Below are 144,179 nucleotides of genomic sequence, written 5' to 3' on the forward strand. Positions count from 1 at the left end.
CTTTGTCTCCAGACTTGATTATAATCACCTCTGCTGCTTTGCCTGTATATGTTTCTATCCTGATCCCACATCAGCTATAATCTTTGGGTGAAACCCTGGCTTTGCTGAAATCAATGGCAAAATGCCTGTTGACTTGAATGGGGCCAGGGTTTCACCCGCTTGTCCATGCCTTAGTTCCCTCTAATATTCGTTACTTCAGCTCCTTTCGCTATTGTCTCCTCAGAACCAGTGGCGAGTACCTCCCTCACTGTTCCATACGTGCAGAACAGGGTGGCCATTCACCCTTCATCTTCAGACACCTCATCTGGTTCCCGAGTCATTTCAGGTTGCAATTCAAAACCATCTTCTTTGTTGTTTTTTTAAAAAATACTTAATGGATTTACTCTAGTGTACACCACAAGCGTTGTTTATCTTTATACCCTTTCACTTCTCCCTCCACTCCTCTCACACCTACCTCCTCTCACATCCTAATGCTGCCATGAGCTCAAGTCCAGGCCTAGTCAGGGAAGCGCTTGAACATATGCTTTGCTTTTAAGTGTGGACCTAAAAATGTTGCTGAATGCAGACCTCAATGTGGGATTGAGGAGCATGTAAGAGTCCAATCTTGAGTATGAATATGGAGGGAATCAGCAGCAGGGGATGGGGAGTCAGTGGAGAATTAAGGGTTGAGCTCGGCAGAGGACAGCAGCAGCAATTGGGAAAGGGGGGGATCTATACTGGGATTCTGTTGGGGTGGTGAAAGAGCAGCAGCTGGGAGTAGGAGGCAGTGGGAATAATGTCTTGGATCCAGTCAGTGTCTTGTTATACTGATTAACTGTCTGATATAAATAATGGCATATGCCTTCCTTTAAATGCATTTGACAAGCAGTAGTAATTATCCTACGAGTGACAGAGGCACAGCATTGATCTTCAAGTCTTCTTTGCCAATTTCTCAAATCCTTGGTATTGCCAAGTGGAATGCTATGGAGCTCTCATCAAGGTGAAAATCAACCCATGTCTGTGCACCATTAAAGCCCTATTTTGAAGGTTTAGGTGATGCATAGGTCTTGAGCTGGGCCAGCTCACAGGGACGAATTTCACTTGCAGAGAATTACTGTTGTTTTTTCAGTAGTTTCCCTTAAAATAGTAATATAACATTGGAAAAATCTGTTCTTATTTAACTCTCAGTCCACTGATTATCTTTCTTGTGTCCATTTAACAAAATCTTTGCTGAGGAAAAGGGATCAGTAGCTTCTCATTCATCAGCGTTGGTCTGCATCTCAGTCTTTCTTCCAACAACCGACATCTTTTATGAATACCTCCATTTGAGTTGCTAATCCTGGGATTATATTCTTTCTTCCTTTTGGAGGTTAAGATAAATGATGTTTACAAAGATCTTACAGTGCCCACTATTACTTATTATATTGCACAAGGACACCCTACATGCCTGCTATCTGTGAGCTGTTTAAAGGCATGTAATCCATCCTATTTATAATTGAGATATTCATATATTTGTTATGGGTCCGGTTCTGCTCTCACTTACTCTGGTGTAAATCCCAGAATAGTTACTCTGGGTTCGCAGTTGAGCAATTGGAATTGAATGTAACTGAGATCAGAAGCCAATCCCATATTTTTCTTTTATTTTGGTATATTCATTTATTTTGGTTGGTTTGACATGAAAAAGAGGTTTTGACTGTTTTATAGCCCATTCTTTTCTTTATCATTACTTATTTGATGCATTCCTATGGCAATGTTTGCCATGGCAACAGGGTTCCTCGCAGTAAATTAAAAAGTTGACACGTGTCCTGTTTTTCAGAGGTGCTAGTCATCAACAGCAACCACTGACCTCGGTGGGACTTGTGGTTGCTCAGCACCTTGACAATCAGATCAGTAAACACAGATGGGAGCAGGACATGTTCTCAGCTGTCCAGTGGCAAAACTCAGCTAGCGAATTGTGAATACTGGATACTCAATGGAATAGTAGCAATGAACAGTTTGTGAATAATCCATAAACTGACATGTGACAGCAGAACATACTTGCTGTTCAAGTGCAAAGAGAGAATAAAGCCCTAATCCTTCATTGGGAACTATGTAACTGGTCTGAGGCCTAATTTTCATGAAATCATACTGCTGGTGGACAATTTGTGATGAGAGGAAAAGGATGACATTTGCTGAATATGCTGTTTCTGGCTTATAGCATCATTTCACCCGGATGCTACCTACTCCGATCAACTCAGAGAAAAAAAAATAGAGCAGAAATTCTAAAACAAACCTTTGTTCCAGCAGTGACATCCATATGCCTATCTCTCTTGGATATGATCATTTCCAGGCATTGCAAATCAGGCCCCAGTTGAGCTTCATTAATGTCAAGTTAAACACGTGCTTAAGCACTTTTCTGAATTGGGGCCGTAGCAAACAGGAGCAAAGGAAATGACAACCACTGAAATATGCCTGTAGTATGATAAGGGAGAGGGGTGTGAAAAACGAAAGCAGCAGGGAGGTATTGGGAATAACCAGCCCACATTTGTTTCACCGAGTGGCTTGGCTCTGAGCAGAGGTTCACTGTAACCGTAATTGCCATTTGCAGTTGCAGTGCATTGGGGCAATATGAGACTTTCCTTCTCCTTCACTACCAGTGGGTGTTTCCTACATCTGAGTTCCTGAGAAGCTGCTTGCAGTGCATCCTATTTACCGTGTGGGAGAGAGGAGAGGAGCCAAGCGCATTGTGCACTGATACAGAAGAAATGCCCTTTTAAGACAGTCAAACACACAGTTCTGTTTGTCTCTGTTACTAAGGCTTGGAAAGTGAACAGTAAGTCATGCCAAGCTGAAGGAAAATTGCCCGGCCCTGAGCCTAATCCTCTACTGGCATAATTCCATTGAAGTCAGTTGAGTTTCTCCTGCAGAGAAATTGGGCCCCTGACTTTTACTGAGGGCAAAGTGCAATTTTAAATCTCCAAGTGTGACACATCGATTCTCAGACCAAAAGATTCTGCTTCAGTTCTCCCCCTCCTTCCTCTTTTAGAGCCTGATCCCGGATGGTGCTGAGCACCCTCATCCACAGGATGCCCTGAACACCATCCAAATGGAGCTGAGCTGTCTGTTCGGCCCTTCCCCCACCTGAGCCGGAGCAGCAGCCAACGTGGGTCTTTTCAAAAGCGTCCCTTGACTTCCCTTTGGAGCTCAGAACCTCTGCTCATTACTAATCAGTGAAGCCGACTGCATTTGCCTTTTAAAAATGTCTCACAGACAAGTGAAGAAGACAAAATGAGGTGAGAGAGAGAGAGAGAGAGAGAGAGAGAGAGGCCCAAGCAACTTTTCAGAATATTAAAATTAATGCAGCGTCCAAACAGTCGATCCTTTCCCCAACCATGTCCCCCAATTCCAAACAGGGAAAGCAAAGATGCATCCATTTTAGTAAATAGCAGAGACTGAGGGGGAGGAAGGGTGTTCCTCTGGCACGGGTGGCTGGGAAGAGGAAGAAGCTGGATTTTAGCAGTATATATGTATATATATATAATTTTAAAAAGATATGGAACAGCAGATCAGTGTCCTAAGATTGTTTCAGAGGGTGGTAGGGTTAGGGTATTTTGTGCATCTCAGATGATTGTGCCCCTTTTGTTTACCTTACAGTCACTTCTCCATCTCCTGGGTTTATACCTTACCTTAGTGTTTGAAGTTGTATATAAAGACATTTCCTGCCAGGGTAGAGAGCAGAGAGGCAAAGCCCCCACGTGATATGAAGTCAAATGTTATCTTACTGTGAGAAAACATATGCCAAGTGCCGCATTCAGTTTATGATAAGAGTTTAACTTAAACACAACAAAAGCTGAGTCATCCCAAGCTAAAGCCAAAATATTGTGTTTATCACGGGCTGTGGTAGCTATGATATCGCAGCCAAGAAGCCAGTGCGATTTAATGGCTAGAAAATGGGACTGGAATAAGGACTCTTGAGTTCCATTTCTGGCTCGGGCACTAATTTTGTGTGTGTGTGTGTGAGACCCTGGGTGAGTCACTTAGGCCAACATTTAAGGCAGCTATTTAAGGCTAAGCAATATATGAGTAGCTAAATACAAATGACCAATTTTTCAGAGGTGCTGAGTATCCACTGCTCAGACCACTCCAGATCATGAATATGGAGTCTAAATACCATTAGGTAGCCGAGTTTGAAACTTTTGGCGTTAGGGTGGGATTTTCAAAAGCACTTACCTTGTGCTCCTACCTCCTGTATTAGGGTTTGTGCTCCTGACTCACTTAGGCACTTTTAAAAATCCCACCCTTCATGTCTCAGCTTCCCCATGTGTGAAAAAGAGCTAATATCTACCTCACTCTGGTACAGCAATTAGAACTTTCAAAGCAACCTCTGCACAAATGTTGAAGTATTAAAATGGCAATAGTATTGCTCTCCTATATCACAGGAGTGAGATGAGCATTAATTAATTAATGTTGGTAAAGGAATTATGTGTGTTTTATTCTTATTATTTCAGTGACTCTATTGGTGCACAGGAAGGGTTAAGGATGCAGTTTCAATCTTAATTTGGGATCTCATTGTTTTTATGGATTTAAATGAGTTCCCTGATGTAGTCTAGTTTTGTCTGTTTACTTAAAATTTATTTTTAATCTATAAATTTCCTTTCCCTGTTTTTTTAACAGGGTGTTTTTATCATTATGGGTTGATATTCAGGTCAACATCTTGTGGAACTTTACAACATCATAAGACACTATGCTTATCCTATTAAAGGGATACTCTTGGGTCAAATTTGCCCCAGCTTTAGGTTTCTTTCTTATTTGTTTGTTTTTAAAAGATTTTACTGAAGTTAAGACTAATAAACTGCTTTTCAACTGCTTTTGTTTTTAAACAGTCCCAGTGGAAACAATTTTACCTCTTTCCTCCCCCAATAGACAAATCTCCCCTTGTGTTTGTAACCCAAATACCACAGCACCATACTAGTGGGATGCACTGTTTAGTACATACACCAGTGAACTATATTAGTGTATGAGAGCAAGAAAGGGAAACTGGGTTAAAACTGGAGATAAAGAAAAGTGAAACTGACTAGGCTGTTTTCAGTGTCCAAACTGAGAGGAAGGCAAAGGGGAAATAAACATACAAAACAGTGGGATGTAAATGAGATTTTTCAAAGGCACAAGGATAATTTACGTGTGCGATTTCCACTAAAAGTCAGTAGTGGTACGTGGCCTCACTACCCTTGGTGGTTTTAGAAAAACCTCTCCCCTACATTCAGTCACTCATAGTAAATCTCAGGATTTATTAGTAACGTTGATGAGGATGCTGTTTCTTTTAAATATGATTTTTAACCTGACAGGCTCCGTTTAAGACTGACTGGACATCAGTGTGACCTGAACGGATCTTGGTAGTAAACCCCACGGTACAAACAGTTGTCCCCCTTTCTTCACAGCTCTTCCATTTCACTCTCTTATTACTGCAGAGTCACTTCTCTTCTATGATTACTTTTTCTTTCCCCTCCTTCCTCTCGCTGTCTGGGTCCAAGCAGAGTGGGTGCCTGGCTGGTAAAGAAATTAGGGTGACCAGACAGCAAATGTGAAAAATCAGGACGGGGGGGAGGGGTAATAGGAGCCTATATAAGAAAAAGACCCAAAAATCAGGACTGTCCCTATAAAATTGGGACATCTGGTCACCCTAAAAGAAATAGCAGTGGGCCAGAAGCTCAGTTCATCCTGCGCCACATCTATCACAGGAACAAAGGGGGAGCGGCTTTGCAGTACCTTTGCATTCCATATTCCTAGCCTTGCCAGGGCCTATGGAAAAACTAGAGCAGTCTTAGAGCTGGTTTAAGTCATGCTGCCCTTGGCCCCATCAAGGCTGAAAACAGCGCAGAGTACCCCAGCACTGCCCTTTCTTCTCTACCCGCCCCGGCACACTCCCTACATCTGAAAGGTGGAGCCCTGGAGTCATTCCAGCAGTTCTGTACTAGCTAGGTATCCCCTTACATGGGGGAGGGGTATCTCCCAGGGGTGCCAGTGGAACCCACACACCTTCTGGGTGTGGTGTTCTGTCCCCTCTAGTGGCATCGAGACCACTTAGAGAGAAATTGAGTCTGCTCTATAGCCTTAGCTAACAGGCAGTTGGCTTTTAGCTCATGCTGTAGAGGCTCATGCACTAAGTTTGAAGTCCCCAGTCATCCCCGTCCATTCTGGCTCCTTTATGCTGCTAGAGCAGGGGTAGGCTCTGCATTTTAATTTAATTTTAATGAAACTTCTTAAACATTATAAAAACCTTATTTACTTTACATACAACAATAGTTTAGTTATATATTATAGACTTATAGAAAGAGACCTTCTAAACACATTAAAATGTATTACTGGCACACGAAACCTTAAATTATAGTGAATAAATGAAGACTCGGTACACCGCTTCTGAAAGGTTGCTGACTCCTGTGCTAGAGTATACAGAAATCTGGTCCCACATTTCAGGAAGTTTTAGAGTATTATATAGCTCCAACTCAGCCAGGGCAGTAGCTGAGAGGTCAACATATGACTTGTCACTGGCCCAGCAGCATGTAGCAATGCAGGACTGTATATCCTATGGTAGGTGGCCCACAGAACAGTCAGGGATTATTTATTGTTTCTGTTGGGGCAATGCCTGTAGAGAGCATGAGCAATGTCATCATGTCCTTTTAGAAACGCTTGAGTGAAAACCTGTGATTTCCATGCAAAGTAAATAACGCATAGTAAAAAGGAAAACATCTCCCACTTCTAACAAATCTTTCCCCGAGAAGGATCTCAGAGCATTTACAATGTGATTTGTAAGCTATCCATGCATTACTCCCTCCACTATTCATATTTGGTACTGTTTCATTAGCAACAAGGGACAAGCCGGCCGAGCTGTAGGAAACAGATCTTTACTACGTATGCCGAGAGGTCTGTGTGACATGCTGAATTCTAGAGTTTTGTAGCAGTCTTGCTCCAGCCTGCCTATCCAAGCCCCTTGTATCTTAGGGCTGGCAGAACTTATGCTCGCTCAAGCTGCCCCCACAACCCAACATGAGCCGTGTCACACTGAACTAGGTGTCACTGTGTCACCCTGAAATGTGACTCTCTTTCTCCAGTTCTACTCATCATATTACAGTCACCTCTCAGGGTGGAGAGCAATAGTACACAGTAGTTTTTTGGGCAGGAAGTGTAGAACAGTTTCATTATTTCATGGGGAATTGAGACAATGTCATTGCCAGAAATGGGTGAATTGACTTGGAAGGCAGAGCCTGTTCCTCTAGTAATACCTATGGAATCAAGTAAACGAGAAATCTGTTTCTCTGCATAGTTCAATACAAAACAATGCATCTCTTCTGCAACTTTCAGCCATTCCGGCTGCCGTTTATTGCCACTACACAAGGCTGAATATAAACATCTGAAGTTTCTAAACATGCCATCTGAAAATGTGTTATGCAGTATATAGATGAGCAGTGGTGTTTTCCAGCCTATTGCTAAGAATGTGCAAGGAGAGAACCCGGACTGGCCAGGAGACACACAAATGCTGCCATATCTATGCCTTGTAACACCAACTTCACAGCAACTGGCAGGATTTCTAAAAGCTTTCCTGGCTCTGACAGGGCTTGACTGATGAGGTTAGAAGGCTGTTTTGTTTGTACTTTATTTTCTCCCCTACCAGTTTCTGTCTCCACCCTGGATTGGAATTGCAGTTCTGTAATACATTTGCATGCTAATGTGCTAAGTGGTGAGTGGGACAAGGGGCTTTGCCCCTTTCCACTGCCTTTCCCCATTCCTGATAAGAGAATGAATGAGCAGTTTCGCTGCTTCTCTGCTTCTCCTGTCAGTTTGTCACCTGTTTCCTTTCCCTGTGCTGCATTTCTCAGTGAAGGCCCCATCAGCTCGTTCCTTTCCTCTAGTCTTTGTAAGGAAGAGCACGGCAAGCCCTAAAGCAGGAAACCATAAACCAAGATAACACCCGCAACCTCATTCTCTGCTGAGTCTGGGTTAGTGAGAGAAACATTGTATTAGTCAGTCCCAGGAGTCACAAACCTCACTTCCCCTCCTTCAGGATTAAGGGTTTCACACTCCCAGCCAACCCACTACTCTGGAAGTCCCAAAGTAGTCTGTTCCTCCCTCCAGCCCCTGCATTGTTCCTCCATATGTGGCCTATATACCCAGGCTTTCCATGTGGGAGTGGCCTTTTACTTTGATCACAGGTTTCAGAGTAGCAGCCGTGTTAGTCTGTATTCGCAAAAAGAAAAGGAGTACTTGTGGCACCTTAAAGACTAACAAATTTATTAGAGCATAAGCTTTCGTGAGCTACAGCTCACTTCATCGGATGCATTTCATCCGATGAAGTGAGCTGTAGCTCACGAAAGCTTATGCTCTAATAAATTTGTTAGTCTCTAAGGTGCCACAAGTACTCCTTTCCTTTTACTTTGAGTTGGTCAAGCTGTCTCAAGTGACTCACAAATGTGAGTATCAACCTCAGGGCAGACTTCCAGGGTCACAGAGTCAATGTTAGAATCTTTACCCTGATCAGAGGACAACAACGCATAAAAGTAAGCAAGGCCATTATCCCATTTTTCCTTACTCTTTCTGAAGCACACAGCCCAGCTGAGATGCATCTGATCTGAAGGTTTTGATACACCTCAGCTATACCGAGGAAGTACAACCTCAAATGAGATGTATCTAGTGCTACTCAAAGCCGCGGTAGTTCAGTACAGACAGACTCCTCGTACAGCTTATGCATCTCTTAGGCAGAGCTGCATTTAAGATTTGCATTGTGAGGTATATGATCTCATTTACACTGCATCTAAATCTATCAGATATATTAATGAAGTACACAGTGCCTCCTGGTACTGGCTTAGGTCTCTGGAAGAGAACAGGGTTTAATTTTGGGCACCATATTTAATGGGACCCTATAAAGCTGCCCTGAAAACTTCCTTGTAAAGCTGGGTGCTTTTTTTTTTGTCTGCTCAGATTCTTTAAGATCTTATAAAGGGATTTCTCAGATTTTAACACACACCTCCAAACTAATTCCTTTTAAAATAGCTCTATACTTTCGTCTTCTTTGGGGACTTACAGGCTATTACCTGTGGGGTGTTTTTTTAAAAACAACAACCACATTGCATTCTGCCTTCAGATAAGACAGACAGAATGAAGAGAGTTCTGTGCACAGTGACTAGAATAATAGCCTTGGAAAATGAGGTCTATGAGGTGAAACCTAAAAGAACCGTGTGTGTGCATCTGGAGAAAAACTGAGATGGCAATTATCTGGGAATGGTTAAAGATGTTATAAAGGAGACAGGAATCAATTATTCCCTCTCGTTGTTAGGGACAGAATAAGAAGTGGGTTTCCAAGACAGCAGGGAGAAATTACGTTAAATGTTAAGGAAAAAATTTCATAAGAAAAATTAGGCAATGGAGCTAGCTGCCAAGGGAGGATGTGAATCAGCATCAGAGCAGATATTCAAGGCTAGACAGCCATCTGTTAAAGAATAATGAGATCAGGTCTGCCACAATGCCAAGAAATGGGTTAAATGACCTAGTTTACGTTTCTTAGTATTTTGGCTAGAGTGAGGCCTGAGGAAATAGTAGCCAGAATGACTGGTAACTTAACTTGATAATTATTGGGTTATGCCCTGTGTCTCTGGGGGACCATCTAATAAACCAGTAGTTGCTGATGAGCTACCCAGATTCAGCAGTTATCAACCTGCTTCTTCACCACTGGAAGGATGTGGTAGGGATCTGAAGTGCTAGTTAACATTAGGTTGTGGATGGTAAATGTAGCTCATTATGGGTTCATTACCTCTTCTAGATCATAGATTGGTGATGCTGCTAGTAACACTGAGTAACAAGGTTAAATGATAGGCAGCGGTCACCATTATAGCATTTGCCAGCAGTTACCTCTCAGTTGGTGTTTGAATCATGCCACGTGGCCATATACTTAGAATAGGAAAGACCTGTGAAATGGGAAAGCACCCGGGCCCAAAAGCTGATGTGTGAATTGTATGGCTCCTTCAACGAAAAGCTTTCACACATACTACTTTAGATGTGCCACCATTTCTTACCACGGAGATTCTCCTATCTGCCATTTTTTGTCTGCATTACACTATGGTGGCATGTATGGGTTGCAAACAGCCAGCAGGCACTGAGAGATAATACCTTCTTACCCAGCACTGGCACTGGCTATAATGGCCCTGGCACAGGGGTGTGCTCAAACAAGAGTGGGCAGGAGGGGAATGGGATTGTACTGCAAGCTGCTACAAGATAACATCATCACCAGTGACAGGCTACCATAACCCAGGGGAGCCTCTGGAACATCTATATTACACTGGGGCTAGTTTGATGCTTGGATCAACTCGATGAGCATACAGGTGACTTAAAGCTAACATGCCCGCCCCACTATCCAGGGCTGTATTTCCTAAAGGGGAAGCACAGAATCTGACCCCCATGGTATAGACTTAGGGCCCAGTCCTGTACTGGTTTATGATCACTCTTCCCACTGCTTTCCCAGGGATTCTACTTGAGAGTCACAGTAAGTACAGTTGTAACTCTGCAGGATGGGCCTTTGAACACTTAAACCATTACAATGACACAGTTGCCACTGTGCTGCTGTACTGCTTCAGTGTAGACACTATCTATGCCAACGGAAAGGGTTCGCCCATCACGGTAGTTAATCCACCTACCCGAGAGGTAGTAGCTAAGTCAATGAGAGAATTCTTCTGTCAACCTAGCACTGTATATGCCAGGGGTTAGGTCGGCTTAACTATGTCAGTCATGGGTGTGGATTACTCACACCCCTGAGCAACTTAGTCGGGTTGACCTAACTTGTTAGTGTATACCAGGCCTATGTCTATACTTAAATCTTTATACCAGCACAACTGTACTGCTTCTGTGTAGACATGGACTACAGTGATGGGAGGGGTTCTCCCATTGCTAGAGTTAATCCACCTCCCCAGGAGGCAATAACTAGGTCTACAAAAGAATTCTTCCATTGACCTAGTACACTGGGGGTTAGGTTGGCATAGCTACATCTCAGCGGTGTGGATTTTTCACATCCCTGAGGGATGTAGCTATACCAATGCAAGTTTCAAGTGTAGACCAACCCTTAGGGTAGTCAGTAGAGAGAGTGGGAAAAAGACGTTTTCCTATGAAAATTTTCAATGAGAACAATTTCCCCCTTATTTTGTCAAATTTTTTGAAAGGAAAAAAACCACAAGAAACTGAACTGACATTTTTTCAGTCTTAGCAATATGAAAAACGAACATTTTCACTGTAAAGCTGAATATTGTTGGTTTTGAACTAAGAATATTAATTAAAAACTCCATTTTCAGTTGTCAGAAACAGAGAAAAAGTGTTTTGTTTTTCTTCTTTTACAAAACCCCCACTTTTTTGATATAAGCAGAAGTTGTCTTCCAAAATTTCTGTTTAATAAAAAGGCCATTTTCTGTTGAATAATTTATTCATGGAAATTTTTTGACCAGCTGTTATGGTCAGGAGTCCATTCCATGACTGCTTGCTCCAGACCATAACTAGGTAGTACCCTCTGCAATAAGAGTAAGTGGCCAGGCTTAGATTTACAAAAGTGCCAATTTGTGAATCTGGGCCTTACATATTATCATAACTGAAGGGCAGTGATATGAGCAAATGAGCATTCTGAGGAGAGTTGAGTAGATAATTGATTCTTGAGGTCAGTGACCAAACTGAAAAATAAAATTAAAAAAGTTAGTTTTGAGTTGACCCAGAATGGATTTTTCGGTTTGTTTTTTTCTCATTAAAATGAAAAATTGGAAAAAAAATGTTGTGGGTTTAACAAAATGTTTTATTTGTCTGGAAATTAATTTTTTTTAGTGTCACTTTGGTTTTGGGTTTTGCTTGTATACTTGTTGGTTTTTTCATCTAGCTTCATTTCTAGATGAAACATTTCCAAATGGAGGCCCTCCTCCCAAAAGCTATTTGCTGAATTCGCCATGAATTCATGAACACTTTCAGCCAGCTTGAAAACTGAATTTTTTCAGCAAATAAACCATTCATCTGAAAATTTTTGCCTTGTTCTAATCCAGAGCGAGGTCTCTGGTCTTTCCAGAGAAAAACAGGCCACTTAGCATTTAGAAAGAAATAACAAACATTTTGTAAAAGAGCAGGTCATTCTTTTCAGACTAGGTTCAGTTGGTAAAATGGCTTCCTAGAAAATAGAAATAATGACCTTTAGTGATTATTAGGGGGTTGGGTAATGAAATTCCCATCCACTTGCTTAATTAAAAGCAGATGTTCTTTCTGTAGTGCTTTCCACATACAGTGTGATGAGGACAGTAACAATTTATTAAAATATAATAGGGAAAATAATATCTAACTAATTGCCTATGTGGTGAGGATATGAAGATGACTAACAACTGGTTTTTATTAGGAACATCCTGCTGAAATAAGTGATTATACATATTATTTGTGACTGTATTATTTATTGAGCTATTTATTATTCAGCTTCAGCCAAATGCCACTGACAAATTTTCTGTAATGAGCTGAATACTACAATTAAAATTCGATAGACCTATAGTTACCATCTTTACTCCAGTGATTTGATACTAACATTAGACCAACCTCCTAAGCTGAGGGAATTTAAAATATATGTATATATCTTGAGTTCATGAGAAAGTTCTCCTATTGCCTGTCAATTTACTGTATTTATTCATATATTAATAACACACATAAAGAAAAAAAAGGAGGAGTACTTGTGGCACCTTAGAGACTAACACATTTATTAGTCTTTCATGGGCTAAAACCTCCTTCATCAGATGCAAGCAATGGAAAATACAGTAGGAAGATATATATATACAAACAGAGAACATGAAAAAATGGGTGTTGCCATACCAACTGTAAAGAAACTACTAGTCATCACCTTCAGCCCCTAACTAAAACCTCTCCAATGCATCATCAAGGATCTGCAACCTATCCTGAAGGACAACCCATCACTCTTACAGACCTTGGGAGACAGGCCAGTCCTTGCTTACAGACAACCTCCCAATCTGAAGCAAGTACTCACCAGCAACCACACACCACACAACAAAAGCACTAACCCAGGAACCTATCTGTGCAACAAAGCCCATTGCCAGCTGTGTCCACATATCTATTCAGGGGACACCATCATAGAGCCTAATCACATCAGCCACACTATCAGAGGCTCTTTCACCTGCACATCTACGAATGTGATATATGCCATCATGTGCCAGCAATGCCCCTCTGCCACGTACATTGGCCAAACCAGACAGTCTCTACATAAAAGAATAAATGGACACAAATCAGACGTCAAGAATTATAACATTCAAAAACCATCGGAGAACACTTCAATCTCTCTGGACACTCAACTGTAGACCTAAAGGTCGCAATTCTTCAACAAAAAAACATCAAAAGCAGACTCCAAAGAGAGACCGCTGAATTGGAATTAATTTGCAAACTGGACATCATTACATTAGGGTTGAATAAAGACTGGGAGTGGATGTGTCATTACACAAAGTAAAACTATTTCCCCATGTTTATTCCCCCCCCCACACACTGTTCCTCACATGTTCTTGTCAACTGCTGGAAATGGCCCACCTTGATTATCACTACAAAAGGTTTTTTTTCTCTCCTGCTGGTAATAGCTCACCTTACCTGATCACTCTCATTACAGTGTATATGGTAACACCCATTGTTTCATGTTCTCTGTGTATATAAAATCCCCCTACTGTATTTTCCACTGCATGCATCCGATGACGTGAGCTGTAGCTCACGAAAGCTTATGCTCAAATAAATTTGTTAGTCTCTAAGGTGCCAAAAGTACTCCTTTTTTTTTTTTGCAGATACAGACTAACACGGCTACCACTCTGAAACCTGTCAACACATAAAGAAGAAACTATGATCCATGTAAGATAATCAGAGGAAGAAATAAGTATGGGAAAGAATAGCTTGATGTGAATAAGCAGACAGAGGTATCACTATCTGGAAAATAATATTTACTACGTTGTAATAAGTTGCTTTTCCTACTGTAGTACCCCCCTGGCATCAAGTCATAGCATTGCGGGGAATTTTGCCTTTGCCACCCCTTCTGGCCATTGCCATGGCTCTGTGATGGGTTGTGTTTGCCCAAGTCTTCCGTGTCCTCACCCTCTGACCAGGTCATCTTGTAAGTTCAGCCCCCTTCCAGGGTAATGAAAGGTCGGACTATAAGTCCAAACCCACCCAAACTAATCATTCTTCTGCCCCTCACAGGCTCCACTGAAGTTCTCTGCTGCTTGGCTCCTTCTTAGAGCTCTGATGCTGCTTTCTCCCCGCAGGGTTTCTCCCATTGCCGCCCCTCCCTGGGTACTAAGGCAGCTTCCCTCAGGGACTTCCCTGCTCTTTGCAGACCCTGTATCATGGCTTCCCCCCACAGAACCTACTCTGCTCTCTGTGATGTTTTCAGCCTGAGTTCCCCACCTTTGTGCCTCTATTCTGGGTCTCCTCCCCACTCTGTGTTCAGCGCTGTTTAAATAATCATCTCTCTGATTCCCCACAGCTGGGGTCAGTCTCCATCATAGTCAGTTCAGTGGTAGCTGTCTGGTCACAGGTAAGGTTGAGCCCAGCTTACCTTAAAGGGCCAACCAGCCTTTGACATATGTCTAATAGACTTTTCATCTCCAAAATGATAGAAAAACCTTTATCATTCCCATTGTGTATGAGGAGGTTAAGGACCAGAGACAGTATATAATTTTGCTCAATGCTAAATGTTAGACTCAATGTTAGAGTCAATGTCAGAGTTGTGTTAAGAAGTTGGGAGCTCCTGGTTTCCAATCCTGTGCCCGGACCACACCTTTTATAATAAGCAAACACAGGAACATGAAAGGTGCATTATCATGGCCAAAAACCAGGGCTCTCCTCCTTTCTTAAAATATTACCAGGCAGAGTCTCCAGGAGTAGAATTTTCCCTTGAGTAACATTCATTACAAGATCCTTGAGCAATGATAGCAGAACAAGAGAGAAGGAAAAAATAAGAACATGAAACTGATGTGTAAAGACTATTCAGGGATGAGCACACAAAGATCTGATTCTTATTCATTCTGTCACTGTTATTCATGCTGATTAATATCTTACTCTGTAAATAGCCCCATTAATTTCATAGGGTGGCGCTATGTTACACTTGTATCTCCCTTCATTGTTTATTATTATTTACTCTTTGTATTACCATAACATCTAGGAGCTCTAGTTAAGGCCAGGACCTCATGGCACTAGGTGCTGTACAAACACAGAACAGAATGACAGTCTTTACCCCAAAGAGGTTACAATCTAAATATAAGACAAGATGGGTATGTACAGTCAGATGGGAGAGTACAAGGAAACAATGAGACAGTATTGGTCAGCATGGTAGGCAATGGTCTTGATACATCAGAGGTCTAACCATTCTCGATTTTTCACCAAATGAGTCACAATGTCTATGTCTTCCACAAGGTTTGGACACTAGGCCCCAGATTCTCACAAATGGCTTCTAGGCTCATCATTCTCTTTCCTTGCTAGTTTTGCAGAGCACATCCTAATATCAGCTCCCAAAGCTGGCAGTCTGGGGCTGCAGAGACACAGCTCTGACAGGGAGCAGGGTAGCAGAGAGATTGACATTACCTGCTTGCTGGCTTACACTGGAGGGCACACCCAGAAGCTTGATTGACCCTCCAGAGTGGCCCCAAGTGAGGCTCAGGAGACGCACTGTGTGATCAGAGAGAGATGTAGGGGAAGGAGTGCGTGTTCTCCTCAGCCACATGGAAAGGAAACCATTTTCTGACTCTCCAGGTCAGAGAGCCTGAAGCTGACCTGGAGCCCCCACTCTGCTTCAGAAAGCCTGAGAGCTCCTTGAGAGGCTCCTGCTGTACTGAAAGCCTGAGATCAGCCTTGGCTTGATCTGCCTGGGATGCCAACCCATTGACTAGCCCACAGAACAGACAGCAACACCAGCCTATCCATTGAACCCCAACCATGCTGCCCAACTGTGGGGACTTTGGGAAGGGCTGGGGGGCTGGGTGTTTCCTTGTTATATTGCTGTTGTGGGGTTTTAATGTGGTGTTGTAGTGCAGGTTGGGGATCCATTTAGTCACCATCCCTAAGTCTGTTTTCTGTTCCCCTCCCCTTTCATTGTTATACATGTGTCCTGTTCCAGGAAGTAAATGGTTGCTATCTTATGTGGTTTTGGTTTAGTACATTAGTTAATTTATCCTAGAGGTCACTTCACCTGGCCAATGGATGGAGGCACCAGTCATTGTGAACCTAAGGCCCATTGGTCCCAAGGGTGGTGGAGAGTCAAAGACTTCTGAGGAAGGAAGAAACAGGGACTCCACCATCTTTAGGGGCCTGGGGCACCCCACAGGCATGGAGTTTCTCTTTCTCCCCCTCTGCCACAGGACCCAGACGCAGTACAGCCAGCAGTATGTGGCCTGATCACATACTTAGTTCTATCAAAGCAATGTATCTGGCAATTGCAAGGTGATTACAAGCAGTTGATTAAATCAGGATTGAAAGAAGTAGACTTTCAGGGCCCTGCAATATTAAAGCCCCCGTGATTTTCTGGTATGTTGTGCAGCAGGGAAGTGTAATCTCAATTCTTTTATCGGAAACTATTTTTCTCGTTGTTTGGCCAATTAAAAAAAATAGGGACAGAAGATTTCCCCGGTTAAAAACTCTCTCCGTTGTTTTTTTTACTGGTTCCAGGCCATGTGGTGTATTGAAAACTGTATTAAAATTGTAAGCTATCACTTCCAATTGTCAGGGGGGGTCTCCTGGTCCTACCTGCAGGCCGAGGGGCTCCGTAGGGCAACATGCATGGCTGTGCCTAGCAGCAGTCAGTCTGCAGAAAGTCAGCCCAGAGTGCGGTGGGTTGAGTTGTGGTTCTGTGCTTTAGGGGGCAGCCTGCTTTCTCACTCTGGTTTGGGGTCCCTGTATGTTATCATTCTGAGTTCTAAGAAAAAAGGTGTGTTATACCGCAACTTTCCAGCAAGAATATTTTACATTTTTATCTAACTCAGGGGTGGCCAACCTGAGCCTGAGGAGGAGTCAGAATTTACCAATGGACATTGCCACAGAGCCCCAGTAACACATCAGCAGACCCCCATCAGCTCCCCTGCCCCCGCTCCCAGCGCCTCCCACTCACCGGCAGCCTGGCCAATCAGCTCCTCCCCCTCCCTCCCCACATCTGCCGATCAGCTGTTTCGTGGCATGCAGGAGGCTCAGAGAGGGAGGGGGAGGAGCAAGGGCAGGACAGGCTCAGGGGAGAGGGCGGGAAGGGGTGGAGTGGGGGGCAGGGCCTGTGGCAGAGCCAGGGGTTGAGCAGTCAGCACTCCCCGGCACATTGGAAAGTTGGTGCCTGTAGCTCCAGCCCTGGAGTCAGTGCCCGTACAAGGAGCCACATGTTAACTTCTGAAGAGCCGCGTGTGGCTCCGGAGCCCGAGGTTGGCCACCCCTGATCTAACTTCTCAGTGCATGTGCCACGAATATCATCGATGACAACTAGCTTCTGGAACTGAGCAATCATCCTATTGGCCTATTGGGTCCTCCATGAATAATCAAGAGAGATCAATTGATGATTGAAAAGACGAATTGAATGATTCCAACAGAGCACAATAGACTTTCCAATAGGATCCATATGAGAATTGGTGTTTTTGAAAGCATTTTTAGAGATTTTATTTTCTAGTTCACTTGAAAATTGTTGAGATGAAAATCTTTCTGGCTGATGCTAGTTCTCATAGCAAATTGGACCATTGTTCAAACCAGTGATCATAACAGATGCTTCAGAGGATGACAGTCGCTTTCCCCTTTCTCCACCACTGTAATGAACCTATTAGAGCTGATCAAGGAATTATTTTTTTCTGCATGACAAGGCTAATTCCCCACTCTGGCACTTTGAGTGCAGAAGGTGGGGGCCCGCAAGGATTCTAAATATTAATACTGGCTACTCCAGGCTTGTATTAAACTCCCAAGGTTACAGCTCTTCTCTGACCTTGGATGGGTGGATGCTGCCACCACCCAAGTGCAAAACCCCTTTGAGAGCCCAGGAAGGTGCACTTGGGATTTCCTTCCTGTGGGGTACCCTCAAGCCCTTCCACCCCCAGTCAGTGGAAGAGCTGAGAAAGAAAAAAAAAAAAGGAAATCAGTGTTGCCACCAGCTAATTAAACAACATGTGCACAAACTTCTTAGGAATAAAAATCCAATTCTGTTATTAAAAAAGGTAAATTTTATTAATAAAAAAGAGAAAGAAAATACATCTGGGAACTCAGGCTATTGCTAGATTTTAAAAGAGCAACTACAAGGATTAAGCACCAAGAATATCTTTTTTGAGGTCCAGCTTAAAGGTTATAAGCAAAACAAAGGCACCTGGGGGTTAGCACAGAGGAATCCACAATCCATAACAAAATAAAAGGAATAAACCTAATCGCATCTTCCTAGACATTTCTTGATCTACTTACATATCTGGGGTTTCCAATGAGTAGTTTCTAGGTATGTTACTGATGGTTTTTCATACCTGGCCCAAGTTTTTTTACAGCATAGCTGTTGCCCTGTCCACCTCTCCCTGGGAGAACAACAATAGACAGACAAAAGGAGAGTTTTTTCTCCATTTTAAAAAGTTCTAGCCTTCCCATTGGCTCTTTTGGCCAGGTGTCTACTCACTTCCTTTTACCTATGCATAGCAGTGAGACTTTTTAACCCTTTACAGGTAGAGCAATTAGAGAACAGTTACTAAGAGGGATTTTTTAGCTGCTGGCTGGCTGGGTGTCCATAAAAGGGAGCTTCCCTTCCCCCTTCATTTATCACACTGCACCATTTAATATTTCAACAAAAAGGGGAAAAATCAGTTTCATCAATTTTTTTCTTCAATGTTTTTCAGCAGTTGTAAAACCCCCTGAGAACTGATTTTTTGTTTTCTATTGTTTTCAGCATCTGGAAACCAAAACTGTTTTCAGGAGCTGAAACCCAAAATATTCAATTTAAAACAAAAAAAGTTTGGTTTTCTGTTCTGGAAACAGTTTTTTGTTTTTGACGAGAACCTGACATTTTTCAATGAAAAGATTTTTTGGCCCACAAAAATTGCCATTAGCTTGAAATGCCATTTTCCATTAAAAAAAGATTTGATGGAAAAATTTTGACCTATACCTATGTAAATGTATGATGTACTACTTTGCGTGGGGAGTGTGCCTATGCTGATATGCTCATGAGAGACTCTGTAAGATACCCTTTACTAGGAAAAGCTTCTCATTACCCCATTAATATGAAAATTAACAACCCTGTCATTGAATTCCAGCTTGGGCTATTTATAATATGTACTGAAGGGGAACATTTTTACATATATATAAGCAAATGAAGTAAAATGCTATTGATTTAGCCTTTAGCCATGTTTAAACATAAATGAAATAAAAGCACATGATACACCCAGTTAAACGTACACAAGCTACCATTTAGAAAGCTAACCAGGCTATTAGAATTATTCATATATACAACACACACCAGTTCATGCAATCCTGTTTCTGCATGCACATTGTTCCTTTAAGATTTCTTTTAAGGAAAGTACTGAGACACCAGTGTGCTTTCTGAGATCTTCACCTGGAAGTCCCATCAGCCTTTGCAATATCAGGCCTTCTCTATATTAGAAAACCTGCCCCAAAGAGAATTGTTCTTGGTACACTGGTACAAAGTCCCAATATAAATGCACTTAAACCAATTTAGTTTAATATATTTAAACGACTGAATGCTTTTCACTCAAAGTTTCCTTGAAACAGTTCTCATGGCTGCTCATTTAAATCCATCTGCCCATTTCATATACAATGTATGAAAATAAATTTCCAACAATTACACTGTTTGTATGTTGCTAGGCAAAAATATCTACCCAAATACAATTTGACTATGCTGTGCTTTTGAGTCAGCAAGTGTTGGCCAAATGTCAATACAATTCTATAATTGCCATTTTGTGAACATAGCGCCATAAATATCACCATGTCTAACTTTTCTGTACTGATGTAAATTCGTACTTCAAACACTCCCACTTTTTTTATAAACTGGACATTTGACTAGCACTTGTAGCCCAACTCAATGGCATATCATTAACACTAAGGTTAAATAAGTTAGGCACGACCCTCAAACTTCCCCCCAGACCGTCACTCCAATATTAAATAGGCTTTGTGTATGTTTTAAATCAGTGGCTCTCAACCTTTCCAGACTACTGTATCCCTTTCAGGAGTCTGATTTGTCTTGTGTACCCCAAGTTTCATCTCACTTAAAAACTACTTGCTTACAATAAAAAAGCAGAAGTGTCTGAAGTGTCAAAAGCACACTATTGTTGAAAAAATTGCTTACTGTCATTTTTACCATATAATTATAACATAAATCAATGGAATGTAAATATTGTACTTACATTTCAGTGTATCGTATATAGAACAATATAAACATGTCATTGTCTGTATGAAATTTTAGTTTATACTGAGTTTGCCAATGCTTTTTATGTAGCCTGTTGTAAAACTAGGCGAATATCTAGATGAGTTGATGTACCCCCTGAAAGACTTCTGCATAATCCCAGGAGTATGTGTACCCCTGCTTGAGAACCACTGTTTCAAATAACAGTTATGTTGGTAGAAGGTTCCAGATTAGCAGCCCTGAGGCTGAAATCTTCAATTGATCCCCCTTCAATTGATCCTTCAATTGATATGAATATCCTTGTAATATAAGCTTGTCTGTGCTGTCCTACTCATGGTTTGCAACACTGATCTAGATGGACCACTGAAGAAGTCATTCCAGATTCCATTCCCACTCAACTCTAGGTCTCTCTGACCAGACTATCAAGTACTAAGAGATAGTGCTAGTGTAACCCCCTGGTCAGAGTGTGGTACAGGTCCCCTTCTGAACCAATCCACAGAGGATATGAGTCTGTTATAGCCTCAGGCAGACAGCTTTAGCTCACACTGTTGCCATTCATGCTTTTAGTTATGGAGGTCCCCAATTCAATCCTGGGGCATCAGCCAAGCTGGGGGCTGGGGATCACAGTTGTTTTGATGATAAAATGTCAAGGGTAGAAACACCTGTTTTATGCCATAGGAAAATTGAGATTCTCCCAGCTTTCCAGAGTTATGAGACAATTAAATATTATTATTTCTATAGAGATAGTGCCCAGAAACTCCAAACAGGATGCTCAATTTCATCAATGTTAAGGCTAGAAGGGACCATTAGATTATCTAGCCTGACCGCCTGTATAACACAGGTAGAGAACTCTAGAAGTGCCACCAGTGCCTGACACCCCTGCAAAGACTTGACAAAGGCTTGACAAAGCCCTGGCTAGGATGATTTAACTGGGACTTGGTCCTGCTTTGAGCAGGGGGTTGGACTAGATGACCTTCTGGGGTCCCTTCCAACCCTGATATTCTATGATTCTATGATTCTATGACAGGGAATTGATTACCTGAGATATGCCCAGATGATCCTAACTGGTGCTTCACAGCCATGCTGCAGAGGAAAGCAAAACACAAAACAAAACAAAACAAAAATGCAACCCCAAGGTCCCTGTTGATCTAATTTTGGGGAAAATCCCTTCCCATCCCCAAATCTGCTCATCAGTTTCACCCTGACCATGTGAGCAAGACACACCAGACCAACATCTAAGAAAGAGGGTTCTCCTCACCAACTCAGAATGTCATGCCACCCCGATCAGTGTCTCATGTCCAGCTGTGACCAAACTCTGATGCTCAGAGCAAAGGTGGGGGGACACCCTAGAATGAAACAAATTGTGCATTGTGGAAAAAGTTCCTTCCTGACCCCTACAAATGATGGCTGAAGCCCTGAAGCATAAGATTCCATTCCAGTCATTGTTTTAATGCAGATTGGGGCACCATTGTGCTAGTCAGTGTACAGTCTCATAGAACAACACGGCATATGCCCCAAACAGCTTATATCCTAAGTGTCAGATGGTGTCCTGCCCTGCACATGGCTGCCCGACGCCCCCTTCTGCCAGTGCACTGTACCACTGCTTCAGCACACAGGCAGTAGCAGACTCCACAGAGCCACTGTGTCCCCCCTTGGGCATGTGGGCGAGAAGGGATGGAAGGGTATGGAGAGAACATTGGTCAAAGGTTCTCTCGGGGGGCAGGGGATAGCTCCGTGGTTTGAGCATTGGCCTGCTAAACCCAGGGTTGTGAGTTCAATCCTTGAAGGGGCCATTTAGGAATCTGGGGCACAAATTGGGGATTGGTCCTGCTTTTGAGCTGGGGGTTGGACTAGATGACCTCCTGATGTCCCTTCCAACCCTGATATTTTATGATTCCTCTATGCCCAGAGGCATGGCTGTTCAACCTGCTGAGGAGTGCATGCTGCACAGGGATGGGCCCAGCACTGTTTACTCCCTTCCCTGGAGCAGCAGAGGAACCAGGAGGCAGACTGTGACTCACCAGGTTTCTAGGCTCACCTCCCGGCAAGGTGCAACTATGCACTAGTCCTCAGTCGGGCGGATCACAGTCTGGCTAGCCATAAGGTGCAGGGGTGGTACAGTGAGGAATAGCATAGGCGTGGCGAGAGGAGAGGGAGCAGTGGTAGCACAGGGAGAGATGGTGGAGAGGTGATGGTACAGTGGAAGGTGTTACCAGGGGAGGACCTGGCAGCACTTCCCCGAGCGACTGACCACAGTCCTGCCTGAGTGCACTCCTGGATGTTGGAACTTTGCTAAGTAATGGCAATGGAGGAGGATATTTATCCACTGGACGGTCATGCTAGTTGGTGAGGCAAAGGGCTACAGCCAGATTTACCGTGGTATTCGTATTGTTGATTTCTTGTGACCATATTTTCCAAAATGAATGCCTTGTTTCCTTCCCTTCCCCATCCCCAGTAAAGTTTCCAGTTTTATCCAGACTCAGGGCTTGCGAGCAGGGAAGTATTGCTCTTAGGGCAGGGAGGGCATTTAGGTTTTTCTCAGGGTTCTGGGGGGTGGGGCCTTGAGCCAGTGCATTTTGTCAACTTAGAAAGGAACCCCTCAATATTAGTACCCGTCCCTTTTTGTTGGCAGAAGGGACCACACAGATATGGCTCTAGGAGAAGCAGGCGAGGCTGGTGGAATGGACGGGGCTGGGTAACAGACAAGAGCAGAGAGGTGGGAGAGGCAGAACTGTGAAGGGCACTGAGAGATGTTCATTTTCACCTCTGGCACATAATGAGATCTTTAGCATCACGATCTTTACAGTCAACTTGTTTTGTCCGATGTCAGGCCTAACCTCACTTTAGCAGCCAATATCTCACAAACTGATAGCGTGAGTGGCTAGGGCTTGCTGAAGCAGCTCTCACAAAAAGTCACAACTGAAATCTTTACAGAACTGAAGGGGCTGACTTCCACCTTCAGAGAAAGTCTGAGGAAAATGCAGTTTTCTTCCGCTAGAAATATGATCTTTCCTTCATCTCTGCCATCTTCTACACAATCTGCCAGGTCTAGACACAACTTGGGAGACCGAATGCATGTGCAAAAGCAACAGTAAGCTGCTGATCACTGGTTCTGTAACAATGATTGGAAAGAAAATGTACTAGTTACTGATTTGGCGCAGTGGGCAGCCTACTTAGGGAAGGGTCAGGAAAGGGAGAGCCGGGGTGGTGCATTCAAAACCAAGGTGCAGAGGTTGAGCTAGGAGGTGAAGTGGTAAGCTGTTCATGCCTGTGGTATTCTGATTCTTCTACTGTTCCTCTCAGGTAAAACCAATAAGCTTCAAGACATGCACAGTGGGAGGAACAGTGTGTGGGGGGAGGGTTATTTGAGAACTGCAAAATAATGTTTTGGACAAAAACTTATCATGCTGGCTCTGATTTTATTTGAACCAGGCAATCTCTCCTTAATTACAAACAGTCGAAACATCACATAAAATGTTGACAGTAGACTAGAATTCATTTGAATAAAATACCCGTGCTGCAGAGAATCACAAAAAAGGCCAGTTAAGCTAAAGAGGGGAAGATGGACCAGGACTTTCAAAAGTGACTAATGACCACAGATGCTTCAATTTTGGGGTTTCCAACCTGAGACACCCTAAAGGGGGCTGATCTTCAGCAAGTGCTCAGCTCCCATCCTCTGGAAATCGGGGCCCTTTAAGGTATGTCAAGGCAGGCACTCAAATATTGGGGCAACCAAAATCAATAGCCACTTTTGAAAACCTTGACCCAATTTTTTTGTAAGATATGCATTAATACACAGACAGATGAATACTCACACCACAGAGATTCATACATACTCACAGTGGGTATATGAATATATGATTACTGCTTCCAGGGAGACCAATGAAATGGTGAAGCGGGCCATGGATCGAATTGACGAGGCTATGACACCTGGATCAAATGAGGTATGTCCTAAGGTACTATGTGAATTAACCCCGATAAGTACTGGCATATTGTGGACCTTCCAAATGGATACTTGGCAAAATGTACTCTGATGAAGTAGGTATTCACCCACGAAAGCTTATGGTCCAATACGTCTGTTAGTCTATAAGGTGCCACAAGACTCTTTGCCTTAATTAATATTGTATCTCTCTGTAGAGAGAGGATAAAAGAACATGTAAAATGGTGCACTGTGACATAAACGATTTATTTGGCATGGGATTGGGATGACTGCACTGCTCATGAGTGGTATTTACAAGAGTTTCAAGGACTATAAGGAAGCAACGTAAAATATCAGAAAGCTGATAAATCTCCCTGTTCTAATTTACTATTGGAAATGCTCTCATTAGTGAAAATACTGTGTTTATTTAATTCCACATATTTATTTAGTTATTTGAGGTAATCCGCAAATGTTAATGGCTGCTTATAGGTTAGGTGTGTATCTTATAGCAGCAGTGTAGGGCTTAGTGGCTCAAATGCTGGACTGGGTCTCAGAAAACCCGATTTCTCTTTCTGGTTCTGCCATTGGCCTGCTGGGTGCCTTTGGCAAACCACATCACTGCCCTGTGCCTCAGGTTCCCCATCTGTAAAATGAAGATAATATTAACTTCCTTTGTAAAAAAGAAAAGGAGTACTTATGGCACCTTAGAGACTAACAAATTTATTTGAGCATAAGCTTTCGTGAGCTACAGCTCACTTCATCGGATGTCTCTAAGATGCCACAAGTACTCCTTTTCTTTTTTGCGAATACAGACTAACACGGCTGCTACTCTGATTCCTTTGTAAAGTACGGTGAGGTCTATGCCTGAAAAGCTCTTTCTATATAGGCAGCAGAAATAGCAATACTTGTACTTCAGGTTCCCTGACACTTTCCATTATGAGACCTTGTTTTTAGTTTCTTGCAACTTTGCCGAACTGTAACCATTTGGGCTGAAATTTTCTATGCTCTGCATCTGCCTCAGACTGAGTAGTTTTGGAAAATTCCATGTAAAACAGTTCAGTAATGTCTGATAATAAGATTAGAAAAATATATTGTTTTGTCTATGTTAAAAAATGTACAAATATTTGGTTGAGAAGCTCTAGCGCCTGCATGGTTTGGCGCAGGGACTTAAAGTTGGGCTGGAAGGTTGCTTTGCTTTCAGGGATGTGCCTTTGTTGTCTCCATGAAAATTTGCACAAATTACACCAAGATATAAGCCTCTGAGAAAAAATTCTCAGTTCACACATGCTAGCCAAGGGAGTTGGAGTTTGGCAGCTAAATTCTCCAAAGATTCCATTTGGACTGAGCATGCTCCATCCCCTCACAGCTCCTGCATGTCAACTGGAATGTATATGTGCCAGTCCCACAGAGCAACTAAGCATGCTCCAGCCCAGGGCTGCATGGACTGAACTGGGCTTTCCCCACTTCTGGGCTGCCGGTGGCTGTTGTAGCATCAGGCACCAGATCTGAGAACAGGGAGACTAGCTGTCCTGTGCTCTCAGTGCTCCCCATCTAGAAAACTGGAGGGGAAGGAGGAGTGACAGATGGGAGCAGGGAAGGGGGAAGGTATTCGGGGTGGGGGAGAGGGGCTGGGGAATGGGAAGGACAGTGGCAGGAGCTGGAGGAGCAAGAAAAGCACAGGATGAGTGGGGAAAGGGGCAGGAGTTGGATGGGGAGAAGGGGACAGGCAGAAGCTGTGGGGACAGCAACAGAGGCCAACTTGATTCATGCATTTCCTATCTTGTGAGTGCTTGATTTTGCAACCATAATGTTCTTTTCATACAGATTTTTGGGATGTAATATATAAATACACTCACATGCAAGATTTCATGTATATACACACCCCTGGGACAGAAGTTTGCCTTCAGATGCATGCACAATGTGCATTCAAACAGCAGGAGTTGTGTATATGTGCAGAATTTGATCACACATTTAAAAAATGTAATATTATGTGTTTATGTACCCACCTACCCAGGCACACTGTTTGAAACAGGAATAAGATGCACATTTGTTAGAATGAATGAATGAATAATAACCATCGCCATGTTTAGAGGGTTTGTCTCATACATATTTGATTGCGTTAAATGCAGCATGATCAATGGTAATAGATGTATTAATACCTAGTAAAATCCTATTGTATTACAGAGGCAGAAAGAGGGGTCTCTCTCCAGAAGGGAGTGAAAGTTACCATAATCTCCGGGATGCTCACAGAGTCTATCCTTTGCTATCTGAGAACATACTGCAAGGTCAGAAAGGTGGAGAGCATGTCATTCACAACTTCATCAATCACAGCTGAGAGAGTTGTTAATATTTAGTTTCCTCCTTATTTTACTGTTACGTCACTCCTGGGCAAAAAGATAAATGCTTCAGATCAGCAACTGATAGGAGAGGGGGAAGAGGAAAGGAAGGTAAAAGGTGCTCATGGAGGGTGAGGAAGTGGAGTATGACACCCCTTGCTTTGGAACATGAATCCCTGTGCTTTGTACCATTGTGTCTTTTACTCCCTGAGTCTTGCGGCTTTTGTAAGTAACTGTGTTAAACAGGTTTTCCACTATTGTTTTTCCTAAGCAGTTTAACATTGGAACTGATGGTCAGATATGGCTCGTTTCATTGCACGAGCATCTTGTTCTTTATTTGACTTTGCTTCATATTAAACTATGGAAGATGCTATGAAAGATGCAAACTGCAGCAGAAGGAACACAGGCATAAGCTGTAGGAGCTGTGTGCCCTTGCATTTCACTGCTTTGTTACTGCACTTTCATTATTACTGCACTTCCATGGAAGAGAAACAGCATCGTTAACAGCATGTTACTTTATACCTAAGTGCTAAAAGAGAGGATGACAAATCCAAAGGGGAAGGGAATCAAGAAGATACTATAAAGACTATGAATTTAGATATTGTTTGGTTAGCCTTTGGCATATACAGCATTAGTAGAAGTTGACATTTCACCTGCTTCTTTGGTAACATTTAAGATAAGTTAGAATGTGAACTGTGTAGACAGTAACGGGGACAAGAACAAAGTGGTTGAATCAACTGTAGCTGCAGATGCATATGCCAGGGTTCGATTTGGCTCCATAAGTTCATCTATGTAAAAAGAAACTACCTATCATGCTGACGTTTTGCTTCAGCCAGTTGCTTATGAGCCGGGTTGCATGATTGTACATGAGAAGAGTAGCGCTTTGTGCGATTGTTTACTTAAATTTTGTAGTTTAATTCATGTTATGGTTTCATCCTTTCATTTCTTTTGAGCGGCGTTTCTCAGTCTTTTAAGGTTGGTGACCCCTTATTTCAAGTCCAAAAAATTTGCGACTTCCTCACAAGTAAGAATGAAAAATGTATCAATTATAACAATAAGCCTATGTAGTGTGTGTGTGCGTGTTTGTTATGAGAGGTTGAAAGAGAAAACTTGATCTTGAAGGGCAAATGTGTGCAGGGAATGAGGAGTGAGATTTTCTTTGCTTTAGATTGTAATAAAATTTTCAATGCCTTTCATGACCCTCGGGTAGCGACTGTAACCCACGCTTTGAGAAACACAGTATTACAGTATTGTTTTGCGTGGAAAGAGAAACAACACTGTGATGTGGAATGATTGGGAACATAAACTTTATCTGTCTGATCCTGTAGTTCTCTCTGCTTGCACCATGTAACAAACTCTGCTTTGCAGCGGCACTCTATGTGGAGTGAAGAACCATTCCTCATGAACAGGGTATCTGAATCTAGTCCTTAGTGGTTAACCATACTCAGCGTTGAAGGACATCAGAAAGATCTGGGTGTTACAGTGCTTTCTTCTGAGCTAGATTCTGCTACGGTCACTCAAGTTGAGTAGCACCATACTTCACAAAGAGTCACAAAGGGCCAACTCACAGAATAAGATCCTACTCAGTGTGTGTAAGGGTAGCAGAATCAGGCTCTTACTGAACATTAGGATATCCTTATTATTATAACTGACATTAGCTAAGAAAAGGCTGTTTTAACTTAGCTGGAAAAACAACCATCCATTCTCAGCCATCAGTATACCTGAATGGTTTGGGGTAACTTTTCAGCGTGGTTTTCAATACAGTATTTACAATATTTAAAACGCCTCTAAATTTTTTAAACTTAGTTTTTTTATGACAGGTTTCAGAGTAGCAGCCGTGTTAGTCTGTATTCGCAAAAAGAAAAGGAGTACTTGTGGCACCTTAGAGACTAACAAATTTATTTGAGCATAAGCTTTCGTGAGCTACAGCTCACTTCATCGGATGCATTTGGTGGAAAATACGGTGGGGAGATTTATATACGCACACAGAGAACATGAAACAATGGGTTTTATCATACACACTGTAAGGAGAGTGATCACTTAAGATGAGCCATCACCAGCAGCAGGGGGGAGGGGAAAGGGAGGAAAACCTTTCATGGTGACAAGCAAGGTAGGCTATTTCCAGCAGTTAACAAGAACATCTGAGGAACAGAGCAGGGTGGGGTGAGGGGGAGAAATAACATGGGGAAATAGTTTTACTTTGTGTAATGACTCATCCATTCCCAGTCTCTATTCAAGCCTAAGTTAATAGTATCCAGTTTGCAAATTAATTCCAATTCAGCAGTCTCTCGTTGGAGTCTGTTTTTGAAGGTTTTTTGTAGGATAGCCACCCTCAGGTCTGTAATTGAGTGACCAGAGAGATTGAAGTGTTCTCCAATTAGTTTTTGAATGTTGTAATTTTTGACGTCTGATTTGTGTCCATTTATTCTTTTACGTAGAGACTGTCCAGTTTGACCAATGTACATGGCAGAGGGGCATTGCTGGCACATGATGGCATATATCACATTGGTAGATGTGCAGGTGAACGAGCCTCTGATAGTGTGGCTGATGTGATTAGGCCCTATGATGGTGTCCCCTGAATAGATATGTGGACAGAGTTGGCAACGGGCTTTGCTGCAAGGATAGGTTCCTGGGTTAGTGGTTCTGTTGTGTGGTGTGTGGTTGCTGGTGAGTATTTGCTTCAGATTGGGGGGCTGTATGTAAGCAGGGACTGGCCTGTCTCCCAAGATCTGTGAGAGTGATGGGTCGTCCTTCAGGATGGGTTGTAGTTCCTTGATGATGCGTTGGAGAGGTTTTAGTTGGGGGCTGAAGGTGATGGCTAGTGGCGTTCTGTTATTTTCTTTGTTGGGCCTGTCCTGTAGTAGGTGACTTCTGGGTACTCTTCTGGCTCTGTCAATCTGTTTCTTCACTTCAGCAGGTGGGTATTGTAGTTGTAGGAATGTATGATAGAGGTCTTTTAGGTGTTTGTCTCTGTCTGAGAGGTTGGAGCAAATGCAGATCATACCACACGATACATTGTCTACAGCCAAGCTCTACGATATAACCGCATTTGCTCCAACCCCTCAGATCTTGGGAGACAGGCCAGTCCTTGCTTACAGACAGCTCCCCAATCTGAAGCAAATACTCACCAGCAACCACACACCACACAATAGAACCACTAACCCAGGAACCTATCCTTGCAACAAAGCCCGTTGCCAACTCTGTCCACATATCTATTCAGGGGACACCATCATAGGGCCTAATCACATCAGCCACACTATCAGAGGCTCGTTCACCTGCTCATCTACAAATGTGATATATGCCATCATGTGCCAGCAATGCCCCTCTGCCATGTACATTGGTCAAACTGGACAGTCTCTACGTAAAAGAATAAATGGACACAAATCAGACGTCAAGAATTATAACATTCAAAAACCAATTGGAGAACCCTTCAATCTCTCTGGTCACTCGATTACAGACCTGAGGGTGGCTATCCTTCAACAAAAAAACTTCAAAAACAGACTCCAACGAGAGACTGCTGAATTGGAATTAATTTGCAAACTGGATACTATTAACTTAGGCTTGAATAGAGACTGGGAATGGATGAGTCATTACACAAAGTAAAACTATTTCCTCATGTTATTTCTCCCCTCCACCCCACCCCACCCCACCCCCCACTGTTCCTCAGACGTTCTTGTTAACTGCTGGAAATGGCCCACCTTGCTTGTCACCATGAAAGGTTTTCCTGCTTCCCCCCTTTCCCCCGCTGGTGATGGCTCATCTTAAGTGATCACTCTCCTTACAGTGTGTATGATAAAACGCATTGTTTCATGTTCTCTGTGTGTTCATATAAATCTCCCCACTGTATTTTCCACCGAATGCATCCGATGAAGTGAGCTGTAGCTCACGAAAGCTTATGCTCAAATAAATTTGTTAGTCTCTAAGGTGCCACAAGTACTCCTTTTCTTTTTAGGTTTTTTATGTTTTGTATTTGTTGTTTGTATGCTATTTATTGTAGTACAGTGTAAAAAAGAATGCAGAGACTGTGCAATGCTGAAATCCATGAGAGAAAACAATGACAGATCACAAGAAAAACAAAATTCAAATCAATGGAGCACAAGATACAATAAAACCACACAAAATAATCAGAATAACACACATTCTAATCCCAGAGTGTAAAGTGTTTGGTTGCTCTCCTGGGCCAGATCCTGCATTCATTACTTACCTGAATATTGATTTCACATGACTAGAGGTTGTAAGAGTAGCCTGATTTTCAGAGGGGCTGTGGAACACACACTTCCAGTTGACTTGGTTACTCAACAGCTCAGGAAACAAGCTCTAAGTTTAGAATATATCCTAATTTACTTTTTTATTTCAGACAGCTTAATTTTACAACATCAGCAAGATTAATGCTTTATTTACTTCTTCTTGCAGGAAAATAATCAGAAATATTAATCACGATCTCTATACAACTAATTTCCATGTCAGATTGTTTTGTTTTGTTCCCACTGTACTGTGCCCTGGGGCGGGGGGGGGGGAATATGATTGATCTCATATAAAAGAATATTGGAAAATCTTTTCTCCTCTCATTCTAAGTGGGGCTTCCAGCTTCCTTAAATACACCAATATCAAAAGAGAAGCAATCTTAGACCTGATCATTACATACCTGCCACGGCTGTGTTTATTTTCTATCCCCACTCCTGCCATATTTGCTCTTTCTCTTTCTGACTAATCAAAAAATCCTACTTTTTCTTCTTGGATAGATTCTGATACCCTTCTTCAGGTTCAGTAGTGCTATTCCTCATGAGTAGACCCATTGATTTCAGTGGAACCAGCCATGGAGTAATGTCCTGCGCACTGTGTGAAAATGGCATCAGAATTTGGTCCTTTGATGCTAAAAGCTCCCTGCTCCTGCGTGGATTCCTCAAATGTATCAGCAATATTGGCTCTCATCCCCTAGCACCCCAAATCAGCTCTGCATAAACATTATGCTCAGAAGCTGAAGTCTTGACTTTGTATGAGTTAACTTGTCCTTTCCAACATGGGAGGGAAGGCTCAGTCTGCGACAGGTTCTGCTTAAATCAATATTCATTTGTAACAAGGAGAAATAGTTCTTATACTTCTTAATTGGAAAATGAATTGGCATTACCGGGATACTTTTATTCTCTATGTATTCCAAACTGTCTTTATTCTTTGACGGTGATTAACCAGTGGCCTTTGTTGTATTTGACGTGAGTGAAAGACCATTAGAGTTCCAATGTCACAGTGAAGGCATTGTGTAGGTATATTTAATAACCATTTTAATATGCTAAAGTCCTTGGCCAAAATTTTCATAAATACCTAGTGATTTTGGATGGCCAATTTGAAATACTTTAATGGGTCATTTTACAGATAACAGTTGTGCAGCAGTTTCTGAAAATCAGGCCCCCGTATGATGGCTCAAATTGGGCCCACAAAAATGGAGTCTCCAGAATCACTAAAAGTCACTTTAAAAACACTAGGCCAGGAGGCTGTAATCAGACCTAGTTTGGATGCTGAATTTTCTGACACAACTCTAAAACCTCAGCAGCTGGGGCAACTTCAAGATTTCTAGCCCTGAGTGGGCACAAATTGTGTGCCAGATATAATGGGGACTAAGGATCTGCTGCATTGTGCTAATGCACCTTCTTAGCTCATATTATATACACTGTGCTAATGCAGCTGTGTGGGAAAAGACTGTGTGTGTTGACCCTGAGAGGTGCTGAGAGCCTCCTGTGAGATGTCAAGTGCTACCCGCTTCCTGAAATAGTAAGTTCATGAAATGGTACCTGCAAAGCTTCTGATCCTGAGTCCCTTAATCATGCAGGCAATCTCACCCCATGAGTTATTCCACAGAGTTTAGTGGGACTATTTGTTCTTTGCCACATGAGCAATCATTCCAGGATCAGACTCCATGATCACAAAATAGGATGCAAGGTGAGATGAGAGATTCTTGCTAGATATGGGCCCAAGACTTAAAGTTCAGATCAGGGTCCAAATGCTCTCAACGTTTAGGAGTGTTCTGACTGTGGATTTTGATTGGAGCATTGTAGTAATAGAAGGTGGCTATGAGTATGGCTCTATCTCCCAGTCCTGTGCCAAGTTGGTATAAATTCTCACCTATTCATCCAACCATCCACTGCCTCAGCAGAAGGCAACAAAAATTGAATATTCAGTCCCTTCCATAACCTGAATTCAGCTTGTGTTAGTGTAACGCCGACAGACCCTGATCATCGGGATCGAACTGAGGACCTCTGGAGCTAAGTGCATGAGCCTCTACCTCATAAGCTAAAATCCAACTGGCTGTTAGCAAGGGCTGTGGAGCAGACTCAACCTCTCTCTCGAAGTGGTCTTGGTGTCACTAGATGGGACAGAACACCACCCCCAGAAGGTGTGTGGGTTACATACTTCCTTAGCTGAGGAAGCACTCCCAAGTTTCAGAGACTTCCCAGTTGAAATCCTGGATGAGCCCCCACTTGTAATACCAACAGATCCCGGTCATCGGCGGGCAAGATCAAACCGGGGACCTCTAGAGCTAAGTGCATGAGCCTCTACAGCATGAACTAAAAGCCAATTTGCTGTTAGCTAAGGCTGTAGAGCAGACTCAGTCTCTCTCTCTAAGTGGTCTTGTGCCATGAGATGGGACAGAACACCACACCTAGAAGGTATGTGGGTTACATTAGCACAGCCAGCAGTGTAAAAACACCAGCAAATGAATCTACCATAATCACACTCGCTTTCCGCCAGAGGAAGGAAGTGCTATGACATGCCATGAATATGGATAAGGGAAAGGCTAACAATTTAGAGAGGGAACAGGTAGCTTTTCAGCACAGGAGTGTGCATGCATAGAAATCAGGAATCTGGAAAATTAGCTTGGAAGGTGCAGCAGTGTCGAATGCCAACATTACTTTCTGGCTGGCTACATGGTATTGTATGTGTCTTTTGATCAGGGTTCTCAGTCTTGCCTCGTCCATACTGAGGGAACAGCTGAATCTTACACCCACACTTTGGACTGGTGCAAATGACTGCACAAGGCCGTGGAGAATCCGGTTCTCTAATCACTAGATTCTAGTAATTCACAGTAAATGGAACTAAAGACGTACCTTGCACTCCTCTCCCACCACATACGCACCCAAGGTTGCTCAGATACTATGGGTGAAGTCTAAGAAAATAGCTAGATAGGATGCAGTAGACAGATGGATACATGGGCACATACTAGAACACAGACTGAAATTGCTCCATTTCCTGAGTTTTCTATCCATTATAACAAATGTTAGGGCCGAGAACCTACAATTCTGATTAAAGTCAGAGGAAGTTGCAAGTGCTCATGATCAAGGCCATGATCAAGGAGAAGCCAGAACTTTTAAATCACCCACAGTCAATGAAGCATACACATTTAACTCAGGGGCATGTGGTAAAAGTTCTCACAACTTTGGAGACTAAATAAAAAAAAACCTAACGTTTTCTTGAGTCTGTGAAAAAGTCAAACATTTATTTGTTCTTACCTTGAATATTTCAGTGGATTTCCAAGGCTATTTTCACATGCAGACACCAGTTACTTTTTTCTAGGAGAAGTTCTTTTCACTGTGCAAGTGGGTAAATTTCAACCCTGCTGAGATCTTTCTGGACACAGTTCACTAAACCAATAGCATTCTATAAACTATCCATTCATTAAAAGATATGCCTGGTTCTCATGCTGGGAACCTATTTCCTTGTAGGGTTTCAATACACAAGGACCAAATCATGGCCCTTCAGCACAGATGACTTTCATTACTGATTAAGGAACACAGCAAAGGAAGGACACAATATAAGCCTGCATGAGAAATTAAAAAGAGACTGTGTGTAGTGTGGGACCGACTCTTTCCCAGACACCTTGAATTGACCCAAGGGAGCTTCTCTCTAGCAGACAACAAGGACAACTCCAGACATTTAAAGGTGCAGGGCACAGAAAACAGTATCAGAATATCTCCACTATATTTGTATAATCACATACACCTCAGTTTCACTGGTCAGTTTCCAAGTCCTGAAATCAAAACAGCCATGGCTGTATATGGAATTCCATGGCATGGAATCCTGGATCTAATCTCTTTTTTCCCTTTACACATGGGACCTAATCCTGCTCCCATTAAAAGCAATGGCAAAATATTCAGTGTCTTCATTAGGAACAGGAACAGAGCCTCAGATGGTAAACTAATAAGCAATCGCTTCTAAAGGTTGGTATATCAGCTCAGTATAAGGATGTTAATATGAATGGAGAACACTGGCTTATTAGAACAATTATGTTCTGCCCTCTGAATGACCTGAAAGCAAGATATTTATTTCCAAAACTCGCTGAATATTTATCCTTCCTGTGTGAAAATGAGCCGAGTCAAATTTAGTCAGCCACCTGCTCAGTGGCTAGATTTCATCCTGTTTTGATCCATTTTTTTTTTAAAGAATGCATTGATAGGTAACACTTCTTCCCTAACTAGTAAGGACAAGGTGGAGGCAGTGTGGAGCAGTCAGGAACATGTGTTGATATGCAAGAGTTGTCCGGCTGGTGCAGAGAAAGATGGTGCTAGGTGATCAAGGGATACACTGCTGCTCCTTCCAAGAGGAGTCATGTGCACTGCTGGCTATCACACGCAGCACGCAGTAAAGCTGGGTGGGAAATGGTTTTCCCTTCCTGTGAACAAGATTGAGATTTCAGAGTAGTTTCTGTTTAGCAGTGGGATGAAACTGAGACCTTTTGACATTTATTGTTTTAAGAAAAAACAGAGAGGGAGAAAAAGGGGTGTTATATCCTAGAATATCCAGTAGCTCAGTGGTTACAGCACTTGCCTGATATATAAGAGGCAGGTTCACGTCTCTGCTCTACTTTATTTGGAACAGAATAGCAGCCGTGTTAGTCTATATTAGCAAAAAGAAAAGGAGTACTTGTGGCACCTTAGAGACTAACAAATTTATTTGAGCATAAGCTTTCGTGAGCTACAGCTCACTTCATTGGATGCATTCAGTGGAAAATACAGTGGGGAGATTTATATACACTCACAGAGAACATTAAACAATGGGTTTTATCATAAACACTGTAAGGAGAGTGATCACTTAAGATGAGCTATTACCAGCAGGAAGGGGGGGGGAGGAAGACAACCTTTTGTGGCGATAATTAAGGTGGGCTATTTCCAGCAGTTGACAAGAACCTCTGAGGAACAGTGGGGGGTGGGGGGGAAGTAACATGGGGAAATAGTTTTACTTTGTGTAATGACCCATCCACTCCCAGTCTCTATTCAAGCCTAAGTTAATTGTATCCAATTTGCTAATTAATTCCAATTCAGCAGTTTCTCCTTGGAGTCTGTTTTTGAAGTTTTTTTGTTGAAGAATAGCCACTCTCAGGTCTATAATCAAGTGACCATAGAGATTGAAGTGTTCTCCGACTGGTTTTTGAATGTTATAATTCTTGACGTCTGATTTGTGTCCATTTATTCTTTTACGTAGAGACTGTCCAGTTTGACCAATGTACATGGCAGGGGGCATTGCTGGCACATGATGGCATTGGTAGATGTGCAGGTGAATGAGCCTCTGATAATGTGGCTGATGTGATTAGGCCCTATGATGGTGTCCCCTGAATAGATATGTGGACAGAGTTGTCAACGGGCTTTGTTGCAAGGATAGGTTCCTGGGTTAATAGTTCTGTTGTGTGCTATGTGGTTGCTGGTGAGTATTTGCTTCAGGTTGGGGGGCTGTCTGTAAGCAAGGACTGGCCTGTCTCCCAAGATCTGTTAGAGTGATGGGTCATCCTTCAGGATAGGTTGTAGATCCTTGATGATGCGTTGGAGAGGTTTTAGTTGAGGGCTGAAGGTGATGGCTAGTGGCGTTCTGTTATTTTCTTTGTTGGGCTTGTTCTGTAGTAGGTGACTTCAGGGTACTCTTCTGGCTCTGTGAATCTGTTTCTTCACTTCAGCAGGTGGGTATTGTAGTTGTAAGAATGCTTGATAGAGATCTTGTAGGCATTTGTCTCTGTCTGAGGGGTTGGAGCAAATGTGGTTGTATCGTAGAGCTTGGCTGTAGACAATGGATCATGTGGTGTGATCTGGGTGAAAGCTGGAGGCATGTAGGTAGGAATAGCGGTCAGTAGGTTTCCGGTATAGGGTGGTGTTTATGTGATCATCGCTTATTAGCACCGTAGTGTCCAGGAAGTGGATCTCTTTAGTGGATTGGTCCAGGCTGAGGTTGATGGTGAGATGGAAATTGTTGAAATCCTGGTGGAATTCCTCAAGGGCTTCTTTTCCATGGGTCCAGATGATGAAGATGTCATCAATATAGCACAAGTAGAGTAGGGGCATTAGGGGACGAGAGCTTAGGAAGCATTGTTCTAAGTCAGCCATAAAAAGTTTGGCATACTGTGGGGCCATGTGGGTACCCATCGCAGTGCCGCTGATTTGAAGGTATACATTGTCCCCAAATGTGAAATAGTTATGGGTGAGGACAAAGTCACAAAGTTCAGCCACCAGGTTAGCCGTGACATTATCGGGGATACTGTTCCTGACGGCCTGTAGTCCATCTTTGTGTGGAATGTTGGTGTAGAGGGCTTCTACATCCATAGTGGCCAGGATGGTGTTTTTAGGAAGATCTCCGATGGATTGTAATTTCCTCAGGAAGTCAGTGGTGTCTCGAAGATAGCTGGGAATGCTGGTAGCATAGGTTTGTTAGTCTCTAAGGTGCCATAAGTACTTCTTTTCTTTATTTGGAACAGGGACTTTACTTCTCATCACCCAGGTCAGTGTCCTAGGCTAATGAGTATTCTACAGAGGAGTTCTCTCTGACTACAAATTCTATCCAGGATGTCAGAAACCTCTCCTGGCCACAGGAATGCAGGAACAATTTCTATAGTGGGGGTGCTGAAAGCCATTGAACCAAATGGTAAATCCTCTATATAATGGAAACCACTTCAAGCCAAGGGGTGCTGCAGCCTCCCCCCCCCTGCCCCTGGGAACCCTTAGTTCCTGCACCTATGCCTGGCCAAAGTTTAGCTGAAACTGACTCTTTCCTACAAAAAGTTTTGCTTTGGACAATTTGGCATTTTCCAATCCCCTCCCCCCGCAATAAATAAATAAAGTGGTTGAATAATCCCACTTGGCTCTCACACAATGTACTTGCCAGCTGGCTGGGTGCCTTGGAAAATCCAGTAGATTATGCCCGCTTGTAGCCATTGTGCTCTGGTCCTACCCGACTTACCGGACCTCTTCGCAGGTCGAGATCAGAATCCTGCTTTGGTGTAGCAAGGGGGAGAAGTGGGGAAGCCTCTGTGCACATCTCTCCCCCGCACCAGAGCACACAAGCAGCGAAGGGTAGGATCTGTCCATTCGAATGTATGGTTGAGAGCCTCAAAGCATGGAAGATTATATTCTGCCCATAACATTCGAGCAGGAGAAGGGCAAACAGAATGAGAAGGCAACAGAGCAGCTCCCTTTGGAGTCAGTAGCAGGAGATGCTTGTTAGACACAAATCTTGCAGAGGGCAAATCGTATGGTTGATGCTTCTGTGATGAAAAACCTTCCGAGTCATTCTTTATCTGGGCACAGAGTCTCAGCTATGAAGTTTCTGGAGCTATGCCAGTTGACACCAGCGAAGGATTACTCCTTTGGTGTAAATCAGCATAGCACCACTGGCTTCAACAGAGCTCTACTTATTTACACCAGCTGAGGATCTGGGCCTATATAGTGGGGTTACGTGATGGAGTGGTGCTGCCATGGGGCAGAATGCTATGAAATTTTCATTCCTAAACCACAAGCCAGGGGTAAGCACCCTCACTTCAGCTTTCTTGTTGCAGGTGGTTGGGCACATCCATCCAGAATGTGACTTTTTAGTTGAGCTGAAGAAAAATGAGAATGAATGTCTGAGGGGCGCTGAAGATCATGGAAATGAAACTGCAGGTACCACATGTGACAACTCAAAAGGGCTGCGGGTTGGACAGTGAAGTGCAAAATTGCCAGGGTTGTTGAGAACTGGTTCAGAGAAATGAGTGAATCCTCACCACTCAGTTCTAGACCTGAACTCAGATCCTTGGATTTCTTCCATGGGCTCCCCATCACCCAGTGCATCAAGTGCAAATGATTTGGTCTTTCATTCAGTGGCCCACCTCCCTTTCCCCTGGTCTACCCTCACTGTTCATTTCTTGCATCACATTCCGCCACCCACTGGTCCTTTCATTTCCCTCTCCCGCTCCTGATTCTGTGCCTTTGCCACACTGCCCTGTAGGCAAGGAATTGTTTCCCAGCCTGAGTGCACTGCGCCACCTCCCTCTCCTTGTTCCGTTCCCTCCCCAAAGCCTATGCTTTCTGTGCTGCCTGCAAGAAGTGAGCTAGAAAAAAATAAATGAATGGGACCAGCAAGTTGGACACATTCCATAATGTGAGCTTGCTGCAGTAATGCGCCTCCTTCTTCACCCCCTCCTCATGCCAACACACTCTTGCGTATTGCATCATGTCTAAAATTTGACTTTTCATGTGGAAATATAAATATGCTTTAAAATGTGTTTTCCCTTCCCTGGCAGGTTGCAGGAAAACATGGGACAGGCTACTGTGCTGGCCAAATGCAGAAGCTGGTGAGACTCTCACGTTGCCCTGCCCAAAGATCCTCTTTCACTTCCTCAAGGAGCCAGGTGAGGGACCTGCTTTACCTATTTATTTTAATTGTGCATGTGACCATTGTGCTCATGAAAGTGAGGGACCGAGAAAGTGGCTTACATGCGAGTGAGCCATGCTGGGCTAAGCAGAGTTGCCACTCGGTTGATTTCAACAGGAGCTGAAGGTGCTCTGCAGCTGATATGAGGCCTTGACATCTCCCATGACGGCGGCTGGTCCTGTAGTCCATACTTAGGGCCTGTGCTGAAGAACGCTGATGTCAGTGGAAAGATCCCCATTGGCTTTAACAGGCTCTGGGATCAGCCCATTGGGTAAACACTCCTGTTGAGTTCATTCACAGTGCTGGCTGAGTCAGGATTTCAGCACAGGATCATGAGAGCTTCAAGCTGTGATAAAGCGTGAGATGAGATGAAAGGATGAGGAAAATGATGTGGTTGTTCCTTAGGGCCAAGGATTGAGATGAGAAGCAGAACTGTGCCATTAAAATGGCATATACACTGGGCCAAACACAACACTGATAACAACAGGCACAACCCAGGGGAAGTCAAAGGCACTTACTCCAGAGATGACTTTGTCCCTGAAACTCACGACAAACCAACATGTGGGAGAGGAGGGGGAAAATGATCTTCCAGGAAAGATCTAGATTTGGCATTTTCAGAAAGGAAAAAGTAATCTGCAAAGCTCAAACTCCTGCCTCCCTGGCAGCGCCTGACACGTTAGTTATAAACGAGGGATAAGGCAAATCCCTTTCATCTGCAGTTTCATTTCCTGCTCTGGGAGTCTTAGGTTTATCCTTGATCCATCTCATAAAGCTTTCTGCTGAAAGCCCCTTAATAACCAGCAGGACAAGCGCGTCACACCAGAGAAATCAGCTACTAATATCCAAAAGATGTTAACACCAAGGAGGGAGTGGGTGCAAAGTGGTACAAGGGGTGTGTGGGGGGGGGGGGAGGGGACTGAATACAATTAGGAGGTCAGAAAGAGCAAATATATAACACAAAGGCTTCAAGAAGAAGGAGTATTCATACTTGAACAGAACTACAAGATCGGTCATTTCTGACTGAGAGGAAAAACACAAATACAACTAAAATCCTTGTCTGTACAGCCTTAGTGATATTTTATAGAATTACCTCAAAAGTAACAAGGACTTTTGTTTTCTAGTACCTGAAGATGCACCTTGAACCCTAAAAGAAAAGCAGTGACTCAACATGAAACCTAAGAGAATAATGGGGGCAAAGCCATTGACTATATTGTGCAGCTACACTGATGCAAAACATCAAGCCCAAATGAAATGATTTTGGTTGCCCTGATAAAAGAGCCCTGAAGTATAATCAAAATGAATCAATCTCGTCACTTTTGTAGCAATATTTTATAGAGCCACCTGCAAAACAATTACTTTTTTTCCCATTTGATTTATTATCACATTGAAATGGCCCAAAGAATTAATTTTTCTAATTATATTCAATCCCCTCCTCCCCCACACACCTTGCACCAAAGAATTAATTTTTTTAATGATATTCAATCCCTTCCCCCCTCCCCCCCCCCCACTCTCTCTCTCTCTCTCTCTCTCTCTCACACACACACACACCTTGCACCTCTTGCACCCACTCCCTCCTTGGTGTTAACATTTTTTTGGATATTAGCAGCTGGTTTTTTTGGTGTGACTGATTTTTAAGGGGTTTTCAGCCAAAGGCTTTATGAGATGGATAAAAGTTAAAAATCTTATATACAAATCTACAGTGGATAGGGCCCTGAAAACCGTAGCTTCTCGCACATGTTCCTGCCCCCACCCCACCACTCAAACATTTTGCTTTTGTCTAAACCAGAGGAAGAGGTTGAGTGGAATACAAATCATAGCACAATATTTAAAAGATACACTAGCCCAACCTTTAAACAATAGTGATAGCTCCTTTTGAAAGCATTGCCTAAAGGGGTTGCCTCGAATACAAAAAAGCCCAACCAAACAAAAACTTCTCTAAAGCCAGTTTACAAAGATGGGACATAGGCCTCTTAATAGGCTCAACACCTGTAAATTGCAAAGAAAGTTTTTGATTCCAGTGTACAGTGAAAAAATAAAAATGTAAAAGACAAAAGCCATAGCTTTGTGACTGCATGAAAGACAGAGGTACAGACTGTAGCCTCTGACATCCTTATCTGAAGAAACAGTCCCATCCCACACCTCCTCCTCCTTCTTTCCTGACATTTTTTTATCTACAATTGCCATGTGCATCTGCTAAACATGCTGTGTTTAATCACATCAACTAAAGCTTTAAAAATAATCTCCCATAAACTTTTAAAAGTTTAACTTGAAAAACAGGGCATGGGGAGAAGAGAGCTGGCCTGCCATTTAGAGGAGCATTGATACATGTCTGAAATATTGTTTTAGTAAAACAATTTTGTAGCCACTCTTTGCTAGTAGTCATGCTTTACCATGAACAAGCATTTGTCATACAAAAGATTGCCCCAACTTCATGAGGCATTATTTCTCCCATAATTGTACCAATTTTTCCAATCCCTTTTCACCAGGCTATCAGAAATAGCAAATAAATCAGATTCTCAAAATCGTTGGTGGATGACATACTTGGACATTGACAAAAAGAAAAGGAGTACTTGTGGCACCTTAGAGACTAACAAATTTATTTGAGCATTAGCTTTCGTGAACTACAGCTCACTTCATCAGATGCATTTGGTGGAAAATACAATGAAAATACACACACAGAGAACATGAAACAATGGGTTTTATCATACAGACTGTAAGGAGAGTGATCACTTAAGATGAGCCATCGCCAGCGGGGGGCAGGAGGGGGAAGGAGGAAAACCTTTCATGGTGACAAGCAAGGTGGGCCATTTCCAGCAGTTAACAAGAACATCTGAGGAACAGTGGGGGGTGGGGTGGGAGGGAGAAATAACATGGGGAAATAGTTTTACTTTGTGTAATGACTCATCAATTCCCAGTCTCTATTCAAGCCTAAGTTAATTGTATCCAATTTGCAAATTAATTCCAATTCAGCAGTCTCTTGTTGGAGTCTGTTTTTGAAGTTTTCTTGTTGAAGGATAGCCACCCTCAGGTCTGTAATCGAGTGACCAGAGAGATTGAAGTGTTCTCCAACTGGTTTTTGAATGTTATAATTCTTGACATCTGATTTGTGTCCATTTATTCTTTTACGTAGAGACTGTCCAGTTTGACCAATGTACATGGCAGAGGGGCATTGCTGGCACATGATGGCATATATCACATTGGTAGATGCGCAGTTGAACGAGCCTCTGATAGTGTGGCTGATGTGATTAGGCCCTATGATGGTGTCCCCTGAATAGATACGTGGACAGAGTTGTCAACGGGCTTTGTTGCAAGGATAGGTTCCTGGGTTAGTGGTTCTGTTGTGTGGTGTGTGGTTGCTGGTGAGTATTTGCTTCAGGTTGGGGGGCTGTCTGTAAACAAGGACTGGCCTGTCTCCCAAGATCTGTGAGAGTGATGGGTCGTCCTTCAGGATGGGTTGTAGATCCTTGATGGTGCGTTGGAGAGGTTTTAGTTGGGGGCTGAAGGTGATGGCTAGTGGCGTTCTGTTATTTTCTTTGTTGGGCCTGTCCTGTAGTAGGTGACTTCTGGGTACACTTCTGGCTCTGTCAATCTGTTTCTTCACTTCAGCAGGTGGGTATTAGTCTCTAAGGTGCCACAAGTACTCCTTTTCTTTTTGCGAATACAGACTAACACGGCTGCTACTCTGAAACTTGGACATTGACAGGGTCTGAGAGAATTATTTTTTTCTGTTCTTAGTTAACACTTTACATTTTACTTTTACACAAGCTGTAACCCTGGATACTTTACTGCATTGAACAGTAGAAGACAGATGAACAACCTGAGAAAGTGCTGAAAACAGAGGCCTTGTGATGGACTCATGCCCTAATGTAACGGGACTAGGGAAGAAGTTAAAACGCATAGCTGAACAGGAAGAGAGTATTATTTAAAGAGGAGATTTGAAGAAGCAGGGAGAAGGAGGGACTTTTAAAAGTTTCTGATAGTTTATTTTAAAGTGTTATTTAATGTGATTAAAACAGTATGTTTAGCAGAAGCATACAGAGAGGATGGCAGTTTTAGATAAAAAAGAATTCAGGAAAGGAGGAGGAAGGAGTTTGGGGCGGGAGATGTTTCTTCAGATACCAGTGTCATAGGCTACAGCCTTTATCTCTGTCTTTCATGCAGTCACAAAGCTATGGCTTTTGTCTTTTATTTATTTTTTTTACTGTACACTGGAATCAAAAACTTTCTTTGCAATTTACAGGTGTTGAGCCTATTAAGAGGCCTATGTCCCATCTTTGTAAACTGGCTTTAGAGAAGTTTCAGAGTAGCAGCCGTGTTAGCTGATAGCCACCCTTCAACAAAAAAAACTTCAAAAACAGACTCCAACGAGAGACTGCTGAATTGGAATTAATTTGCAAACTGGATACAATTAACTTAGGCTTGAATAGAGACTGGGAATGGATGAGTCATTATACAAAGTAAAACTATTTCCCCTTGTTATTTCTCCCTCCCACCGCACCCCCCACTGTTCCTCAGATGATCTTGTTAACTGCTGGAAATGGCCTACCTTGCTTGTCACCACGAAAGGTTTTCCTCCTTTCCCCCCCCCTGCTGCTGGTGATGGCTCATCTTAAGTGATCACTCTCCTTACAGTGTTTATGATAAAACCCATTGTTTCATGTTCTCTGTGTGTGTATATAAATCTCCCCACCGTATTTTCCACCAAATGCATCCGATGAAGTGAGCTGTAGCTCACGAAAGCTTATGCTCAAATAAATTTGTTAGTTTCTAAGGTGCCACAAGTACTCCTTTTCTTTTTGCGAATATAGACTAACACGGCTGCTACTCTGAAACCTGTCATAAAAATGTTGGCATACTGTGGGGCCATGCAAGTACCCATAACAGTGCCACTGATTTGAAGGTATACAATGTCCCCAAATGTGAAAGAGTTATGGGTGAGGACAAAGTCACAAAGTTCAGCCATCAGGTTTGCCATGACATTTTCGGGGATACTGTTCCTGACGGCTTCTAGTCCATCTTTGTGTGGAATGTGTTTCATTGCTTTTACTGTCTCAGAGCTAGGACTGATTCCATCTTTGTTTATTGTCCATCCCCCAAACTGGATTTAGGGTACACAGAAAATGCACTTTTCCTTGTTTAGCTGCGATTCAGAATGACTGGTTAGGCTTAGGACTTTGTTGAGGGTTTCGTACTGTTCTTCCACCAAAGATCCGTCTATCAGAATATTGGCCATGAAAACTACAGCTCCATTTGTGTTCATTCACAGTTCTGCCATCTTTCTTTGGAAAATTTTAGGTGCACTATTAATCCAAAAAGGTGATCTTCATAAGCAAAATCTCCCAAAAGATGTGATAAATGTAGTTAGTTTAGCACTTTCTTTCTCTAAAGGAATTTGGCAGAATCCACACAAGGCATCCGACTTAGAGAATACTGTATATCCTTTCACTTTGGGGAGAAAGTCATCCGGTGTTGGAAGGATATATTTTTCTCTCACAACTGCTTCATTAAATCTTTTAAGATCCACACAGATACGTATTTTTCCATTTTTCTTTATAAGTGGTACCATTGGGGCACACCATATTGCTGGCTCAGAGATTTTCTTGATTATGCCAATACACTCCATTCTCTTTAACTCACTTTAAGAAATAATGGGTTCAGATTCTTGTGAGGTGTATGTACACTATTTGGCTTAGCATTGTCTCTTAATGTTATTTGTACTGGATCTCCTTTCAAAAGTCCAGTATCAACAAATATTACATTGAATTCTTCCACCTTTCTCACTAGGCCCATCATGGCTGCCATGCTGCAGCTGAGAAGGCTTTTGTTCTGTGGTCCTTTGATCACATACACTCTGCATGCATAGCTTTTGTCTTTGAAAATTGTTTCTGTGGTGAACTAGCTCATGCAGTTCAAAATCCCTCCAGGTGCTCTGTCAGGTGACATCAGCTTTGGGCAATGTTGAAGGTAATTGTAAGTCCCTTCTGAAGTAACTGTGATGCTAACTTCTATGTCAATTTTAAAGCTAATAGTCTTGCCATGGATATACAATTTCATTCTCCAGGCAGGCTTTTTGTCATCAAAAGTGATAGATTCCAGAAACAATGGCTCTTGATTATCTGTAATATGAGTGAACTCCCTGACTGATTTGGTTCAGCAAACAGCTGCAAAATGTGCATATTTAATGCCTTTAGTACCTGTGCACCTCTGGCTACACATACATCATCTCTCAGGATATGACTTTTTCACATCTTGTATATGTAGGCTGGAATTTGTCCCTCTTAGCCTGGGAGTTCTCTCTCCTTGCCTTTTATGATATTGCCTTTTAACATTCAAGTGTCTGTGTACAGTTTCTAACCTAGTTTCAGATTTTTCATGTTCATCAGGAAAGCCTATACTTTTAAAGTTTTATTTTTTATTGTAAAGCCTCTCTGTAAATGATGGAAATTTTATATTGTCCCCTGGAATCTTAAACTTTGTTCACCCTTTTCAAATGATATACATGAGAAATGTATTTACACATTTTTGTTTGGTTGGGGATGTTTTTCCATGCTGGACAATTCAATGAGGCAAAACTTTGCCAGAGTTGAGATGTAACAAAGGTCTGAGTCTTGGTTGCAGAATGATCGTTATTTAATTATAGAAATGAAATAATTTAGCCATTTCCTATTCTTGGCCTCTCTAGAGTGTGATGTATAGATTCAATGTGAAAACATGCTTACGTTATTGTTAAAAGGCTGGGATAATATTGCTTTAAAACACTTTTTTTCAAATTTCATATGATTTAATTTTAATTCTATGATTAAAAAATTATTTCGCTGAAGATACTGCAAAAGACGGCTGTCTTAGAATAAAAGGAGGAGAGGGCATGGAGGCATGGTTCTTCACGTAACAGTGACAGAGGGTACAATGTTTATTTCTCTCTTTCACGCAGTTACAAAGCTATAACTTGTCTTTTTAAACTTTTTTCTTTATGGTAAAACTCCTCTATAAAGTAGGAGAATATTATCCTACCCCCCAAATCTTCACACTTTAGAAATGATATCCCCTAAACTGATGCTAAAAGGAGTTAAATTAAGTAGTGTTGTATTAATTTAGATGGAATCCAGTGTTAACATAACCCTGTCACTGTCCAACATTAAACAGTTTTAAACAAAATTTGGGGTTTGGTATACAGAGGCCCCAGCATGCTTTGTACCATGGCAAACACACCATTAAAAATCCTTAACACTTTGTATTAAAGATACAGAAAATAAGGGAAAACAGTTAAAGCATTTGAAATATAAAATAGTGAATAATATTTTAATTTTAACAATATCCCCTGTTCTCTTTCCCTTTAGCTGGAGAGAGCTTTTAGAAGGAAAAAGCCCTTGTCTGACAGACTTTTACATGGCATTAAAGATGATAATAACTGTAATCTTTGGGGAAAAAAGAAAAAGTGAGTTGAGATCAGAGGCAACATGTGCATGGGGGGGCACAATTTGCTGCTTGGCGTCTACTGAGCATGCTCCCAGGGACTGAGCATGCTTAATAACATCCGCTGAAGCCGCTGTCCTCACTCTGCCCCTCCCCTATTGGTAGGTGTGGGTCGTCTCTGGTTGAGATGGGCTGAAGCTGTCATTGCTGTTGTTAAAGTCCGATCACGTTTTCTAGAAGACAAAACAAGACAAACACACACAAGAGGGGGAGAGGAAAGAACAGCAAAATAGAAAATGCAGCTTCTGTGCTTGGCGTTGCTTTTCCCTTGCAACCTCACCGTTGGAGAAACACGGGCAGAGCACCTGGTCTGATCAGCCACTCCAAGATCTGGCAAACTTGTACCAGCATTGGCTGGTTAGCGCATTGCTTTTATTCACCTCTTTCTGGTCACAGAATTGCAGCAGTGTTGCAAAAGATACAGTCTTAAGTTGGCCAGCTAAGCCAGACTCTGATTAGACAGAAGGAAAACGGAGAGGGTTAGGAGAGATGGGGAAGGAAAAACATACATGGGGGAGAGGGACGGGAGGAGAAAGACAAAGTCTCTCATCTCATGTGGTGTTTGGGATTCAGCCTGAGCTGATGGAGGTGGTGGCGTCTTCGGGGTCCCTCTCTCTGGACCAGTCAAGTCAGGACATATTTTAGGATTAGGATGAAGAAGGTCCAGGGAACCTCACAAGCTGTACCTCTTCCTAGAACTGCTCCCATGTGTTTTTCTGTAGCAGGAATGTAAGTCCTTCCTACCCACCGCAGATTGTTTCCCCTGCCCATTCTGAAGCTCCCTGTTTAGTAAATTACCTACTACTGATCCTTTCTGTTTTGCCATGGAACGAATGTATTAATATTATTATTTACCTGTATTACTGTAGTGCCCAGGAGCCCTAGTTATGGACCAGGACCCCTTTGCACTCGGTGCTGTACAAATATAGAACAAAAGGGTAATCCCTGCCCCTGTGGGATTTCTTGCAGGCTTGGTAAGAAGAAACTGTACAGTGAATGGCTGGTCTGATCCATTTCCCTCCTATCACATTGCCTGTCCAGTGAACGATGAGATTCCAGTTCAGGAAGTAAGTCTATCTGAACCAATACCATTCAGAAATGTGCTGATGCTAGTCATATACCTTTCTATTTCAGAAGTTGGGGATGGAAACTTGGTTGAAGCAGCAACATTCTCACTAAGTATAAAATGCCATTGTATTTTTATTCTGTCCATTTGCTCTGTGAAATTATTAATAACATTTATTATACAGGTTAATTGAGCACTTATTTAGGCACCTAATAGATCTAGAGAGCTGTGTCTGAAAAATATAGGGCCAGATCTTCTGGTGTTGTAAATTTGTGTAACTCCATTGAATGACACGGACATACACCAGGTGAAGATCTGGTCCAAAATGTTTGCAAAACTGAGATTAATACTTCAGTTATATTCAATAATCAGTCTGAGCTGTCATAGCTTCATAGATGCTAAGGTCAGAAGGGACCATTCTGATCATCTAGTCCGACCCCCTGCACAACGCAGGCCACAGAATCTCACCCACCCACTCCTATGAAAAACCTCACCTATGTCTGAGTTTTTGAAGTCCTCAAATCGTGGTTTAAAGACTTCAAGGAGCAGAGAATCCTCCCTCAAGTGACCCGTGCCCCATGCTACGGAGGAAGGCAAAAAACCTTCAGGGCCTCTCCAATCTGCCCTGGAGGAAAATTCCTTCCCGACCCCAAATATGGCAATCAGCTAAACCCTGACCATATGGGCAAGATTCACCAGCCAGATACTACAGAAAATTCTTTCCTGGGTAACTCAGATCCCATCCATCTAATATCCCATCTCAGGGGATTTGGCCTATTTACCCTGAATATTTAAAGATCAATTACTTACCAAAATCACATTATCCCATCATACCATCTCCTCCATAAACTTATCTAGTAGAATCTTAAAGCCAGATAGATCTTTTGCCCCCACTGCTTCCCTTGGAAGGCTATTCCAAAACTTCACTCCTCTGATGGTTAAAAACCTTCGTCTGATTTCAAGTCTAAACTTCCTGGTGGCCAGTTTATACCCATTTGTTCTTGTGTCCACATTGGTGCTGAGCTGAAATAATTCCTCTCCCTCTCCTGTATTTATCCCTCTGATATATTGATACAGAGCGATCATATCTCCCCTCTACCTTCTTTTAGTTAGACTAAACAAGCCAAGCTCCTTAAGTCTCCTTTCATAAGACAAGGTTTCCATTCCTCGGATCATCCTAGTAGGCCTTCTCTGTACCTGCTCCAGTTTGAATTCATCCTTTTTAAACATGGGAGACCAGAACTGCACACAGTATAATAGGTGAGGTCTCACCAGTGCCTTGTATAATGGTACTAAAACCTCCTTATCCCTACTGGAAATGCCTCTCCTGATGCATCCCAAAACCGCATTAGCTTTTTTCACAGCCATATCACATTGGCAGCTCATAGTCATCCTATGATCAACCAATACTCCAAGGTCCTTCTCCTCTTCCGTTACTTCTAATTGATGCATCCCCAACTTATAACTAAAATTCTTGTTATTAATCCCTAAATGCATAACCTTACACTTCTCACTATTAAATTTCATCCTATTACTATTACTCCAGTTTACAAGGTCATCCAGATCCTTCTGTATGATATCCCGATCCTTCTCTGAATTGGCAATACCTCCCAGCTTTGTATCATCTGCAAACTTTATTACCACACTCCCACTTTTTGTGCCAAGGTCAGTAATAAAAAGATTAAATAAGATTGGTCCCAAAACCAATCCCTGAGGAACTCCACTGGTAACCTCCCTCCAGCCTGACAGGTCGCCTTTCAGTAGGACCCGTTGCAGTCTCCCCTTTAACCAATTCCTTATCCACCTTTTGATGTTCATATTGATCCCCATCTTCTCCAATTTAACTAATAATTCCCCATGTGGCACGGTATCAAATGCCTTACTGAAATCTAGGTAAATTAGATCCACTGCGTTTCCTTTGTCTAAAAAATCTGTTATTTTCTCAAAGAAGGAGATCAGGTTGGTTTGGCACGATCTACCTTTTGTAAAACTATGTTGTATTTTGTCCCATTTAACATTGACTTCAATGTCCTTAACTAATTTCTCCTTCAAAATTTTTTCCAGGACCTTGCATACTACAGATGTCAAACTAACTGGCTTGTAGTTACCCGGATCACTTTTTTTTTCCTTTCTTAAAAATAGGAACTATATTAGCAATTCTCCAATCATTCAGTACAACTCCTGAGTTTACAGATTCATTAAAAATTCTTGCTAATGGGCTTGCAATTTCAGGTGCCAATTCCTTTAATATTCTTGGATGAAGATCATCTGGGCCCCCCGATTTAGTCCCGTTAAGCTGTTTGAGTTTCGCTGCATTGCTGCAACGATAAGGCAAACATGCCCTTTTTTCACCAGAATTTCAGACTCAAGACAAATTGAATCAGTTAAACAGAAGATGCTCCATTTCTGCTCCTCATCTAGTTTGAAGAAAACAAATCATGTAAAGAAAAAATAAGCACCCATAACAAAGCAAAAGGAATTCTGGGCTTAAGAAAAATACCATGCTCAGATTCTGGTCTCTATTACATAGGTGTAAATCCATTGACTTCAACAGAGTTACTCTGGATTTACACCTGTGTAATTTAGATTAGTATTTAGCACGTTTTGTCAGTTTGATTCCCAAAACCATTGTCACTTTAATCTTGTGTGCACAGAAAATGTTTCCCATTTTAACTACACCTTTTGCTTACGTATAAATGTGCTTCTGCTGGAGTAGCTATTTTTGTACAGGAAGGGGAATAAGCAATACTGGTATAAGGCACCTTAATAGCAGTAAAATTGCATCCACCTTGGCCAGGTCTGGCAGAAGTTCCCTAGTATAGATAGTTACACCAGGAAAGCTTCACTCTGACTGCTATAGCTTGTTTCGCTCAGGGGAGTTGGTTTTTCAACTCCAGCGCAAACCACGTTTTTGCTGGTATAAGCTGCATCCACACTAGGAGTGCTTTGCTGACATAGCCTAGCCATAGCCTTTCCTTGCCATACTGGTAAAGCTCTCCTGGAATAGACATACTTTAGGGTTGTATTGGTATCTCCATATCAGTAAAAAAATCAGAACCCTACTGGTATAAGTGGAAATAGGAACAAAACTGGTTCAAAACTTGTGTGTCGACCTGGCTTTGTTGCTGATTCTTCTCTCACTTACTCAGGTGTAAATCAGGAGTATCTCCACTGAAGTCAATCAGAAGTCTCTCCATTAGGGTAAAACTGGTAGAAAACAGCAGGGAATCGGACCCTTGCTGTTGTGCCCAGCAAATGGTGCTAACTGAGCGAATGAAAGCAAGATTCTGTTTTACTTATTGAAGTTAATTTCACCTGTCAGAGAGAGCTTAGTCAATAATCCATTCCATATGGGTTGGATGGATTTTTGTTGTCATCTTCACTTTATTTCTTCACTGTTTGTCAGCAGGTTATTTAACTTGGACCTTGCTTTCCAGCTGGCTGATCTGTCATGCAGAAATGCAACTCTTGAAATGTTCTTTTCCCTTCTTTTTATTTATTCCTTGCACTTCTAGTGCAAAAACAAACATAGCATGAGCCTGCTGTTTTCTTTGGCAGGTACCCTGTTCTTTCACCTAGGCTGACTCTTTGGCCTGCTTGTTTATCCACTTGGGAATTGGATTATTGCTTTATATGGACTTTCTTTCCTATCTGATTTGCAAGGAATGGCTGCCAGCTGGGATGACCCAACCTCAGCTTTGGCACATTTGTTCATGAGATAGTTCCTCATTGATTCACCCGGTGGATTTGCTGCTGAGGATCCCGTGTTTGAGTTTTAGCTGTATAAACACACACACTGAGTAAGAACTGCTCCCAGGGCTTTGCTAACTGGTTAAGTGCAATCTAGTGTTTCGCCACTCAGTGGTAGACACAGTATGAACCCTGTTTGGAGCAAAGGATCTGCTGCTCCCTTTTGTTTCAGTGCTGCTTAGCTCTTCTGAAAATCAATCAATAATTATTGCTTAAATTTTATTGAGAGAGAGCACTAGAGATTCTAACCATCTTTCCTTTCCTACATGGAGGTGTGCTCATGCAAAGGCTGCCCAGGGTGACAATATCTATACAATAAAATCAAAATAGGACCTAAGAGACAGATACTTCCAGACTTAGGGAAAGTTTGGATTCAGATCCAAACTCTGCATCTTGGGTCCACGTCTACTTTTATTTGTTGCTTCCTCTTGAGAGGGATGAAGTTAGTTTGTCCAACTACCTACCCACTCAAACACAATGTCTGAAAAAAGCTGGATTTTAACTCAAGCACTATTAGGTTGTTCTTGTACATGGGAAAAGTTGAGTTTGGGGATATAGGGAGAAAATATCCAGGAGACAAATAGAGTGTAAATAGGAACAAAACACAAACAGTGAAATACAGATAGGGCAAGGTTGAAAAAAAGTAAAGAGAGAGACAGAGAGAAAAAAAATCATGAAAAAATTAATGTTTGCAGTGTTGTTGTAGCTGTGTCAGTCTCAGGATATTAGGGAGACAAGGTGGATGAGGTGATATCTTGTATTGGACCACCTTCTGTTGGTCAGAGAGACAAGCTTTTGAGCTACACAGAGCTCTTCTTCAGGCGTGGAAAAGATACCCAGAGTGTCACAGCTAAATACAATGTGGAGCAGCATAAGTAGTTAAGTTTCAGAGTAGCAGCCGTGTTAGTCTGTATCCGTAAAAAGAAAAGGAGTACTTGTGGCACCTTAGTAGTTAACAATTTCTAAGGGATCCGTCCAGGTGAACTGGCCCATTTACAGCTCTCCAGTCATAGGACAAAGTGATACATTGTGCGGTGTATATCATACATAAGGCAGCCATTAGTGCTAGCCAAGCTTTTGAAGAATTACCTCTATCTCTAATACAAGGTTCTAGTCTGCCTGCAATTTAGGAAAATCTGATGTTAAATCCACACCCCCTTGAAGTGAATGGGACTTCTTTCAATTACTTCAGTGGGGCCAGAATGTCACCCAGGGGGGTTTAAAAATTGAATTGTTCTCACAACACAAATGTGGCTTTAAACGGTAGCAGACAAAGCTTTGTGAACTCAAATTACTACAGGGGATTTAAAAAATTGAATTGTTTTCGCAAAACAAGTGTGGCTTTAAACTGTAGCAGACAAAGCTTTGTGAACTCAAATTACTGCTATTTGGAATCCCCTAAAAATATAGTTTGAGAGGATCACAAAACCTTGCACATCATGAGATTCATCCTTCCCTCCTTGTTACCCATCTCCCTGGACCTTCTACCATTGTTTACCTTGAACTTCTGCCATAATTATCTGAACATTTTATCAAAGCAAGAATATTTTGGGTTAGTAAATGAGTGAGTGGTGACTTATAGGAAGGATTAATGTAGACCAGTCGTGGTATAACAATATAGTCACAAAGAGAGTCAGGTTGAAATTTATCAAGAAACCCAAACTGGCCCAAACTTGCCTGGTTTCAGAGATCATTATAAGCAACAAAGCCCGTTGCCAACTCTGTCCACATATCTATTCAGGGGACACCATCAAAGGGCGTAATCATATTAGCCACACTATCAGAGGCTCATTCACCTGCGCATCTACCAATGTGATATATGCCATCATGTGCCAGCAATGCCCCTCTGCCATGTACATTGGTCAAACTGGCAGTCTCTACGTAAAAGAATAAATGGACACAAATCAGACGTCAAGAATTATAACATTCAAAAACCAGTTGGAGAACACTTAAATCTCTCCGGTCACTCGATTACAGACCTGAGGGTGGCTATCCTTCAACAAAAAAACTTTAAAAACAGACTCCAATGAGAGACTGCTGAATTGGAATTAATTTGCAAATTGGATACAATTAATTTAGGCTTGAATAGAGACTGCGAATGGATGAGTCATTACACAAAGTAAAACTATTTCCCCATGTTATTTCTCCCCCCCACCCCACCCCACCCCACCACCCAGTGTTCCTCAGAAGATCTTGTTAACTGCTGGAAATGGCCTACCTTGCTTGTCACCATGAAAGGTTTTCCTCCCTTCCCCCACCTCCCCGCTGCTGGTGATGGCTCATCTTAAGTGATCACTCTCCTTACAGTGTGTATGATAAACCCATTGTTTCATGTTCTCTGTGTGTGTATATAAATCTCCCCACTGTATTTTCCACCAAATGCATCCGATGAAGTGAGCTGTAGCTCACGAAAGCTTATGCTCAAATAAATTTGTTAGTGTCTAAGGTGCCACAAGTACTCCTTTTCTTTTTTCATTATAAGCCTGAAAGCCAGCGCAGTTTCGTGAAAAAACTTGAAAAATTTCTAGAACCTTTTGAGTTAACTTGGACCCCATTTCAAGCCATCCTAGGCCCTCTGGTGGTTTTTCAGCAAAACCATGCAGAGTTTACTGTTCTTCAAGGTTTAGATCTTGATTATCACTACAAAAGTTTTTTTCTTCTGCTGATAATAGCTCATCTTAACTAATTAGCCTCTCACAGTTTGTATGGCAACTTCCAACTTATCTGTCTGTGTATATATATCTTCTTACTATATGTTCCATTCTATCCATCCAATGAAGTGGGCTGTAGCCCATGAAAGCTTAGGCTCAAATAAATTTGTTAGTCTCTAAAGTGCCACAAGTCCTCCTGTTCTTTTTGTGGATACAGACTAACACGGCTGCTACTCTGAAACCTGTCAAAGGTTTAGATATGAAGCCCAGTGAAAGGATAAAGGATTCCACTGAGTTTTGCTTTGAGATCACATGAACCCTCAAAAAGTGAAAGTCAGGGGTGTGAACTGAGGCCACAGGAAAGGTTCTGGTGCCCAACAAAGCAAACCCACCAGATTCTGTGTAGCTTCTTTTCCTTCTATTTGCATTAAAACCAATATGACTTGTTCATTCTCTCCTTTATAGCACTCCTATTTTTCTACAGTAAAGATCATCTACACTGTGGGGTACAGCATATCTATCTCCTCCCTCACTCTGGCTGTGATTGTTCTAATTGTATTCAGGTATGTTTATGAACATTTACCCTGGGCCCGCGAAAGTAAACATAAATCAAGTTAATGCAACATGCTGGAAGCTATGGGCTACAAGATTTACAGATTGATAACTGGCAGAAATAGCTGCTATTTCACAACTCATTTTGCATTTCAGCTGCAACACTCATCACACTAACAACGAAACAAGCCTTATGATTAGGCATGAGTGATCAGATCTGGATTAGACTGTGATGCAGCCTGATTTTCACAGTTGCTGAGCATCCCCAACTCTTGCTGAACATGCTGAGCTGCAGCTGCATATCACCTCTGCCAATCAGCCTCTAAATATAATCACTGCCCAATTTGCTAAGAAAGCTGTCTAGATACTCCCAGATCTCTCTGCACCACTCCCCATTTTTTGGGGGCTGTGTTAGCACCTGCAGTGTTACATCAGGGAAGATTCGCAAAAAGAAAAGGAGTACTTGTGGCACCTTAGAGACTAACAAATTTATTAGAGCATAAGCTTTCGTGAGCTACAGCTCACTTCATCGGATGCATTGCGGAGAGATTGAAGTGTTCTTGGCCAAACTGGACATTCTCTACGTAAAAGAATGAATGGACACAAATCAGACGTCAAGAATTATAACATTCAAAAACCAGTTGGAGAACACTTCAATCTCTCTGGTCACTCGATCACAGACCTAAGAGTGGCTATACTTCAACAAAAAAGCTTCAAAAACAGACTCCAACGAGAGACTGCTGAATTGGAATTAATTTGCAAACTGGATACAATTAACTTAGGCTTGAATAGAGACTGGGAATGGATGAGTCATTACACAAAGTAAAACTATTTCCCCATGGTATTTCTCCCTCCCACCCCACCCCCTACTGTTCCTCTGATATTCTTGTTAACTGCTGGAATTAGCCTACCTGCTTGTCACCATGAAAGGTTTTCCTCCTTCCCCCCCCTGCTGTTGGTGATGACTTATCTTAAGTGATCACTCTCCTTACAGTGTGTATGATAAACCCATTGTTTCATGTTCTCTGTGTGTGTGTATATAAATCTCTCCTCTGTTTTTTCCACCAAATGCATCCGATGAAGTGAGCTGTAGCTCACGAAAGCTTATGCTCTAATAAATTTGTTAGTCTCTAAGGTGCCACAAGTACTCCTTTTCTTTTTGCGAATACAGACTAACACGGCTGCTACTCTGAAATCAGGGAAGATTATTTCTCAAATGCAGAGTCCAGTCAGCCATTGAGTTCAGTGTGAGCAGAGCTCGGCCACAGCAGAGGGCTTTTGACAATCCCACCCTAAGGAAACCCAGACCCATGAAAGATGAGTTACCTATCTCCCACCACTTCATTTTGCTGGCCTTCCTTCTTTTCCTCCAGGAGACTCCGCTGTCCCAGAAATTACATCCACATCCAGCTCTTTCTCACCTTCATCTTGAAAACTATTGCCATTTTCATTAAGGATGCGGTCCTCTTCCAGGAGGAAGATATTGACCATTGCAGCTTTTCTACAGTAAGCATTTGAAAAGAAGATTATGGTGGCATTTGATATCTTTGTATATCATTAATATACTGGTTAATATCTTGCCACTGCTTGTGCTTGTATGTGATATTGTGGTACCTATAATATATGTATAATACGCAATAATGAAATTTTGCCTTCCCTGCTCCATAGACTGAATGCAAGATTTCAGTGGCTTTCTGTCACTATTTTATGATGGCTAATTTCATGTGGCTGCTGGTAGAGGCGCTTTACCTGAACTGTCTGCTCTTATCATCCTTTCCTCATGGAAGACGCTATTTTTGGTGGCTTGTTCTGTTTGGATGGGGTAAGTGAGGACTGAAATTAGACTAGAAGAGATCAGATTATGTTTCAGGGCTTGATCCATTGCCCGTTGGGGTCAATGGAAACATCCTGACAGCAAAGTAAATGCCCATATAGTATCAAATGGATGAACCTCAAAGGGTTCTATGGTTTGGATGATTGTATGAACCCTGTAGAATTTGGAGACTGTATGAGGACACTGGGGATGCAGCATCTCTTGGGTTGGATACATCATTGGGAGCCAGGAACCCTTGATATTTAATCTTGGCTCTGCCAGTAGCTACCTGTGTGGCCTTGAGCAAGTCACATTAATCTGCATGCCTTGATTTCTCCATCAGCGAAATGAGGATAATAAAACTTATCTCTGTCTAATCTGTACCATGCCCATCGGTATTACCTTACAGGAGCACTATGATAATTTACTAATTGATGTTTGGAAAGTGCTTAGAGGGATTATTGAAATGGATAAATGCCACACTCCAGCACTCCCCCATGCCAAAATCACCACTCCTTACCTAAAACTGGGGGGAGGGGGAGAACTTGCAATCTGACCTTAGGGACATTAGTTGAGATAACTAGTCACATGATTAAGGATTTTTCATACGAGCAATAGTTTGCAGGGACAGGTCCATCCTGGCATTACTGTATTGTTTTCATATTCACTTATCCATCCCGCTCAAACGTTAACTGGTTAACGCCATAGGCTACTTCATTTCATGGTGTGCATCGGGAGATTTCCCATTGTATTTATGCAGCTCACCATGACCTCATTAGGTTAAAATGCAGTTCCTGTTAGACATAATGGTCATTGCACAGGGCATTTTCTGTGGTCAGTTAATCTGTCTCATACTATCTTGGTAGGATTGCAATAGACAGGATGGAAATTGAATCTGGAATAATTAATGAAATCAGAAAAACAACAACAACTAGTGTGTATTAAATTGTTTCTCCAGGTTTCCCAACGGTTTTTACCCTAGTGTGGATATTAGCAAAGCTGTATTTTGAAGACACTGCGTAAGTTGAAGTTTCATACTAGATTCCATATTGCAGTGTTGCATTTTTAATGTTATGATTGGTCCCAGTCCTGCAATTTTCTCTGTGCCAATGTGAAGCCCTGTTGAAGTCAATGTCTTGCATCTTTATATCCCATTTTGCATAAGTGTGAACGGTTTCATAAGTTTCAGGGCTGTGGAGGATCAGGCCCTTAACCCTTACTTTTTTAAAAAATTAAAGATGAGCACACACAAAAAAATAATGGAAAATATAGATGGGTGAAATCCTGGCGCCATTGAAGTCCATGGGAGTTTTGCTGCTGAGTTCAGTAGAACCAGAAGTTTACTTTGTATTTTTTTCCCCAGTCTAGTAGAAGGATTAAGGGATTTATTTCAAACTGTCCAAAACAAATTTATGGCTTGCACAGAGACTATGAAAACATTGAGGCTAACAGAAGAATTTTTAAAGACGTGACTGAAAATATGTTTCTAACGGGAGTGGAGTTACCGCCTTTTCTATAGCACTTGCTTTTGCAAACGTTATAATCAAAACCTTGAAGTATTGTGCTTCCAGGAAATCAAGGGATTCAGATGAAGTAATGATAACGGAAGAGCAAAGCTGATATCATCAGATGCCTGAGATACTTACATAGCCTTATAAAGTGGAGCTGTTACTGGTAGTGGTCGGGGTAACCAATGTGCTCGGAGGTTGGCTACATGTGTGTGTTCATTTAGCGTGTTGTCCCAACTCTGCGCAGATAGTGGACCTTAATTAAACTGCCCCATAAATCCACAGACTCAGTTTTTAGCGAAAGCGCCCGGCCAGGTTTATTGTTGACAAAGCATGGTACTAGCACCTGGCAGACTTTGCGAGGATACTAAGACATGTATGTCCATGACAATGGACACAGCTTAGTTAGCGGCGGGACTTTCCGTTGCTCCATAGGCGGGCCCAAAATATTCCCTTTAAAATACACCTTTATACCCCAATACAAACAAGTTAGTTACTGCTCCCTAAAGTTGCTCGCTATTACTCATCGTTTTGCACATGTTGGTTCAGTTAAAACATTTTTATTACGTACTGTCATTTTGACCTTATTTTTTAGGAGGGATGAGCGCATTCCTGTTATTTTTGGGGAATGTTCTTGTACCGTCTTTAATATTGGAATGTTGGGCTGGCGCTTAATATTGAAATGTGTTTGCATAAGCACACTGTAACTAGCACTTCTTTAAAATGTGCATTTCTGCAATATCAACCCTGTTCTTGACAAATTCTGTGAGCAGGGCCTGCCTCTTGCTCACAACCTGACTTTGCTTCATATCAGCAAAGTTTTAACCACTACTTTAGTTCAGGCCTCATACCAGACCTCTAATACAAGGGCTTATGTCTCAGGCTCTCTTCCTGCTACAAAGACAATGTCCCATAGGTCAAAAAGAGATCTTCAAATAACAATGATGTTTTTGATTTGGCTTTCAGCAACAGCCCTTATAACCTGTTGGCTGGCATATTTTCAACCAGGAAGCAATAGATTTCTGGCTATCACTTGGTACATAAGGGTCAGTGATAATTTTGTCATTTTGGTACGTGTAGGATAATATTTATGGAACTTAGACTCTACAAAGCCAAGTTGCAGGGTTTCGATAACTCTATTCTATCTTAAAATGAGGCTGTAATATGTCCATTGACCCTAACGTGTGCTTTCTCCATGTTACCGTATTCCAGTGACCATGTTTATCTATGTTAATTTAAGTGCTACTTTTCCAGATGCTGGGATATTAACCAAGGCTCGCCTTACTGGTGGCTAATCAAAGGTCCTATTATCATTTCTGTTGGGGTATGTGTGATATTTCTCAGTTTGGAAATGTGAATTGACAACAAAGAGATTATGGGGGTGGGAAATGGCTTAAAGTTTGAATACTAATACCTGACCTTCCGAAACTGTAGCATTGATCCTGGAAAGGGATTATCTCTTTGTGCTAAAGATGGGTGCTGCTGAATCTCAGAGAAAACACTTCTCCCTAAGTTTTCAAAGACTTGTCATTCCCACTGAAGTGAATGGGAGTAGTTTGGTGGCTGACACTCCCAGAAGCTCTTTGACAATGCAAGATTTGAACTAGGAGTCCAGATCTAGGAAAGCATTTAAGCACACATTTAAGGAGAAGCACAGGGATAGTCCTACTGAGTTTTGTTTCCACTTTAAGCTGATCATGGCAATTATGGCCCTGGAGCTGTGCGTTTACTGGGGATTCATAATTGGTTAGGGTTAATGGGTCATGATGCACAATTACTCACAATTGGTCATTAATCCCTAGGAAATATATACAATAAACAGGTAATGTGTGCAGTGCACCAGGCTGGAATTAAAGCCACTGCATTTGTGTGACTTAATTGAATGGCAGCACCAGCTGTGCATAAATAAGGGTTGTTGAAGGGGGCTTGTCTGCAGGATAGAGCAGTATGAATGCAGAATCAAAAATGACAGATTGTTATCAGCTTTATTCTGCTGTGAGGCAGTTTTAAAATGCTTTACACCTCCACGTTTTGTCTCATTGCGTTTGACTGACATTCCTGACTAGGTGTGAATGCCATACAGGCAAGCAAGGAATGTATTTTTCTGCAATCATCTAATTAACTCATTATAGGTGGATAAAATGGAATTGCAATGTCTGGGGAGAGATGGGCATCATTAGAGCAAAACAGCCATTCGCCATCACCTGAAAGATTGATGGATGCACACAATACATGGGATGCAAGGACAAATTCACTGCTGGTATAAAGTGGGCCAGCAATGTTGGTTTGAATGAAGCTGTGACAAATTACACCAGCAAAAATTTGGCCAGTCAACTCTAAAGGTATCAGCCATAGTTTAGTACAACAACTATCATTGTCTCAAACCAGAAAAATTAAAGAGTGCTGCAAACAATAAAGAAATGATTGATTACTTCAGGGACTAACAAATATGGTTGCTTAATAGAGATGGTCTTCCTAAGAAGACAGAGCAGAATTATATGCAGTATCCTTAGGGATACTTTGCTGCTGTCTCTTTAAGATGGGAAGTTTCCTAGTAAGGCTGGTTTCTTGTACAGCTCCCACTGTATCTGCAGTAATGGCTAGCAATTATTTAAGTCACAATATACTTTTCACAGGAATGTTTGGTAGTAAAAGGTAACAATCTTCTTTGTTCCAAAAAAATGGAAACAGGTCAACTTTATCCTTTTCATCAACATCATCAGAATCTTGCTGAAAAAGCTGGACCCGAGACAAATCAACTTCAATAATTCATGTCAGTACAGGTAATCCAGTGTCACACACATTGTGAGCAATGCTTCCGGCCATGATATTTTCCAAATGGTGCAGCTGAGTCAGAAATTAAAGGATATGCCCAAGGTCACAGATAGAGTCACTTTCAGGGTTGGAACTCGGGATGCCTGACCCTAGTTCTGTTGTCAAGGTCACTAGACCAGGCATCTCTCTGAACAGCACATTTATTCTTTCTTGTTCAAGCATTAAGAATACCAAATCACAGCAAAAAAAGATTGGTGATGTGGTACCTCCACTCGAGCCAGAAGCACTGGAAATCTGTGCCCACCTTTGTCCCAGCAGATTTGAAATATATATCTGGGTCCCTTTTTAACCTGTTGAGCATCACTCATTACTAGAGAATTTCTAGTTCACCTGTTCTCATGCTTTTCAGAAGAATGATGTTTATTTTTTTGGCCTCTTCTTATTTCCTGCCCTAGACGTCTCTCAAAATCAACACTGCTTCTCATTCCGTTATTTGGGACACATTACATTGTCTTCAACTTCCTCCCTGAATACACCAACCTGGGAGTCCGGCTATATTTAGAGCTCTGCATTGGATCTTTCCAGGTAAACCTATTGAAGTATTGCAGCAGTGCATGTGTTCCCATAGCTTGTCTAGCCTGAATAGATAGGATCCTTTCTGTGCACATTCAAATGGGACTGTGATCCAAACTCAGTCATGGATGCCACTTCACTGAATATGGTGGAGTTGCACAGAACTTTACCCTCTTTGTTGCAGTGACCAACCTGTGGTGGGGTGACTTAAACCTCCTGGGTTAAATCCTACAGAAGATCACCCTGTGGCTATACACTGCTCTGACAGTGTATAAGCCTTGAGACAACCACACCAGGCCAGGGCAGAATTCCCCAAAGCAGGAATCAACCCTATGCTGCACCCATGGCAGACCCCGGAATAGGAAGCGTGCTGGTGGCATTGAGTGCTAGGACATTCTGGGCAGTGGGGAGGCTGCCATAACTTAAAGCAACCCCCAGGGCTGCTCTGGTTTACACTGAGGGCTGTTTAGATTCCCTGCATTAGTTCAGGATCTGGGCAGCACATAGGTGCTGAAAGCCCCTCTCTTTGCCCCACCCTTCCCCTGACATATGTCACAAACCCTGCCCCAGGATGTCTAGTGGCTATAGTCACTGAGGTCTTCCCTCGTTGCCTTTTGACTTGAAATGCAGCTTTCCACTGGTCAATAATGATTCCACGGCCTCTTCAGCTGCTGTAAATCAACAGAGACCCATGAGCTGTGTGGATTTATACCAGCTGAGGATTGGATCTGTAGTGTTCACAAATTCCCAGCCCAAATACTTACATTCTTCCCGTCTAAACTCACCCTTGGGTTTCAGTCCCTACTCTGAATTTCAGTCTTTGGGGCTGTCAGTCGTCATTAAATTATCTTGCAGTGTAAGAAAAGATACTAAAAGGGTCAGATTCTCAGCTGGTGTAAACTGGCATAGAACAACTGACTTCAATGGCGCTATGCAGATTTGCACCAACAGAGGATCTAGCCCCAAATGTTTCCTAAAACGCTCAAGGGCTTGATTCTGCTCTAAGCTGTTGGATACCAGGTATCACTCTAGTGTTTTCACTGGAGTTTTTGTTTAGTGTAAAACTACTGTATGTGAGATCAGAATCATGCCCACTGTGTGTAATATTAATGCCATGCAGTGTGCTATAGAGATAAAGCTAGTGATTTGGTATTTAGAGAAATTATAAAAATAAAGCTAAGCAGTGACTGGAAAGCAATATGATCCAGAACAAACAGTCTCCCAGTGGAGTCCAGGGTGCTTTTTGCTGATTTACACCTGCTGAGGATCTGGCCCACAACATATTTGGAAGAGCTGTAATTTTGACCACCATGTTGCAGCTATATGGCCAAATTCATTCTTGGTCGAGCTTCACTGGACCAGATCATCAGCTGTTGTAAACTGGTGTAGCTTCACTGATTTCGATGGCGTGATACTAGTTTACACCAGCCGAGGATCTGGCTGATTAGCTGTGAAACTAATTGAGCATAGAATATTTTACGCTTATGTCAATACATAGGATATATGAGAATCATCCCAGACTGATGTAGTTGAAGCAGCTTTTCACACCTGTGCTATCACTTAACTGTTTTGCTTCTTCAGGGATTTATTGTAGCCGTTCTGTACTGTTTCCTTAATCAAGAGGTAAGAGAACTACATTCTCTTCTTCATTATTGATTTAAATGAAAGCCATATAGAGTTAATACCTTATTTAACAGTGGCAGGTGATCAAATGTCCTAATTTAGCCTGGTTGCCTAGTGACATAAGAGTTAATGCTGCTGAATATCTCCTTGAAGTATCTTCATGAGAATTAAGCCACCTAGTGGGGAGAAACATTGTTGCTATTTTGTCCTGAATTTAATGGAAAATTATTACCATCTCTGTTTATTATTATTTATACTGTGACAGGCTCAGTAATGAACCAACACATGTATGTGCTGGTGATCTACAAACACAGAATAAAAAGAAGGTCCATGCCCCAAGGAGCCAACAGATTTTTATTAAGCTGGAAATAATGTCAACTTTAGAGTGACTGTTTTACAAAAGGTAGATCATGCCAGATCAACTTGATCTCTTTCTTTGAGAAGACAACCAGTTTTCTAGACAAAGAAATGCAGTAGATCTAATCTACCTGGTTTTCAGTAAAGCATTTGATACAGTTCCACCTGGGAAATTATTTGTTAAATTGGAGAAGATGGGAATTAATACAAGAATCAAAATGTGGGTAAGGAACTGGTTAAAGGGGAGACTACAGTAGGTCATGCAGAAAGGTGAACTGTCAGGCTGGAGTGGAGAAGCAGTCTTGGGACCAATCTTATTTAACATTTTCATTAATGATCTTGGCACAAAAAAGTGGGAGCGTGCTAATAAAACTTGCAGATGACACGAAGTTGGGAGTTATTGCCAATATGGAGGAGGACCAGACTATCATACAAGAAATGTGGATGACCTTGAAAACTGGAATAATAGAAATGGGATGAAATTTAATAGTGCAAAGTGCAAGATCATGCATTTAGGGATGAACAAGAATTTTTTCTATAAGCTGGGGATTTATCAATTGGAAGCAACAGAGGAGAAAGACCTGGGTGTATTGGTTGATCACAGGATGCTCAAATAAATTTGTTAGTCTCTAAGGTGCCACAAGTACTCCTTTTCTTTTTGTGAATACAGACTAACATGGTTGCTACTCTGAAAAGGGTGACTATAAGCCATCAATGTGGTGCAACCCTGGAAAAGGCTAATGCAATCCTAAAATGCAACAGGTGAAGTATTTCCAGTAGAACTAGGGAAGTGTCATTACCATTGCAAAAGGCACTGGTGAGATCCCATCTGGAATACTGTGTGCAATTCTGGTCTCCCATGTTTAAGAAAGATGAATTTAAACTGGAACATGTGCAGAGATGGGCTACTAGGATGATCAGAGGAATGGAGAATTTGCCTTATGAAAGGACGCTTAAGGAGCTTGGCTTGTTTAGCCTAGCCAGACAAAGACTGAGGAGTTATATGATTGCTTTCTATAAATACCAGAGAAGGAAAGGAATTATTAAAGTTAAGGGCTAATGTTGGCACAGGAACAAATGGAATATAAACTGGCCATCAACACATTTAGGTTTGAAATTAGATGAAGGTTTCTAACCATCAGAGGAGTGAAGTTCTGGAACAGCCTTCTGAGGGGAACAGTGGGGGTAAAACACCTAATTGGCTTCAAGACTGAGCTTGATATGTTTATGGAGGGGATGGTCAGATGAGGTTGCCCACAATGACATACAGCCATCCACAACTGCTACTAGCTAATATTTCCAACAGCCGGAGACAGGACATAAGAGGAGAGGGCTCTGAGTTATTACAGAGAATTCTTTCCCAGGTGTCTGGCTGGCAGGTCTCGTCCACATGCCCAGGGTCTAACTGATTTCCATATTTGGGGTCAGGAAGGAATTTCCCCCCAGGTCAGATTGATAGAGACCCTGGGGGTAGGGTCGCATTCCTCTGCAGCGTGGGAAATCGGTCACTTGCAGGTTTAAACTAGTGTATATGGTGGATTCTCTGTAACTTGAAATCTTTGAGGACTTCAGTAACTCAGCCAGAGGTTCTGGGTCTATTGCAGGAGTGGGTGGGTGAGATTCTGTGGCCTGCCATGTGCAGGAGGTCAGACTAGATAATCATGATGGTCCTTTCTGACCTTAAAGTTTATGATTGTCAAATACACATAATGTCCAGTACAGGTAGTTTGCACTATGCTCTCTAACTTTGACAACATTTCTTTAGTGTGATATATCTATTTCCGTTCTTCATACTAAGCGACAGCAAAATGTGGTGCTCAGACATGCATTGTAATACAGGTGTGTAATACAGATGCTGAAATAATCTGATATTTATGTTCTGGCTTCAGTCACATGACATGAGTTAATGTTACAAAGATTATACCCTGTCACATAACAAGGGTCAAAATCAACTGAATCTACTAAGAACATAAGAATAGCCACATTGGGTTGGACCAATGGGCCATCTAGCCTAGTATCCTGTCTTCAGACAGTGACAATGCCAGACACTTCAGAGGAAATGAACAGAACAGTACAATTATCGAATGATGCAGCCTCTGTTGTCCAGTCCCAGCTTCTGGCACTTAGATGCTTAGGACATCCAGAGCATGGGGTTGCATCCCTGATCATCTTGGCTAATAGCCATCGATGGAGCTATCCTCCATGAATTTATCTAATTCTTTTTCGAACCCAACTATGGTTTTGGCCTTCACAACATCCCATAGTAACGAGTTCCACAGGTTGACTGCGCGGTGTGTGCAGTAATACTTCCTTTTGTTTGTTTAAACCTGCTGCATAATGAGTTCATTGGGTGACCCCCGGTTCATGTTATTTGAAGGGGTAACTAACACTTCCTTATTCACAGTCTCCACACCATTCATGATTTTATAGATCTCTATCATACCAGTTTTTCCAGATCATCACTGATTACTACTATTAGTTATTAGTCGATAGTGATTTAGTGCCAACAAAGATTAGACCCCAATTGTGGTAGGCATTGTATAAATATAGAGTAAAAGACAGTCACTCTCCAAAGAGCTCAACATTGAAATAGACATGATAGACATAGGGCAGGATACTGGAGTATAATGTACAAAGAGAAACAGCAGAGTGGGTGGTCAGCAAATGACACATTAATGCCAAAATTGTTGTCCAAAAATTCTTTGTGTGGGACTTTAGCTATTGCGGGATAAGCTACATATGGAAAGATAAAGGAAAGGAGGGGGGAATAGATGGGAGGGGAGATGTGGGGGGAAGGAAGGAGGAGAGCATGGTGGATGGGAGGAGTGAAGCTGAGGTGAAGAGATTGTTAGGGAATGGGTGGGTGAGTGGGTTTTGGAGCAAATAGACAACCAGTAGAGGGAAGAAAACATCTTGAGTGAAAATGACAGATAGCAGCCAGATGACATCATCCAGGTCTGCCAGTCCCTACTGCAGCACCTGCCAAGGCTGCTTCCATGTCTGCTCCTGGCTGACTGACAAGAAGCCCAGAAAGCAGTAATGGATCCAGTCCAGAACTCTGGCTCTGAATCCCTTACAACACTGGGAAAGTTTGGATCAGAGTCAAACTTAGTGGCTTAGATACCTCTACAAGCTGGAGAATCTACCACATCTTGAGGTAAGTTGTTCCAGTGGTTAATTACCCTCATTGTTAAAAAAAAGTTGTGCCTTCATTCTAGTCTTAATTTGTCTAGCTTCAGTTTCCGGCTATTTCATCTAATTGTTTTTTCTGCTAGATTAAGGTCTACTATCAACAATCTCTTTCCCCATGTAGGTACATGTAGACTGTGATCAAGCCACTTCTTAATTGTATCTTGAATAAATGAAGTAGATTGAGCACCTTAATTTTCTCACTCTAAGCCAGTGGTGGGCAACCTGCGGCCCATCAGGGTAATTTGTGGGCCATTAGACATTTTGCTGATGTTGACCATCTGCAGGCATGGCCCCCCCCCCCCCGTAATTCCCAGTGGCCAGGGTTTGCTGTTCCCGGCCAATTGGAGCTGCAGGAAACAGTGTGAGCCATAGGGACATGCAGGCCGCCACTTCCTGCAGCTCCCATTGGCCGGAAATGGTGAACCAGGGCCACTGGGAGCTGCAGGGACGGGGGGGGGGGAGGGAAGGGGAGCATGCCTGTGAATGGTCAACATCAGCAAAATGTCTCACAGCCCACAATCAGATTACCTTGATGAGCCCCATGAGGCCTACAGGCCGCAGGTTGCCCACCACTGCTCTAAACCATATTTTCCAGATCTCACATCATTCTCGTAGCTCTTTTCTGAACCTGTTCCAATATTTCAACATCCTTTCTCAAATGTGGGCACCAGAACAGGACACAGTATTCCAGGGATGGAATCTTCCTAGCTCCTATGAGGCAGAGAAGGGTTCCCGCTCTGTGGGAGCTGAAGATGAGAAAGAGAAAACAAGCAAGAGCAATTTACACATGCACACAGAGATGTGCTCCTCATCCCCAGCACAAGCTTTGAAAATTGCACAGTAGGAGCTTCTTAAATGGCGCACTCCGGTGGAAAGAGTTGTGCGTTAAACCACTATCCTGATCATCGGAAGCTCAGAGGAACACACTGTGTTGGGAAACATGCACGTTTATTTCATGAATAGCTTTAAAAATGTTTTAATTAAAACTGTATGGCAGTAAAAGCAATTAGAATAGCATGCCAGTAAATATGTACCCACTAATATCAGTTCTCACATAAGCCTTGTTGATACTAGATGTTTAATACTAGATTTTTACCACTGACTGAGCTCCAAAAGAGGTAGTAATGGTGGGAGCATTTGTGTTAAGCCACCTTAGACTGCTGGCATTTTTAACCATGGTTTCATCTAGCTCCCTTCTTAGCATTGTGAGAGAGGCAATGCGAGCCAATAGATAGCACCCTAGGCTGGGATAGTGGAGTTCTGGGTTCTGTTCCCAGCTTGGCCTGCTAGGTGACCTTGGGCAAGTCACATCACTGCTCAGTGCCTCAGTTTTCCTATTTGTATAATGGGGTTAACAATACTGACATCCCTTACAAAGTTTCTTGTGATCTACTCATAAAAAGCAATATGTAAGTACTAGAGATTATTTTTATTGCATGACTAACTGGTTGAAATGCCAGCAGGCCATCTATATTAGCACTCTACTATTCTTAGCACCAGTGGTGGAGCTAGGTCAGGAAAGTTTAAAGAAAATGTTAGTGTAGACACAGCTATATGTGTTGTGTGCAATTCACCATTAAGGTGCAGTTCTGTCGCCCTCTAATGGGTGAACTACGTAGTGGTTTATAAATCTGATACTGGCTTTGAGTTAACAGACCTGGGTCTTTTAGCTGAGACAGTAGATGCTCACACTCTGAGGTCCAATTTTATTATTTATAGGTGGTGCCCTGGAGCCCCTGTCATGGACTCAGGCATTACATATGCAGTAGGCTTGAACTAGACCCTGGTCTACACTTGGGGGGGGGGAGATTGATCTAAGTTACGCAACTTCAGCTATGTGAATAATGTAGCTGAAGTCGACATACTTAGATCGACTTACCGTGGTGTTTTCACGATGGTGAGTCGACTGCTGCTGCACCCCCGTCGACTTCACCTGCACCTCTTGCCGCGGGGGAGTACAGAAGTCGATGGGAGAGTGCTCAGGGATCGATTTATTGCTGCCGGCCGATCCAGCGGGTAGTGACGACATACCCTAAGTATTCATTTTAAATGGAAGAGGTGTGCCTTTTATTCATTGGTTAGATACTGTGCACAGAATCAAAAGCAACTGTCACAGTCAAATGAGTATGCTATCAAATTATTAAAGGCCACATGAGCTAGTGGTCTGAGCATGGAACTGGGAGACATGATGCCTGAGTTTTAATCCCATCTCTGTCCCTCTAGGTGTTTATTATTATGTATTATTTTATAGCCGTTCCTGCAAGCCCTAAAGCTGATCTGCTAGGTGCAGTGCAAACATCGTAGATGTGGTCCCTGTCACAAAGGCTTTGAAATGTGTCTGACATTTTTCACTCTGATCTACTGTGTGACCTTGGGCAAGTCACTTTGGCCATCTCCTCAGAGGTATTTACGCACCTAACTGCCATTAAAATCAATCGGAGTTAGTCATCTAAATATCTTTAAGGATCTGGGTGTTCACCTCTTTGAAACAAAGGAATAATAATATTTAACTTATCTAAATCCCTCCCTCCTAGGAATGCTTTTTACTTTGTTTGATGCTTAGATGGTATTATGCATGCTGCAAAAGGTATAATCACAATTTAGATTGTCATTTATAATTATTGGTTGCGTTGGTCTGTTTTTATAGTTCAAACTGCAAGATCAAAGTTTTGGTAGTACTTTATTTGCTTTATGAGAAGAAATTTATTTTAGAAATGCAGTTACAAAAATGCAGAGCAGCTTCAAACTCATTTTAAAATTACACTTTTTTAATTCAGAAAGAGATGTAAAAAAGTCACACATTTAAAAAAAATCTTCAGTTTTTTAAATTAGAAATGTCAACATTTCAACATTTTAAAAAATGTTTTCTAGCTCTGTGGTTTGTTTGGAAAATATGCAGTAAAAATCACACTGAGATTATTTTCCATTTTTTATTGTGAAATGTCATTAAAATTGTCACATTTGAAAAAGGTTGACTAGTTCTCATGACAAACGTTCCTTAGTGGGTCCATAATGTATGTACTCAAGTTGCGTACTATGAACGTAAGCCCAAGCCTCCTCTCACTGGGCTCATTTGGCATAGAGAGGAAATCAACCTAACGGATCACTAACATCTTCTTTCCCTTTTCAGGTGCAAGCGGAAATTGGCCGGAGATGGCATGGGAAGAGCTATGGACTTATGCCAGTGTGGAGGAAGAGGACGAGGTGGACCATGCCATCTAGTTCTGCAATAAAAATGACTACCTCTGTGTGTTAGGGACAGCTGCTGGACTGGGAGCAATGGTGTTTAAGACCCCAAATGTGATTTAGGAACCTGAATTTAAATCATCTGACTGTAACTTAAAATGCCTGAGTGAATTAGAGAAGACTAATCCAGTTCTGTCTAGTTCCATAGAAATTCTCCACACCAGACTTCTACAGAAGGATATGAAGTTACAAGAATTACAGCATCAGATCAAACACCAGTTGGCTGCTTATATAATCCTTTTCATGTGTATCATATGCAGCACAGCAACAGAATCATAACACAACAACTTCCTCTTCTTTTGTCCATTTCTGAACTATTTTCATGGACTACACATTAAAGCACATCAACTGAGAGATCACCAAAAGTATCCTAAAGTGACACCATGAAAGTGTCAGATCTGGAATTCACTACCACCCTCTTCAAATTGTGGGAACTGGATTCAGACTGCTAGTTTTGAATCAGTAGACTAGCAAACAAGAAACAGAATGCCTTTTGAACCTACAGCACAATGTTTTCAGTCCCCTCATAAGTAAGGAGATCCAGAGTTAAGGCAAAACCCAACTATAGCCTGAACTCTTGATATTGTGCAAAAGCTGTTTCTCAAATTATGGTCCCTGGACCACCAATAATGTATCTTGGTAGCCTACAGGTGAAACTTTCTGAGAATTAAGTAGTAGGAAACTGAGCTGTTGGAGGAAGATGATTCCATGAGGGTGGTGTTTTATGAGAAATTGGGCTAACTAACTAAAACAAGCAGGGAAACCAATGAAACTGCTCATTGGAGAAAGAGAATACGATAGGCAACGTATTGATAAATTTTTACTTGAGAAGGGAAAGCAATGAGAATAATAGAAAAACCAGTGAGTAAGAAAGTAGGAGTTGTTTGAGAGAGACAAAAGAAGAAAATGAATGAGTGTGGGAAGAGACTAGAGGTGGTCAGGAAATTGTTTTTCCCTATGAAAATTTTTGACAAAAATAAAAGAAATGTTCACTTGCCAAACATTTTGATTCTTGATTTTTCAGGCTTTTGTCAAAAAAAAACAAACGCTATTTTTTTTTTCAGTTTTAAACTGGAAAAAACAAAATTTTTTTTTGACAAATTTGAATTTCTTTTGCAAAGATTTCTGTTTTTTTGGAAAAGCCATTCTCCATCAAAAACAAAAAAAGATTTCAATAGAAAATTTTCACCCACTTCTAGAAGAGAGTATAATAATGCATGATACAAGAGCTGGTTGTTACCAATTAGTACATGCAAACAGTAGCATGAATTCAGATTTCTCCATAATAGCGTCTGCTCTCAGAGGAACATATTGCCTTAAAGACTGTGGGCCAGATCCTCAAAGGTACTTAGGCTCCCAGTGAAAGTTAGGAGCTTAAATATCTTCCAGGATCTGGGCTACATGTCTGTTCTAGTGTCCGTGAGCACTCAAAATAGCAGGGACATAGGAATTGTGGGACTCACTCTCAACTATAGAAGGGCCAGGTGACTTAAGTTCTTTCTTAAACAGCTTTGGCTGGTTTTGCTCTCCATTGTCATCACACTCATTTAGGAGCTTGGGAATCAAAATGCATTCCCTATCTTTGTCCTTTTCATTGAGCTTTCCCCAATGGGTGCTGGAGTCTGGGGAGAGAGTGATTATTATCAGTGAACTTTTTGAATAGGAACAACAAGTTTCAGAAAGTGGGGAGGATAAACTTTAGTGAAAGATGATGGGTGAGAGGTCAATCAGCATCCATCCAGTCCTTTGGGCATTCCGCTGGGCTTTAATCTCAGCAGTTTAAACAACAAAAAATATAATATGGCAGAGAGAGGAGTGGCCTTCTCCTTTCTTGTGTGGTAGCCCGATATAGGTAATCCAATGGGATGGGTTGATCTCCATGGACAGATCTTCCCCCTCCCTTGTGGAAGTAAGGGTCAATCGCTTTGGCACTGGACCCCAATCTCCTTCCTCTAACCCATAGGCTTGCCTTCTGCACTAGGGATGGGGATGGAGACTGGGGGGTGCACAATTCCCAGCTGTGCAGTGACTCCCAGGAAAATATAACACACATTGGCACTCCTCAATATCTCTTACACAGAGCCGGGAGACCCCCTTCCCCTGCTCACGTAGATCCTGTGGGCACTTTGGTGGGTAGCACCTATAATTCACGTTGATCACATGACTGTATGTGACCCAAGGTGAAATGAGGGTTTTCCTGCAGTCAGTGCCTTATATAAATACCTATAAGAGTTGAGTGATGTAGTCAATGTGTATTAGATTGGAGGCATTGTAAGATTAAACCCTCAAGGTAATTACTTGAGTTTTCACTCCATACACCAGGAATTATCCAGCCTCAATAAGATTATTAATTTTCACATGATTGGGTAGAGAGAGTTTTCGAGCTTCTGAGGTTTTAAAATTAATCTTCAAGTTGGAAATGTATCCCCATAGAGCACATAGTGTCACCACACTGAGAAAAAAGAGAATGAGACTGAGGGCAAATAGAAATCTTTCTTGTACTTATGAGATCATTCTATGTTTGGTGTTGTACGTTTCTAAATGTGCGCATCATTTTCCATGTTCCCATGTCATGACCAGTGATATTACATGTGGTGTATCAGGACACAGATAACTGTTGAATTGATTGTCCTCAATTTTTTCCATTGTTTGTAATCCTGTCTTGGAAACCTGAAAATATTTACTTCACACGAATGTTCTCTTCTCGCAATTGGTTAATGATTTTTGTCCTTCCCGAGTGCTATTGGATCTTATCTGAAAAGGACATGGCAGATTTATAACACAACACATTAATACGTGGCCTTAATGAGTCCTAGTATTTGTGTTTGTGTACCAGCCTGCATTATGGGTTGAATCCAAAGGCCAGTGATGACAATGGCTCTCTTTCCAACTGACTTCAATGACCTTTGGCTCAAGCTTTATGCCACTAAGGTTTGACTGTGCTAAAGCAACCTGATAAGAATCAACATAATGAAGGCTAAAACAAGCAGGTGATGAAGGAAGCATTATTTTCAGAAATGGAGTGTATCATTCTCCTCACCTCCACCCAAATAATGGTTCTTTGGTTTGTGCAAGGCTCTACCATCTCCTAGAATACCCTCACTTTTTACTCCACTTTATTATTTCTGTGATACAGCCCATGACTGTGGTACCAGGATAAACATCCAAATTCACTTTTTTTGAGTTAACGTGGAAAAGCTTCAGACCATAAGCCAACCTCTGTGGGTGGGTAGGAAGAAACTTTCCCTCTGGACAGTTTATCTTAACATTGCCTTCAGCAGGGCTTCTTGTATTTTCTTCTGAAGTATCTAGCGCTGACTATTGTTGGAGCTGCAGTACTGGACTGGATTGACCACTAGGTTGATCTGGTATGGCAGTTCCTGAGATTGCATTTTCACTCCAAATGGTTACTTCTCAGGCAAAAACGTTCAAATGTAAATTTTGAAATTCAGGATGTTGTTCACAGACAAAGGCGAGAAATCGAATGTTCACCTATTTGCATGCAACACCAGCCATTTCATGAGAACATAATGAAACACACTAAATCTGTGGCACAAAAAACACCCACAAATGAAAGTGCCATTTTTCCTCTCATTTCAAGAATTTCTCCTAGAGTCTCATTTCTGTACATAACTGTACACAAAAGAGAATGAACTTGCTCAAGAGAAGCAGATATTGTCTTGCTGCTGTTACCTCTTTTAAATGTCAGTAACTGAACTCAGGTTTCAGAGTAGCAGTCGTGTTAGTCTGTATCCACAAAAAGAAAAGGAGTACTTCCCCATTATTTCCTCATGTTAATTTCCCCCCCTCCCTACTGGTCCTCACACATTCTTGTCAACTGCTGGAAATGGCCCATCTTAATTATCACTACAAAAGGTTTTTTTTCCTCTCCTGATGGTAATAGCTCTCCTTACCTGATCACTTTTGTTACAGTGTGTATGATAACACCCACTGTTTCATGTTCTCTGTGTACATAAAATCTCCCCACTGTATTTTCTACCGCATGCATCTGATGAAGTGAGCTGTAGCTCACGAAAGCTTATGCTCAAATAAATTTGTTAGTCTCTAAGGTGCCACAAATACTCCTTTTCTTAGTAACTGAACTGTTTCTTTGGATTTAGTGGTGTGAATTTTCCATCTCTTTGATGTAATTTGTCAGTAGACTAGCAGAGAATTTCCTGAATCTATACTTGTTTAACAAAGGAGTTGTGCTACTAATTCAATATGCTTTAATTGTAATCTTAATGTCTGTTATAACACAGACAAACACGACATATCACAAGGTTCGCCAGTGTATCCTTGATTAAAAGGTGTTACCTAGAATAAGAAATTAAACTATTTTTACATTTGCATTTTTACATTTTACAATTTTTACCTTTTTTGTTTTTTGGAAAGGGAGTGAGATTTACAGTAAATTCAGGTTTCAGAGTAGCAGCCGTGTTGATCTGTATTCGCAAAAAGAAAAGGAGTACTTGTGGCACCTTAGAGACTAACAAATTTATTAGAGCATAAGCTTTCGTGAGCTACAGCATCCGATGCATCGGATGCATCCGATGAAGTGAGCTGTAGCTCACGAAAGCTTATGCTCTAATAAATTTGTTAGTCTCTAAGGTGCCACAAGTACTCCTTTTCTTTTTACAGTAAATTCAGACAGTCCTGAGCTGGCCTAACATTAAGAATTTTCCAACATGTGTGTGCTTACTTCACCACCCAGTTATGTTCCTCCAGGTTCTTGGCTTTCATATGCAGTCAAAAATTGTATGAAAAGTGAATGGAACTGGAACTCCTTCAGGCAATTATACTAACCACAACTGTTGTCTCATTGTGGCTCAAAATGAAGCTAGAATATAAATTTGGACTATGATAGTGGCAAATCAGGCCACTGAGTCAAAACTTTTACACTCTTATTTGTGTTTCTAGTGGGAAGAAAAAAAAAAAAAAACTCTTAAAAGACATATTCTGACTTTCTACAACCAGAATACCTGGAGCTGTGATCCAATCATCTCACAAGCTTTTTTCTGCTTTCATGAAAAATCCCAAGATTTTCAAGGCTGTTGTAAGAAATGGTGTTGTGATACAATAGGTTACATGCATATTTCTCAGTCAGTACAGAATCAATGATCTAGCGACTTTTTGTGACACCCATTGACTTTGGGAGATCTACTGAAATTGTAAGCTCTTGGGTCAAGGACTTTAATCTTCTTATCTTTATGTCATGTTCCTAGCTATATAGATAAATAACAATACTAATAATTATCAGTAAATAGCAGCTTTGTGAGCACTGTGTAGCTGAAGACCCCATCTTCAATTAATAGCTGAGAATAAATGTCCTATTGTAGCATGTTGAATCTGTGTTCAGTGCATTAAATTATTCACCCAGGTAGCACTTTCTCTTGTTCTCTTGTCTATTATTCTGCCCTCAGACTTTTGAGTTCTCTTTGTTCATTTAGGCAGCTCCATTAGTTCTGCTAAATATCCATATTCGAGATTCTATTGCTGCCCTTCATCACAGTATGTGAGCATCTTCCTTGTCAAAGCACTAGCCATAGCAAAGTCCCTAGCACTACGCTTATTTTTATTTTATTATGGCAGAACCAGCCCAGAGAGGGAAAGGTAACAAATTCAAACCAACACAAAAGTGAGGTTATAGTGTAATGCCAACAGACCCCGCTCATCGGTGGGTGAGATTGAACCGAGGCCTCTAGAGCTTAGTGCATGAACTTCTACCGCACGAGCTAAAAGCCAACTCGCTCTTAGCTAAGGCTGTAGAGCAAATTCATTAATCTCTCTCTCTAAGTAGTCTCAGTGCCACTAGATGGGACAGAACACCACACCCAAGAGGTGTATGGGTTGCATACTTCCCTAGCTAAGGAAGCATGTCCTGAGCTTGAGAGACTTCCCAGTTGAAATCCTGGATGAGCCCCCACTTGTAATGCTGACAGACCCTGGTCGTCAGTAGGCAGGATTGAACCGGGTACCTCTGGAGCTTAGTGCATGAGCCTCTACCACAGGGATTGGCAACCTTTGGCACGCAGCCCATCAGGAAAATCTGCTGGCGGGCCAGGATGATCTGTTTACCTGCAGTGTCCGCAGGTTCAGCTGATTGCAGCTCCCACTGGCCGCGGTTTGCTGTTCCAGGCCAGTGGGGGCTGCGGAAAGCGCTGCAGGCCGAGGGATGTGCTGGCCACCACTTTAGCAAAGCTTTTGACATGGTCTCCCACAGTATTCTTGCCAGCAAGTTAAAGAGGTATGGGCTGGATGAATGGACTATAAGGTGGATAGAAAGCTGGCTAGATCATCAGGCTCAAAGGGTAGTGATCAATGGCTCCATGTCTAGTTGGCAGCCGGTATCAAGTGGAGCGCCCCAAGGGTTGGTCCTGGGGCTGGTTTTGTTCAATATCTTCATTAATGATTTGGAGGATGCTGTGGATTGCACCTTCAGCAAATTTGCAGATGACGCTAAACTGGGAGGAGTGGTAGATATGCTGGAGGGTAGAGATAGGATACAGAGAGACCTAGACAAATTAGAGGATTGGGCCAAAAGAAATCTGATGAGGTTCAACAAGGACAAGTGCAGAGTCCTGCACTTAGGATGGAAGAATCCCATGCACTGCTACAGACTAGGGACCGAGCAGCTTGGCAGCAGTTCTGCAGAAAAGAATCTAGGGGTTACAGTGGACGAGAAGCTGGACATGAGTCAACAGTGTGCCCTTGTTTCCAAGAAGGCTAACAACATCTTGGGCTTTATAAATAGGAGTATTGCCAGCAGATCTAGGGACATGATCGTTCCCCTCGGTTCAGCATTGGTCATCTGGAATACTGTGTCCAGTTTTGGGCCCCACACTACAAGGAGGATGTGGAAAAATTGGAAAGAGTCCAGCGGAGGGCAACAAAAATGATTAGGGGGCTGGAGCACATGACTTATGAGTAGAGGCTGAGGGAACTGGGATAATTTAGTCTGTGGAAGAGAAGAATGAAGGGGGATTTGATAGCTGCTTTCAACTACCTGGAAGGGGGTTCCAAAGAGGATGGATCTGGACTGTTCTCAGTGGTACCAGATGACAGAACAAGGAGTAATGGTTTCAAGTTGCAGTAGGGGAGGTTTAGGTTGGATATTAGGAAAAAAATTTCACTCGGAGAGTGGTGAAGCACTGGAATGGGTTACCTAGGGAGGTGTTGGAATCTCCTTCCTTAGAGGTTTATAAGGTCAGGCTTGACAAAGCCCTGGCTGGGATGATTTAGTTGGGGATTGGTCCTGCTTTGAGTAGGGGGTTGAACTAGATGACCTCCCTTCCAACCCTGATATTCTGTGATTCTAAGCTGCCGCCCATGGACAAAGGCCCCTGCAATGGCAGGGAACTGATTAGTGAAATATGCCCAGATGATCCTAGCAGGTGAACTGTACTCCCTGATGCAGAGGAATGTGAACCTCCCCATGGCCGATCCCTGCTCACCTCAGCTGTGGGAAAATCCCTTCCCAACCCCAAATTTAGAAGTCAGTTTGACCCTGAGCATGTGAGCAAGAGATACCAGCCAGGCATCTAAGAAAGGGGATTCTTTATACCACCTTAGCACATTGGTCCACCCCATCCAGTGTCCCATCACCAGCTATAGCTAACCTCTTATGCTTCAGAGGAAGGTGAAAAATAACCTCAAAGTACATCTGACCAATTGAGCATCAGGGAGAAAAAGTCTTTCCTGACTCCTGCAGGTGACTGGTTAAAGCTCTGAAGCATGCGATTTAATTATAATCATGGGAGTAAAGGTGCAGCCTCCTATGGTTTTATCCAACATATAGAGAGGGTCAGCACTATCTTACCCAGTGAAATCCCTATAAATTTCTAGGGGATCGGTGCCACAAAGTGTAGCTTTTCATTGGTTCTGTCTCTACTGTTAACAGCCACCTCTCTTCAATGAGAACATTGCAGCAAATACATGGAGTTTCCTCTGACATAGTTCTGTGGGGTCAGAAGTATATTGGTTTGACCACTCTCACTATAATAGGCAAAAGAACGGGCATTCCACTCTTTACATCCCCTTCAAATAAAAAAGTAGAGATGGGCCCAAACCACAAGTGCTTTAAGGAATCTTATGAGTCCATTAGTAAAATGTGGATGTGACACTGGGTTTAGACTTTAGCCTCCCCCAATGTTGGGGTCATTTGGGTGTTTGTAGCTATTTCTATTTTTTAAAAAACAGAAGCTCCTGTGTTTGTAAGTTAGGTAGATTACAACAAAGGACCACCCCAGCCAAACACAGTAGTCAGTGCTATCCTTAACTCTGAAGACACTATCCCCTAGTTGTCAGAGAGTTTTCTGAAAACTGAAATTGAATGAGATTGGGCAAGCAGAATCTACATCTGCTTTGACTGTCAATTATATCTTCATATGGAGTACCCATCCCAAGCTGCACTCATAGTGTGTCAAACTAAGAGGCTAATATGATGTCCTCAAGATCAATGATTACATAATTACTACAAAGAGCATAATGCTTTTAATCAAAACTATAAACCAATCTAAATGATCTGTTCCCAAAGTCCCAGTACTGTTTGTTGATGAACATGATCTCATAAAAGCTTTTGAAAAATTATAGTTATTGTATAATGTTAAAAAAAGAAAGTAGAAAGAGAGATTTTTTATTTTAGGTAGTAATAGGATTTGGCAAGCATTTTACAGTATAGTAATAGTAAATGCTATATATCTTAATGGCTAAGAACCATACATATGTATATTAGTGTCTCCTAAATTTTCAACAATTAGAATATATGTATGTATATATATGTATAATATAATATAGCATAGATCTCTGTTCCTTTACTTATCACGTTGACTTTATAAGTGACACTGATTTACCTACTCTTCCTCTATGTTTGAAATATTATTTGTTTGACAGAAATATTGGGCCTTGTTCTCATTTTCATGTAAAGTATATATAAATACACTTTATGTATAAATATAACTTACACCTGTTTGATGACCCTTTTGTACTGTAATGGGACCTTTGCATAATTATACATGCATATTTAATATACTTTGCATTGCAGTACAATATCTGGGCACCAGCTATATACAAGCCTCCTCAAGACAGGAGCCATATGATGATGAATACGTTGGTTGTTGCAAGTTCTTTCTGTACTTTTGTTCCATTTCTTCTTCTGCAAAATTCCACCCATTTTGGCTGCCGAACCCGAGATCCCCTGGGCCTGATTGTCAGAGTGCCAACTGAAATCAAGGCACCCTGTATCAGTGGCCACTTCTGAAAACTCAGCTATAAATGCCTCTTGGTTCTCCTCTGTTGTACAGTTCTGTGGCCTGTGTTACGCAGAAGGCTACATAATCATAAGAGTCCCTTCTGGCCTTAAAATCTATGACACTAAATAGAAAGCAATGTTCTTTTTCCAATTTCCATTGTAGCTAGGCTGAACGGACACATGTTTACAGTGTTTTAGGAAAATTACTCTTTTGTTCTAGCAACTCACCTATTATACCATACACAACAAGTGCTCACTTAGTTTAATCAAGTAGTTCACAGTCACTGTGAGCCAAAGCTATATTTCTGGCTGCATCTCTCCCTAACTGAACTTTTATAACGTACATTATTCTCAATAACCACTGCACTGCCCGGTGACTGCTATAATGTAAACAGAACAATTTAACTGCACGCTTACTGCATTGGCAGGCTGGAGTCATTTCTCAGGTTAGCTCTTGTGCTACCTTCTCAACGCCAGTGAGAATGACCACCCTTCAGTGGGTGGAAAGTAATAATGGACTGAACAAACAAAAGAGAACACAGAACCCAATCTGTTTTGACAATGGAAGATCACTTGATCTTCTGCCTGCATGAAGATAGAAACAAGTGATCTCTCAAGAGAAAAGCAACATTACAGGAAAATAAGTGGGTGTGACACAATCTTACAAAAGCAAGAGAATTCCTATTTTAAAGATTTCCCCAATGCTAATGAGGGGTCCTGTTGTGTGTACAGATGGGGGAATGTTTTTGTCCAAGCCTTTTTACGGCTGAAAAATGCAAATGTGGCAACATCAGAACATTTTATTATCAGTTTTGCTAAGCTGTTTCAGTTGAAAATAGCCTAAAAATACCCCACCCCAAAATCATAGCATTTTGTTTCAACCTTTGTGAAACAAAATGTTTTGATTTTTTGGTTCAAAATGACTTTTCATTTAAAAACTTGTTAATTTTTTTTTTAAATCCCAATAAAATATTTTAAAATGATTGAAATCAAAATGGAACATTTCAATTTTATTCAACTGAAACTTGTCAATTGACGTGTAATACAATTGTTTGATATTTTGATTATTCAAAAATTTAAAATATATTTTCAGTTCTACACCCCCCACCCTTTTTTTTTTTTTTGAATGACCAGCAAAACAAAATATCAATTTTTCTTCCACCTCTACTTGTCTGTAGATTTGGGGGATGGAGTAAGGCTGGGGATCTGTAGATGGGCCAATAAGACTGGGTAATGAAAGCAGCGTTGAACTTCATTATGCATGGAGCCCAGGTGCTTTTTGGAAATAGGTACTTTATTCAATTAATAGAATGGATCCAAGAACTTTCTGAGCTTCTAGCTCCCTATGTAGCATCTCACCCCGCAACATGTGGGGCTGGTGGCGCCTGGAGGACAAAGAATGGTATCTTTGCCACTGTGGACCTTGGACTATGGAAGGTCCCCCTTTTAGGTCTGAGAATGAATACAGAACCACCCTCTTTTTTTAGATGGATGGTGCTTTAATTGATAGTTGTGTTCAGTTTAATTGTTGTTTTGATACTTCTTTTAGTTCTTTTATCATATAAAATATAAAGATTAAGATCCAGGCTACATTGTGTATAGATCAGCATGGAGTATATTCAATGCATTATTTTGACTGTTACTATTATTTTATTTGCAAAAAGAAAAGGAGTACTTGTGGCACCTTAGAGACTAACAAATTTATTAGAGCATAAGCTTTCGTGAGCTACAGCTCACTTCATCGTAGCTCACGAAAGCTTATCCTCTAATAAATTTGTTAGTCTCTAAGGTGCCACAACTACTCCTTTTCTTTTTGCGAATACAGACCAACACGGCTGCTACTCTGAAACCTATTATTTTATTTATGTAGATCTGAAGAAAAAAACCCACTCAAAACCAATGAGTGCCTCTCCCGCTAGATGGCAGCAGGAGACCTCAATAGACTGTCATTCAATCTGCAAATTGCTCCTATCTTTGACTCTCTCTCTTGACACACAACAATTAAGATGTTCCTTTCGACGGATGAATTGCTTGACTCGCTTTCCAGAGAGTGGTTCAAAATACAGAGGAATTCCAGCACCAGTGAAATCCGCTGTCCGTTGTCCAGCTGGGATGTTAATCCCTTTCCTTTCTGCCTCCCTTAGGTCTCTGCAGTGATTGTGAAGGCACTGAGAGATCTCCTCAGTGGGTTATAGCGTCACAGCACAACGATTGCTTTTTCCACGGGGCACCATTGTGTCCCTGGGCCTGTGTGCCAGCTCAGGGCACTTTGGAGGAAGGAATATGGCACCCCTTCACTACACTGCAAGCACTAGCTGCAGGTTTGGATAATTTTTGGTGGTGTCCAGAACAGGTCCAAGTCCCGCCCCCTTCCCACACCCCATCTAAGCCTCTGGGAGGGAGTTTGGGTGCGGAGGTGGTTCAGGCTCTGGGAGGGAGTTTGGGTTGGGAGGGGTGAGTGTCAGGCTCTGGGACGGAGCTTGGGTGCAGGCTCTGTGATGGGCCAGGGGCTTGGGGTACAGGAGCGGGTCATGGGGTCAGCGCTTACCTTGGGCAGCGCTGGCTCCAAAAGTGACCCTTAAACCGCTCTGGCAGCAGCTCGGTGCTCAGGCAGCATGGGAAACACCTCCCACCCAGGGGCTGCTTCCCAGAGCAGCATGGAGTAGGCGGACAGGAAGCCGCCTTAGTCCTGCTGCTCTGCTGGTGGTGGCGGCCGCCGCCCCCCCGGCCCCTTTAAATTGCCCTGGGGCTGCAGGTGGGGCAGGGAGACGCGCTGGGGAAGGTGCGTGGGGCTGGCAGACAGGGTCAGGGAAGACACTCAGCCCCAAACATTGGTGGAGCAGGGCCCCCAGGCCCTGAATATTCCTGGATCCCAGGCACCATGGACCCATACATCTTGCTGCCCCTGACTGCAAGAGCTTTCTGTAGTGCTGGTAGTAGCATGTGTGTTGGTGGGGAGGAAACAACCTTCATAGAGCTGCTCTCCCTTCTGTGTAGGTGAACAGGACATGGGTGGGTGGGGCAATTGATAGAGCCTTAGTTCCACCCTCCAATTGCACCAGTCAGCACAGCTGCACTGGAGTAAATGGGGAAATAATTTTTGTCAAGGATAGGGATAGCGCATTATATAACCCTTGAAGGAAATGGGGAACCAAGGACCAGAGAGAGTCAGTCTGGTTACTAGTCTATACTTTGGCAATGGAATTGGGAGCTGCCTCTTACTCAGCGCTGGGTGTCAAAGCCACTTAGTCCCTCGTGTTAGTTTCCTACCTCTGCTTTCAGAGACTGGCAACAAGACACAATATCGATAAGAAAAGGAGGACTTGTGGCACATTAGAGACTAACAAAATTTGAGCATAAGCTTATATACACAGAGAACATTAAACAATGGGTGTTATCATACACACTGTAAGGAGAGTGATCACTTAAGATGAGCCATTACCAGCTGAGGATGGAGGGGAGGAAGAAAACCTTTTGGATTGATAATCAAGGTGGGCCATTTCCAGCAGTTGACAAGAATGTCTGAGGAGGGGTGTGTGTGTGTGTGTGTGTGGGGCGGGGAAAGCAACAACATTGGGAAATAGTTTTACTTTGTGTAATGACCCATCCACTCCCAGTCTCTATTCTGTAATAGAGTGACCAGAGAGATTGAAGTCTCTACGTAAAAGAATGAATGGACACAAATCAGACGTCAAGAATTATAACATTCAAAAACCAGTTGGAGAACACTTCAATCTCTCTGGTCGCTCGATTACAGACCTAAGAGTGGCTATTCTTCAACAAAAAACTTCAAAAAACAGACTCCAAAGAGAGACTGCTGAATTGGAATTAAATTGAAAACTGGATACAGTTAACTTAGGCTTGAATAGATATTGGGAGTGGATGGGTCATTACACAAAGTAAAACTATTTCCCCATGTTATTGCTTCCCCCCACCCCACCACACCCCACTGTTCCTCAGACTTTCTTGTCAACTGCTGGAAATGGCCCAGCTTGATTATCAATCCAAAGGTTTTCTTCCTTCCCTCCATCCTCCGCTGGTAATAGCTCATCTTAAGTGATCACTCTCCTTACAGTGTGTATGATAACACCCATTGTTTCATGTTCTCTGTGTATATAAATCATCTCCCCACTGTATTTTCCACTGAATGCATCCGATGAAGTGAGCTGTAGTTCATGAAAGCTTATGCTCAGATAAATTTGTTAGTCTAAGGTGCCACAAGTACTCCTTTTCTTTTTGCGAATACAGACTAACATGGCTGCTACTTTGAAACCAACAATTTAGATAGAGATTCAGCTTTTTGGAAACCCCTGATGTCATGCAGTGTTCATCATTTGTCATATCCATGACATTCTGATGTGGATCCAGATCTGGATTCTGAATCCGCTGAAGAGGGTTTTATTGAAATCTGGTCTTTAGTTTGTTCACATCGCTAATTACATCTATTGGTTTTTTGTTAAATGTAGATTTTGCATGTGTGACTGAATATGAATTTTATAGCATGATTCATGATTTTGATTCAATCAAAAATGTCCAGTTGTTTGATAAAAAAACCCAACATTTCCCACAGGGGGGGAACCCACACATTTTCTTCCATTATATTTCACCAGAACTATCATTCTTTGGAAATTAACACAAGTGAAAAAGTATGGGGATCCTTTTCAATTCAACAGCCCACATACAATAGTGGGGAATAACTTACATACTGGTACAGATCCAGTTGATTACCACTTGGGTTGGTAGGATGTGAGCCTCAGCCACTATGTGATTCCCTCAGGCTCCATTTCCTCAACCCAACAATTTCTACATTCAAATAATCCGCTCACAAGCGTAAAGTTAAAGCTTTACTGGCTTGGGGTCCTCCAGAGGAATGTTCTCAGTACATGCTCTGGCGTGGGTGGTTGAATTTTAGAGTAGCTAGCTGCAAGTGCCACTGTCTAAGGCTCTCTCCCTGTCCCTCCACTTTCAATAGTTCCTATTTCCTGAGTGCTCTTTCAGTATCTCAGTAACAAAGGGAAAGTAGCATATAAGTGCTGGCTGGATTTTAATTTAGCTCTCTATGCTTTAAATGCTTTGGGGAAAAAAAAAAGAGAGCAGCTTTTAATAAAGTAGAGATGATTGGAACACCAGTAATTTTCTTTCCTCTCTGCCTCTTCAAAGAGACTGCAGAGAATATAATTTAATTTGATTAATTTACAGCTCATATTTAAAATCCACCCCCCCTTTCCTTTTGGAAATTGCACATATAAGCAATCTGAAAAGAATTCACATACCTTTAGCAGGAAGCAGCTACGTTATGTGCTCTACTTGTGAGCCACAAGAACACTGGTGCCCTGTCTTGTAATATGTGATAAACACATTCATTTGATGAGTTATATAATGGATGAGACAAAAGGAAGGCAACCACATCTTTCTTCTGGTCCATTTCTTCACAGGTGATCGTTCATAAGGACTACATTTTAGTCACAGGTATTTTTAGTAAAAGTCATGGACAGGACAAGGCAGTAAACAAAATTCATGGCCCATGACATAGCTGTAGCGAGGCAATGACTCACCAGTGCAGCACCTCCTGCTGGTTGTCTCAGGAATTAGCTCTTCCAGCCCACAGCACCTTCAGCAGGCCAGTGTCTCACCTGCCACTGGCCCCCCATGTCCCCTCCAGACCCTAGTGCCCCTTTACCTTGGGGTGCTGCTCCCTGGCAGTGCCCCCACCCTCTGGGTCTCCCCTCCCAGGGGAACCCCAACCCTCTATCCCCTCCTTGCCTCAGTGGCTACTGCCAGTCACCATCTAGCCCCCACTCAATAAGGCAGACTGCAGTCTGTAAACCACTCATCATGGGCAAGGGGGTTTGGACCAGCTTGCCTCTGCCTAACCCCAGGCTACACCTCTGCAGCCCCAGTACCTTGGTAAGCCTTGCACAAGGCCTGCTGCCTGGGGAGTTACCAGGCTGGAGCTCCCCAGCTCCTCTTGCCTTTTCCCAGCCCAGGTCTACACAGGTACCCTGCTCCCAGGCAGCCAGGTCCTTCTCTCTCTCTACAGCTAGAGAGAGACTCTGCCAGCTCCTGGCTCACTGGCCTTTTATAGGTCCAGCTGTGGCCTGATTGGGGTGTGGCCCTAGCTGTGGCTGCCTTCCCCATCAGCCTAGCCTTTTCTCTCAGCCCCAGCCCTCTTCCAGGGCTGGCGTTAACCCCTTTTGAGCCGGAGCGGGGTGACCATCCTGCTACATATCCATGACTTGTACTATATACCCCCGACTAAAACTTGGGTGCTCTGGGGGGAGGGGAGGGGTGGCACAGGGGCACCATATGTGCTCTGGGAGGCCAGACAAGGGGTGCTGGGGGTGCTCTGGGGGACAGCCTGGGATCCCTGCTGGTGCTGGGAGGGAGGGGGGACTAGTGCGGCTGGCAGGCTCCCTACTCATCTCTGTGTGGCTCTCAGAAGTGGCTGTCATGTCCCTGCAGCCTCTAGGCTGAAGTGCAGCCAGCAGGGGTCCGCATGTTGCCCCCACCCCAAGTGCTCGCTCTGCAGCTCCCATTGGCCGGGAACCACGGCTAGTGGTAGCTGCTGGGGTGGTGCCTGCGGGCAGAGGCAACACACGAAGCTGCCTGGCCACGACTCGACCTAGGAGTTGGACATGCCGGCCACTTCCAGGGAGCCGCTCCAAAGTATGCACCACCCAGAGCCCTCACCCCTGCCCAGACACCAAACTCCTGCCTCAGCCCTGAGCCCCCTCTCACCCCCAAACTCCTGCTGCTGCTGGAAGGAGGGGCACAGTGACCCGAGATTGCCCAAGCAATAGCAGGGCCACCCAAGCTGCTCAGATGGCCCCAAGGCCAGTTGCACCTGCCACTGCAGAAGTCCTGGAGGTCCCAGAAAGTCACAGAATCTGTGACTTCTGTGAACTCCATGACAGACTTGCAGCCTGAATAATTCGCAATCAGTTCAGCTAACATTATTTTTCCAGTTAGGACATTACGATTACTGCTTCCCGTACCCTTTTCTACCCCGGAATATGTTTGAATGATCAAATGCTAAATATACAGAACAACAACAAAAGGTATGTGTTACCAGAAGAGCTGGTCAAGATATTTAGGACAAAACATGTCTTTAATTGAAAAGTGCTGTTTCATCAAAACCAAAACATTTCTCCAAGATATATCAAATTTGAAGAAGTTTTTGACCAGAAAATTTCTGAGGTCCAGGGTAGAATATCCAGTCATTTCAAGAAAGAAAGACCTGAACTGAAAATCTGACCTTTTTGACAAAATTCCATTTTGTGAAATCATTGGAAACATCTTGGTTTTCTTCCTGTTATGTTCGCTGCGCACATACAGAGAAGTTAGATTAAAAAAACCAGCAACATAAAATACTCTTGTTGGAAGATTGCAGCATAACATTAATTTATTTTTTTACAATTCAGAACCTTAACCCAAGAACCTGTTGCAGAAAAACACAGTTCTCACTCTCAGGTTGGGTGCAGCAAGTCAGATACGCTTTATGTCGGCAGGAGAGCATCTTCCATTGACATAGCACTGTCCACACCAGCCCACTTTTTCGGTGAAACGTATGTCGGTCAGAGGTGTGTTTTTTTCACACCCCTGACCAACAAAAGTGCTAGTGTAGACAAAGAGTTACTCAAAATGTCACTGCTAAATACAAGATTTGAACAGATTGTTTAGCATAAGTAGTTAACACATATTTCAAGAGACCATTCAAGGTGAAGTAGCTTGTTTAACACCCTTCCAGTCATAAGAAGGAAATGGGGGAGCGGGAAGGAAACAGCTGGGGGGATTGTTAGTGGGTTACAAGTTTGTTGTAATAAGCCATAAATCCAGCATCTCCGGAAGGGAGGAAGAATCTGCCCCGAATGAATCACCTCAGCTTTATTCCCCAAACACTACAATTGTGCACCAAGGACATACCGAAAGGCCACTGAAGTTAGACACCGGGGTGGTCATGCTCCTAATGCCTACGGGTAAATTCAATGTCTAGTTAAAACATTTCAATGAAAATTATTTTTCAGTGGAAAATTGGGTTTTTGACCAAATGAACATTTTCACAGGAAGTAAGTGCTCTCCTTGAAAATTTCCCTCTATTTTATTGGAAAACCAAAAAGCAAAGCTGTTCATCTGAAAACTGTGTGCAGTGTTGTGGTAGCCATGTCAGTCCCAGGCGAGACAAGTGGGTGAGACAATATCTTTTATTGGACCTCCAATAAAAGATACTACCTCACCCACCTTGTCGATCTGAAAACAGACATTTGCCTAAAAATGGTTTGTATTTGTCAGATTTTGGCTGGAAAAAATCAGTTTTGGGGTTGTTTTTTTAAAATATTTTTTCCGTGGGGGGAAAATTCGTGACCATCTGTAATAAACACCCACTAGTGTGAACCCATCAGCGTCTACAAATATTGCAACAAATACCAATGTACATACTTGCATCTATAAATACTGCACCTAATGCCAGTGTGCGTCTATTCTTACCTGTATGTAGGAGTGTGCTTTGCTCTACAATCTCTGCAAACCACCTGTTATTCTGCATGCATATGCACCTGTGTAATTACCATTAAACACCTCCAGAAAATATAACAGTTAAAAACATCCAAAAAAGCAAATTGTCACCAGAAGCAGACTTGTTTATCCCATTTTAAATAGGGAGCAGCATCAGAAGCAGGGAACTGCAAGGAGAAGAGACAGCAGTGGAATGCATTCACATAAGAGAGCATAGAAAACTTTCCTCCAGAAAGGCATTTGAGATGAAAACTTTGATGAGAAAATAGACCTGTGTGAATAATTTTGACAGTATATCCAGACAAATGCCTTGGATCTGATTTCACATAAATGACAATATATTACTATCACTCTCTTATATAGCATTTTTCATCAGTAGATCTCAATGCACCAAATGCATCCGATGAAGTGAGCTGTAGCTCACGAAAGCTTATGCTCTAATAAATTTGTTAGTCTCTAAGGTGCCACGGGTACTCCTTTTCTTTTTGCGAATACAGACTAACACGGCTGCTACTCTGAAACCTGTCAAATGAGACAGGTATCACTATTCCAGTTTTACAGATGGGGAAACTGAAGCACTGGGAGGGAAGCGATTTGCTCGAAGTCACACAGCAGGTGGCTGGCAGAGCTAGGATCAGCACCCAAATCTCCTGAGTGCCAGGCTAGTGCAGCAGAAAATAACCTTATCGTGGTTGCTGAAGTATGTTTTCACCATGAGTGAAAAAGCTAGTGAAACTGCATTGTGTTGTGTGCAAACAAAATTAAAAGGCCCATTGCCAGAGACTCATATAATTAGACTGCACAAGGCACCGTAGACAATGAACTGTAGCCAATGGAGCTGGTCAATTGCATTTTTTAAATTTGAATGAAAAAATAGGGAAAAGAATTTTAGTTTTCACAACATTTTTGCTCCCTGGTTTTCAACCACAGATTCCATGGCCAGAAGAGACCATTCTGACCATCTAGTCTGACCTGGATAAACTACCATGACTCTTGGTAAATTTGTTCCAATGATTAATTTCCCCTACTGTTAAACTTTAATGCCTTATTTCCAGTATAAATTTGTCTAGCTTCAACTTCCAGCCATTGGATCATGTTACATCTTTCTCTGCTAGATTGAAGAGCCCACTATGAAATATTTGTTCCCCATGTGTATACACACAGACTGTAATCAGTTCACCCCTTAACCTTATGTTAAACTGATTAGATTGAGTCTATCACAAAAAGGCAGGTTTTCTAATCCTTTAACTATTCTTGTGGCTCTTCTCGGAGCCCTCCCCAGTTTATCAACAGCTCTAGCAGGGAACAATCTTCTTTTGGCGGAGACACAGGCTAGATAACCCAGGGCTTTTCAATCTTATACAACAAAGATTTTGTGAAATCCTGTGCAGAGGGGCAAAGAACATTTTTGGATGGAAGAGTCAAATGTTGTCATTCATTAACCCCAGTTGAGGACTGTATCAACACAAGGTGAGAAACAGTTCCTGCTCAAAACAGGGGACCTGGAACAGGGAGGGCCAGGGGGCCCTGGCCTCTCCCACTTTTTACCAGCTGTAAGGGTGAGCGGGGGAGGGGGGTGTGGGTGGGAGGGCAGAGAGGAGTGTGCAAGGGCCTTAGGGCAAGAGGCAATGCGGGGGCAGGCTCTTTGGGTAAGGGGTGTTGTGGGAGTGGGGCCTCCAGGGGGTGTGGCATGTGGGGTGGGGCCATGGCTCAGGCACCTGTGTCCCCCTCCCCCACACTTTTAGGTTGCTTCTGCAGCTTCTGGCTGCAAAGGGTGAGAGAGGACAGAGACTTGCTCAAAGGCCACTTAGTATGTCAGTGTCAAAGCCAGGAATGGAACCCATCACTCTTAACTCCCAGTCCAGTGCTGTATTCACTAGACTCCATTGCCGTTCATTTTTTATTTTTAATTATTATTCTCTTCATGCCAAGAGCAAGTGTAAAATCATTGTACCTGCCTGGTAAATCTCCATGTTAGCTTTGCAAGGCTGATGTAATTCTGTTACCCGGGGTTCTTTCAACCCAAAGCTCTTGGTAACTTTTACTCTGTGCGAAGTGGTGTCAGGAAATATATCAGGGGAGATATGGCCGTCCGACCAATGTGTCCTGTGTTTGTGTCCTGGCACAAACAGGACAACACAAGAGGGCTTTCACTTAAAGCTAAACTTTACTTAGTCTCCAGCACTTACATATGTCCACAACAGGTTAGTAAAACACCCCCAACCCTCGATGATTACCAAAGCTGAGTGTGGCTCTCGAATGGCACAGCGGCAGCCTTCCGGTGGCCAAATCTTCCGTCTGCCAGTGGGGACTGCAAGATGTATCCAGAAGGAGAGTCCAGAAGAGTCCTACTACCTCAAACTTTCCCCCCTTATTTATACATTAATAACAGAATGGCATGTCCCTTAAAGAACACTTATTAAGTAAGCACTTTCAATGGTCAAGCAAGAGGTTCCTTCTGATTATTGATTAAACAGGTGTGGGTTTTTCCAGAGTTTGAAGCCTTGAGGCCCCAGTAGACATTCCTGGGGCACATCCTGCCCTTCTAAAATGCAAGTATCAGCAACTTTAACACAATTCTTATCAGGAAGGACGCAGGGACAAGGTGCCCTTTCTGTGGCACCCAAAACTCCCTCCCCTCCTGCCTTGGTCAAGCTGAGGCTACTGAATGGCCACTTTACGGCCTGCTGACTTGGCTGCTTTTAGCAATAAACCATAGTGGTTTCAGGCACTTCACTGGTTTGCTGACATCTCCCCGTACATACAACCTGGAATTTCTTTCATTGCCTTACATCCAGAAAGTCAAAGTACACACGCACTTAGCTTGAATCTTAAGTCCCCACAATCTGTAAATCAAGCCAAGTTTGAAGGTGTTAGCATATAGGCTTGTTTGTAAGCCTGAGAAAGAATTTTGGGTTTGACTTTTTGATACACTTATATCTTATACTAATACGTGTGAAGAACAATGAACAAAGACACTGTGTGTTGCATTTCCCACAATCAGATGGAGCTTTTAGTACAATGGGAAGAGATAAGGGATAGAGCAGTTAAAGTGTTACTGGGCATGGTGGGGATGTAATATATGAGCTGAAGAAAGGCCTGGCACAAACTCACTCCTTACCCCTTCCATGGGGTACAAAGACCCCAGACTCTCGACCCTCCAGAATGGAACATGACCATAACTTGTAAGGGGTGTGACTATGGGCGTGCACTGCAGGTATATTTGGGCCTGGTAAGGAGGAGGAGGTGGGAATAGGGAATGGGGGGACACACAGGTAAGGCTCTGTAGCATCAGGGCTGGGAAGGGGGACACGGGGTAAATGCTCTGTGGTGTCAGAGCTGGGAATGGAATACTGGGAAACAGAATTTGCCAGCATGTAGCGCTATGGATATGTTTGCTTGGAACTAACCCCAATAAACATTGAATTGCCTGCACTTCAGACTTCTGGTCTTCTGCTTTCTGTCTGCATGGCAAGAACCAGAGGAGGGGGTGAAGGGAAAGCCCTCTAACAAAGGGAAACTGGGTCAGTAGTTTTAAATGCATGAACATTTAGAACTGAACAGACTAGCATTAGAGATAGTGGGGTTAGGAGAAAAAGTACTGTTTTTCCTGATTTTTCCAGCTGGATTGCCAGAGAGCACCATTAAAATGCTTCCTCTCTTTCTGCAAAACCAAGTGAACATGGGTGCTGCTAACCAAGGCTGACATTTCTGATCACATGACTTATCTTCCCCTTGTGATCGGAAATGGTGTCCTTTAAGAGGCAAAATTGACATTCACTGTATTTATAAATGACATATTTACTTGACTTTGCTGGATGGACATAGAGAGAGTGAGTGAAATTTTCCATTCTGTTTTTTGTTGTCTGAGAGATGGAAGGCTTGGAACTAGACAAAGGTTTGTGGGTTGTCAGTATGCACTATATCAAGAGAAAGGGAGGAAAAACGGGCAAAGAGAGTGGGCCACAGAGCAAAGAAGCAATGATGGGATGAGGCTAACGTATGTAGATTGGGAATGATGTCAGGACAATAGTTCCATAGCATGGAAGCACAGATAACTTTTTGAAAAAAAGGCAGTCCCCATGAGAACCCTCTCTCATCTGCCATGCTGCTCACTTTGCATTCCCCTCTGGAAACTTGAAAGCAGTGTGCAACAGGTAAGATGTATAATTTATTACTTTGCCCCCTGAGATTTCGAGGCTCTTTAGATGAGCCCCCTGCTGCCATGCATTCTGATTCTTCCTGGTACCAAACCAAAAGAATCAGACTCGTGCTGAAACTCAATCAGAATCAGCAGGAGCCTGTCTTGTATTTAACATTAATTTTTTTTTATTGTTCAAAGTTTTGTTTTGTTTTTTTAATTGCCCTCCAAGTGCATCATTATTTACTGAATGGGGTAGGTTTGAAAATATATCAGGAAATGTGAGTGCTCACAAAAGGTACCAGATTAACCCCCTCAAAGATTGAATTCTGCTTTTCACAAGAGCTGAGCTAACTTGGCCACACACTCCTACCCATGTTCTTCAATTATGGACTGGATGGACCACCTCTCAGGTTAGCTGGTAGTTCAGTTTCCAGGAGTCAACTGCTGAAACTACCATTCTGGGCCCTCACTGCATTTTACAGACACTAAGGCCATGATACACAAGGGCAGTGATGAGCTGCCAACATCTTAACAACCGATTCCCTCCTCACCCCATGAGGGGGTCATGGCCTGCCCCCACCCCACAGGACCCCTGCCCCATCCAACTCCCCACGTTCCTTGCTGCCCCTCCCCGCCCCATCCACCCCCTTCCCCTGTCCCCTGACTGCTCCTGGAACTGGGCAGGAGGGTCTCATGGGCCACCGTAGTGGGTGTCCACCCCGCCCCACCCCTAAGAGCCAGAGGGACCTGCCAGGGGGCAAGGTGGGGAGTCCCAGTGGGGCTTACCTAGGGCAGCTCCTGGGAAGCATCCGGCAGGTCCCTCTGGCTCCTAGGGGTGGGGTAGCAAAGCTAGGCGGGGAGCAGGGGGAGCAACCGACTCCGTGGGTGCTCCGGGGTGCAGAGCCCCCACCGGCAGCTCCCCTCCCCATTCCCAGCTCACCTCACCTCCGCCTCCGCCCCTGAACGCACCGCCCCACTTTGCTTCTCCGCCCCTCCCCACCCCTGCTTCCCGCGAATCAGCTGTTTGCGCGGGAAGCCGGGGAGGGCTGAGTAGCAGGCAGCGGCTTCCCGCTCAGAGGGTGGCGGAGGTGAGCTGGGGCAGGGAGCGGTTCCCCTGCGCCCCCGCCCCGGGTTACCTGCTGCGGCGCGGGCGGCCCTCCTCACCCCACCCCGACCCAGCTCACCTCTGCTCCGCCTCCCTGGGCCTGAGCGCGAAGCCACCACTTTGCTTCTCAGTCCTCCCCCCGCTGCTTCCCACGCGAACAGCTGATTCGCGGGAAGCAGGGGGCAGAGAAGTAGAGCCGGGGCGGGGTGGTGCGTTCAGGGGAGGAGGTGGAGGAGGAGCAGAGGTGAGCTGGGGCGGGGTGGGGAGCTGCCAGTGTGTGCTCCGCGCCCACCAAATTTTCCCCGTGGGTGCACCAGCCCCGGAGCACCCATGGAGTCGGCGCCTAAGACGCCACTTTTGGCCGGTTGTTAAATTTAGAAGCCTTCTAAATTTAACAACCGGTTCCAGCGAACCGGTGCAAACCAGCTCCAGCTCACCACTGCACAAGAGGATGTAGGAACCCAGAAAAGTCACAGGAACAACAGTTGGATCCATAAAGTGTGAGTTCATTGACTATGCTCCCTGTACAATGGATGGGTCAGATAAGTGCTTTAGAATGTGATCCACGAAGGCCAGCATGCTTGGCAGGGAACCACCTAAGCTTGCAAATGGAAAATGCTGACCAGAGTGGTATACATTAAGCTTTGTCCTTCTAATGGAGATAGGTGCCTAAGACTGGTCTGCAGGTTGCCCCCTATTTCTGCTAGTGAGCCACCACCGGAAACCCCTCTCATGGAGTCCGATGGCTTAGGTGCCAAGTTGTTTCTTGCCAGAATGAGGCATCTGCTTAGCTCCACACAAAATTGGGGAGAGGGGAGGCAGAAGTGTTCACCTGATTGCTTTTATCCCAGTGTTAGAGCACTCACCTGAGATGTGGGATATCCAGGTTCAATTCCTCCCTCTGCCTGAGGGGAGAAAGGCTTTGAACGGGAGTCTCCCACATCACTTAAGAGTCTACTCTAACCATTGATTTATGGGATATCTTGATGTGGAGCTCCCTCCCGCTCTGTTGTTGAAACTGTTCCACTTTGGATAAATACTGAAAGAGCCATTGGGTCAAGACACCACGTGAGAATGACTCTGTAGTCTAGTGCCTGGGCACCCATGTGGGAGACCCAGGATCCAGTCCCCCGGCTCTAATGACTCTAATGATTTATCCACCATAGAGTTTAAACAAAATCACCATCCATGACCGCTTCACCCTCTTCCAAGAGGTTGTTTTTTACTTTTATATCACAATTTTTTTTTTTAGAATTTGTAATAGTACCCACTGGAAACAGAGGTTACTGACCCGCAGTCAGTATATACTTTTGTAACCCTAAGCCACATAATGTGACTGGATGGGTCACTGTCTATTGATTCCAGTAGTATCTTTGAAAGTACTCCATTTCATTGTCAGCATGATGGCACCATATTTTCTGTTGAGACTAAAAGAACTGTTTTTTTTTTTTTAAAAAAACATTATTCTGAAGGTTTGAAGCAGCCCCAGGCATGATTGTGTATTTCAATTCCTCATTGTAGTCTTTCTTCAAGCAGATAAGAATGAAAACCTGAAGGCTTCAGGCATTTCAGATCCTCAGGAGGAAAACAAAAAAGAGAATAAGAAACAGCTTCTACGATGACACATTTCCAATAAAATTTAAGCAAAGAAAATGCTGCTTTTGAAGGGGACAGAGATAATCCCAAATATCCATCACAATGTTCAGGCTATTAAGGCAAATTGTTTAATTATGCCTGGATTTAGCAGAACATTAAGTCTGCCCTCTGCCAGTTCATGGTCCAATAGAGTGTTATTGTATTTTATAATCTCATATGAAAAGGCCTTACATTGTAAAAATGTTTATTTACTCTATTGCAGAGGGAAGGGAAGAGATATTTAAAAGCACCTAAAGGATCTAGGATCACAGTCCTCATTGACAGGCAATGGCATTTGAGCTCCCAACTCTGGTTCTGCTTTATTTTTCAATGGGACATGCCCCCTAACTCATTTAGCACTTTTGAAAATCCCACCTGTGATGGGGTGCCTGCCCCACACTGGCCCCGAGAGTGTTAAGATTTTGGTTGCACTTTTCCCCTCACCTCCTTATCTATGCACTCCCTATCCATGGCCCCACTAAGTCACGGGACCTCCTGGTCAGCCTCCTCCTGGCCCTGGCTAAAGTGGCCATCTAAAAATCCAGGGTGAGGAGGTTGGCCGATGGAGTTTCCTGTGACTGTGGGGCCTATTTCCGATCCTCCATCCATTCACGCCTCCGGGCAGAGTTCCTCTGGGCGGCGTCCGCTGACTCCTTTGACACCTTCGAGGAGCAGTGGGCGCTGTCCGGGATTCTCTGTTCAGTGTCCCTGTCCGGTTCCCTTCGTTTGACCCTTTGACTGCACTCCCGTCCCTGTTGTTCATTAGTTGTCCCCTGTAATTATTTGGTTTTCCAGGTCCTGTGGACCCCCCTCTTAGGCTGGGAGGGGGGGATCCTTTAGCAGTGGGCGGGTGATAAGACTGGTCCTGAGAGGGTTAAAACCAGGCTAGGGAGGCTGAGCGGCAGGCAGCCAAAGGAGTGGCTGCCAGGAAAACAGCCATTTAGGGTGGCAGGTGGACCAGCCAATCAGGGCCCAGATGGCCCATATAAAAGGAAGTTGCAGACCAGTGTGAGTTAGTCTGCTGCAGGGAGCCCGAGGGAGAAGACTGGCTTCCTAGAGGGCTCCTGGTGGGCTGCCAGGATTTACAGGCTCGAGGCCTGGGAAGAGGGCAAAGGAGCCGGAGCCGGAGCCGGAAGCAGGAGCCGGAGCCGGAAGCAGGAGCTGGAGCCGGAAGCAGGAGCAGGAGCAGGAAGTGAGGCTGTGGGGAAGAGGCCCAGGGAATAGAGACAGGGAGCTGGAAGGGAGAGGCAGCAGAAAGCTGCTGTTTGCAGGGTGTCTGGGCTGGGGCCCAGAGTAGTGGGTGGGCCTGCCCTCCTCCCCCCAACCTAGCCACTGAAGGAGCGGCCTGGCTTTGGACTGCCAAGCCGCTACAAAGAATGGCTGGACTTTTGGTGGAGGAGTCCCCTGGAAGTGGGGAAACCAGATGGTGACATGGCTGGAGGGCTGTGCCACGAAGCAGAGGCTGAGAGAAAGGACCCATCATGGATCTGCAGGCAGAGGCAAGGATGGGAGAGCCACTACCACCTGACGGTGCACCCGCTGGGACTGAGATAATTCCTGAAATGCCCAGCAGGAGGTGCCAGTGTGGTGAGTGACCCCATGACATCACCCTAAATCACTATCTGAAATTAGGACTTTGTCTCATGAAAGGAATAGGAAGAATCCTCCCAATGACAAAAGTAAGGGTATGGAGAGTCCAGAGGGGTGAATCTAGGATTTGCTCGGAAAGAAGACTGGGATCAGAAGCCTGAGAAGTGGAGACTGTGACTGGGTAGACCAAGACAGGTGGTCAGACTAGATGATTATGATGGTCCCCTCTGATCTTAAAGTCTATGCATGCTTTGAGATCTTTAGATGCTAATGGATAAGTGCTAAGCATGATCATCAAAAAATGTTTTTACCTGCATCTTTGGTGCAGTCTTCATAACCTTGTTGTGGCCACTGACTGAATACAGCTTCTATTAAAAACTCCATGGCAAAGCCACAGCTACTAAATGAAGGTTAGTCATGGATGTCTGTCTTAAAGAAAATACATAATAATCTCACTGGCCTACCCTTTCTTTAAACTCTCAGGGCTTGTCTCCACTTATCAGGGAATTGACGCACAGTGATTGATCCACCGGGGGTTGATTTAGCGGGTCTAGTGAGGACCCGCTACATTAACCTCCAATTGCTCTCTCATTGACTCCAGTACTCCACCAGATCGAGACCCATAAGGTAAGTCAATGGGAGAGTTTCTCCACAGCAATCCAGCATGGCGTAGACACTGCAATAAGTTGACCTAAGGTACGTTGACTCTAGCTACATTATTCACATAGCTGGAGTTGCATAACTTAGATCGACTTAGCCCTGTAGTGTAGACTTGCCCTCAGTTGTCCTGCATAGGGTTCATTGCATTGTATTGCAAATTACGTTGACTAATATAAAGTTCCTGGGGGGAAAAATTACTTCCTTCCTTCCGAAGTGGGATTTTAAGACTCCAGTACTGTGTGCGTGCGCGCGCGTGTGTGCATGCGTGCGCGTGTGTATGTGTATATATATATACATACACACACATGAATGAAAACAGGGCTAAATCATACACTGAATTATACATTATGCCATTCCACTGAAGTTTTTGGGATTGTATGAGGTGTATCTTAGTGTAGAATTTTGGTCCATGATGTTGATTCTATAAGGGCACATGCAATCGATTAGTTCTCAGACAACTTGAATCTGGGATGGAGGAATTGTAAAAGAGATTGAAGGACAAATTGGGAGTGACTCTCAGGTCTTCCCAATATATTTTGTCTATTAAAAGATGAGTTCTTTATTTCTAATTGCAATTCAACTAACTGGAGCTTAATTACATCCACTAATAAATATTATTGCCAACATCTGCATCCCTTAAATTCTTGTGTAAATCATTACATTTCTTTTAATCAAAGGATGGATTTTTGCTCATGAAAGAATCTGATTCTGCTACTCTTACTCCCAAGTAACCAATTGTCATCAGTGGTGCTACTTATGGAATAAGACACTATTCAGCATAAGGGTGATTGAATATATTGCATGAATAAAAGAGGGAAAAATAAAACCCAGACTGAATGGCTTTTCAGATTTTGAAACACCAGTAAGCATTACCACCTTCTTAATTTCTAGAAAGAAGGGGGAAATTTACAAGCACTCCCCCCCACCGCATTAGAACACACTGGGCATGTTAATGAAGGGTCTCTCTGTCAAGCCCCTTCCATAAAGTCTATAGCTGTCTTTTCATTAAAGAAAAGAAACCAATTTATCTGCTCTGTGCTGTTAAGAAACTGGAGGCTGAATAAGGGAGCTCAAGTAGAGCTGAAATTGTAAATGATCCTTATGCATATTGAGTCATGTAGCAATAAGAAGTAATGCAGCTGGCTCGGCTTCTGTGCTCTCCAGGCTGCCTGAGCCCTGATGTCGCTTGATGAAATCAATACAATAGCAGGCATGCTTTCTAGTTCCTCAGTGCTGTGCATTTATTTGTACAATTTGGACTTTTAACTTAAACAGTGAAAGAACATTTGTTTTACATTTTCACCAAAGACGATTTCCCGCCCCACAAAATTAATGGATTTTAAGACCAGAAGGGACAATTATTCCCGCTCGTCTTGACCTTCTGTAATAACACACGTTAAGGCAAAGGTTTTTAACAACGAAGGTGGTTAACTATTGGAAGAAACTACCCAGGGAAGTGATGGATTCTCCATCTCTTGAATTCATCAGCTGTAAACTGGATGCCTTTCTGGAAGATTTCAGAGTAGCAGCCGTGTTAGTCTGTATTCGCAAAAAGAAATGGAGTACTTGTGGCACCTTAGAGACTAACAAATTTATTAGAGCATAAGCTTTTGTGAGCTACAGCTCACTTCATCGGATGCATTTGGTGGAAAAAACAGAGGGGAGATTGATATACACACACAGAGAACATGAAACAATGGGCTTATCATACACACTGTAAGGAGAGTGATCACTTAAGATAAGCCATCACCAGCAGCAGGGGGGGGGAAGGAGGAAAACCTTTCATGGTGACAAGCAAGGTAGGCTATTTCCAGCAGTTAACAAGAATATCTGATGAACAGTGGGGGGAGGAGGGGGGGAGAAATACCATGGGGAAATAGTTTTACTTTGTGTAATGACTCATCCATTCCCAGTCTCTATTCAAGCCTAAGTTAATTGTATCCAATTTGCAAATTAATTCCAATTCAGCAGTCTCTCGTTGGAGTCTGTTTTTGAAGCTTTTTTGTTGAAGTATAGCCACTCTTAGGTCTGTGATCGAGTGACCAGAGAGATTGAAGTGTTCTCCAACTGGTTTTTGAATGTTATAATTCTTGACGTCTGATTTGTGTCCATTCATTCTTTTACGTAGAGACTGTCCAGTTTGACCAATGTACATGGCAGAGGGGCATTGCTGGCACATGATGGCATATATCACATGGGTAGATGCGCAGGTGAATGAGCCTCTGAGATTGGGGGGGCTGTCTGTAAGCAAGGACTAGCCTGATGCCATCACCTTCAGCTCCCAACTAAAACCTCTCCAATGCATCATCAAAGATCTACAGCCTATCCTGAAGGACGACCCATCACTCTCACAGATCTTGGGAGACAAGCCAGTCCTTGCTTACAGACAGCCCCCCAATCTGAAGCAAATACTCACCAGCAACCACACACCACACAACAGAACCACCAAACCAGGAACCTATCCTTGCAACAAAGCCCATTGCCAACTCTGTCCACATATCTATTCAGGAGACCCCATCATAGGGCCTAATCACATCAGCCACACTATCAGAGGCTCGTTCAACTGCGCATCTACCAATGTGATATATGCCATCATGTGCCAGCAATGCCCCTCTGCCATGTACATTGGTCAAACTGGACAGTCTCTACGTAAAAGAATGAATGGACACAAATCAGACGTCAAGAATTATAACATTCAAAAACCAGTTGGAGAACACTTCAATCTCTCTGGTCACTCGATCACAGACCTAAGAGTGGCTATACTTCAACAAAAAAGCTTCAAAAACAGACTCCAAGGAGAGACTGCTGAATTGGAATTAATTTGCAAACTGGATACAATTAACTTAGGCTTGAATAGAGACTGGGAATGGATGAGTCATTACACAAAGCAAAACTATTTCCCCATGGTATTTCTCCCCCCCACCCCAACCCACCCCCCACTGTTCCTCAGATACTCTTTTCAGAGTAGCAGCCGTGTTAGTCTGTATTCGCAAAAAAAAAGGAGTACTTGTGGCACCTTAGAGACTAACAAATTTATTAGAGCATAAGCTTTCGTGAGCTACAGCTCACTTCATCGGATGCATTTTTCTTGTTAACTGCTGGAAATAGCCTACCTTGCTTGTCACCATGAAAGGTTTTCCTCCTTTCCCCCCCCTGCTGCTGGTGATGGCTTATCTTAAGTGATCACTCTCCTTACAGTGTGTATGATAAACCCATTGTTTCATGTTCTCTGTGTGTGTATATCAATCTCCCCTCTGTTTTTTCCACCAAATGCATCCGATGAAGTGAGCTGTAGCTCGCGAAAGCTTATGCTCTAATAAATTTGTTAGTCTCTAAGGTGCCACAAGTACTCCTTTTCTTTCTGGAAGAGATGCTTTAGTCAATCCCAAATTAGTGGGTTCAATATAGGGATATCTGGATGAAATTCTGTGGGCTCTCTTAGGGAGAGGGCCTCAAAATCAGTGATTTTTATGAACATACCCATAGTTCTTTCATCAAACCCAGTAATCTGTGGTTGAATTAAAGGCTATCTGAAGTTTAAGTTGGGGATTGGCCCTGTTTTGAGCAGGGGGGTTGGACTAGATGACCTCCTGGGGTCCCTTCCAACCCTGATAGTCAATGATTCTATGACAGACATGAGCTGTATAGTCAAAGCCAACATTATAATATGTAGATGCCTAAAATCAGGAATCTTGATCTATATTTGCGGTTCAAGAGGCCTGACTTTCAGAAGGTGCTCAGGAACTATAGCTGCGAAGGGACGTTATGGGTGCTCAGCTCCTCTGAAACGGCTTTTATTCAGGCGCCCAGATGTGAACCGAGATGCCTCATTTTGCATCTGTACTTGAAAATGTTGGCATAAGTGCACACCTAAAAATGGAGACTTTGCATACACCTCTTTCAGTAGCTCACATTTGTTGCATGAGCAGTTGCAGATTTTTTATGCAAGACGAACATGCATACTGTATTTAAAAATATTTACCCTGTCTGTATTATTGAAAACAGGAAGGGCCACATCGCTCTCCCCAAATGATCCAAAAAACATAAATGTCCATATATATGTAATCATCACCCCATGAACACCAATGACTCAGAGTTACAATATTCTTAGCATGAATTCCCATGATAAAGAAGCAGTCAGTAGTTTACGGATTATTTTGGTGTTCAGATTTTAAAAGAAATTACACTGACCTGTAACCACCATATTAGACTGCTGGGCAGTATGTATTTTACAGTTTTCAGAGTAGCAGCCGTGTTAGTCTGTATTCGCAAAAAAGAAAAGGAGTACTTGTGGCACCTTAGAGACTAACAAATTTATTTGAGCATAAGCTTTCGTGAACTACAGCTCACTTCATCAGATGCATTATTGTATGTGAAAGCAGTGACGGAATAGGATGCTGATAGATGAAATACTGTGTAGCTCTTTTAAAGCAACGCAGGAAATGACAGCCACAACAGTAGTGGTTGCATATTTTTGTTTATATCACTGATGTAAAAAGCAATTTTAGGGTCTGATCCAATGCCCATAAAAATCAATGGGAGTCATTGGATTAGGACCTTAAAAGATATAATGCAACTTGAACCTCTGCTCAAAAGTTCTCAAGTTCACTGTTCACAACACACCTGATCTCACAAGGTATTGAGTGTCTTTCGCAAGGTGTGGAGCATCCCCGACTCCTACTGAAGTCAAAGGACGTTTAGGTGCTCAGTGCCATGAATGATTAAACCTATGCAAAGCCAAGCCATCCCATAACTTGGGGTAGATCCACACTTATGGTGGCGTGCAGAATACAGGCATTGGATACCCAGCTTGCAAGGATATAAATAGCTGTGTAGATGGTGAGGCATGGCTTAGGTGGGTACAGTGCAGTGTCCTACACACCTGAACCCTAGGATATACCCTACATGGCTCTCTACACACCCAAGAAATGCCTCCTATGTCTACACTGCTGATTTTAGCAGAGTAGTGTCCTGATGACTCCCCACTGCAGAGCTTTTCCCCGCCTCCTCTCCCCTGCTGGAACCCTTCACTTCAGTGGGGAAAGGCTAGAGCACCTTCCCCCCTGCCAGAGCCTTTCTCTGCCACAGTGAGGGTATGTCCACACAAGCAGCCAGGCTCGCAGCACTCAAGGTCTGAAGCCTAGGAAAGGGGACAGGCTTCAGAGTCTGAACACTATCCCAAGCCGCCATGTCTCCATAGCTACTTTTAGCAATGTAGCAGGAGCCTGAGTCTGTCAATCTCAGATATACCTTATGGGACTCCAGCAGCGGGGTTATGCTTTGACCAAGCCTTTCCCCACTCCCTCACCACTACCAAAGCCTTTCATGGCCACATGTAGCTACACACCACAATGAGTGTGGATGCAGCCTGCCTTTCGCTGCAGCTTATAGCTACATGTACGCTATGATCTCCCATAAGTGTAAACAGGTCTCAGACATCATTAGCTAACTCTCCTACTAATGCTCAGAACTGGGATTCAGGCAACTTGGGTTCTAGCCAAGCTCTGCCACTGATTTCCCTTGTGGCCTTGGGTATGTTACTTAACCCAGAGGTGCCTCAATTCCCCATCCATGAAATGCAGCTAAGATAGAACTTTGTGGTGGAATTCATGTTTGTGGTACTTCACTCAGTGTCCATAAAAATGCCTTTAAATCCTTGGATGGAAGGGGTTACAAAGCTATGGAATATTATTAAGGTGAAGGCTAATTATCTCAAAAGTGTGGTTAACAGCTCTTGGCAAACTATTCAATAGCTCTGTAGCCATATGTCTTACCCCACCTGCTTATACTAATAGGCTGTCGGGTGGGAAAGAAAGGGACTGGGAGCTCCAGACACTCAGCAGTTTTGAGGGACAAATGAAGACCGAGATAGAGACCCCAGAGTTAACACCCTATTGAGATGCACACAGACAACTCACACTTCCTTCAGGGAGTGAATCCTGCCCCTCCCTTCACAGGGTTCCTATTTGTAATGGAATCACTGTTCCACTGTGCAGGCATTGGGACAGGCTGTGGTGCGATCATGTGTCGGCGCAGCAGGGAATTAGGGTGTGGCCAGCACATCTGTTGCTACATGGGTCTACCAGCCATTCGACCCACTATCTATCTAGGTACTTATTCAGTCAGTGTCATTTCAGTATCTAAGGCCCAGATCCTCAAAGGTATTTAGGGGCCTAAGAACTCTGCAAACTTTAATTTATCCTCCTGTGAGGTATGGAAGTATCACTATCCCCATTTTACAGATATGGCACTTGAGACACAGAGAGTTCAAGGGACTTGTTGAAAGAGCCAGAACCTAAACTCATGTCTCCTGAGTCCCAGTCCATTGCCCTAAACATCCAGTCTTCGTTTCTGCCCTTGTGAACTACTGAGCAGGTCCTCTGCAACATACACCTAGTCCACACTATGAAAATTACCCTCTTCCTTGAAGCAGATTTTAAGCAGAGATTCCAAAGTTCCATTGAACGTGGTCTGTCCTTGTCTATGCCGGCAGGTGAACTAAGTTCAGTGTAACCTCAGCTGCACCCCTGGCTAACACCTGTTGTCAGTGACAGGTAGTTTTCGTGGTTATGGTCCAGGCTACAGTTGTCTAGGGGGAATAACCCTTTCCACCATCCCCTCAGAGAGATTTCCAAAGATGTCTCCCAAAGGGCCCAGTGAAATCCACTGCAGTCTTTCAGTTGACTGCAGTGGGTGATGGATCAGCCCTAAGACCCGGATTCAGACTTTCGGCAGTTCACATCTCCGTAGATTCAAAAAGACAGCACAGCATTGGTTCACAGTGGGGTCACATTCAGAAGGTTCTCTGTGCAAACCCAAGGGCTGGAAATACATTGTAAAAAATAACAGAAGCTTAGGTTGCAGAAACTGAGTAATGCCCCACTAACCAGGGGAAGCTTCCTACTCACCAGTGCCAGGCTGTAAAAGTTAATATCCCAGATGCCATGGTGATGAACACCGCATAGACAGACACATCTGTACTGGGCTGTTGGGGTCTGGAACATGCATTCACAGACAGTGCTAAATACAATAAAGATGATGTACATTGATCATTTCACTTGAGCTTTTTGGTTTCCTTTCGGGCCCACTGGAGAATATAAAACACACTTTCCTTTGATTCTGCTCCCTCAGGCTCTTCATGAATTATTTAGTTTAATATGTTAATTTGTTCCAAATTAATGTTTTCCTCAATCTTAAGTCATTCTCCGAGTGCTCCATTCATACCAGCCAGATAATAAATGGCTCTGTAGGATTGTGACAGAAGCCCTAGTTATTAAAGAACAATTGCTGAAATGTGCAATATGAAGCTTATCCAAAACCCATTGAAGTCACAGGAAGTTTTTCCACTGACTTCAAAGGGCTTTGGATCAGACACGGTAATACCTATCTCGTTTCATCAGTTGATCTCCAAACACTTTACAAAGGAGGTCAGTGTCATTATTCCCATTTATCGATGGGAATACTGGGCACAGAGAGCTGAAAGTCATGGGCAAAGCAAAGAATAAGTCCCAGGTCTCCAGAGCACTAATCCAGCACAATAAATGGATGTACCATGTGTTCCATGACTTACACATATACGCAACACTGGCAGTACAGTTACTCTTTGTTTTCCTACATGGACAGAAATAAGCATAAAGGTGAAGTCAGAGAGTATCTCGATGGCTTTGCCAAGTCAGAGAACTCAGTGGTAGGAAGAGAATGATAAAACAGCCAGAAATGAAAAGCATCAAGGAGAGAGCAATCATGGTGCTATGTGTCCTATTTGTTTCCAAGATTTTTCATCTCTTGGATTTTCTCATTTGATGCCTCCTCACCTGTACTTACAACACATTTTGAAATTCTCCAAATAATAGATTCTCAAGATAATGCTCCATCTGAAAGTAACACTAAGGAATACATGAGATGAAGCATTCATTCCACATGTCCCATTCCACTTGTAGCTAACAGCAGTCATTATCTCAAAATTATATTGAGCCTTCACTTTGTATTCTGGCCGAGAGAGAAATTGTTCAATTTCAGCTAAGAAGAGGGTAACAGTCACAAGTGTTTTCCCAAGCACAAGGTGGGTAAGGTAATATCTTTTATTGGACCATCTTCTGTGTTCCCAAGCATAGCCAACTGTGCTGTAGTTCTTTATATGCTATAGAGAGAGCTGGCTGCAACAGGATGGTGAGAAAAGCTGCAGCTTTTTATCTGTTTTCTCCCTGTATTCCTCAAATCTCTACCAAATCATTTTAATGAATGAAGGAAATTGAATATTCTAGTACAGGGAAGACCCCATTTTATTAGACAACATCCTGACATAGCACACTGCCCCAGGGAAACCCCAAGGGCATTAGCATGTGCTTCCTCCAATGCAGTCCACTATGACTTTCCTCAGCTCACCCACAGGGCCCCATACCCTGTTTACATTTAAGCCCTTCATAAAGGGCCAACTTCTGCCCCACTGCTAATCGTAAATCTAACTGATCTGACAGGGGGAAAAATAACCCTATTTGCTATTTGTCTTCTTTTAGTCACTGTCTGTCTATCCTTAGACTTGTGACTCCCCAGGGAAGGGATCATTTCTTCTTGAGTGTCTGAAAAGGGCCTAGTATATTGTGGGGTCAACCCTAAGCAAATACATTCCGTATAACAACAAACTGCTCTTTCTTTGTTAGAAGCCAACAACTGGCCCTTAAAGAAATTGTTTGAGACATGTTTCACTGTGCCAGAGGGGGCCTTGCACAAAGCCAATGTACCAAGTAAGTGATATCGATATATACCAACCCATAATACCAAAATGCAAACCTAACCCTTTTCATTTGTTTCTTTTAAGGTGAAAGAAACTGCACGTTACTATCTGTGCAAAAAGAAAAGGAGTACTTGTGGCACCTTAGAGACTAACAAATTTATTAGAGCATAAGCTTTCGTGAGCTACAGCTCACTTCATCGGATGCATTTGGTGGAAAAAACAGAGGAGAGATTTATATACACACACAGAGAACATGAAACAATGGGTTTATCATACACACTGTAAGGAGAGTGATCACTTAAGATAAGCCATCACCAACAGCAGGGGGGGGAAGGAGGAAAACCTTTCATGGTGACAAGCAGGTAGGCTAATTCCAGCAGTTAACAAGAATATCAGAGGAACAGTGGGGGGTGGGGTGGGAGGGAGAAATACCATGGGGAAATAGTTTTACTTTGTGTAATGACTCATCCATTCCCAGTCTCTATTCAAGCCTAAGTTAATTGTATCCAGTTTGCAAATTAATTCCAATTCAGCAGTCTCTCGTTGGAGTCTGTTTTTGAAGCTTTTTTGTTGAAGTATAGCCACTCTTAGGTCTGTGATCGAGTGACCAGAGAGATTGAAGTGTTCTCCAACTGGTTTTTGAATGTTATAATTCTTGACGTCTGATTTGTGTCCATTCATTCTTTTACGTAGAGACTGTCCAGTTTGGCCAATGTACATGGCAGAGGGGCATTGCTGGCACATGATGGCATATATCACATTGGTAGATGCGCAGGTGAACGAGCCTCTGATAGTGTGGCTGATGTGATTAGGCCCTATGATGGTATCCCCTGAATAGATATGTGGACAGAGTTGGCACCGGGCTTTGATGCAAGGATAGGTTCCTGGGTTAGTGGTTCTGTTGTGTGGTGTGTGGTTGCTGGTGAGTATTTGCTTCAGATTGGGGGGCTGTCTGTAAGCAAGGACTGGTCTGTCTCCCAAGATCTGAGAGAGCGATGGCTCGTCCTTCAGGATAGGTTGTAGATCCTTGATGATGCGTTGGAGAGGTTTTAGTTGGGGGCTGAAGGTGATGGCTAGTGGCATTCTGTTGTTTTCTTTGTTGGGCCTGTCCTGTAGTAGGTGACTTCTGGGTACTCTTCTGGCTCTGTCAATCTGTTTCTTCACTTCAGCAGGTGGGTATTGTAGTTGTAGGAATGCATGATAGAGATCTTGTAGGTGTTTGTCTCTGTCTGAGGGGTTGGAGCAAATGCAGTTATATCGTAGTGGTTGTCTGTAGACAATGGATCGAGTGGTATGATCTGGATGAAAGCTAGAGGCATGTAGGTAGGAATAGCGGTCAGTAGGTTTCCGATATAGGGTGGTGTTTATGTGACCATCGCTTATTAGCACCGTAGTGTCCAGGAAGTGGATCTCTTGTGTGGACTGGTCCAGGCTGAGGTTGATGGTGGGATGGAAATTGTTGAAATCATGGTGGAATTCCTCAAGAGCTTCTTTTCCATGGGTCCAGATGATGAAGATGTCATCAATGTAGCGCAAGTAGAGTAGGGGCATTAGGGGACGAGAGCTGAGGAAGCGTTGTTCTAAGTCAGCCATAAAAACGTTGGCATACTGTGGGGCCATGCGGGTACCCATCGCAGTGCCGCTGATTTGAAGGTATACATTGTCACCAAATGTGAAATAGTTATGGGTCAGGACAAAGTCAAAGTTCTGCCACCAGGTTAGCCGTGACAGTATCGGAGATACTGTTCCTGACGGCTTATAGCCCATCTTTGTGTGGAATGTTGGTGTAGAGGCTTCTACATCCATAGTGGCTAGGATGGTGTTTTTAGGAAGATCACCAATGGACTGTAGTTTCCTCAGGAAATCGGTGGTGTCTCGAAGATAGCTGGGAGTGCTGGTAACGAAGGGCCTGAGGAGGGAGTCTACATAGCCAGACAATCCTGCTGTCAGGGTGCCAATGCCTGAGATGATGGGGCGTCCAGGATTTCCAGGTTTATGGATCTTGGGTAGCAGATAGAATACCCCAGGTCGGGGCTCCAGGGGTGTGTCTGTGCGGATTTGTTCTTGTGCTTTTTCAGGGAGTTTCTTGAGCAAATGCTGTAGTTTCTTTTGGTAACTCTCAGTGGGATCAGAGGGTAATGGCTTGTAGAAAGTGGTGTTGGAGAGCTGCCTAGTAGCCTCTTGTTCATACTCCGACCTATTCATGATGACGACAGCACCTCCTTTGTCAGCCTTTTTGATTATGATGTCAGAGTTGTTTCTGAGGCTGTGGATGGCACTGTGTTCTGCATGGCTGAGGTTATGGGGTAAGCGATGCTGCTTTTCCACAATTTCAGCTCGTGCACGTCAGCGGAAGCAGTCTATGTAGAAATCCAGGCTACTGTTTTGGCCTTCAGGAGGAGTCCACCCAGAATCCTTTTTTGTAGTGTTGGCAGGAAGGTCTCTGTGGGTTAATATGTTGTTCAGAGGTGTGTTGGAAATATTCCTTGAGTCTGAGACGTCGAAAATAGGATTCTAGGTCACCACAGAACTGTATCATGTTCGTGGGGGTGGAGGGGCAAAAGGAGAGGTCCCGAGATAGGACAGATTCTTCCGCTGGGCTAAGAGTATAGTTGGATAGATTAACAATATTGCTGGGTGGGTTACGGGAACCATTGTTGTGGCCCCTTGTGGCATATAGTAGTTTAGATAGCTTAGTGTCCTTTTTCTTTTGTAGAGAATCAAAGTGTGTTTTGTAAATGGCTTGTCTAGTTTTTGTAAAGTCCAGCCACGAGTAAGTTTGTGTGGAAGGTTGGTTCTTTATGAGAGTATCCAGTTTTGAGAGCTCATTCTTAATCTTTCCCTGTTTGCTGTAGAGGATGTTGATCAGGTGGTTCCGCAGTTTCCTTGAGAGTGTGTGGCACAAGCTGTCAGCATAGTCTGTGTGGTATGTAGATTGTAATGGATTTTTTACCTTCAGTCCTTTCGGTATGATGTCCATCTGTTTGCATTTGGAGAGGAAGATGATGTCTGTCTGTATCTGTGCGAGTTTTTTCATGAAGTTGACAGATTTCCACTCTATATGGCTAAATTCAGTGCCTTGCATAATCACAGGTTTCAGAGTAGCAGCCGTGTTAGTCTGTATTCACAAAAAGAAAAGGAGTACTTGTGGCACCTTAGAGACTAACAAATTTATTAGAGCATAAGCTTTCGTGAGCTACAGCTCACTTCATCGGATGCATTTGGTGGAAAAAACAGAGGAGAGATTTATGTACACACACACAGAGAACATGAAACAATGGGTTTATCATACACACTGTAAGGAGAGTGATCACTTAAGATAAGCCATCACCAACAGCAGGGGGGGGGAAGGAGGAAAACCTTTCATGGTGACAAGCAGGTAGGCTAATTCCAGCAGTTAACAAGAATATCAGAGGAACAGTGGGGGGTGGGGTGGGAGGGAGAAATAGTTTTACTTTGTGTAACACAAAGATGGACTACAAGCCGTCAGGAACAGTATCCCCGATACTGTCACGGCTAACCTGGTGGCAGAACTTTGTGACTTTGTCCTGACCCATAACTATTTCACATTTGGTGACAATGTATACCTTCAAATCAGCGGCACTGCGATGGGTACCCGCATGGCCCCACAGTATGCCAACATTTTTATGGCTGACTTAGAACAACGCTTCCTCAGCTCTCGTCCCCTAATGCCCCTACTCTACTTGCGCTACATTGATGACATCTTCATCATCTGGACCCATGGAAAAGAAGCTCTTGAGGAATTCCACCATGATTTCAACAATTTCCATCCCACCATCAACCTCAGCCTGGACCAGTCCACACAAGAGATCCACTTCCTGGACACTACAGTGCTAATAAGCGATGGTCACATAAACACCACCCTATATCGGAAACCTACTGACCGCTATTCCTACCTACATGCCTCTAGCTTTCATCCAGATCATACCACTCGATCCATTGTCTACAGACAAGCGCTACGATATAACCGCATTTGCTCCAACCCCTCAGACAGAGACAAACACCTACAAGATCTCTATCATGCATTCCTACACCTACAATACCCACCTGCTGAAGTGAAGAAACAGATTGACAGAGCCAGAAGAGTACCCAGAAGTCACCTACTACAGGACAGGCCCAACAAAGAAAACAACAGAACGCCACTAGCCATCACCTTCAGCCCCCAACTAAAACCTCTCCAACGCATCATCAAGGATCTACAACCTATCCTGAAGGACGAGCCATCGCTCTCTCAGATCTTGGGAGACAGACCAGTCCTTGCTTACAGACAGCCCCCCAATCTGAAGCAAATACTCACCAGCAACCACACACCACACAACAGAACCACTAACCCAGGAACCTATCCTTGCAACAAAGCCCATTGCCAACTCTGTCCACATATCTATTCAGGGGATACCATCATAGGGCCTAATCACATCAGCCACACTATCAGAGGCTCGTTCACCTGCGCATCTACCAATGTGATATATGCCATCATGTGCCAGCAATGCCCCTCTGCCATGTACATTGGCCAAACTGGACAGTCTCTACGTAAAAGAATGAATGGACACAAATCAGACGTCAAGAATTATAACATTCAAAAACCAGTTGGAGAACACTTCAATCTCTCTGGTCACTCGATCACAGACCTAAGAGTGGCTATACTTCAACAAAAAAAGCTTCAAAAACAGACTCCAACGAGAGACTGCTGAATTGGAATTAATTTGCAAACTGGATACAATTACCTTAGGCTTGAATAGAGACTGGGAATGGATGAGTCATTACACAAAGTAAAACTATTTCCCCATGGTATTTCTCCCTCCCACCCCACCCCCCACTGTTCCTCTGATATTCTTGTTAACTGCTGGAATTAGCCTACCTGCTTGTCACCATGAAAGGTTTTCCTCCTTCCCCCCCCCGCTGTTGGTGATGGCTTATCTTAAGTGATCACTCTCCTTACAGTGTGTATGATAAACCCATTGTTTCATGTTCTCTGTGTGTGTGTATATAAATCTCTCCTCTGTTTTTTCCACCAAATGCATCCGATGAAGTGAGCTGTAGCTCACGAAAGCTTATGCTCTAATAAATTTGTTAGTCTCTAAGGTGCCACAAGTACTCCTTTTCTTTTTGCGAATACAGACTAACACGGCTGCTACTCTGAAACCTACTATCTGTGCAGTAATTTAAATGGCCCCTTTATTGTTTCTTAACCTCAAGGACAAAATTTATGACAAGAGAATTAAGATTATCACCCTTATGTAAATTTTGTATGTATTTTCATAGGGGGAAAGCAATAGGTTTCTACAGAAACTTAACAATGTTCCATAGAAATCATTACAGAAAAAAACAATAGGACCAGAACCTCAGCTATGCCTTAGGAGCACACAGCACAACTGAATAACGGCAAGCCAAAAGGGCCTTCACATTGCCTCTGATCTTGCTCTGTACTGGGCTGATCCCCCAGCAAACTTTAAAACAGCATAAGGAACACTGTAAATAATACAGGCTGACTCCGCTTCAGGGGACAGCAGAGTGTAGGGAAGCTGTATCACCAGCACTCTCTGTGTCTGTATGCATGTAAATCGTTACCAGCCGTAGTGCCAGTAGATGGTGCTCAAGCATACCTACCATTGTTTCTGGGCTTCGCTAGCTCAGTATAAAGTGTTGCTGGGTACTGCAAATGCCTGCGTTTCTACAGCTCTGTATATTCGTTCTGACCAGCCCCAGCCATGCCCCTTTCTCCTGGCCATGGTCCCAGGGAGGGGATAGGCCTAGGAGCTGCTATTCTGTCACTATACAACTAGACATACATTTGACCACTGAAAGGCTTTTGAGTTGCACTGCCCTGGATCTGGGCCCATTGGCCTCAATAGCCGAATCCTGGATTATAGCACCAATCTCCTTCCCCAAACTGTGCACGGCTATCTCAGTTCCCTCTGAATTCTGGGATAACTCTCATTCACATGGGAGTTCTGATAGCAATGATCTGATTGCTGGGACTAATTCACTCTTCCATGGCTTTTCTCTGGCTTTCTCTGGGTCAAGTCATCCCTCCAATAATGCAAGAAGATTGTTATCTTACTAATAAATCAGTTTGGATTTACAAGAGGCTCTTTTCAAGTGTGGCCCCTCAGTCATGCAGCTCAGAGTATGGATACCATCACCTGGCTGGAGGTGACTCAGGGAGAGACTTTCCCTTTCAGGATATTTTTTCAGGGTTAAGCACTACAGGTATTGCTATGCGTCCAGGGGAGAGGACAAGAGAGACCGGCTCCTTGTTGTCATGCCAGTGCTGATCCCCACCCTATGAGCAGCAATTACTGGGAAGGTCGGGCCATGCTCCTGGGATGGAGCATGCTCAATTGTTCTGTGAGGATGGCTCATACGCAGTCTGTCTGGAACTAGGAAATGTGAGAGACTGGAGCATGCTGCCAAAATCTCTGAAGTCTCTACTGAGCATGTGTAAAGTGCGATTTTTCAAAGGCTTATAAATTGGTCAAATTAGGATGCATTTTCACAGGGATGCCAAAAGGCACATCCCTCACACGAAGACAACCCACCTGCCAAATCATAGAATCATAGAATCATAGAATATCAGGGTTGGAAGGGACCCCAGAAGGTCATCTAGTCCAACCCCCTGCTCAAAGCAGGACCAAGTCCCAGTTAAATCATCCCAGCTAGGGCTTTGTCAAGCCTGACCTTAAAAACCTCTAAGGAAGGAGATTCTACCACCTCCCTAGGTAACGCATTCCAGTGTTTCACCACCCTCTTAGTGAAAAAGTTTTTCCTAATATCCAATCTAAACCTCCCCCATTGCAACTTGAGACCATTACTCCTCGTTCTGTCATCTGCTACCATTGAGAACAGTCTAGAGCCATCCTCTTTGAAACCCCCTTTCAGGTAGTTGAAAGCAGCTATCAAATCCCCCCTCATTCTTCTCTTCTGCAGACTAAACAATCCCAGCTCCCTCAGCCTCTCCTCATAAGTCATGTGCTCTAGACCCCTAATCATTTTCGTTGCCCTTCGTTGTACTCTTTCCAATTTATCCACATCCTTCCTGTAGTGTGGGGCCCAAAACTGGACACAGTACTCCAGATGAGGCCTCACCAGTGTCGAATAGAGGGGAACGATCACGTCCCTCGATCTGCTCGCTATGCCCCTACTTATACATCCCAAAATGCCATTGGCCTTCTTGGCAACAAGGGCACACTGCTGACTCATATCCAGCTTCTCGTCCACTGTCACCCCTAAGTCCTTTTCCGCAGAACTGCTGCCGAGCCATTCGGTCCCTAGTCTGTAGCGGTGCATTGGATTCTTCCATCCTAAGTGCAGGACCCTGCATTTATCCTTATTGAACCTCATTAGATTTCTTTTGGCCCAATCCTCCAATTTGTCTAGGTCCTTCTGTATCCTATCCCTCCCCTCCAGCGTATCTACCACTCCTCCCAGTTTAGTATCATCCGCAAATTTGCTGAGAGTGCAATCCACACCATCCTCCAGATCATTTATGAAGATATTGAACAAAACGGGCCCCAGGACCGACCCCTGGGGCACTCCACTTGACACCGGCTGCCAACTAGACATGGAGCCATTGATCACTACCCGTTGAGCCCGACAATCTAGCCAGCTTTCTACCCACCTTATAGTGCATTCATCCAGCCCATACTTCCTTAACTTGCTGACAAGAATGCTGTGGGAGACCGTGTCAAAAGCTTTGCTAAAGTCAAGAAACAATACATCCACTGCTTTCCCTTCATCCACAGAACCAGTGATCTCATCATAAAAGGCGATTAGATTAGTCAGGCATGACCTTCCCTTGGTGAATCCATGCTGACTGTTCCTGATCACTTTCCTCTCCTCTAAGTGCTTCAGGATTGATTCTTTGAGGACCTGCTCCATGATTTTTCCAGGGACTGAGGTGAGGCTGACCGGCCTGTAGTTCCCAGGATCCTCCTTCTTCCCTTTTTTAAAGATGGGCACTACATTAGCCTTTTTCCAGTCATCCGGGACTTCCCCCGTTCGCCACGAGTTTTCAAAGATAATGGCCAAGGGCTCTGCAATCACAGCCGCCAATTCCTTCAGCACTCTCGGATGCAATTCGTCCGGCCCCATGGACTTGTGCACGTCCAGCTTTTCTAAATAGTCCCTAACCACCTCTATCTCTACAGAGGGCTGGCCATCTCTTCCCCATTTTGTGTTGCCCAGCACAGCAGTCTGGGAGCTGACCTTGTTAGTGAAAACAGAGGCAAAAAAAGCATTGAGTACATTAGCTTTTTCCACATCCTCTGTCACTAGCTTGCCTCCCTCATTCAGTAAGGGGCCCACACTTTCCTTGGCTTTCTTCTTGTTGCCAACATACCTGAAGAAACCCTTCTTGTTACTCTTGACATCTCTTGCTAGCTGCAGCTCCAGGTGCGATTTGGCCCTCCTGATATCTTTCCTACATGCCCGAGCAATATTTTTATACTCTTCCCTGGTCATATGTCCAAGCTTCCACTTCTTGTAAGCTTCTTTTTTATGTTTAAGATCCGCTAGGATTTCACCATTAAGCCAAGCTGGTCGCCTGCCATATTTACTATTCTTTCGACTCATCGGGATGGTTTGTCCCTGTAACCTCAACAGGGATTCCTTGAAATACAGCCAGCTCTCCTGTACTCCCTTCCCTTTCATGTTAGTCCCCCAGGGGATCCTGGCCATCTGTTCCCTGAGGGAGTCAAAGTCTGCTTTCCTGAAGTCCAGGGTCCGTATCCTGCTGCTTACCTTTCTTCCCTGCGTCAGGATCCTGAACTCAACCAACTCATGGTCACTGCCTCCCAGATTCCCATCCACTTTTGCTTCCCCCACTAATTCTACCCGGTTTGTGAGCAGCAGGTCAAGAAAAGCGCTCCCCCTAGTTGGCTCCCCTAGCACTTGCACCAGGAAATTGTCCCCTACGCTTTCCAAAAACTTCCTGGATTGTCTATGCACCGCTGTATTGCTCTCCCAGCAGATATCAGGAAAATTAAAGTCACCCATGAGAATCAGGGCATGCGATCTAGTAGCTTCCGTGAGTTGCCGGAAGAAAGCCTCATCCACCTCATCCCCCTGGTCCGGTGGTCTATAGCAGACTCCCACCATGACATCACTCTTGTTGCACACACTTCTAAACTTAATCCAGAGACACTCAGGTTTTTCCACAGTTTCGTACCGGAGCTCTGAGCAGTCATACTGCTCCCTTACATACAGTGCTACTCCCCCACCTTTTCTGCCCTGCCTGTCCTTCCTGAACAGTTTATAACCATCCATGACTGTACTCCAGTCATGTGAGTTATCCCACCAAGTCTCTGTTATTCCAATCACGTCATAATTCCTTGACATCACCAGGACCTCCAGTTCTCCCTGCTTGTTTCCAAGGCTTTGTGCATTTGTATATAAGCACTTGAGATAACCTGTTGATCGCCCCTCATTCCCAGTATGAGGCAGGAGCCCTCCCCTCACAGACCTTCCTGCCTGTGCTTCCTCCCGGTATCCCGCTTTCCCACTTACCTCAGGGCTTTGGTCTCCTTCCCCCGGTGAACCTAGTTTAAAGCCCTCCTCACTAGGTTAGCCAGCCTGCTGGCAAAGATGTTCTTCCCTCTCTTCGTAAGATGGAGCCCGTCTCTGCCCAGCACTCCTCCTTCATGGAACACCATCCCATGGTCAAAGAATCCAAAGCCTTCTCTCCGACACCACCTGCGTAGCCATTCGTTGACCTCCACGATTCGACGGTCCCTACCCAGGCCTTTTCCTTCCACGGGGAGGATGGACGAGAACACCACTTGCGCCTCCAACTCCTTTATCCTTCTTCCCAGAGCCACATAGTCCGCAGTGATCCGCTCAAGGTCATTCTTGGCAGTATCATTGGTGCCCACGTGGAGAAGCAGGAAGGGGTAGCGATCCGAGGGCTTGATGAGTCTCGGCAGTCTCTCCGTCACATCACGAATCTTAGCCCCTGGCAAGCAGCACACTTCTCGGTTTTCCCGGTCAGGGCGGCAGATAGATGACTCAGTCCCCCGGAGGAGAGAGTCCCCGACCACCACCACCCGCCTTCTCCTCTTGGGAGTGGTGGTCGTGGAACCTCCAACCTCAGGACATCGCATCTCATGCCTCCCAACCAGCGGAGTCTCCTTCCGCTTTCTCCCCTCAGACATATCATCTGGTCCACTCTCCGCATTGGTACCTGTGGAGAGAACATGAAAGCGGTTAGTTACCTGTGTCTGTGTTACTGGAACCCGGACATTCCGCTTACCTCTTCTGGAGGTCACATGTTGCCAAGCTTCTTCAGTGGCCTCTTGGCTCCTCTGTGCAACCTGCTCTATATCTTTAGAGCTTTGTGCCCCTAGAAGGCTATCCTGAGTTTGGTCCAGAAAATCCTCAGTCTCTCGTATACAACGCAGGGTCGTTACCTGTTGCTCCAGACCTTCAATCTTCTCTTCCAATATGGAGACCAGCTTGCACTTTGTACAGACAAAGTCGCTTCTGTCCTGTGGAAGAAAGACAAACATGGCACATCCAGTGCAGGTCACAACAGCTGAACCCCCCCCTTCCATATCACCTACCTACTACGGAGCTTCCTCAGAGACGTTGGCAAGATGTAAGCCTCACTGGGCTCACTCCAGGCGAACTCCCAGGCAAACTCCTGCTGTGAGCTGCTCTGCTGTCCCCGCTGCTCAGCTGGTTCGCGAGGCTCTGGCTATTTTTAAACAGCCAGGCTTCCCTGACGCAAACACACAGACACCCTAATGCCCGCCCCCTGCAGGCTAGCAGCCAATCAGACACTCACTCAGGCTCTCTCCCAGCAAACACACGCTCGGATACTTCCTCAGCAAGCAAACACACACACTCGGATACTTACCAGTCCCAGGCAAACTCCTGCTGTGAGCTGCTCTGCTGTCCCCGCTGCTCCGCTGGTTCGCTGCCGCTCCAATGTCGTGAGCCTTCTCAAAAACCTGAGGACACTAGAGGTTTTCAAAAAAAAAGATTGCCAGCATTTTTTAACATGAGCAAAACATTTCTTTTTCCTCTAGCCTCATTCTCAGAAACAGCTGAACCATTCTGTCTGAAAGTTTCCAGAAAAAATATTTTTAAAAGTGGCAGTTACCAGCCATGCAGAACTTCAGCCCAAATGCTTAAAATTTGATAAAGTTACAAGCCACTGAAAACAGGATCTTATAATAGGAGTGTCAGGCAATCTTAACAAGCTTATTCTACCAGCCTTGCGTCTAATTAGGTTAACTGTCATGCTAGCTAGTGTGACTGCAGATTCTAGGAAATTCAGTTAAATGTGGGGTTTTTCCCTTCAAACTTAGCAACTGGTGTGATTCAATAAAATCCAGTGACAGTGAATTCCACAGGTTAGTTACATACCGTAAATGAGTTCCCTCCCTCCCTTCATTTTAAATCTGTTGTTCTTCCATTATGTTATGTAGTAGCTGAGAAAAAGGCTGCTATAAGCATTTCACTGTGACTTTAGGATCTAGCTGTATCCATTTTTCTACCAAAAACTTTACAAATCATACAGGGCTCAACCCTGAAGGCCTCGTGCACAAAAAGCCTTCAATCTTATGGGAACGGTCTTGCAGAATTCAATAAGGATTGGGGCTGGTATTTCCAAAAGCAGCTAAGAGAGCATCCAATTCCCATTAACGTCTAATGACTAGCACAATTGAGCCTAGATCACCAAAGATATTTAGGTTCTTAACTTTGTGGATCATGCCCTAGCTCTTGGCAGTACTACAGTACACATGATAATAATATTGCTCTTTGCTGGCTTTTTAGGAGGATTTCTCAGCACTGCACTTCTGCAAAATGTATAAAGCTGCCTTGGTGTGGGTCCAATTTACTCCACTGCACTCACTAGCAGCTGGAGCAGTCATTGATTTGAATAGGAATGAAGTACATAGGTTCTTTTGAAAATCCCAGTTGGTGCCTATATGCATCTTTAAAGACTTAAATATCTTTACAAAAAATCTATCCCTAAGGGAAGTCTATAACAGAACTGGGAATGAACCCAGGTCCCCCAAGCTGGTACTCTAACCACTGGAGCAACCTTTCTCCAGAGGCCAAACTAAATCTACCAACCAATCTGTGGCAGAATAGCCACTGGTGAGCCAGAGAAACTGAGACAACAGCTGAGACCAGTTTTGTAATGGATCCTGTTGGACCTTATTGGGGTGCATTGGTTGATTTAGTTCCCCTTTGAGCTGACTGTTACAACTTCCTGGGGGAGAAGGGTAGATCTTGTAGGGGGGTGGTAAGAAGGGAGGTGTCCTCTTGATGTGTTATCATAAGAGTATTTTCTTTAGAGGTATTTTACTTAATATAATATGTTTATTTAGAGTGGCATTCCTCAGAGGCCTTTTTCCCTGTGCAGAAATTTGGTTTAGGAAGCTGTCATAAAAATAAAGGGAAGGGTAACCATCTTTCTGTATACAGTGCTGTAAAATCCCTCCTGGCCAGAGGTTTCACCTGTAAAGGGTTAAGAAGCTAAGGTAATCTCGCTGGCACCTGAACCAAAATGACCAATGAGGGGACAAGATACTTTCAAATCTGGAGCCGGGGGGAGAACAAGGGGTTCACCTGTCTGTGTGATGCTTTTACCGGGAACAGATCAGGAATGCAGCCTTACGACTCCTGTTAAGTTAGTAAGTAGTCTCGCTAGAAATGCGTTAGATTTCCTTTTGTTTAATGGCCGGTAAAATAAGCTGTGCTGGGTGGAATGTATATTCCTGTTTTTGTGTCTTTTCGTAACTTAAGATTTTGCTTAGAGGGATTCTCTATGTTTTGAATTGGATTACCCTGTAAGGTATTTACGATCCTAATTTTACAGAGATGATTCTTTTATCTTTTCTTTAATTAAAATTCTTCTTTTAAGAACCTGATTGATTTTTCATTGTTCTTAAGATCCAAGGGTTTGGGTCTGTGTTCACCTGTACAAATTGGTGAGGATTCTTATCAAGCCTTCCCCAGGAAAGGGGGTATAGGGCTTGAGGGGATATTTTTGGAGAAGATGTCTCCAAGTGGGCTCTTTCCCTGTTCTTTGTTTAATATGCTTGGTGGCAGCAGCATACGGTTCAAGGACAAGGCAAAGTTTGTACCTTGGGGAAGTTTTTAACCTAAGCTGGTAAGAATAAACTTTTAGGGGGTCTTTCATGCTGGTCCCCACATCTGTACCCTTGAGTTCAGAGTGAGGAAGGAACGTTGACAGAAGCCATTTTCTTTCTCTCTCTCTCTGCTACCTGAGGAACTTATTTACGGTGCAACAAATTTTGATTAATTTCTCAAGTACCTTCTGTTTTAGTGTTACTTGTGACACATATTTTGTTGTATGATGTAAACATTTAGTACATAACAGTTTATGCCTTTAATGCTGTGTGATTTACCCATCACCACCATGAACACCTCAAAGTTTGGATTTTGTTGAATTCACACTGGGATTTAGATACTATCATAACAAATAGTCCTTGGGTGTGTTCCTACTCAATGAATAATGCACTGTGGGAGTAGCCAGAAATTAACATCTCTCAGCTCTGGTACATTCAAGATCCTGAGCTGGATTTGACTGTTGTGGCTTTAGACTGTGGGTCTGTCAGATCTTTTAGTTAAATGACCTCAGAGTTGTACAAACAAAACTCAGGTGATATCCAAAGGGCAACAGCTGAAAGAGACAGACCAAAATTTCCAGAGCTAACTAGTGGTTTTGGTTGCCTCCATACTTGCATGAGTCTTATGTAAAGTCTGATGGCTCTGTTCTTATTGATATCTCATGCATTAGTCCTGATTTTTATTTTGCAGATAGAGGCATAGGATAATTTCCTACCAAATGACAATAGTTTTAAATTAGGTAAGTGCTAATAAGTGATATATTTATTCTCCTTTGTACACTGTGCATATGTGAATACACACACATGCAAAATGATCAATGGTCCAAGCTGACCTATTCCCTGTAGTTTGCTTTTATTCTTGACTTCTTATTGTTACCTGTATTGTCTTAGCAGCTAGCGGCAGGTATCAAGGCCCTATTGTATTAAGCGCTGTAAAAACATAATAAAAAGAGTACAAGATTAGCATATGAAAAGAGAGGGGTATATAAACAGGTTATAGGGCAAATTATACATACTCCCCTTCTGGGACTTTGGCTTGTGCTCCATGTAAGGATTAAGCTGAAGTTCTCCTTTACCAGGAAGAACTAGAGTCAGATCCAAGACATGTGTATTTAAACCCTGATCATATACAGAGATCACTCAGTCACTATGGAAATGCAGACCCATTGGAGGTGAATGACAGCAATTGTTTAACAGTACATAGTATCTGGGAACAAAGGCTTAGCACAGGAAGTGAGGGCTATGTTGTCCAGTTGAGAGTGCAAGAGTAATTAGGCAGCAGAATGTAATTACCCAAGATGGAATTTGAAAAGGAAATGAGACTGAACAGCTCTATTTCTTGGAAATGTGCCACTGGCAAGTTGATTAAAGTGGTGATGGCTCTGGTTTAATGTTGCATCTTAGAGATGGAACCTACAGGACAGCTCGGAGGTAGGTTTAGAGCTGACCCAGAGCAAAGTTAGGCATCAAGGCCGAAATCCTCAAAGGGATTCAGGTGCCTAACTCCACTGAAACCAATGGGAGTTAGGTGCCTAAAAACCTTAAGGGATCTGGGCCCTGTTGAATCACCAGCATCTACTTCTCACAGCCTACGGACTCACCTGGGAGGTCTTTATCCAACAGCTGACTAGGACTGACCATTGCTTAGCTTATTAGTTCTGATAAGGTCAGAGCCTGGAGTATTATGATCTGCATTTTTGTCAACCTCTGAAAATCTGGCTCCTCACCAATTCCAATGACAAATTTCTTTCCGCATCATTCTACCTGTGGACTGTCATTATTGTTAGTGTGAGGACTGCACAAAGAAAACTGTTGATACCTGTATGCTGCGCTCCTTAAAATAGACACAAAATCACTGTCATTGGTGTTTTTTTTGTTTGCACAGCAGCTCTGCTGACTTAATATTCTCTCTGTGGTGGCAGTCATCATGTGGTATGTGAGAGATGGAGATTTCAGTTTAAATGGGGTATGCATAAATTGGCATAAACATCTGCTGGGGATCTTACAGCTAGAGGAGAAATACTGGAGACAATAGAATACAGTGGGCTTGCCATGTAGACTGTAGGGGCTGAATCCTGCTCTCTGATATATGGAGACATGTTATGATAGCAGCAGCTGCTTTTTGCACATTCAGTGATGATGGTAAAATAATTCCATTAAATAATAACCGATCCAAATCCATCTTGACCTGGAACCATATTTTTTTTAGAGTTTAAAAAAGCCCTGAGTTATCATATATTATTTGTATTGCAGTAGGGTTGTACCTAAAAAAGGTACTTAGGTGCCTAAAGATGGAGTTAGGTACCTAATAGGATTCTCTGAAATGCCTAATTTGACACTAAAGAGCCCTTTAATCCAACAGAGAAAGCCATAACCAGAGCTAGTGGCTGGAAGTTACAGCCAGATAAATTCAAATTAGAAACAAGGAACATTTTTTTTTTAAACAGTGAGGATGATTCACAACTGGAACAAACCACCAAGGAGATGGCAGATCCTTCATCTCTTGGAGTCTTCAGATCAAGACTAGGTGCGTTTGTGGAAGAGGTGCTTTAGTCAAAGACAAGTTATTGGGGTTTTACTGTGTGAAATTCAGTGGCCTGTGTGACAGAAGTGGTCAGAGGAGATGATTTAATGGTCCCGCCTTAAAATATCTGAATCACACATTGATTTAAAAAAAGAAAAGAAAATTAATTTTCCCCTCTTTTGTACAATCTGACTACAAAAAAAAATCACTGTTTACTTTTATGCACAAAACATTTTAATTGGCACCTAATGTTTTCATGTCAAAATAACATGGGGGATTTTCTCTATATTTAGAATGAAGAGCATAGTTAAGTTATATTTTACACTATGAAATGCCCATTCAAAAGAGTAAAACAATAAAGAGAAGGAAGTACCTGAATTTCCCCCAGCTCCTCATTGACGTCAATCAGACTTTGCCTGAGTGAGGTGTGCATGACAGGGGTGCTAGTAACTACAATGTATCCAAAGAACAAACTGTCAAGGTCCAAATCCTCAGGTGGCATAGGTCACTGTACCTTTCCTAAAGTCAACACAACTATACTGATTTACACCAGTGGAGACTGCAAGAGAAAAAGGATGGTGCAGTGGTTAGAGTGAGTTCAACTCTATGGGCTGCTGCAAACTTCCTCTGTCACCTTGTGTGAATCAGTTGGGCCCAGCTCCTCAGGAGAGGCCTAACTCCCATACCTTTGAGGATCTGTGCCTCAGCTCCTCATCTATTAAATGGAGATAACAGCACTTCCCTACACCACAGGGGCATTATGAGGCTCAGAGATGGTGGAAGCTTGCTTTGAATTGGGGGGGTTCAGAAGAGGAGAGATGATCCCACCTGCTCCTGTGCCCCATGCTGGCCCCTTTGGGTCCCACTCTCACCTCTGCCCTCCGACGCGTGTGCACATTGTGCAGGCAACAACACATGGGGTGGAAACAAATGAGCCCTCTCACAATATTTCCAATGCTGGCATGCTAGCCATTCCCACCACCCCTTCCATCCTCCCCTGGTTCCACTGCCCCGATGTGGATAAACACATTAAACATGATGAGGTGTTCATTCTGTAGTAATGAGGGCCATATCAGTATCTTAAAGATATATCTAGTTAATTTATGGCCAGAGCTTCGATTAACTAAGTCCTCCCAAAGTACTGCAGTAGATGAACTTGGTGGCTGCTAATTTATGCCTAGAAGAATACTTCATTTTTAATAATGACAGATTTTACCTCAGGAATCCATCTAGCAACCTCCCACATTCATGAATCTTCTGTAGTTTTGCATGGTAAACTTGCATTTGATTTAAAGGTGGTGGAGGTGGAAGCATATCACTCAATCAAGTCTTCCTAGTTACGCCAATCTTTATTACGTCCCTTCCCACTTCAAACATACCCTCCTACCTTCCTCCACATGGAAACCTTCCAAATGTTGCCGCGTTTAATTTATATGCACGGTAATCATCTAAATCCGATCAGAGTCCTGCTAACGTGTTCCCTCCTTTATACAGGTTGTACAAAATATCTGTGACAATTGCTGCTTAAATGGCAGCAGAAGAGGGTTATATGTAGAGAGCTGGTGAAAGAATATCCATCAAAATATTGACAGGTTTCAGAGTAGCAGCCATGTTAGTCTGTATTCGCAAAAAGAAAAGGAGTACTTGTGGCACCTTAGAGACTAACAAATTTATTTGAACATAAGCTTTCGTGAGCTACAGCTCATATTTTTTCAATTGAAAATGTCTTCACTGAAAACTTGCATGTTTTGTTTGAAAAAAAAAAGTTTATGAACAAGGGGAGGGGGAAATATGCTTGTCTGCATTTTTGAGGGAAAAACAATAATTTCCAGACCATCTCTAGTCATAAATTCAGAGGGCTTGATTTTCCACTGCTTTGCACGCTGTGTTGTCACTGAGAGCTGTGTAAAACATTGCAGTTGAGATTTGGTGGTGTTTTGCACTTAATTTGCATAGGTATCAATGACAATGCAAGGAGAATCAAGCTCACCGTGTTTAGACTCTTGTCTATAACTTGGGAGATCTCGTTTACGGAGGTGAATTGCATTTCCTTTGCTCAGCTCCCATTAACCTACCACAGGTGGTTCAGGAGAGATGCTACAGAACATTAAGCTATTGTGTCATAATCTGATGCTTTTAAGAGTCAGAGAGAAATGCATATGGCCATCGAAGAGCTCTTCACACTGTGAAAATAGCCCAGTAGCAACTGTCGAAGAGCTACTTGGCACATTACTCCTCTTAAGAGTGATGGAGCTCAATTAAAGATAAAATGCTCAACATGTCCCTGTTCCCTTTCACACACTCTGTCATCAGTACAGTCTCTAACATCCATCTGCCTGATTAAAAAACAAAAAATCTGAACCTTCTGCTTCTGGGTACACATTAAAATGCTCTGTTGTCTGGTTTTAGGCAATTTCGAGGGGAGAAAATCATAGCTGAATAGAGATGTGATGCTAAAAAGTAGTGTTTAATTACATGATATGATATACTGCATTTTAGGTTTCATCATTTATTCTACCAAATTGCAATGCAACATTTATAGGTGAAATAACATCTCAGATTTTAACAAACACATTAAGCTTCTGGGGAAACTAATTGGTTTCCTCATTAAAATCCTTCTTGCTACATATATACACACACACCTCAACAAATTATGCAGAGCTTGAAATCTTAAGACCTTGAAATAGTGAAAAAATGGTTGTCTGAAATAAGTTTAACCATTAAATGACTAAAAGGTTTGTGTGTATTTACCATACTGTACCGCTGTTTACAATGACCACATTCCATTAAAGAGCTCAATGGTATGCATATCAAATGTCTATGATTTTTGTCACCATTTAATCTTTGTGAGATCTTAAGATACCTCTCAAAATATGATATACACGCCTCTATTTTGAATCTGTGACGATCTGAATCTGTGTAAGTGTGCATGAGGTATTGTGTGCTTAGGAAATTCTAAGTGATGGAGTAAAACACTGCTCCTTAGCATAATATGATTCCATGGTTTAACATCATTTCTGTTGAATGCTTACATTTGCATGAGCTGTAACTTTCACATCCGATGAAGTGAGCTGTAGCTCACGAAAGCTTATGCTCTAATAAATTTGTTAGTCTCTAAGGTGCCACAAGTACTCCTTTTCTTTTTTCACTTTTTGGTTCATTTTGTTACCTAATCCTACCACACAAACTGTTGGCCTCTTTTGTCCCACTGTTGTATCCTGTCTGCCATGCAAATTGTGAGCTCTCAGGGCAGGGACTATCTTCTTCATTACTACATGTACTAAAGCTACAGTGTGAAAGATGCACATTAAGCAGTATATATGTACACTGATTGCATATATATGTACACACACATATATATAAAACTGGGGGCTCAGGTAGCAACACCTATAGTTCAGATTCACCAACAGTTTCCATTCTGAATTGCTTATAACTTTCCTGAATTTGGGAAAATTATCAGACGACAACAGGCACATCCCTGGCACCAAGATGACCCCCCTGACAAATTTCAAGTCCTGGCTCCAAAGCCTGGAGGTGCTAGAGTCTTTCAGTGGAACAACTGTAAGAATTGAATATGGGTAAATATCATTTCCCCCCGTACCTCATACTTGGAAATGGCTAAACTGTTTTAGCTGTAACTTCCCAAAATATTCAGCCGGAGGCAGGTACCTAGCATGGAAAATTTCAGCCTAAGTGACAGCCACGTCATAATTTACTGAAACCAGGGAAAGTGTTGAGCAATTTTCATGATAAGTGGTGTTACCATCTCTGCCTATAATACATAACAACTGGTTTAGGAATATGTTTGCAATTTTTTAAAAATATATATATATATATCTCCTTGTCACTGTTTCAGGATAACTACACCTGTGTTCCCCCATGAGGGCTCCCACTTAAGGTTTCCAGCTCCCAGCCATCCCCTCTCTTGGGTAGAGACCTTCATCTGTCTCCCTCCTGGTCAGGCTAGACAGGTCCCTGCCTTTCACCGTGATATCCCAGCAAGCCAATCTGCGTAAAGACCTGTGTCTGAATTTTGCTTTTTCTCTGAGGGCTATGAACAGTGTATAGCCAGCTGCTACAAATGACCACACAGCTCTTTCTAAGCAAGCATATTTATTCTTAAGGTAAAAGCATTACAGAGAAAACATATAAAAACAATAAAAGTTCCTATACTCATGCTAAAAGCTTACCAGAAGTCACCCATATGTCTTATGGGGCTCTAGTAGGCCAAAGTTTTTCAATCCTTCTGCAAAGGTTGGGGCTCTTGCACATGAGTTCCTGTTTGTTTGTTGGGTCAGAACAAAGGCCCTGAGTCAGTTTAAATGTAGCCTTTTTAAGCCAAAAGCCCTTTCTTTATTTTCCTAGTCTCTGGAAACCCAGTTGGAACCTCCCCAGTGGGTAGCTCCTCTCTGGAGCTGTTTACAATGTGAATGATTCAACTTAATGACCCCCACTTCCTGCACTGTGTTAGTTTATGAAGTAGCTATGTTAACCATCACACAGGAGTAGAACATAATCACACATATAATTCCTGACCCTAGTGATTCATAAATTTAAGATAATATGTTCTGCAAAGATACTGCATGAGGTTGCAACATCAATCACAATCTTACTTTCACCATCTAAGAAGAAAGGCCAAGGACTAAATTATTATGGAAACTGTGCTACCCTTTCATTTCTAAAGATATTTCCTTCAGAATATGATAGAGGGGCATTGGAAGGGAAATGTAAAGGAACCCTCTATTGCCTCTGTCTGTGTTGTATCTTTTCTGAAGACAGGGGACCTTTGTTTCCGGACAAGAGCTGAGTAAATAATAGATTTTTCATTTCAATGGCCACAGGAAATACGTTTTTAAAAAATTCATTCTGTTCAAACTGAAACTGATTTTTTTGGGGGGGGGGCAGAGGGGTTTCGCAGAAACAAAACCTCAAAGAAATTATTTCAGATAGCCCAAAATGTTTTTCATTTCATTTCAGGTTGGGTTTTCTGGGTGTTTTTTATCTTTTGTTTTTAATGAGCTAAATTTTTAATTGCAATGCTGTTTCTTTTTGAAATGTCAAAATGCTTAATTTTGGAAATGTCGAAATGTTTTGACCCACAGAATACAGTGTGTGTGTGAGTGTAACATCTTTTCTTGACCCTTCAGGTGACTAGTTGAAGCCTTGAAGCATTAGCTTTGAGGAACATAAGACATAACCGGAGGGGACCCTCCACAGCTACCAAGCCTTGCTCCAGACCATAACAAACAACTCAGTCTTACAATCCCATTCATGAATTTGTCTATCTCTCTCTTAAAAGTAGTTGTTTGCCCCCACAGCTTAGGCTGTTGCAGAACTTCACTCCTTTGATGGTTAGGAACCTTCTTCCATTTCCAGCCTGAATTTTTTTTATAGCCAGTTTATACCTATTTGTTCTTGTGCCAGGGTCCTTTAGCTTTAAAATAACTCTTCCCCTTCCTCTTTTATACATTCATAGAGAGTAATCATATCCCTTCTCAGCCTTCCTTTTGCTAGGCTAAACAAGCTGAACTCTCCCAGGCTCCTCTCCCCCGATGTTACCATTTGATGATCTCGCCCGCAACTTTCATTCTGTATTTTAAGATGATTTTCTTTGTTTGTTTTTTTTCGAAAGGTTAACAAAATCTTGTGAGTTAATATTGTCTCCATTCTGAACCTTGGAAACACAGTATATTCTCAATACATTACACACAGAGTGTGGTACAAGGTTAAAGAAATTTTGTTTTAATCAGCTAGCACCTACTCAGTTCGCTGACATTCCCTGGGGCCTTGGGTGTTGGTGACCCTTGGGTCTCTCCTGGTTTCTGTCAGTGGCACACACTTTAGTCTCCTGAGGGCTGAAATGCTTTGGTCTAGCTAACGTATTTGGGTTATTAATGGGGAATCTGAGTGAAATTTGGTTGCCTGTGATATACAGAAAGCCAGAGTAGATGGCCCCTTCCAGCCTTAAACTCTATGAAGCTAGAGTTCTCACTTTTATACCTCATCATCAGAAAGTTCATAGACCTTGGGACAAATCCACCTCTGATTTACAGCTTGGTTTTACAGGGTGTAAATCAGGACCAAACGTAAATAAAAGGCAGCAGATTCAGAATTTATCTTTAGATGAAGATGCTTAAGGGGATGTTAATTTTCAGACCTAGCATTGGCAGTAAATCCATTAACCCATTGACATAGGTTAATCTGAATTTTGGCTGTAACGTGCTAACACATTTTCCATTAGTCCCCTGGCGGGACCCATTGTGTGGGTTCCATCCCTACTCAGCTGTGATGTTGTCTATCGCAATGCACTTTTACCTTTCTGAGAGTTTGCTCTCTGCTAAATGCAGCCGACATTTTGTGAAGCAGGGTTGCTAAAGCACGTTATACAGTGTGTGAACACTTACACTGTGCACTTTCATGCAGACTTTGTTATTTTTTGTTTTACTTGCTTTAATCTCCAGTAAAAATCATTCACACAATTTAGATGGTTGGTCTTTAGGCCTGGAAAACCAGAACAGAAATGATCCCTTGAAAGAGTGAAACTGGAAACCAACATGACAATTTAATTTCAAATCTGCACATTGTTTTCCTCCATTTGATAAGAGTGATGAATTATTTTTTATTTACTCACAGTGCATCTTATTTCTGCTTTCCCCAACACTTTGAAGCATTTAACTGTACAGCAGCCGGTAAAACATTTCGGTTTAAGTTTCAAACATTCAGACTCATTATAAAGATAATAGAAAGAAGCTGTGCACTGTGAATGAATTACACTACAGCATATACTACAGTGCCGTTTCTGCTTTATAATTTTGCTTTAAACGCATTACAGTGCTTTATGGGTAACAGAATACCACTTAGGTTTCAGCAGAAAACAATAATGCCCCTGGGAAATCTAATTGGTTTCTCTATCAAAGCCTTTGTTCCCTATCCATATATATATTTACAAACCACCTTCTGCTTTTCATACCTGCAATCCTAATAAATAAACACATATTTTCATATCTTTCATTACATTTGAGTCTAAAACAATATTAACAATGGGCTTAATTAATTAATCAAGAGAAACCACAAAGGCTCTAAACATGAGGTTAATCTGTGATTCAAAAAAGCTTACACAAGCTCATTATTAGAGCTAGGTGAAATTATTCAGTCAAATCATTTATTTACCGAAAAATGCAATTTCAATTGACCTGAAACTATATGTGAATTTGATCAGAATTTGCCATATTGTTTTGGCCTGAAAATCTGTGCAATAAATTGACTTCACAGTTTTTTGGGGTAAATATCAGCGTTAATATTGGGGGATTGGAGGAGAGAAAAAAGCAACAAATAGAGAAAAGTCAGAATACTGAAAATAAAAGCAGTTTAATGCTATGGTTTATTTAACGAATTGTACATTAACAGTACACACACACACACGTGTGTACATATACATCTTCCACTACATTGCCTTACATTAACAGACAGACTTGCATTTGCACTTAGACTGATTTATTATTAACATCAACATGTCCACTTAATGTAATAAATTGGATTTGCTTAACATAATCAGTATTTTCACGTGGTCCAAAATTCAGGTGAACATTAGTAAAAACAGAAAATGAAAGGCCTGACCTATGTTCAAGTCTCTGCTCCAATGACTACTTAATGACTTATACAAAGTTGCGCGGTTTCAACAGGAGAGATTAAGAGAGACTGGCACCAGAATATCCCATAGTGCAGGGATTTGAAGCTGTTCTCTCCATGCCAGGTGAATGTCCTACTCACTGGACTAAAAGTTATAAGAACGGCATCACCATCTCTTCTCACTTGCAGATACATATGTGCTTAATCCTTGCAGCTTCCACTTTATTAAGCGCCTACATTTGCCTAGCTGGGAGTAGAAAATTAACAGATACCCGGCTACTTAGCTAGCGAGAACCAGTTCTTCTGCAATTTAGAATGTTGAAACAATCAATGTGGCAACTAAAATGGGGTGCAACAGGTGCACATAGCAGTGGTGGAAAGGGGTTTTGCTGTGCAAACCCGAGGAGTCACGATGCACCTTCGTGATTATTTGTTTAATAGAAGGATTATGCTCAGAGTTACAAAATTAAGGGGAAAAGAAAAAAAGTAAGAAAGTTGACTTTATTTTTCTTTCAGTAAGTTTTGTAAAGGGGGAGCAGATAAAATGGCTTCACCTTTGTATAGTGACATCAAAGAATTGATTGTGCCATGTGGAAAAGTTTTTAAATAGAAAGATCCATCTCCTGCTGCAAAGTTCACCAATCTGTTTTTCCTCCAATTCTCAGCCTGCAATCAAGCAAATTAGAGAGCTGTATGTTGTTACTATAGTAATAAATGTTACAGTGAAAGAAAATTGGATAGCCTCAGCTATGTATCACCCATGGAAAATGAAACACAATTTCGCATAATTTTGACCACTTAGTTCTTTTGTCATGTTGGGTGCTAGGAAGCAAGCCACCCATTGTCAATGGAGGTGTTTTTCTCATTCATTTTTGGAAATGAATAGGCATTTGAATGAGAGCTAAAATTATACCCTAAATTAGTGGTTTAAGCTAAGAGACTGAGGAACAATTCTGCCCTGCATTGAACTGGCACGTTGAGAAATTTTGGAGTTTGGAATTTTGGGGATTCTGGCCCAAGTTACATCACTGTAAATCAGGAGTAACAACTGAAGTCAGTGGGACCACACTGGTGCTAGACTGGAGTTTTAGCTCATGTATTGCAGAAACTGACACTGAAAATTAATGCATGCTGTGGACTACAGATGTCCTACTTTGACTTCCTGTGCCTGCACCCAAAGTATGCATGGAGTATATAAAAGGTATGTAGGGTGGATCAAAAGCCCATTAAAGCCAATGTGCCTGGCTCATTATAGGCTTTGGATAAGGTGGTAAGGTAATTTGGATACAGTGGTAAGGTCGTTTGCAGATTATTATTTGCATAGGCAACAGTGCCTGCATGCCCCACTCAGAGACTAAGGCCTCATTGTGCAGAGTGCTGTACACAGACAACAACAACAGGCCTGCTCCTGCTCCAAGGAGCTCACAATCTAAGAGGAGGGACAAGAGGTGGAGGCCACAGACGCGGGAGAGCCAGATGACTGTGAGATGGTTGTGATAAGTGCATTACCAGTCATCCCATGAACTGATGATACAACTTCCAATTACATTTATGCTCTTTCATTCTTATCCATCCAGTTCACCTGATGTCTATGTGCTTATAAGTCCCTAGGAAGGATCCAAGGAAAAATGGATGTCCTGATGCACACGGCACCTAGAAAGAGTGAGCCGAGTGTGTTCGGTGCCGGATATTTATTGTTTGAAAGGGATTTTACTAACGAAAACCAGAGTAAATTTATTAGGATTTGGGTCCTTTGTTTTAAATATTCCATGGATTTGCCCTAGGTGAACTCAGACTATGCTACTTTCTGCTCTCTGTCATGCCATAACAGGGCCTTTGTGAAGTCCTATGCTCTTCCCAACGCTGTCCTCCTCTGTCCCCTCTTAAAATCTTGCGACAGTTGGTGCAATCTCTGCAGCTCCCATTGCAACTTTAATGTATGTCTCCAAATCGGTGATTCTCCAGATAGTTTTTCGTATCGGCTGAAAACTGACCCATTTTCCTACTTTCATTTTTTTTTAAAAAATGTTAACCTTACCATTACATTGTGTAGTATTTAATTGTAAACCTTTTTGGAATACAGTGTGCATGAAAGACACTATAAGAATATTGTTTCCTTATACAGAGTTAAAATGACTGTCTGATGGCAGAGTGATTAGATGCATTCAAATACACAAAACAAAGAGAAAAGGAGTACTTGTGGCACCTTAGAGACTAACAAATTTATTAGAGCATAAGCTTTCGTGAGCTACAGCTCACTTCATCGGATGCATTTGGTGGAAAAAACAGAGTAGAGATTTATATACACACACACAGAGAACATGAAACAATGGGTTTATCATACACACTGTAAGGAGAGTGATCACTTAAGATAAGCCATCACCAACAGCAGGGGGGGGAAGGAGGAAAACCTTTCATGGTGACAAGCAGGTAGGCTAATTCCAGCAGTTAACAAGAATATCAGAGGAACAGTGGGGGGTGGGGTGGGAGGGAGAAATACCATGGGGAAATAGTTTTACTTTGTGTAATGACTCATCCATTCCCAGTCTCTATTCAAGCCTAAGTTAATTGTATCCAGTTTGCAAATTAATTCCAATTCAGCAGTCTCTCGTTGGAGTCTGTTTTTGAAGCTTTTTTGTTGAAGTATAGCCACTCTTAGGTCTGTGATCGAGTGACCAGAGAGATTGAAGTGTTCTCCAACTGGTTTTTGAATGTTATAATTCTTGACGTCTGATTTGTGTCCATTCATTCTTTTACGTAGAGACTGTCCAGTTTGGCCAATGTACATGGCAGAGGGGCATTGCTGGCACATGATGGCATATATCACATTGGTAGATGCGCAGGTGAAGGAGCCTCTGATAGTGTGGCTGATGTGATTAGGCCCTATGATGGTATCCCCTGAATAGATATGTGGACAGAGTTGGCAACGGGCTTTGTTGCAAGGATAGGTTCCTGGGTTAGTGGTTCTGTTGTGTGGTGTGTGGTTGCTGGTGAGTATTTGCTTCAGATTGGGGGGCTGTCCCCCAATCTGAAGCAAATACTCACCAGCAACCACACACCACACAACAGAACCACTAACCCAGGAACCTATCCTTGCAACAAAGCCCGTTGCCAACTCTGTCCACATATCTATTCAGGGGATACCATCATAGGGCCTAATCACATCAGCCACACTATCAGAGGCTCCTTCACCTGCGCATCTACCAATGTGATATATGCCATCATGTGCCAGCAATGCCCCTCTGCCATGTACATTGGCCAAACTGGACAGTCTCTACGTAAAAGAATGAATGGACACAAATCAGACGTCAAGAATTATAACATTCAAAAACCAGTTGGAGAACACTTCAATCTCTCTGGTCACTCGATCACAGACCTAAGAGTGGCTATACTTCAACAAAAAAGCTTCAAAAACAGACTCCAACGAGAGACTGCTGAATTGGAATTAATTTGCAAACTGGATACAATTAACTTAGGCTTGAATAGAGACTGGGAATGGATGAGTCATTACACAAAGTAAAACTATTTCCCCATGGTATTTCTCCCTCCCACCCCACCCCCCACTGTTCCTCTGATATTCTTGTTAACTGCTGGAATTAGCCTACCTGCTTGTCACCATGAAAGGTTTTCCTCCTTCCCCCCCCTGCTGTTGGTGATGGCTTATCTTAAGTGATCACTCTCCTTACAGTGTGTATGATAAACCCATTGTTTCATGTTCTCTGTGTGTGTGTATATAAATCTCTACTCTGTTTTTTCCACCAAATGCATCCGATGAAGTGAGCTGTAGCTCACGAAAGCTTATGCTCTAATAAATTTGTTAGTCTCTAAGGTGCCACAAGTACTCCTTTTCTTTTTGAGAATACAGACTAACACGGCTGCTACTCTGAAACAAAACAAAGAGCATTTCAATGCTGCTGGAGCCATTACCCTGGAGTCTCATCAAATTCAATTCCATTAGAACTAGTAACAATTGTTGCCTTTTTCTATTACTACTCCCAGTGTTACTGTATTAAGAAGAAGTTAAGATTCTAGCACTTTATATTCTTGTTTGGCATCAACATGAGGATTCATTCATCTGGTACAATTTCTTCTTCTTTCATATTTTGTGACAAAAAGAAGGCTCTAAGGGGCTGTCCACACTGCACTTAAAAACCCGTTTGATGTTCAGGTTAGGGCTGCAGCCCGAGCTCTAGGACCCTGTGAGATGGGCCTGAAAGTCTACACTGCAGTTAAACAGCCCCCAAGTCAGCTGGCATGGGCCAGCCATGGGTTTTTCATTACAGTGTTGACATATGCTGAGGGGGCAGCACAGAACTCACAGCCTGGAAAAGGAGGGGCTTGAAGCCACCTTTGCACCCCCTGATCCAAGCAAGGGGATGAAGAGGTCCCTGGTGTAACACATCCAGCCTGTGGACCTAAGTCATAGCAGTCTCTCCAAGGTGGACTATGGGCCACAGCACTACCTGGAATTGCCATAGTATGGCACGTTACAGTCCCGCTCCAAACACACCTCTCCTGCCCGAGATGTCCCTATGCCAGGGCTTGCGGGTCCTCAGAAGGCTCTTCTCCACAATCCACACCAGGGGAGTTTTCCCCTGGCCCAATACAGTGTTTTTAGGGCCCCTTATCCACTTCTGTTTCTTATGCAAGCTGTTCTAGCACAGGCATACAGTAAGCCATCCTTGCCTATATCTATTGTGGAAGCTATAACGATGTGTATGGGTGAGGTGTGGTCTGACAATCCTGATTTTGAGTGGATTGTGCAGGAAAAATATACCCTCAAACATTCATGGGTGCATGCATTTGCATGTGCCAATGCCCACACTTGCAGAATAAAACAGGGCCTTATTTGCACATGAATTGTATATAAGTGCATGCTTTGTTTGCCCAGATGCCATTTGTGCATCAAAGACACCTACTGTCCTCACAAAGATCCCAAACTCACTCCTGGCCTAAGCAGGCCCAACCCCACTGCAGTTGTGTCCAAGTTCAATGTGGCCTAAAGGCAGATTTATGCTGGACAAATTGATGCACCTGCAAATGCTGTTGATGCAGTTGTGAAAACCTGCTGAAAAATTGGCCCTCGAGTTCTAAATTATTTAAAAGGAAAGTGCACAATAGTGCAGCGGGTGGACTTTCAAATTCTGTCATTTTTCAAAAGTGACTGCTCATTTTGCCTCTGGTTTTGGGTGCCCAGCTTCAGACCCTTAAAGGGGCCCTGAATTCATCGCTAGTGTTGAAAAAGTGACTTCTAAAAATCAGGTCCATTTATGTGTCTCTAGTGATTTTGGATGCCCAACTTGTCACTTTTGAAAATCTTGGCCAGACTGTTTTTTCTTCCTGTGGTCAAATAGTGGCATGGCATTTATTTACAGCTGGGCAAGATGGCTCAGTTGTAATGGTGTTTGCCTAGGACTTAGGAGACCGATGGTCAGTTCCTTGCTCTGCCATTAATTTCCTGTGTGACCTTTGGAAAGTCTGTGTGCCTCAGTAGTTCCCCAGCTGTGAAATGAGGATAATGGCATTTTGTTTCCTCACAAGAGACTTGTGAGGATAAATACACTAAAGATTGTGAGGGGCTCAAGTAATGAGGGCCTTGGAAATACCTTAAAATAGATGCCATCCTTATGTCAGGTTTTTGACTTGGCAAAGGAGTGCTGTCTTGCTTATTCCTATTTCTATCCATCACAGCCTGGAGGTAGAACATCTGTCGTCAACCTATCGTCAGTTGTCTTCGCTCTCCTCTTTTATCTTCTGTTTTCCTAAAGAAAATTCCAAATCGTGTTGACACTATATTTTGATGAACGCTGTTTTCCTCACCCACTGCATCTCTTTACACCTACTGTCTGTCAGTCTGTTCATCCATCAAAGGTGTCTTTATCCTAAAAATGGCAATTAATCTGAAAGTTGCAATCAGAGAAAAAGATCAACTAAGGAATAGAAAAGTTATCAAATAACTGAGGCTGTGATCCTGCATGAAGTCAAAGTCAATGGCAAAACTTCTACTGCTCTGTAGGGGTGCAGGAGTGACCTCAGACAAAACCATGTGCGAAATCAGTGACTGTTTTCTTGCACTTCCTCCATTAGATCAGGAATTTAATTTTTTCTGTGCCTTGGGCAGTATTGTGATTTTGGATTAAAATCACATTCTTCCATGGTCACAAATCTGCTGTCTCCATAAAATGCAACAGCTGATATCGGTGTGGGGACAGTAGCACCAAGGTTATCTGTAATAGTTAAATAATAACCAAGAAGTACAATATAATGAGTGCTGTTAAAAAGACAACAACATCTACTGCCTACAGGAGTTACCACAAATACGCTGCTCAATGTATCTCCCTTTTTAAATACAGCCTCAGTCAGCTCCAGAGGGTAATTCTACCCAAGGCGGCTTTCTTTGTCCAAATACTCTTTAAACCTCGGGGATGGAATTTTCAAATGTGCCTAACAGCCTGATTTTCAAAGGTATCTGTATGCCTACAGATACAGTAAGATGTCTTGGGGATCTTAAAAAACACCTCAGAGCATAACTCTCCGCTACATTCTCTCTCTGCTCTACAGCTAACCGCAGGCATAGAAGCAATGCACAGTGTGATACAGCATGGCCAGAAGGCAGCAGGAGAGTGATATAGAAGAGATATGTAAGTCCCAGGATGAGGAGAAGCCTTATGCCCTGTAGAGGGAAGAAAGGTTTCTATAGATTAATTAAAAGCACCTGAAGCCAATTAGAGCACCTGAAGCTAGTCACCTGATAAAAACCCCCTGCTTCAATCAGCCAGGCAAAGGAGTTGGAGCAGAGTGGTTTGGAGTTGGAGCAGAGAGCAGTTTGGAGGAGTTGAAGTAGAGGAGAGTGTGGAGAAGTGCCATGGCTGGCTAGAAGACCAAGACCCTAGGTAAAGAGACACCCGGCTTGTGCACAGAGAGAGGGCAGGAAGTCCCACAAGCTGAAGAGCAGGAGAGGGAAGTAGCCCAGGGGAAGGAAGCACTAGTTCAAGTGGTTTACCACTATCCCTAGGGCCCACTGGGCTGGGACCCAGAGTAGAGGGGTGGGCCCAGGTCCTTCCCTCTCCACTACCCTTCTCTGGGTTACTAGTGGGACAGTAGATACCCTAGTTTGGGGGCAGGAAACTGCCCTGAACACCCCCCCCCCCCCCCCAAGAAGAGGAAGCGTGGGACTCATCATAATCGTACCGGCAATTTGCCACAACAGAGACACTTAATAGCACTAACAACTCCTATTTCCACCCAGTAGGCATTTTATCCCCTTCCTAATCGCCACACTCCTTTTTCACCATTGTCTCATCCTGCAACTAAGATATACTAAAGCAAAAAAGAAAAATGACCTTATATACATTATCAGTAATAAAAAATAAATCGTGCTTCATGTCACCCCATGCCACTGCTTATCTTGGTTAATAAAACACTGACCAAGGTGAGTGCTTCTGCAATGGATTCAAAGACGGGGTCCAAGATGTTCTAAAGTGACTAGCAATTTTGTGTGTCTCAATTTTTGGGTGCTCATTTGAACCCTTTAAGAAGACCCTGATTTTCAGAAAGTGCTGAGCACCTCCCCCTGTTTGGCTCCAATGAAATCGTACATCCTGTAATTTATTGTCCTTCTAAGGTGTTTGTACACTGGAGCAATCCTTAAAATTAGGAGAAACCAGATGACATCTCAGCTATTTCCATTAGAAATAGATGGTGTGCAGGGGTGCTGCCGTAGCTTGCAATTTCCATTGCAGCACTGATAAAATCTGCTCGAGTCCTATCAGGGATTAATATGAGTAAATTTAAAAATAAGGTATCGGGTTCTGCTGGAAACAAGCTCACTTTTGTCACAGAGAGAGAAGTAATTGAATTAAAATGATAAATCTTCCCTTACTTTTTGTACTTCTTTCTAAAGATCCTGGGGCTACATCAATTACCTTTTTTTTTTTCCCAAAAGAGATACTGGAATAGAATACTCTGTACATTAATTATTATTATTTATTATTTATTTTATTATAATTTATTGCAGTAGTGCCTAAAGGCTAACCAAGATCCCTAAGCGTTATAGTAGTCTGTCCCTGCCCCAGACAGCTTACAGTTGAAACAGACAAGATGTGTTTCCACAACAGCTAGAGTACTCAGGAGTGTTTCTCTTAGCCTAGCTGACTTTTATTGCAATAATAAAAATAAATAGTAACAACCGAAGCTGGGGAAGTTTTGGAAGATGTATTGATCAAATCATTTTGTATATGTTAGAAACACATATGTCACATACATGAAGATGAAACCAATCCAGCAAATTGCAATGCCATGTGATAAATGTATTAATCATGCACCCGTCAGTGCCACAGCTATACTCTCTCTGCTAACCTGTCTCTCCTGAGACTTCCTTTAACAGCCCACAATGCCCCTGCAAGTTCTCAGAATGAAATAAATTCTAGCTAGGTGCCTGTGTTTGCTTGTCTGGTTCACTGTGGAGTTCTACATTGTCAACCACAGAATTAGTGTTGGGGATGAAGAACAGGAAAGAGACAGGAGTTCATTGACTAGTCTATGTACTGGATCAGCCCCTGCTTCTAACATTGAAGTAGTACAATCTCAAAAGGACAGGAGGCAAAGGGGGCAGTGACGCATTCAAGGGTGTGTGATTAATACACTGATCGCATGACCAGCTCTGAAATGTATTCCATGGTTTGTCTCACATGAAGCCTTCTCTATCAAGGGCTGAGGACTGAAATGTGCTACCTTGAGAGGTCATCAGATATGGAACTGGCCTAAAAATGGGGGAGGGTGGGAAGAATCTACATCAATTTATCACAGATTGAAACAACTAATGTTCCTAATACATATAAAAAGCTATGTCTATACATTCCACATATAGTTCATCATGCCTCCAACTGTGGTCGATTAGCTGTCCTCCTTATTATCCATTTATTAATATAAGGCCCCTTGGACACTACTGGGTCTTTTTTTTTTTTTTTTGGAAGGGACTATTTCTGGCTTTTGTGAGAAATTTTTATGAGACACAGCTAGAATTATGGAGCAATTCTCAACAATGCTACATTAGCTCCAAAGAGCTATAATTAGATGATAACATGTACCATTTTTTATGGATGTTCACTAGCTTGTGAAGGAAAAACAGGTAGCAGGTTCAAGGTATGTTTGAATAGTTTATTCCTGAAGTCAGAATAATAGGATGCTAGAAAGATTCCAATTGATTTCAAAGGGTTTTGGATCAGGCCTGAATAGGCCAATATGGAAATGTTTAAAAATAGTAGACCTATTTCTGTACTAACACGGACTATATAACGGTGTAACTCCAGTTACTACAATGGTGTTTCTACTGGTTTATATAGGTGTACGTGAGGGGAGACTCAGTCCTAGTGCATCAAAAGAGGAAGTGTGTTTTCTTTCAGATGGGTTTTTGTTTTGATTGATCTTAATTGCTATGAACTGTCTTTTGAAAAATATTGTCTTTCATTCTGCAATGATTCATTCGACAGCTTCTAAGTGGGCAACACAGGAAGTATCTTGTGCAAATGCTGCCAGAACCCATGAGCGTATTTTAGTTAGAACCTCACATTTTGCCCTTCCCCATCCCGTCCCCCAGCACTGCAATCAAGAACATGCGCCATCCTGGACTTCTTGAAGTCTTCTCAATCGTATGGACTCCAATTTGGATTGTGCAAGGAATGCAGATTCTGGCTCTATGTGCCCACAAATCCAGAGGAGGGAGAAACATAACAAAAAGAACACTACAAACATCACGTCATGGGTTGCCATGGCATAGGTTAGTCCAAGGAGAAAAACAAGAGACAAAGACTTCTCAGTCAGTTCCTTTTTCTTAACTCAGTGAACATTTCTAAGGCAAGACATGGGCAGAACAGAGAGGAATGCAAACTTACTATGACTATGAAAACTATCCTATTGCCAATGAACTGATCTAGAATTTTAATAAAGTTTTTTTTTCTGCACTCCTGGGACAGCTAGTCACAAAAATATACCCTTTGTATGAGGATGGAATTGCAGATACAATAGTGTATCTGTTGATGATTATTCTGCATAGCGAGTATGACAAATCTTCTGTTGTTTTCTCTTAGAGGCAAATCCTGATTGCAGATTCCAGACCACAGCCTGATTAACCGGGCCAGGTGTTGCATGTCTCCACAGCAGCAGGACTGGAGCAGAAGTGTGGAGGTTGAGGGGTAGAGCGGCAAACATCATTCATGGAGGTAAAACTTCAGCAGAGGAGATGATCTTGCAGTGTGACCTAAAGCCTCTGGATTAGTCTGATATCTTCTGGAAGTTATTTCCATAGCCAGATCTCCTCAGCCACATACACCTTATTTATGGCTCTCATGTATTCCATCCTGGCCTTTGTGATCTGCATTTTCTCAGAAGAGATCAAGTCTCTTGGAGGTTCATGGTCTCCAGTGTAGCTGTGACCTGATCATGTGAATAAAGGTTTGCAGAACTGGGCCTGCAGACATGACATTTTAGGAAAGTTCAAAATTGCCTCTGTGCTCTGCTAATTACCTATAGTGTTGGGTGTGAGTTGGAAGCAGTAGTGCTGGAACAGTTTTTAGAGGGGGGAGGGTGCTGCGCTGGGGCCAGGAGGAGGGCTGTGGCTCCAGGATGGGGGGACACAGACTGGGGCAAGGGGAACAATGGGGAGCTCCAGGTACGGGGCCAGCACCTGGGACCATGGGCGCAGGGCCAGCAGCCGGGACCCCAGGTGTGGGGCTGACAGCCAGGACCTGTGTAAAACCTGGGGGTGCTGCAGCCCCCCTGCACCCTAGTTCCCATGCCTATGGTTAAAAGTATAAGTAGTTATATTCCAAAATGAAAATTAGTCCGGGGGGGTGGGAATCTGAAAGAAAGTGCATTGACAAGAAGGCCCATTTTGATGAGCCAGAAGATAAGCACAGAATGAGACAATAGGGAATATGATACGTCCCCTGAAATTACAGTCATCTTTTAGATCTCATCATTTCATCAGAGAACTGTCATGACAAACACTGTTGTAAATGATCATCAGACCTGAGAAACAGGAGGCAGTGAATAGCAATTTTCATTAGTCAGTGTCACAATGAGCGTAATTATACTCCACTGAATTGCAGCAGGCCCTGCTCTTTGACTACTTCAAAGTTCAGTGAATATATTCCCCATGGTGTCTCAGCAAACCCCATATTATCCCACATCATGGGATGTAATCAGAGGGACAATCCCCTCAAGATGTAGAGGAGAGAGTGACTTTAAGTTTAAAATGATAAAAAAGGATGTGAGATAAATATTTCTAAGTAAATGCTGACCATTCATCCAGGCACTCTTAAATTCCATTAATGGCAAACAGATGTTTTCCTCAAACAAATGTGAGTTTAGCATCAGAACATGTTACTTTAGTGCAGTACAGTGCACTGGAAATGATTTCTGCAGTGAACATTCCTATGGGAGAACAAAGACACTGCTACATTTTGTTCTAATGCCACCCACAGCTGAACACAGAAAGGAGCAAAGCTGGAAAAGTCGCAGTGCATTCAGACGGCAATAACAAACGCCTTGTGGAAATACGAACTTATTCAAACTTTTAACAGGTTTTTTTTTAACTCCACTCTAATGCAAAGTTCCACCAAGAATGCAATGGGCTAAATTCTCCTCTCTCTTACATTGATGTAAATCAGAACTGACACAAAGGCTGAATGCTGATATAAAAACAGCATCAGGTTCCAATTCTGCAAAGCACCTCAGCACATGTTTAAGCTTTTTGCTCAATCGGGGCCTAAGTGAGAAGGTGACTCCACTAACATCTCCACATCCATATTCAATTTAAGATAGAGAAAGAGAGATAATTAGTGCAATGTAGAGTTGATGGGAAACTGGGCTTTTTTCCTGTGAGAAATTTCAATGAAAATGGAAACTAAATAGTTTTCTTTTGGGGCAAAATGTCAAAACCAGAAATATTATGTCCAAAACCTAAAATATTTCAATTCTAAAATGACACCTTAGTGCCTCGTGGGAGCAGTATTTTGGATGCCTCGTGCCTCCATTCTCCTTTATAGGCTTTGCTAACACTCAGGTCGCATAAATTCATAGATTATGAAGCCAGAAGGGCCCACTAGTCTGTGATCATCTGCTCTGACTTCCTGTATAACGCAGGCCAGAGGACTTCCCTGATTAATTGCTGTTTGAACTAGAGCATAACCTTTAGCAAAACATCCAATCGTGACTTTAAAATTGCCACTGTCAGAGAATCCACCGCAACTCTTGGTAAATTATTCCAATGGTTAATTACCCTTGCTGTTAAAAAATTGCTCATTGTTTCCAGTCTGAATTTCTCTACCGTAAACTTCCAGTCCTTGGATCTTGTTCGACCTTTGTCTACTACAATGAAGAGCCTGTTATTGAATTTCTGTTCCCCAGGTAGAAATTAATAGGCTGTGATCAAGTCATGTCTTAATCTTTCTATCTGAATAGAATATTAAGCTCCTTGAATCTATCTGTAAAAGATGTTTTCCAATTCTTTTAATCATTCTCTTGGCTCTTCTCTGAACCCTCTCCAATTCATCAATATTCTTCTTTAATTGTGACATCCGAACTGGACACAGTATTACAGTAACAATCGCAACATCACCAATACACAGGTAATATAACCTCCCGACACATGTATGATATTCCCTTGTTTACGCATACAAGGATCTCATTAGTCCTTTTGGTCATAGAGTCACTCTGGAAGCTCATGTTCAGCTGATTATCCACCTTTATTCAAGTCTTTTTCAGAATAGCTTCAGAGGGGTAGCCGTGTTAGTCTGGATCTGTCAAAGTGGCAAAGAGTCCTGTGGCGCCTTATAGACTAACAGACATATTGGAGCATGAGCTTTTGTGGGTGAATACGCACTTTGTTGGATGCAGAATTATTTTTCAAAATAATCGCTTCCCATGATAGTCCCCTGCCCTGTAAATATGGCTTATAGTCTTTGTTCCTAGATGTAAAATTTTTACATTTAGCTATATTTAAACACACATCGTTTGCTTGTGCCCAATTTACCAAGTGACACAGATCACTCTGTATCAGCAACCTGCCCTCTTCATTTTTTACCAAATGCCTTCACAACCATGAGGACTAGAAACACAGCATCATCGTATGAGTTGAGGAGCTGGTGTGTCGGTATGGGTATGTGCCTTATGCCTTAATCCATCGCTGGCCAGTTCATCTTACTGTAAAACTTCTGTATATCTGAGAAACTGAAAGTGGTCAAATGATACAGATCACTGTGAGCACTAATATATATTTCTATAGCACTCAAAAGAAACACGGCATCAGACTGAGGAAAGGTGAGTTTCCTTTATATTTCTTTCCCATGCAAGGAAAACTCCAGTTTCCATGCATGTGGTAATAAACCCATAAGTGATAAGACCGAGCCTGTGAACTCAGAGTGCACCTCTTCATCTCAGGCAGAAAGTGCTCCCATAATATTTTCCATGGTCTGTGACTCATTAGAACTGTTAATACTAATGACTCAGCACTGTGATCTCTGCACATTTCACACATCTGCCATCTAATAGGATGAGTTGATATGTTTACCCAACATGCTTTGACGTAGCACTGTGCACATTTTGTTCTTGTCTCTGCCTAATAAGGAACTTTAAAAAGGGTAATTATGAAGCTACGTTAGCTAATGAATTGTAGGATTTACTCATTAAATGAGAAAATAAAGTCCTCACCCCAAGTCCCCAACACATTGGCATGTGAAGCCTGAATACCAGCTCATCTCCAAAGTGAAAACACGAAGCCCATTAGCTGTATAATTTATATGTATATTCTAGTATGTTAATTGAAGTCATACTGAAACTTTTGTGTTTGGAGAAAGAAATAGCACAAGGCCACCATACTTTCAAAATCAAAAGCCGGGCACATTTATGGGGACATTTTTTAGGGTCACGAAATATTCAAAAAAAAGACAAAAGCACATTGTTTGGTTTTGTGTACTGGTGTCACTACTGCCAGATTTTGACTCAACAGCAACACGTGTGTATAGTAACCCTGGCCCCAGCACTAGCATCTGTTGCAGTTTTGTGTTATTGAGGTGCTAGTAAGGCCTGCAGATGTGATATAGTCGGATGGAATGCTGTTCTGGGAAAGCAACAGCTAATGGCAAAGGAGCTCCAGCTGGGAGAGGGGTTGGGATGAAGTTGTAAGGGGCAGCAGTTGGAAAAAAAAGCTGTTGGAGAAAAAGAAGGGAAGGCAAAGAATCTAGGGTTAGCTGATGAACCGGAGCTGGGGTAGGAGGTGAGAACAGGAAAATAAAAATAGGGAATTGGGAAGTGCAAAGAAGGAAAAAAGAAGGAGAACAGGAAAGGTTTCAGGTCAGGAAAAGCAGAAAAAATAGAATTTGGTCTGATAACAGACACTGTTAGAAAAGGGAGGTATAAGGAACTAAAATCTACAGACATACCAGATAGAGAGTATCAAGGGGAAAAAAACTGAAAGGAAATATAATTGGTGAAAAAGGGAATTGATTGAAAAGCTGTGTTAGATGAAAATAGATCCTGAAAACAGTAAATTAGAAGCACAACTGCAAAGCATCTAAAGTTTATGAACAGAGAGAATTACTGTTTGAATATCTATTGAAGGAATATAGTTCAGTGGCACCTAATGGACAAGTGAGGGCTAGTAGGTGAAGAAACCCTGCTCATGGATAAATTTGGTGAAAAAAAGATACAGTCCCAGGAACATGGAATCTAAGGAGCACGACATGCCAAAAGAAGCAAAGGATGGGGCTGCAAGAGTGTACTTACAACCAAGGAGAAGAAAAGTTGATTCTTCTCTGATGTGCAACAGTATACTGTTGATGTGCAACAGTATACTGTTGATTAATTTGGTTTGTTCTTGTAAATAACGATGCATACGCACTAACTGCACAAAGTTAGGAAGCGTAGGTACAAGCTCGCAAAAGTTAATGAGTTGGTGTCTTACAATTTATTATTGTAAGTAGTAAGTACTTGGTAATATTCTATATTATTTATGCTCCTGTTACAATTTTGGGATTTTCCTTTATACAGTACTAAAAATGTAAAATGATCTCCTTTGTCTTGGTTTGCCTCTGCTTCTCTTCATAGTTAGCCTAGCCCGGATCAATGCACAGACTTATTGGACGAAATTTTATTTCCAGTAACTTGGCATTCTGAAATAAGTTTATTATGAAACATGGAACAGGAAAATCTCTGTCATTTCAGAGATTTTAAGGCCAGAAAGGACCAACTAGTCTGACCTTCTGCATCACACAGGCCAGAGAGCCTCATTCAGTTTTTCTGCATCAAGACCCTAACTTTGGTTTGAGCAATTACAACTTTTAGAGAGCTATTAAGTCTTGATTTAAAGACTTCAAGTGACGGAGATCGTACCACACCCCCAGGTAAACTGTTCAATAGTTAATTACTTTC

At 42.8% G+C, this 144,179-nt stretch overlaps 1 protein-coding gene and 1 long non-coding RNA gene across 9 annotated transcripts; both read left to right on the forward strand.

Annotated features, from left to right (window-relative positions):
• The first annotated feature begins 2,490 nt into the window (after positions 1-2,490).
• Positions 2,491-72,541, forward strand: GHRHR (growth hormone releasing hormone receptor). Of its 8 annotated transcripts, none has more exons than XR_005291340.2 (15): positions 2,494-3,251; positions 24,228-24,297; positions 38,415-38,517; positions 39,138-39,245; positions 47,711-47,808; positions 54,674-54,771; positions 56,134-56,266; positions 56,429-56,582; positions 57,532-57,592; positions 59,336-59,405; positions 60,773-60,864; positions 61,312-61,441; positions 63,011-63,052; positions 68,853-69,004; positions 69,732-69,868. XR_005291340.2 is itself a non-coding variant. In XM_038391944.2 (15 exons), exons 2-15 carry the CDS (start codon positions 3,247-3,249, stop codon positions 69,855-69,857), a joined length of 1,290 nt encoding a protein of 429 aa, XP_038247872.1. In that variant the 5' UTR covers positions 2,495-2,791; positions 3,005-3,246; the 3' UTR covers positions 69,858-72,541. The 8 variants fall into 8 exon arrangements, 5 of the variants coding, with proteins under 5 accessions (XP_038247877.1, XP_038247878.1, XP_038247872.1 ...); XM_038391944.2 differs by lacking the exon at positions 68,853-69,004 and having other exon boundaries at positions 2,495-2,791; positions 3,005-3,251; positions 69,732-72,541; XR_005291342.2 differs by lacking the exon at positions 69,732-69,868 and having other exon boundaries at positions 2,491-3,251; positions 60,773-60,854; positions 68,853-68,949.
• Positions 72,542-73,816: 1,275 nt separating this feature from the next.
• Positions 73,817-75,236, forward strand: LOC122459065. The gene is made up of 2 exons (XR_006279505.1): positions 73,817-74,267; positions 74,498-75,236. It is a non-coding gene; the product is annotated as an uncharacterized LOC122459065 (long non-coding RNA).
• The last annotated feature ends 68,943 nt before the right edge of the window (positions 75,237-144,179 follow it).

The sequence above is a fragment of the Dermochelys coriacea genome, chromosome 2, assembly GCF_009764565.3.
Source record: "Dermochelys coriacea isolate rDerCor1 chromosome 2, rDerCor1.pri.v4, whole genome shotgun sequence".
Taxonomy (NCBI): Eukaryota; Metazoa; Chordata; order Testudines; family Dermochelyidae; genus Dermochelys; species Dermochelys coriacea.

What these genes read in the sequence shown, in the direction of transcription:
- GHRHR (XM_038391944.2), top strand. An exon ending in TGACACCTGGATCAAATGAG is followed by an intron (nt 24,298 to 38,414) that starts GTATGTCCTAAG and finishes TTCTTGTTGCAG; the next exon opens with GTGGTTGGGCACATCCATCC. An exon ending in CTATTATCATTTCTGTTGGG is followed by an intron (nt 59,406 to 60,772) that starts GTATGTGTGATA and finishes AAATGGAAACAG; the next exon opens with GTCAACTTTATCCTTTTCAT.